This window comes from Plecotus auritus, assembly GCF_963455305.1.
Source record: "Plecotus auritus genome assembly, chromosome: X".
Lineage (NCBI taxonomy): Eukaryota > Metazoa > Chordata > Mammalia > Chiroptera > Vespertilionidae > Plecotus > Plecotus auritus.
In genome coordinates this window covers 97,639,279-97,783,457 of record NC_137784.1, presented here as the reverse complement: position 1 = coordinate 97,783,457, position 144,179 = coordinate 97,639,279, and the positions used below count along the sequence as shown (strand labels likewise).

The 144,179-nt window shown below is 41.3% G+C and overlaps 2 protein-coding genes and 1 pseudogene across 4 annotated transcripts; all 3 read right to left on the bottom strand.

Annotated features, from left to right (window-relative positions):
- Positions 1–22,684: 22,684 nt before the first annotated feature.
- On the bottom strand, positions 22,685–25,873 carry ZCCHC12 (zinc finger CCHC-type containing 12). 2 transcript variants are annotated; one of them, XM_080652678.1, is made up of 4 exons: positions 25,647–25,873; positions 25,249–25,300; positions 24,906–25,051; positions 22,685–24,514 (listed from the first exon to the last, which is right to left on the bottom strand). In XM_080652678.1, the coding sequence occupies exon 4, from the start codon at positions 24,417–24,419 to the stop codon at positions 23,214–23,216; it is 1,206 nt and encodes a 401-aa protein (XP_080508804.1). In that variant the 5' UTR covers positions 24,420–24,514; positions 24,906–25,051; positions 25,249–25,300; positions 25,647–25,873; the 3' UTR covers positions 22,685–23,213. The 2 variants fall into 2 exon arrangements, with proteins under 2 accessions (XP_080508804.1, XP_080508803.1); XM_080652677.1 differs by having other exon boundaries at positions 24,930–25,051; positions 25,647–25,860.
- Positions 25,874–40,753: 14,880 nt separating this feature from the next.
- Positions 40,754–41,863, bottom strand: LOC308239737 (zinc finger protein ZIC 5-like; annotated as a pseudogene). Its single transcript has one exon. The product of its transcript is annotated as a zinc finger protein ZIC 5-like (transcript).
- Positions 41,864–67,722: 25,859 nt separating this feature from the next.
- Positions 67,723–143,804, bottom strand: IL13RA1 (interleukin 13 receptor subunit alpha 1). The gene is made up of 11 exons (XM_080653493.1): positions 143,633–143,804; positions 137,357–137,496; positions 130,115–130,253; positions 126,144–126,264; positions 114,685–114,872; positions 112,241–112,392; positions 99,186–99,233; positions 98,781–98,913; positions 89,357–89,453; positions 86,532–86,616; positions 67,723–70,306 (listed from the first exon to the last, which is right to left on the bottom strand). The coding sequence occupies exons 1-11, from the start codon at positions 143,709–143,711 to the stop codon at positions 70,214–70,216; spliced, it is 1,275 nt and encodes a 424-aa protein (XP_080509619.1). The 5' UTR covers positions 143,712–143,804; the 3' UTR covers positions 67,723–70,213.
- Positions 143,805–144,179: the final 375 nt, after the last annotated feature.

The window sequence follows — 144,179 nt, the reverse complement described above, 5'->3', positions numbered from 1 at the left end:
TTTTCCTAGTGTTCCCTGTATGAGAGGAATACTACTAAGAATTAGGAGGGGAGGGAGAGATATAATACAAACTCCATGATAAATAGTCTAGGTTATATACTAAATGATTCTGAATCTACATCTAATGAAAATACTTACAGACATGCAGGGTCTATTCTAAATTGCATCTGAAGGTAATCCCTGGAGAACCTATTTTTCAAATGATGTTGCTCTACCCTCCATTCTCTCCTATGCAATGTCTTTTTCATGAAGATGTCAAAATGCATCTTGAATCCACCAACCGCTCTCCATCTTCACTGTCATCCCAGTCTGAGCCACCGCCATCTCTCCCCTGGTCTAGTGCAACAGCCTCCTGACTGCTCTGCCCACTTCTAATCTAGCCCCTTTATAAACCACACTGCACACAGCAGTCAGATCACCCAGGAATATTTTGGGGGGGGAGGTAAATAATTTCATTTTCAACTTTTCATTTTGAAATGATTACAGACTTACCAAAAGAAGTTGCAAAAATAGTACAAAGAAATCTCCATATTCCTTTCACCAAGATTTTCCAAATACAGCATCTTACATAACCACAGCACAGTATTATTAATAAAAATAAACATTCATGCAATACTATAATCAATAGACCATATTCAATTTTCTCCAATTGCCCCACCAATGTCCTTTTTCTAGTCCAGGTTCACACATGTCACCTTTGACTCCTTTAATCTGGAAGAGTTCAGTTCCTCAGTCTTTTTTTTTTTTTTTTTTGTCTTTCATTACCATGACACTTTTGAAAAACAATGACATGCTTATTTCTTTGTTTTAATTTATTGATTTTGAGAGAGAGAGAAACATTGAGTTGTTTTTCCACTTATTTATGCTTTTATTGGTTGATTTTTGTATGTGCCCTGAACCTGCAACCTTGGGATATCAGGACGATGCTCTAACCAACTGAACGCCCCAGTGAGGGCTAACAATGACCTGTTTCAATTTGGAGTTTGTCTGAGGGTTCACCATGACTCAGTTTAGGTTATATGTTTTGGCATGAATACTACAGATGTCATGTCGTGTCCTCAGTGTATGCTATCAGGAGGCATGTGGTATCAGTTTGTTTCATTACTAGCCATTTTAACTTTGATCACTTGATTAAGGTGGTGTCTACCTGATTTCTCCCAAGTTACAACTTTGCCCTGTGTAATAAATAAGCATTTTGTGGTGAGATACTTTTAGATTATATAAATATACTGCTTTTCATTATACTTTTGTCGGTTCTATTTAGTATCTGTTAATGATTCTTGCCTGAAACATTTATTATGGTGCTTTCCAAATGATAAGTTTCTATTTCCATTATTCTTTCTACATTTATGAATTAGAATTATACTGTAAACAAGTACTTTCTTTTCTCCCTTATTCACTTATTTTTCAGTTATTTCTTTATATTAGTATGGACTCATGAATTCTTATTTTATTCTAGGAGTTATAATCCATTACTATCATTAATTATTTTGTTGCTTAAATTATTCCAGATTTTGCCATTGGGAATCCCTTTAAATTGTATCCTGCATCCTTTTGACATGTCCTCATTATTCCATGAGTAATTTCCTACTTTCTGGAAGAAAACATTCCAAGCTCATCTTATACTCTCCTTGCCCCAGCCATGGAATCAGCTATTTCTCCAAGAGTACTGGTTCCTTTTATTTGGGGAATAGCATTTCAAAAACTAAGATCTGAGTACTAGATGTCATTGCTTCTAGGCCTTCTCAGCAGACAGAGGTAGGAAATATATGTTTACATACAAACAACTATATCTATAACTTGCTCTGTGGGAATGTAGGGGGTTGTGGTATACCTCTGATTACCACCAGTCTTCCGTCTTCCCTTATGTGTAACTCCTGACAGAGTAAAATCTGGCATTCATTATTCACAATATATTTACTTATTTGCTCAACAGTAGAATATACATAAAGTAGATTCAGAATTGCTAATTTATACCCCTGTAGAAAACAAACCTACTAAGAGTATAGTACTTGCATACAATTTTATTTTGTCTTTAGCCTTAGAACAGTGATTCTCAAAGGGTAGTCCCTGGACCAGCAGCATCAGCATCACCTGGGAACTTGTTAAAAATGCAAATTCTTAAGCTCCACCTTAGACCTATTCAATCAGAAATTCTGGAGGTGGGGTCCAGCAACCAGGTGATTCTGATGCATGCTAAAGTTTGAGAACCACCACCTTGGAGTATATAGTCAAAATATTCTTTTCCAAAGTTACTTAGTACATTAGTCTCCTAGGATTAACATAACTAAATACCAGATGGATGGCTTGAAAAATAGAAATGTATTTCTCACAATTCTGGAAACTTGAAGTTCAAGACCAAGGTGTCAATGGGTTTGGTTTCTCCTGAGGCCTCTCTTCTTGTCTTGCAGATGGCCACTTTCTCACTGTGCTCTCACATAACCCTTCCTTTTCTTACATGAACACTGGTCATACTGAATTAGGACCCCATGCTTTGACCTCATTTAACCTTAGTTATATCCTTAAAGTCCCTATTGCCAAATATAGTCACATCAGGGGTTGGGGCTTCAACATATGAATTGAGAGGATACAATTTAGTCCATAACACTTAGGCTAGTGGGGGTTTTCCCCCACCCCTTCATTGTGGTTATTATTCATTTTTAATACAGTTAGTGCCTTTGTTTCTGTTTGTATTCCATTTTGGGTCCTCCTTTCATCCATATTGATTTTAAAAACTTTAGTATGTGAAATATTAACATAATTCTAAAAGTTAGAACTAAATGCAAAAAGTGAACTCAGAGAAATGTCACTTTCCCATTCCTTCTATCCCATTCCCATTCTCTTATCCTTTCTACCCTGTTCCTAACCACCCCTGTAAATTACTTAATCTCATTAGTTTTGGGTTTATCTTTCCACACAGGGAGTATTGGCTACTGTAACAAATCACCACAAACTTAGTGGCTTAAAACACCACAGGTATATATTACAGTTCTGAAGGTCAGAACTTCACAATGGGTCTCACAGGCTGAAGTCAAGATTCCAACAGGCCTGCATCCTTGGGGCTTTGGGGGTAAATATGTTCCCTTATCGTTTTCAGCCTCTAAGGGCCGCCTACATTCCTTGGTTTATGGCCCCTTCTTCTATCTTCTAGACAGCAGCATAGCATCTTCAAATCTCTATGACCCCGCTTCCACCATCACACTTCCTTCCTCTGACTCTAGTCCTTCTGTCTTCCTCTTATAAGGATCCACCAGGATAATTTCCTGTCATGATCCTTAATGCCATTTTCAAAGTCCCTTTTGTCATATAAGGTAACATATTTCACATGTCCTGGGGATTATAGTACATGGACATCTTGTGGGGGGGCATTATTCTGTCTACCACCCAGAGATTTTTTTTTAAGTTTTTAGAAACACAGAATGAGAGATTATGTCATTCTTTTTCTTAAACGGTTTACCTGTACTTTTAGAATGAGCACAGCCTGTTAACCCTTCTAGCCTCTTTGCCTCCTTCCATTTTTGAACATGCCAAATCCTTTGTGGCTTCAAGGCCTTTCCTCTGCCCCAAATATTCTTTCCCCAGTTCCTCTCTTGGTTGACTCATTCTTCCAGTCTCATCTCAAAGTCACCTCTTTAAAGAAGTTATCACTGATCACCAGATAAGTAGCAGCCTGTCTCAATTACTCTAATTTATTTTCTTTATCATTGATCAGTCTGTAATATATTTTTATGTATCACTTCACTTGTTTATTAACCTTTTTTTCTCACTAGAATTTAATCTCCATGATGGTGGAGACTGTATTTATTCTGCAGTATCCCTAATATCTAGTATAGTACCAGAATATTCTAGGCACTTAATAAGTGCTGGCAGAATAAATGAATGCTGCCCCAGTCTGGATGAGCAATGTAAGATAAATGTGCTGCTGGTATAAACAGGGTAAACAAAACAACCCCCTATTACTTTAGGTACTGCTGGTGCAGACTTTCACAATTTCCAGTATAATCCAAACAACTTCCTATATGTAATTCACTCAGTCATTCAACAAATACTCACTGAATAGCCAATACACATGCATTTAATTCTCCCAACAACCCTACGAGATAGCTACTATTATTATTATCTTCATTTTACCAATAAGAAAACGAAAGTTCAGAGAAGTATATGCTAGGTATTATGATAGGTTCAGGGGGGTATACCAGAGAAAAATCTAACATGGTCACACCCACTGCCCTCTCTAGTGGAGAGCCAGACAATAAATCCAGGCTGACAGAGCAGCGGGCTAAGTGTTATGACAGAGGGCTAGGAAGGGTGCTACGGGTGCACAGGTACAGGATGGTGAAATCAGGTGGAGTGAGAGGAGGCTTCTGAGAAGAGGAAGCACTTGAACTAAATTTGAAGCATAAGTAGAAAGCTAAATGAGTGGAACAGCAATTAGCTATTATTGATAGGGCTCACAGGCTATAATTTACCTTAATAACTTTCCTGTTTTTCCATGATTGGCCTCACCTCAGCTTTGCAGGATAAGAAATCCAATTTTGTAAGTAACCCAGAGTCATTTGAAATTGGGAATACTGACAGATGGTAATAGAGCTCAGGAGGAAATGAAGTTTATAAATCAGAACATAAATTTGTTAATTTAACTGTAAGGTGGGCATTCTCCCTCCACGGCATGCCTACTGAGACAGTTTTATAGTAAGCCTAGAACAGGGGTCTACAAACTTTTTCTTTAAGGGCTGATAGTGAATATGTTTGGTTTTCTAGGTCATACATAATCTCTGTCACAACTAAACTGCATTACTGCAGAGCAAATGCAGACCACTCTACAAAATCCCACCCCATTCTAAAGCCTTGGGTATAAGAAAGCTCTACTTACCAGTAAAACTCCAAGGGAAATGCCAGAAGCATCAGTTTACAGCTATTTCACGGAGAATGCCTTGATCCTTTGTTAACTGCAAGGAGGAAAGAGCACTCTCCATTCTTACATGTACTCCCCCAGGAAACAAATTTGGCAATATTAGTACTTACAAGAGGAACTAGCATGTAAGCTCCATGAAGAGAGAGAGATTTTTTTTTAATTAGAATCTTTTTTTTATAAAAACAGTATATATTTATTCTAGAAAATTATAAAACAAAAATAAGTAATTAGAAACATTATAATCCCACCACCCAGAAATTACCACTGTTAACAGCTTAGTACATATCCTTCCAGATATTTATCTGAGTAATAAAAATAAAAGGGTAATATGCAAATTGACCCTAACCACATCCGACCGGGAATGACAGGTCGCTATGAAGAGCACTGACCACCAGGGGGCAGACGCTCAACGCAGGAGCTGGCCCCTGGTGGTCAGTGCGCTTCCACAGGAGGAGCGCCACCCAGCCAGAAGCCGGCTCATGGCTGGCCAGCGCAGCAGTGGTGGCGGGAGCCTCTCCCACCTCCATGACAGAGCTAAGGACATCCCCCGAGGGCTCCCAGGCTGCCAGAGGGATGTCTGACTGCCACCTTAGGCCCAATCACCCGGGGAGCAGTCCTAAACCATCAGTCGGACATCCCCCAAGGGGTCGCGGACTGTGAGAGGGCACAGGCAGGGCTGAGGGACCCCCCAAGTGCACGAATTTTCATGCACCAGGCCTCTAGTATATATATCCTATCTAATAAAGTGGGAATATGCTAATTGACCCTCACACTGTCACAAAGATGGCGGTGCCCACAGCCAATAAGAAGGGAATATGCTAATTGACTTGCATGCCCTCAAAGATGGCAGCGCCCACAGCCAATAAGGAGGGAATATGCTAATTGACTGCCCCACTCTCAAAGATGGTAGTGCCCACAGCCACAAGATGGCAGCTCCCAGTCCTCTCAGCCCTGCCAGGGTGCCTACCTCTGGAGTCCCCTAGTCCCCTCAGACCCCCAGCTGCCCAGGGCTGGGCCTGAGGTGCAGGCAAGCCTCGGATGGCAGTTGCCCACCCGCCCAGGGCCGCCCGAGGCTCAGGTAACCAGGGCCGGCTGAGGCTTGTGCTGCCGGAAGTGGCAGCAGCAGAGGTGTGATGGGGTGTCACCTTCCCTGATCACCAGGTCGCCTCCCACCCCTGAGGGCTCCCGGACTGTGAGAGGGGGCAGGCCGGGCTGAGGGACCCCCCCCTCCAGTGCACCAGGCCATAGATAGATAGATAGATAGATAGATAGATAGATAGATAGATAGATAATAGATAGATATATAGATACATTTCTACCAAAATGAGGTAATACTGTACATAATGCTTTTTTCAGTTAATAACCTCCACCATTCCATGTTAATAAGTTTTCGTCTAATATCCACCAATATTCATATTCCCCTGCTTTTCCCCAAAATGTCCTATAAAGCCTATTTGTTCAAATCAGGGTCTAATCTCAGACCATACATTGCATCTTAAGTACCTTTTCATTTAGAATAGTAATTGTTTTCAGGACAGGAATTTTGTTTCCTGCTGATTCCCAATGCCTTTAATAATTCTTGCCACATAGTAGCAGCTCAATAAATATTTGCACAATTAATTAAAAACTTAGGGGATGGGAGCCATTTCACTGTAGAGTTTATCTCATCCACCCATTACCCTTTATCTCCATTTTATAAATAATGAAAATCAAGGCCAGAGAAGTGAAATGACTTCCCAAAGTCACACAGCAAGTACAAGGAATTGCTTTCCATTCCTCTGTTTATTCTATTAAACTGGAGCTGGCAAACTTTTTCTATGAAGTTCAGATAGTAAATATTTAGGCTTTCTGAGCCAGGAAGTAAAATCCAGGATATGTAGATAGATAGATAGATAGATAGATAGATAGATAGATGGAATCCATAAATGTTTTTGGTCTGTTTTTTTTAATCCTCACCCAAGGATATTTTCTGCATAGCTTTTCAGAGAGAGTGAGAGGGAGGGAAGGGGGAGAGGGAGAGAGAGAGAGAAGAGAGAAAACATCAATGTAAGAGAGACACATTGACTGGTTGCTTCTCTCAGGAGCCCTGACAGAAGTGGGGAATGAACCCACAACCCAAGTACCCACCCTTGACTAGGAATGGAACCTGAGATCCTTTGGTGCTTGGGCTGGTGTTCTAACCACTGAGCTACCAGCCAGGGCAGAATCCATAAATTTTTTATTGATGAACTCCAAATCTATATATATATAAGCATAATATGAAAATTGTCCCCTTGGGAGTTTGACTGGGAGACAGGGAGTTTGATGGGGAGACCAGGAGTTTGATCACTCACTATACGTGCGCTGACCACCAGGGGGCAGTGCAGAACAAAGGAAGGCCCTGGCTAGCAGCTGGCAGCCAGGGAAGGGAGGCCCCAGCTGGCAGCAGGAAGGCCCTGATGGGCCCTGATCGCCAGCCAGGCCTAGGGACCCTACCCATGCACAAATTTCATGCACCGGGCCTCTAGTATAATAATAATTAATTATAGGTTTTGTAATACAGGTCTACTAATGAAAAATAAGAAAGAAGAATAACATTTGATTTAATTGGGGTTGAAAGCTGGTGTTCCCTATCATTAAACAGAATGTGTTTATCTTAGTTTGTGCAGGTCATAATTTGCCAACATCTGTCCTATACTATGCTGCTTGTGTGTGATTTGGCTTTTTCTGTGAAAGTACCATTCTTCTTAATTAACAAGTTGCAACCGAGTTCTGGCTTATTGAAGATATATGGTACTAAAGTACCAATGAGGAAAACAAGTCCTGAGCCACTACTTTAAAATGTTTATCTTGTCTTACTTCAGTTATTCTAGTACCTAACCGTTGGTAACTCCTATCTTCTTTCACTAAAATTGCAAGAACGTAGATTGCACTGTGACTGTGGCTTTCATACTTAACCATGTGTTAATATTTAATGGGGATGACCAATTTAGAAATCAGTGCAAGTGAGGATGGTGATTGTTTTGCCTATGTCAGGGCTCATTTTTCTTTCTCAATTAAAAAACATGCTATGCTATTTAAAGATATAAAGGTAAATATCCAAAGAGTTAAAAGAATGGAAAGTGATTGCTTTGGGGGGGAGCAGGGAACGGGGAGGAAAGCTGGGGACTCATTTTATTTTTTTAATAGCACACCTTGTCGAATTCTTTGTTTTTTTTAAACTATGTACATGTATAATTTTGATTAAAAAATACACAAAAACCAGAAGCACATTAAAACCCCTTCTAGAAAAGTGTTCTTTAATACTTTCCTCCATCCTTCCCTCAACCTAGGTTAGGTGTCCCTTTTCTCTGCTCCCCATATTGTCTGTACTCTGCTCCATCAGAGCACTTAACACACTATACCATATTATCTGTTTCCCTATATGTCTCTCTGAAGGAACCATGAGCTCCTTGCAAGGAGGAACTATTTATTATTCATTTCAGATCCTAGACTCAAATATTTAAAAAGGTATTCATTAAAGTGAAGTGAAACTATCTAAACCAAATACCACTCAGTCTAGGCAAATTAAACATCACAATGAGATAGCAGACAAAATAAGTGTTGGTGAGGATGTGGAGAAATTGGAACCTTCATACATTTACCAATGGGAATTTTAAATGGTGCAGCCACTTTGGAAAACAGCCTGGAAGTTCCTAAAAAAGTTAAACATACAGTTACCATATGACCCAGGAGTCCCACTCCTATATCAGCGAACATGTTCCTTGCCCTCTCTAGTGGAAAGACAGAATGAATCCAAGTTCACAAGTCAGTGTGCTAAGTGTTATGATACAGGTCTGCTAAGGATGCTAGGGGAGCAACCACGAAGGTCAGTGAAATCAAGAGAATTGAAAACATATGTCTACACAAATGTTGGCAATAGGATTACTCATAATAATCAAAAAGTGGCAACAACTCAAATGTCCAACTAATAAATGGATAAATAAATGTGGTATATCCATACCAGGAAATATTATTTGGCCATAAAAAGGAATGAAGTGCTAATACATGGTACAACTTGGATGGACCTGGAAAACATCATGCTAAGTGAAAGGTGTCCTGCCAGAATAAGCAGTACAAACTCCACCCCCTAGGCCAACTCCCGGGTGGTACCCCAGGGGAAAGCACACCTTTCCAAGGGCGGGTGGGAAGGTGCAGGAGGCTGTAACGGAACCTTTTTGAGCTAGGCTAAAGGCCAGAACCAGTCCCTCCTTCTCTGCGTTGCGGGAAGGGCAAAAACTGCCACAAAGTAGGGGTAAGATGTCGGCTCCCAGGACCACCTGCTGTCCGAAACTCACGCTGCTACTATCAGAGTCGGCCAGGCTTGTCTTGTTTTCTTGTTTTCTTGTTTGCCGCTGCAGCCCCACCTTTTGGGGAAGGAGAAGGTGGTGGAATTACCAAAGCAGTCTGAGCTGGCTCCTAGCCGTGCAGGACTCCAGCGTGCGATAACCCCACGACCCAGCGCGGGACCCCTAGGTCATGTGCCCACGCCCCCCCCCTACTCCCATCCCCCACCTCCTCTCACCCCGCACTGGCGATTGCCTCGCAGCTCTTCCTGGTATCCGGAAGGAAGCAAAGCCCGCACCGCGCGGACACCAGTTGGTCGGAGCATGCGCAGACGGGTTGGTGGGAGGCCAGCGGCTTCTGTTCTGCAGGGTAACACTGGCCTGGCCGAGGACCCTGTGGCGGAAATGGCCGTACCCCTGGGACCCAGGTGGCCTCTCAAGGCAGAGGAAAGCTGACCCAGACCCAAACTGGAGTAGGTAAAGCATTCAGGCTTCCATCTTTTCCTCCCTTTCTCCCCAGGGAAAAGAACCCCAAAGAGGACAAAATTGCCAAATTAGCATGAACCTGGATCCCAGCTCCCTTCTGCAAAAACCGGAACAGAATAAGGCAGTTTTGTTGAGGGTAGTTTTTCTTGGAGTTCCTGGGAAAAAAAAATGTATTTGTAGCCTCGTGAATGTGAGCTAGGTATTACCTCCCTGAGCCTCAGTTTCCTCCTCTATAAAATAGGAATAATAATGGTGACTACTTCACAAGGTGTTGGTAAATATTAAATAAAATAATCTACCTAAAGGGTTGACCAGACTGGAGAAAGCTAGTGACTTAATTTGTTTCGCAGCGTTTAGCACACTCCTAATGTAGGTATCATCTTCCTTGGGATTCAGGGAAACTAAAGGATTTTGACACCACAAAATAAACACATACCTAAGGTTAAATATTCATTAAAATGTATATGAGAATCGAAACAGTCTCCCCACACTCAGCCTGGACACAGAGACATAACCACCCCTTACTATCTACATAAACATTACTTTACTAGTCAACTGTCATTACTGGCATTTTCCAGGATTCCTTTGTCCAGGTAAATAGTTTCTTCATTACAGGAATTTCCCCAAAAGACCCATCAACTCTTCAATGGAAAGCATTAACAGCTTGTACATAAAATTACTTGAATCCCTCTCCTCCAAATCCTCCCCTTGCTGCTTCCACAAACCTAGGCTGTTCATATCATGATCCTTACCCAATTCTAATCAAGTTCCCATGTTGACAGACGCTCTGCCTTAAATCAAACTTTCATTTATCAGTAAATTTTGACCTTTCCATTCCTCCATGAAACATTGCCATAACTTTGAGAAGTGGGGTTCTCCTTTACTGCGATAAGCAGTAAATTCAGTTTTGTCATATCAGTAGGTGTGTGTGTGATATTCGGAAGCCAGCATTTGTCAGTTTTGAAGGCCTTACAGAGATTCAGGGCAGGCTAAAATCTCACTACCACAGCTCAAGACCTTTAACTTGGAAACAGTGTGCTCCTCTGAAGCCTCTTGAACCTATGTACCTTGGCTGAGGTTCTCTGACAGCAATGGTGAGGTACATAGGTTTCACATTGGTTGAAGCTCTGAACCCTTGACTTGAGCTACTATTTGCTAAGGATACTAGTCCTATGGCCCATACATCACCCCCTATAAGAAGTCATTCCTGACCACCTGGATTATAGGGTCTTCTATGTTCAAATGTCCCCTGTCTCAACCCTGTCATGGCTGTCACCACACTTGTTTTATTCCCATTGAGCTACTGCATATAATTGTAAGCCTAGTGTGGCAAAGGGTCCCTGCATTGTAATTATGAGGTCAACCTGTGATGTGGCTGGGACCTGGGTGGTTTTATGATGATGTCTTCCTCTCCACCTCAGCTGCCACACCCACCATCCTGTAGCTAACCTTGAGGTCACTCCTTTCATTCAAATCTAATAGTGCACTAAAGAGAGTTTTATCATTTTCTCTTCCAAGGTCTTTCAGATTTTATATTAATGTCCCTCATTATTTTATTTTCAGATATGTTTCTACCAATTCTTTTGCTTATGAAAATAATCATAGTTACCACAATTAATGCTCAGTATTTGTCAGCCAGTAACAACATAGTGTTTATTTCTTGTAGTCCTTTTGGGGGGGTATGTTTTTATATTTGCTCAGACTTTATCCCCCCCCCCTTAATCTTCTTTTTCCACACAACCTTTATTTTCTGCTCTTTAAATTATTACATGTATTAATAGAAAAAGAACAAAATTTTCATAACCATGTAAAATATAAAACAATAGGAAGTTAACCTCAATAAAGTAAATTATATATATATATATATATACATATATATATATATATATACAGAATTAGAAAAAAAGATTTAAGAGGAATATGCCAAAATGTTTAGTGTTTATCTACAGTTTATTTTTTCGTTCTGTATATTTTTATGGCTATTTAAATGTTAACCATATAAATCTTTTACATAGATTTGTGATATTCTAAGTACTCTACTTTTATTTTCAGTTGTTTTCCTGAGCTAAATTAGGTCTTGGTCCATCCAGAATATTTAAAATCAACCTCCATCATGTTCCTTCAAGTAAAATTCAAGTTATTTTACTTACAAAAGTTCAAACAGCTTTAACATATGTTTGACAAACAGGAAACTATCAAATATTCATATCTGCCTATTACCCCTTCCCCAATTACCCTTTTCTTAATAATTGATCTTCCACTGTAATATAAGTTTTCTTAATAACGTCAATACTTTTACTTGAAATATATAATGGAAAGTTCACAGACTTTGGTGCTAGACTTAACACCTGTATTCTGGTTATATAACCTTAGTCCTGTTGCTATCCCTTACTGAGACTCACTTATGTCCTCTAAAATTAGGTTAATAATTATTACTATATTTTTTATATGTTCAATACATGGGAATTGAAAATATTCATTATCATTACTCTCAATTATTCTTTAATAGATGGAAAAGAGCAAACAGTAACTGAAACCTTCCTATTTTACAGGGCAGTTCTGTTTAATATTTACAAATGCATGTGGAGTGACTGGGAGTATGAAACACCTAAATCTAAGTTTTGGTGATATGACATGGTTAAAGCTACAGAGAAGCCAATCTCTCACTTTCTGCCATGCTAAGAGTGAATGGTCCAGATAATGTGACAATCCTGGAGAGTGAGAAGCAAGCAATCCTATATAATAAAGAGGTATTATGCAAATTGACTGTCACTCCAACACACAAGATGGCCAGCAGGGGAGGGCAGTTGGGGGCAACCAGGCCTGCAGGGGAGGACAGTTAGGGGCAATCAGGCTGGCAGGGGAGGGCAGTTAGGGGCAATCGGGCCAGCAGGGGAGCAGTTAGGCATTGATCAGGCTGGCAGGGGAGTGGTTAGGGCAAGGGTGGGCAAACTTTTTGACTCGAGGGCCACAATGGGTTCTTAAACTGGACCGGAGGGCCGGAACAAAAGCATGGATGGAGTGTTTGTGTGAACTAATATAAATTCAAAGTAAACATTACATAAAAGGGTACCATCTTTTTTTTTATTTCAATAGTTTTATTTATTTCAAACATTTTAACACCAGCGTTGATGCTAATGTGCAGTCGTGCATGTTGACACAAATGCCCTGTAGCACGCATTTTTACAGGCGCAAGGGGGAGAAGCAAACGCAGCGCAAAATGCATTTGTTTTGCCGCTAACACATGTGGTTAGTGGCCACGGTAGCATTACTGATACCGCATCCGTATCGGCAAAAAAATGCAGCCGCAGCATGGCTAGTGTGACATGTCCTCTGTGTGTCTTTTTCCCCGCTGCACGCGTCCGCAGTGGGAAAAAAACTGCAGTGGATACAAGCCCTAAAAGCTGAAAGTCTTTGTTGTTTTATTAACAAGTCATTGTGATGTACAGAATGTGGGAACAGGAAAAAATTGTGTTTGAGTAGAGCTGTTAATCTTACCTCAGAAAGGCTCTGATACTGTGCTCTCCAGGGGCGTGTCTCCCTACATCACCACTAACGTGTCTACACATTCCCAGGGTGATGTCCGGAGACGCGTCCGCGGGCATTACAAGGAGCCTCTGGAAGATTGAGAGGTTGTTCCTTCTACTGAATGGGCAGATATAAATCCGCCCACTCAGAAGAAGGAGCTGCGGCCGTGTTTCCCGACGTTGCCATGTTAACACTGCTGCTGGTGAAGGAGCAGAGGGGAGAGCAAGAGAACCCTCCGCTCTTTCGGCTCCGCGGGCCGGATAGAACAGCCGAACGGGCCAGATCCGGCCCGCGGGCCGTAGTTTGCCCACGGCTGGGTTAGGGGGTGATCAGGCTGGCAGGCAGAAGCAGTTAGGGGCAATCAGGCAGGCAGACAGGCAAGTGGTTGGGAGCCAGCAGTCCTGGATTGTGACAGGGGTCCTAGATTGGAGAGGGTGCAGGCTGGGCTGAGGGACACACACCCCCGTGCATGAATTTCGTGCACCAGGCCTCTAGTTGATCTGTAATGTCTCCCAGGTTTCTGATCTCATCAGCTAGGTGGATGGTGGTTCAGCATTGTGAACTATTTTCTCATTAACTATTTCCTCTCTAGCAGCACCTGTTCCAGGAGAGCAGCAATAATGAAGGCTGCCATTTGCCTACTGTGCACCAAGCACTTCATTCATTCCAGCCACAAACATTTATTAAGAGCCAGCTTATGTTCTATACCAGCTGTGGGCAAACTATGGCCCGCGGGCCAGATCCGGCTGTTCTATCCAGTTCTCTTGCTCTCCCCTCTGCTCCTTTACTTTGAATTTATATTAGTTCACACAAACTAATATAAATTAGTCCGGTCCAGTTTAAGAACCCATTGTGGCCCTCGAGTCAAAAAGTTTGCCCACCCCTGTTCTATACAGTGCTCTAGAAGCTGGGGATCCAATGGGGAACTGGGTAGACTAAAATGTCTGCCCCTGTTGAGATTATGTTCTAGTAGGGAGAGATACAAACAAACAATATAATAAATCAATAAATTATCTATATATATAAAACCCTAACATGCAAATAGACCGAACGGCAGATGGAACAACCAGTCGCTATGATGTGCGCTGACCACCAGGGGGCATGCATGGAACATGGCTGGCATCGGCCATGGCGAGATGGTGGAGCAGGTGAACGGGGGCACCAGACCAAGGCAGGGTGCCAGTTGCTGTCATCTGGACGAGCCTCCAGTGGTTACTGAAAATTCTTTGCTCCCAAGTGCCGCAGTCCCACTGGGCACTCACATCTGCTGCCAGCACCAGCCCCGCTCATACCCGCTGGTGGCGCCTGACACCAGCCCGAATCACTTGGCACTGTCAGTGGGTGTGAGCAGTGGCTGCTGGCCCCAATCACCCCTCAGGGCTTCTCCACCTCCCCCTGCTCCCAAGGGGCGATTGGGGCCAGCAGCCACCACTCACACCTACTGCCGGTGCTGGCCCTGCTAGCACTTGCTGCCGGCTCCTGGCGCCCGGTGCCGGTCCCAATCACTTGGTGCCATCAGCAGGTGCAATCAGTGGCTGCCGACCCCGATTGCCCCTGAGGGCTTCTCCACCTCCCCCTGCTCCTGAGGGACAATCGGGGCAGCAGCCACTGCTCACACCTGCTGCTGGTGCTGGCCCCAATTGCTCCACACCATCAACGGGTGCAAGCGGGGCCGGTGCTGTCAGCTCATGGGAGCAGCAGCAGCAAGAGCAGGGTTGCTGGCAGACAGGGGACCAGGGACCACCGTGAGAGGGGCCAGGCGGGGCACAGAGGATGGGCCGAGACCCACCCCTGTGCCCATCACAACCTTGCAGCCCACAGTTCCTTTCAAGGTGCATGAATTCGTGCACTGGGCCCCTAGTTCTATATAATAAAAGCCTAATATGCTAAGTGTCTGGTTCAACCAATCAAAGTGTAATATGCTAATGATATGCTAAGCCCACTCAACTGCTGGCTATGACATGCACTGACCACCAGGACACAGACAGTCGACCGGTCAACCACTTGCTATGACATGCACTGACCACCAGGACACAGACAGTCGACCAGTCAACCACTTGCTATGACATGCACTGACCACCAGGGGGACAGAAGCTCCGACCAGTAGGTTAGCTTGCTGCTGGGGTCCGGCCTATTGGGACTGAGCTAGATGGGCCGGACATGCCATGGAGTCCTCCTGCTGTCTCTCCCTTGCTGGCCAACCTCCCGTGTTTCTTCCCAATCCCAATTGTACACCATTGGGGTCCCTTGGCCTGGCCTGCACCCTCTCACAATCCAGGACCCCCTTGGGGGATGTCAGAGAGGTGGTTTCGGCCCAATCCCAAAGGGGGAGTGCCACTCAGCCAGAAGCCAGGCTCACAACTGGCAAGTGCAGCGGCAGTGGCAGAAGCCTCTCCTGCCTCTGCGGCAGCACTAGGGCTGTCCGACTGCTGGCTTAGACCTGCTCCCCCTGGACTGCAAGAGGGTGCAGGCCAGGCTGAGGGATCCCCTGAGTGCACGAATTTCATGCACCGGGCCTCTAGTGTAGTATAATAGAAGAGAGACATGATGGAAAAAATAGAGCAGGGAAGGAGGAATGGGAGTGCTATTGGCTAGGTATACAGTTTTATTCTTATTTATTTTTTAATATTTTTTATTGATTTCAGAGAGGAAGGAAGAGGGAGAGAGAGATTGAAACATCAATGATAAGAATCATTGATCGGCTGCCTCCTGCATGTACCCTACCGGGGACTGAGCCGGCAACCCAGGCATGTGCCCTTGACTGGAATCAAACCTGGGACCCTTCAGTCCCCAGGCCAACACTATATCCACTGGGCCAAACCAGCCAGGGCTAAGTATGCAGTTTTAAATGGGCTGTGCAGGGTCAGTCTTACTGAGAAGGTAATATTTGAGCAAATATTTGATTAATATGATGAGAGATCAAGGCACAGGAACATCTGGGAGAACGTTAACAACAGCCTGTGCAAACACGTGAGATGGAAATGTGCCTGAATTCTGTACCAAGACATCCAAACAACACTGTGCTAGGCACCAGAGATATAAGCCTAGTGGGGAAGACAGATAATTATACAACAAAATGACTTAAGATATAAGGGATGACCTCTAGTGAGAATCAGAGAATGCTGGCCTGAGGGTGTACTAAGGGAGATGATACTAAAAGTTTGGCAAGAATTTTGCCTGATGAAGGGGAGGACTAGGCTGATAGAAGAGCATGTTGGGAATCAAAGATAACACAGATGACCTGGTGGACTGGTGGTCTTTTAAGTTCTTTTTCTAGAGGGGCCACATTTCATTTGTCTGGTTAGGTAGGCCCAATGATCTGAAGGCACACCCAGCGTTTTAAATGTTTGGCATTCCATTCCTAATGTGGAGCCTACTTTTTTCGGCCAAACTTTACTCAAAGTCTTTCAAGTTGTTTCCAGTTTTCCACTATTATAAAAAAAAAAAAAAAGCTAGGGTAAGCATCTTTTGTTCATAAAAAATGTTACACTTTAGTTATTTCCTTTTTTAAACTTTTGTATTTAATTTATTGGAGTGACATTGGTTAATAAAAGTATATAGGTTTCAGATGTACAATTCTATAATGTATTATCTGTATGTTCAGTTATTTTCTTGACATCAATTTCAGAAATTTAAACTGGAGTTTTATATTTCAACCTTTGATGCATTGCGTAGTTGGTCTTCCAGAAAGAATGTGTCAATTCTCAGTCCTACCAGCACTGTGAGAGAGACTCTTTGCCCATATCCTTACCAACAGTTTGTTACTTTTAGTATCTTATCTCAGAAATTGCATATAAGAATAAATATGAGGAGAAGATGGTTTCAGGCTCTGAGAAGGAAGTTTCTTAAACTGATCATTTTTTCTATTTGTTCAATAAAAGAAATGAGTCCGTGCCCCAAAAGTGTTGCTCAATGGTTGAGCATCAACCATGCATCTGAAGGTCTCTGTTTGATTCCAGGTCAGAGCAAATGCCCAGGTTGCGGACTCAATCCCCAGTAGGGGGCATGCAGTAAGCAGCGATCTATTATGTTTCTCTCTTATTGATGTTTCTATCTCTCTCCCTTTCTCTGGAATGAATAAAAACATATTAACAAACAAAACACCCAGGTTTTTGTTTTGTTTTTTTAAAGAAATGAGACTGAGGCTATCCTACTGTGCAGACTTTAGGTCATAACTATGACAATTTATAAACCTGTAGCCAGCATGAAGCCAGCAGAAGGATCAGATATTTTATACTCATTACCTTAGAGAGGACTTTACAGAACAACAGTAGACCTCCAGCCAGAGGAGCAAATCGGATGTTTGATTTCCTTACTCTCTGTCTGATCTTAGGCAAGTTATTATTGCTGTGTGTGTCTGTAAAATGCAGATGGTGAAAAGGCCCATACCTGTGGGAGCAGTTGTGAGAGGCCATAATAAGTTGTGAGTTCCATTCTGAGATGAAATGCCACATCTGGGGATCCATCCATCCCTTCAGGATGAGGTGGAAACCCAGCCCCACTCTCTATGATCCCTTTTATGCTGCCCCTGAGGTCCCTGATAGTGACAGGATTTCAGAGTTATCTTGATTGTAAAAGACTCCTCAGACCTCAGTCATATCTCCTTCCCACCACACACTGGGGAGCCTATGTGTCCCTCTGAGATAAGTTCCCCTTGCTCTTAGCTGCCAACTGTTGCTCAGCAAAGTGATTTGGCAGGGGGACAATTAGCTGGTAATGAGCGATCTGAAAGGATAGTGGTGCCTTTGACAAATGGGAGAAGGAGACAGTCCCTGGGGACACACAAAACCAGGAGAAATCCATCTCAGCATTCTGTGTTCCCTGATCATTTCATTATCATCATTAAGCTCTCAGGTATTTTTTAATCCACTCCTATGCCTGTCAAAGGCTAGCCTTGGTGCAGTTCCTAGAGCAAGACTGTCACAACATCAAATTAATACAAAGTAAGCACCTTTTTCATGACATAGACAACATTTAATTTTCCCCCATCCTTCTGTAGCAGAGTAATGCATTCTAGCAGAGTAATATACTAGCTACTATTGCTTGAGAGCCTACAATGGACCAGTCCTGTGTTAATTACTCATACACAGGGCACACCTTGGAAAGGCAGATAATGAATTTACACACCTCAATTTCCTCATATATCATATGTGAATAATAACACCTACATCATAGGGTGCTATGAACAGATGAGAGCTAAGACAGATGAGAGCTCAGTTTCAATGATACATCAGATAAGGGGTTGATATCCAAAATATATAAGGAACTCATAAAACTTAACAAAAGGAAGACAATTCAATTTAAAAATGGGCAAAGGACCTGAATAGACAGTTCTCCAAAGAGGGCATACAGATGGCCAAGAGACATATGAAAAAAATGCTTAACATCACTGATCATCAGAGAGATACAAATTAAAACGACAATGAGGTATCACCTCACACCTGTCAGAATGGCTACCATTGACAAATCAACAAATGACAAGTGTTGGCGAGGATGTGGAGAAAAGGGAACCATAGTATAATGCTGGTGGGAATGCAGACTGGTGCAGCCATATGGAAAATAGTATGCAGTTACCTCAAAAAAGTAAATATGGAACTGCCATTTGACCTAGTGTTCCCACTTCTAGAAATATATCCCAAGAAATCAGAAACACCAATCAGAAATAATGTATGCACTCCTATGTTAATAGTAGTGTAATTTACATTAGTTAAGATCTGGAAACAGCCCAAGTGCCTGTCAGTAGATGAGTGGATAAAAAAGCTGTGGTACATTTACACCATGGAATACTATGCAGCAGTGAAAAAGAAGGATATCATACCCTTTGAGACAGCATGGAGGGATCTGGAGAGTATTATGCTAATCGAAATAAGCCAGTCAGCAAAAGACAAGTATCACATGATCTCACTCATATGTGGAATCTAATAAACAACAACCAAAAAATGATGAACAAAATAGATCCAGAGACATAGAAGCATGGAACAGACTGTGGAACCTCAGAGGGAAGACGGGGGAGAGGGGAAGGGAAGAGATTAACCAAAGAACTTGTATGCTTATGTGCATAACCCATGGACACAGACAATAGGATGGTGAAGGCCTGGGGTGGAGGTGGGCTAGAAGAGGTCAATGGGGGAAAAGGGAGACATAGGTAATACTTTCAACAATAAAAATCTAATTTTAAAAAAAGAAGCCTCAGTTTCTCACCCTGGAGTCTGACCGCTGGCTACCACTAACTAGCAGCATGACCATAGGCAAGTTTCTTAACTTTCCAGCCTGTTACTTCATCTGAAATATGTGCTAATAATAATACCTATCTTATAGGGTTGATATGATTAAAGGATCTAATGCATTTAAAGGACTTGGTACAGGTGCTGGGTACGCAGTAACCTCTTATTAAAACAGTTATAATGATTTTTTATTTTTATCAGGAAGAATCAGGAAGAGGAAGAAGATTCAGCAAAGGAGACTGAGAAGTAGACACCAAAAAGGTCAGGGAATGGGGAACATGACAGAAGCGTGTCATGGAAACCAAGGGTAAAGAATTCCAGGAAGGAAGGAGATAGAATGCAAAAGGGCACTCAGAGGCCACTTTCTTTTGATTGAAAGAATGATTTTCATCTTAGTGACCAATGAGAATGAAAGCAGAAAGGAAGAAAATAAACCCATAGTTTGAAATGAAGCCTTTTAAAAGCTAACTCCATTAGTTTGATCTAAATGCCCAGGTATCACTTCCATGTCTTCTAATTAGGGATAACACATATTTATTGAGTAAAGGAAAAGCCAATGCCACACAAATTAAGTAAAAAAGAAATGTCAGGTTACGTCAGGTTGGTGAAATAAAAATTTAGACAATCTCAAATTCACAAAACAGAAGAGGATAAACAGGAAGAAACAGGATGAATCACAGAACAGGTTTTCAGAGGAGTGGTCTATACTGGCGCCCCAGGCTAACGCCAGTGAAAAGGAGGGTAGTGATACAGATAATTCTTTTTTTAAAAATCATCACCTGACTATATTTCCTCCATTGATTTCTAGAGAGAGTGGAAGGGAGGGAGGAGGGAGAGAGAGAGAACCATCTGTGAGACAGAGACACACTGAATGGTTGCCTCCCACATGTGCCCCTATGGGGGTTGGGGAACATGCAACTGAAGCAGGTGCCCTGGGCCAGGAATCAAATCTGAGACCCTTTGGTCCAGGGCCAAGGTTCTTACTACTGAGCAAAACCGGCCAAAGCATCTTTATTTTTTATTTTATCTTTCTAGTCTACCTGGTGCCAGAAAGAAATTATGGCTGTATAAACAGTGTCTTGTGTGAACAAATATTCCACAAGTGTTTATAGAGTAAAAGAGAAAAGGTGAACAGGAAGTGGAATGATATTCAAATCTGGACTAGATGAGGGAGGTAGATATCTCCTAAAGGTAGACTTATTGAGGGAAAGAGAAGACTTAAGGGTTAAATCCTATGTGAGCTGGGAACTGTTGGGGCCCCTGTGGAAGCCTGAGTGGAACTGCCTCTTGCCTGGGGGTGAATGGAGGGATCCCCTTTGGCTCTTGAGAGATGGTGGTGGCTGCCAGGGTCCCAGAGGTGCCCCAAGAGATGCAAGGAGTGGCTGGCTCCTGGCCAGTTCTCAGCTAAAGGGCCCCTCCCAATCTCCCTCTGGCCTTGAGGGTTAAGAATGCGAATTTTTAAAAATATATTTTTATTGATTTCAGAGAGGAAGGGAGAGGGAGAGAGAAATAGAAACATCAATCATGAGAATCATTGATCAGCTGCCTCCTGCACACCCCACACTGGGGATTGAGCCTGCAACCCAGGCATGTGCCCTTGACTGAAATCAAACCGGGAACATTCAGTCTGAAGGCTGTAGCTCTATCCACTGAGCAAACCAGCCAGGATGAGAATGCTGAATCTTCAGGAAAACATAGAGTGTGGGGTGGAGAGGTAATGGCAGAGCCCAGAGACAGGGCCTCCACCACCCTCTACCAAGAGATGAGTATAGCTGAGTGTGGGGAGTCCTAAGGTCAAATTGTGGGGTCATTGATGGAGCAGGAGCAAGAACCCAGGGAGGACCTAAGGAGTTGTTTCTAGAAAGAGAAATACTTCAAGGCAGGTTCTTGTCATGGCAGCCCAGACAGGCCTGCACTGACTTTCTACAGTGCCTGGCTTTAGCCCCTAACCCCTTCAGGGTCCCTTTATCCCTCTGAGTGGCCCATCAACTGCTCGTATACCTAGAACCCCAATACCTCTTCCTGGGCTCCTCAACCTGTGCCATTCCTGATACAACATAGCCCAGAGTTCTGTATGAAACCCTGGAATCTGTGGTTCCTACCAGGCTTCCTGTCACTGTCAACCTCCATGTAACCTCAAATGCTTTCCCCTGACCCACACAGCTATGTGCTTCTCCCCTGAGGCATCATCTCCCACTGCTGCACACTCTGTCCTCTCAGCTCCGTGGAGCACCAATTTCCTGCATGACAAACTCCAAGTCCTCGAGTTTGTGCATTCAAATCACTCCCCACCCCCTGCCTTAAATGCAATCATTCCCACACAACCAGCCTTGTCCTGCTCACAAAGTAGAGACATATGCACCTACAAGAGACATAGGGACCCTTGGGGCCTGAGGTCACACATGTCCTGTCCTTTTTTATAAATCACACTCCAATATGAGATCAGGAGAGGGGGCAAAGCAGGTTCCTCCGAAGGTCTCTCACCTCCTCCCTATCCCATGAATGCCCTTCACTCTGCTAAAATGGCATGGCTTTCTGATACCCATGTTCCCTCATGTGTCCTAGCCACTAGATTGCTTTCCATCCCTCCCCAGTTATTCTCAATTCTCAAATTGGTGTGGGGTTAGCTTGGAGTCCTGAGCTGCCTGTGTCTTCTGACATCTAGCCTCAGGGCTTAGGGGGTGAGGCTCAGTCCAGTGCTATCAGTTGAGCCTCTGGTGCTGGGCTCCCGTGAGTAACTGCTCTCTCCTTTCTTTAACTGGGATTTGGGAAGAGGCCGGTTTCAGCCCACAGGAGAGATTGCTGGTTGTGACCACGATGTCAGCTAGGAGCAGCAGCAGTAATCTAAGAAATCCACTCAAAGCAGGAAGAGCTGCCCCTCCCCAAAGGGACAAGGATCGAAGCCTCTAGACTTCCCATTTGGGGTTATACTCGCAGCACCAGACTCCCCAGCCATAAGACTCCTCTGGATACATTACAGAAATCACTGAAGCATTGTCAACTAGTGGGTGCCATAGTTTGGCTCTGTGATCTAAGGGACAAGTCAATTGTAGAAAGACTCTCTATTTACCTTTGGGGAATAGTTCAGCTTATTTCTTCTTCCCTTTGCCTCGTCTGCAAAATGAGATTGCTAAAAACCCCACCCCTTTATAGCTTTTTACCATATTTCTCTTATTTCCTTTTCCTTTACTTCTTAAAATAATACCACAGAGACATTAAAATAGATGCTGATATATATTTATTGACATAGAAAGAAGCCCACAACAAATTGTTTGGTGAAAAAATACAGACTATAGAACAGCACTTATATTTGACACTTTTATCTGTACTTATATCTATCTGGGTACATACTAGTAGGTATAGGGAAATATCTAGAAGGATAGTCATCAAAGGGTTGACAATGGTTATATAAGGGTAGAAGATTTGGACTAATTTGTACTTGACTTTTTGTACTTTTTTGTTGTTTGAAGATTTAACAGTGAATTATATCACTTCCACAAAGAGAATAAAGCCATCAAGGAAATGAGCACACACAGAAAATAGACCCTTAGGCAGCAGAGGTGGGGGTGGGGAGCAAGGACAGAGGACAGGCCATCTCTCTCCACTGTGCTTATATCCAAGACCCTTTCTCCTGAACCCTAAAAAAAGGCTGCTATGTGGATTAATTCATGCAATTAGAAGCCCCCTCCCTCAGTTTTCCCATCACTAGGCTCTGAATATAGCTTAAGGGTTCATTTAAGGCTGAAGGCTAGCACCTCACTGTAGCTCAGAAGGGTCATCAGATTGGTCAGGAGCCTCTCTTGACCGCTCCTCCTCTGTATGTGTCAGCTCCTGCAGGGTCATGACCAGATTTTCAAACATCTCAGCCTTGTTGCTCTTGTCACAGGTTTCCTTCGAGTGGTCCTCCTTGCCACAATATGAAGAGTGGGTTGTGTATTTTCGCTTCCTGGCTCTACAGATATCCCCAGGACCATCATTTTTATCTCCAGAACCCCCACTGGTGGAAGGACATTGAGCCTGGGAACTATTGGGGGAATCAATGACTACCACTTGATCCTGAGGTCTGGCTCTGCTCCTGGGGGGAGGAGAACCAGAAGATGAAAGTGGAGGGTCCTGAGACTCCACCAGGATCACATCTTCATCTGAGTCATCCAGGGTGTCATCTATCTCTATCACGTTGCAGTCAGCACTGTCAATTACTATCCGTAGGGAACCCTGAAATGCCACTGGGCTGGTTGCCCTTTCCACCATTGACTCAGATCTCCTGGCCCGTTTCCGATTAATAAAAGTGTCATCCCAATCCTCCTCCTCCCTTATCATCTTGATTAACTCCAGAAAATTGGGAAGACGCTCCTGCTCATTTGCATACATCCTGAGAAGATGCTTCAGCCTGTAGCGCAGGTCCCCATTCAGCTCAGCCCCTAAAAGGAGCTGGTGCAGGCGAGTCTGGTTTGCATCTTTCGCAGCTATGATCCCTGCCTGAATAGCATTCTGGAGCTGCACCTCTAAACGGATCACATAAAGGGAGGCTTTCTCCCCTTGTGCCTGCAGGGTGTTAAAAAATTTACCATGGGCAGTCACATTGTTTTCAGTCTCCCCAAACACCAATTTCATTGCGTGCAAGAAATCTGCCACACTTAGGTTGGGGTTGGCTGCCTGGAGCAAATGCATGACCTCCCGGGCAGGGCCCCTAAGGGTTTTCAGCAAGCGCTTGAGCTTTTCTTCTTCAGACATATTCCAATCTGGCAGGACCCCATTGACTTGAATTAGCCAGTTTTCAAAGGTTTCTTCCCCCTGGGCTGGCACCCCCTTCCCTGAGAACAACTTCATGTTTCTTTCTGCCATGTTGGCCATTAAAGGACCAAGACTCCTACCCAGGGACCTCAGCATAGAATGGGCCCAAGGCGGCAAGCGTGTGTTCTGCCGCCGGCTATTACCCATGTGTGCAATGATGCTAGCCATGACAGATGATGATCGGGTATCTGAATATTATCAAGATGTTTGGGCTTTTTGGAAAAGACTAATCTGCAGGCGTGCCGGGAGCCTCTGCCTTCCTCCTGTAAAAAAGAAAAAAACAGGAGGGGTGTGTAAGAGGAGATTAATAGGGCTGCAGCTGTTTTATCTCCCTTCCTGAATATCCTGCAGTACATTTTATATCTGCCTGCTGTCCTAAAAATATCCTCCAGGAGACTGGCAGTTACAACCTCAGGGAGCCAGCCGGTGTCTCCCTGTTAGCGGGGAGCTTTGGACAGCCACATCCATTCCTCCAGTCTTTCAAGAGCAACAGCAACTGTTGCTTCTAATTCTAAGTGTAATAGTGTATGGAGCTGATGTTGGGCTCTCAAAATAGAGCACAGTGGTCAGATCTCATTAACCTCATGGTCTCAGATCTCAACCACATTCCCTCTCAAAGTGTCTCTCCCCCCACCCTTTATCTCAGATTCTTACAGGAGCTCAGGAACAAGCGTGCACCTTTATTTCACTCTCAGCCTCTGCAACTGGTGGCCTCCATGAGAAAGCTTGTCTCCAGGGTACAGGCGATCTTTGTCCACTGGGGGTCCCTGATCCCGGACCTCTGGGCGTCAAGACTGAGCCTTCACCAGGAAGGGCAGGGAAAGGAAGGGTCAGAAACAGCCCCATCCCTCATCCCGCTCCCTCCCTCCTCATCCCACACCCCTTTGCTCCCTCCGCTGTAGCCAAGCTGAAAATTCCCTCACGGACCTTTTGAATACAAGCCAAAGCGACCCCCGCCCCGCCCCATCACACTTTCCCTTGGAAATCTTCGGCCTACCAGCTCTGCAATCAGCCGCACAGAATTAAAGTCCGGATTCGTCTTAGATGGCCTGCCACCAAGAAAGGGAATAGGAGTTGGACACGCACACGCACACCCATATATCCCTCACCAGGATGAGATGAGGGGATGCAAAGGGATGTCAAGACAGACAGCTTGCGATTCTCTTCACTTGCCTCCCCAACCTCCCTGAAAACTCCCCCCTCTCAATCCAGGCAAACCCTACCCACTAGACAGCATCCCGTGGCACCCCACCTCCTCCCTCAGCGCAGCCAGGCCATACTGAGTGCTCCTTGCCCAGCCTCCTAGTTCTGTATTTTCCAAGCGGGGAGCCGCCCAGTCCCGGTGTGGCTTTCCCTCCTCTTTCCCCGCCAGGCAATCGCGCCCCCTTTATTTACCTGTGCTCCGCGGGTGGGCAGAGGCGAGACAGCTCTGGATGTAGGCTTTGGCCTCTGCGGCCCTGCAGTGGGAAAGGATGGACGCCTCCTGGGCCGCTAAGCTACTGGGGCTGCCGGAACCGAACTGCTCTGCACTGCCGCCCAGCTAGGGGGAGTAGAGTCCGGTCAGCACGGTTCCCAAGGCAGCAGCAGCTGCTTTTATCCCCAGTCCTCTGAGACAAAAGAGCGTGACGTGCGGGCTGGCGCGGCCAATCAAAGAGGCGTGTGTGTGTTGGTGGGGGAGGGGGGGTTACGACTCCCAGCACAACCTCCATCCTAGGCAAGTTATACCGGAGCAGGGAGTGGGGGAGGGGACAAAGGACTGGGCCGCAGGTCTGCTGGGCTTCAAGTGCAGTTTGGTTGCATGGACTGCAAATTTGCTACTCTTCCCCTTCTCCCTCTTTCTCCCTTGACTAAATTCCGTGCCTTGAGGGCAAGTGCATTAAACGCGAGGTGGGATCGAAAACAAATAAATAATAGAAGGACTTCACCTTTGTGTGGTGGGAAGGTGGGTAGGGGTAAGAACACTAGAGTTTTCTTAGTGCAAATAGGCTTGCACAGATATCTTTTACTGTGAATGAGGTGGCAATATGTCCAGTTAACAGCGAGAGGACTTAGGCACCCAGGCTGTTAACCAATTACTCACTAAACTATGGGTACAAGGCTGACTGCAACAGAATCATTTTGGGGAGCTTGTTAGAAATGTAGATTACTGGATCTGCCTTCTGGGGGATTCTGATGAGATGAGGGGATGCAAAGGGCTCGGGGATGATTTTAGATTTTAGGTTTTTAACCACCACTGTAGTTGATCCTGAGGTGTAGAGAAGATGGTAAGTAAATGCACCTGTCTCCAATGTATATGTTCACAGTATATTTGTGGTAAAATGCATCTCTAGGACATATGTTCTTACCCGTGTCCATGATCTTTCTGAAATTGTATGGGAAGAGTTTGGAATCTGTAAAAGGCTGAATAATGGCCACCCAAATATATCAAGTCCTAATCCCTGGAACCTGTAAATATCACCTTATAAAGTAAAAGAGCCTTGACAGATGTGATTGAGGATTTTGACATGGAGAGATTGTCCTGGATTATCTGAATGGGCCCTAAATGCAATCACAGGTGTCGTTATAAGAAGGAGGACAAGAGAGCTGACACACAGAAAAGGAGAAAGGGATGTGAAGACAGAGGCAAAGAATGGAGTGATGTGGCCACAAGCAAAGGAATGCTGGCAACCACCAGAAACCAGCAGAGGCAAGGAGCAAAATACAACTCTGCCCACACCTTGAATTCAGTCCAGAAGAACTGATATTAAACTTCTGGTCTCCAGAACTATGAAAAAACAAATGTCTCTTCTTTCCAGCCACCAAGTTCGTGGTAATTTGTCACTGCAGCAAAAGGAAACTAATGCAAATTGTATTTTTCTGAATCCATAGCTTTGTCAATTTTAAAATGGGTCAATGGCTCAGTAATTGTTAAAAACCACTCCCCTGCGATATTTCTTCATTAGTATCTTCCTCCTTCAATTTGTACTTGAGGAAAGAGTGTGAGAAATTAAACACAGTTTTACTAGAGCACTGAACCACAGTTTTCTGCCATAACATAGCTCTCCCATTTCCTGGTTCAAGGATAAGTTGCTAGGTGGTTATTCTTTGAGCTCTTGAAAAGACTTTGCCTGTGCTGGACTTGGCATTACTAGACCCAGAGAAGGAGCAAATCCATGAAAACACTATGCAGTGCTGTCTGGAGTGAATGGGCTATGAAGCCAGTGACTCCATGTCTTAGCTCAGGCTGCCATGACAAAGTACCATAGACTGTGGGGGCTTAAACAACAGGAATTACTTTCTTTGAAGTTCTGGAGGCTAGAATCCAGTTAAAGTTGCCTACAGGATTGGTTTCTTCTGGGGCCTCTCTCCTTGGCTTGCAGATGGCCACCCTCTTGCTGCCTCTTCACAAGGTCTTTCCTCTGTGTGCCCACTCCTGATGTCTAAATTTCCTCTTCTTATAAGCACCCCAGTCAGACTGGATTAGAACCCACCCTAACCTCCTCATTTTCACTTAGTCACCTTAAAAATCTGAAGTTTAGGAGTTAAAGCTTTCAGTTGAAACACAAATAGCTACCTTTGGTTGCCTTCCTCCTCTGTGCCAGGAATTTTCCATCCGTTATCTCTTATAAGCATCCCTGGCAACCCTGATGAGATAGAGATTGTTCTCCCACTGAAGGAGCTGAGGCCATGCAGGCTCTTCACACTAGGGCTTAGGCTCATTGGAAGTCAGAACCCAGATGGGGATACTTATGGGAGATCCTGCCCACACTAACCTCATAACCCAAGGTCTGCATCTTTCATGAAAATATTCAACAAGAGAGTGAAACAAATATAATTTTTTTTCAATTTTAAATTAAATTAAATTTTTTTCCATCACCTTTTATCCCCTCTATGCCCTCTACCACCTCCACCCATCCCCCTCTACCCCTGCAATCACCACACTTTTTTTCTTTATTCATTAAGGTATTACACATGTGTCCTTATCCCCCAATTGCCCCCCCCATTGTGCCTTCACCCCCTAGTGTCTGTGTCCATTGGTTATGCTTACATGCATGCATACAAGTCCTTTGGTTGATTTATCCCCCTTACCCCACCCTCCCCTACCTTCCCTCTGAGGTTGGACGGTCGGATTGATGCTTCTCTATCTCTGGATCTGTTTTTGTTCATCAGTTTATGTTGTTCATTATAAATATAATTTTAGACAAACAAATCTAAGAGGGTTTGTCACCAATAGAGTGAACTAATGGAAATTCTAAAGGATGTACTTCAGGAGGAAAATGGTCTTAGAAGAATAAAAATCTAGAAGGAATAAAGAACAAAGAAAGTAATAATGCATGGGCAACGTAAGTGAATGTTGACTGAAGAAGGATTCATAAAAACATCTATTCTGGGGTTTTTTGTTTTGTTTTTAGTAACTTTTTATTTATTATTATTTTTCAATCCTTACCCGAGGATATTTTTCCATTGATTTTTAGAGAGAGGGAAAGACAGAGAAATATCGATGTGAGAGAAACACATCAATTGGTTGCCTCCCGCACGAATTCCAACCAGGGCCTTGCCAGGGAGGAGCCTGCAACCCTTTGGGCCCCGGGCCGATGCTCTATCCACTGAGCCAAACCGGCCATGGTTTATTCTGTTTTTTAAAAATAAACGAAGTATTGTACAATAAGAAAAGATGTTAGGAAGGACATAAATGGAGTTGAACTTTTCTAAGGGCCTTGTATCATATCGGAAGTGATTTAGGTATTTATTAAATGTACACTTTGATAAGGTAATTTTGTATGTAAGAATTAATAGTATGTAACTATTAAAATAATAGTAACAGGGTGTAAATTTCCAAACTAGTAGAGAGGGAAAATAATTGAAAAAATATTTTTAATTCTCAATAAAAAAAAATTCAAGAAGAGGTGAAAGAAATATAGGTTGGACCAATACAAGCACAAAATAAAATTATAGCTTGAGTCTCAAATATATCAATAATTTTATTAGATGTTTGTGAGGTACATGATCAGATTAAAACAACAAATATTATCAAGTGGGATTAATAAGTGCACCCCTATTTAAAAGAGACAAATCCAAAATATAAGAATACAGATAGGTTGTTAAATCACACAAATAATATATGTGACAGAAAACTTGTAGAGCTGTACTCATATCAAATAAAATACACTTAAAAGCAAAGCATTATTAGAGACATAGAAGGTTATTTCACAACTAGAGGCCCTATGCACGAAGATTTGTGCAAAAATGGGCCTTCCTTCCCCTGGCTGCTGGCACCGCCTTCGCTCTGGCCGAGAGCCACCTTTCTGCCTTTGCTCTGGCCCAGAGCTGCCTTTCCACCTTCCCACACTGCCCAGAGGCCTGGAGCTGCTGGGGCCGTGTGGAACGCCTGCATCGTCGCCATGACAACGCAAGTGTCCCACCCCGCCCCGGCCGCTCAGTGCCTGCATATGCAAATTAACCTGCCATCTTTGTTGGGTTAATTTGCATACTCACTCCTGATTGGCTGATGGGTGTCGTGAAGGTACAGTCAATTTGCATATTTCTCTTTTATTAGTGTAGATGATAAATGGTTCAATTCACCTGGAATGACCTTGTACTTATAAATATATAAAGTAAAAATTAACTTACTAAAAGGAGAAATAAATATGTAATCAGAGTATATATTTCGTTATATATAGAGAGGTCTTACCATACTTCTCCCAGTAGCTGATCAAGGAGGCAAAAAAATGTCTCTAAGGATATAGAATTTTTGAACAATATAATTAATAACTTGAACTAATCAACAGTTATGGAATACACATACAGAATGCTTATAAAATTTGACCAAGTACTAGGCCAAACAGCAAGTTTCAACACATTTTTAAAAAATTAAATCTGGCCTGGCTGGCATGGTTCAGTAGTTGAGTGTCCACCTATGAACAAGGAGGTCATGATTCAATTCCCAGTCAGGGCATATGTCCAGGTTGCAGGCTCAATCCCCAGTGTGGAGCATACAGGAGGCAACCATTTGTGGCAGAACAATAATGAAAATACTCATATCAACACTTGGGAATGCAGCTAAAGCAGTGCTTAGAAGGAAAAAGTATCTCTTATCAATGATGAAAGGCCAAAATTTTGTGAATTAAGCATTCACCTCAAGATGTAAGAAAACAACAAGATAAACACAAAAAATTAGGAAAACAAATCATAAAGGTAGGAACAGAAATGACATAGAAAGCAATAAAAAAATAAGTTGAGAATTTTCTCTCTTGACATTTCTGTTCAACATTAGACAGAAATTAGACATGAAAAATAAATAAATAGCATCTAGATTGGAAAGAAAGAAGTAAAATTTTCTCTGTAGATGACATGATTTTATATGTAGAAATTCCTAAGGAAATCACTAAAAAACTGCTGGAATGAATAAATTAGTTCAGCATGACTATAAGATACAAGATTAATATATAAAAATCCAGTTGTATTTCTACACACTAACAATGAACAATCCAAAAATGAAATTTAAAAAACAATTCCACTTTATAAGAGCATCAAAAATAAAATATTTATGAATAAAATTTTAAAAAGAAGTGTAAGACTCCTACATCAGAAACTTCTCTGTACTTCTGTTACAATGTTCCTGTAAATCTAAAACTATTCCAAAATCCCTTCACTTGTTTTACCCAGACCCCCAACCCCGCGGCCCAACCCCCCCCCCCCGCCCCCGCACCTCACAAGTGTCAGTCTGTTCTCAGTATCTATGAGTCAAGGTAAAGAGATTAAGAAGGAAAAAAAAAAAGACACAGATTGCCAGAAGGAAAGGGGAGTGGAAGGAGGTGGAAGAGGGCAAAGGGGGGATGAATGGTGGCAGAAAGAGACTTGACTTTGGATAATGAGCACACAATGCAGTAAGCAGATAATGTGTTATAGAGTTGTGCATTTGAAACATGTATGGTTTTATTAACCAATGTCACCCAATAACTTCAACAAAAAAATAAAAATTTAAGGAAAAAGTACAATTGCATAGTTACAAAATAGTCATGGGATGTAAAGTAATAACTATGTATGGTGCCGGGTGCATACCTGAATTATCAGGGGGATCTCTTTGTAAATTATATAATTGTATAATCACTATGCTATATACCTGCAACTAATCTAAAATAATATTGAATGTAAACTGTAATTGAAAAATAAAATTAAAAAACAAAAAAAAACCTTTTCCAAAATAAAATGTTTATATGTAAAAAAAGGATGAATTTTATGGAAGTGCACTATCTATAATAATAAAAGTGTAATATGCTAATTAGACCAGACAGCTGAACAACCTTCCAGACGTCCATCCGGATGACCTTCCAAACAAAGCCGGGGCTGTGAGGGCCGAGGCAAGCCGCAGAGGCTGCGAGGGGCTGTGAGGGCCGGCTGAGGCTGTGAGGGCTGGCCAAGGCAGCTGGGGCTATGAGGGCCGAGCCCCTTGCATGAATTTCGTGCATCGGGCCTCTAATATCACAATAAAGCTGTTTTATAAAAAAGAATACTTCTGATATGGATCCATTTATATAAAGCTCAAACACAGGTGAAACTAAACTACATTGTTCAGACATACATACAGAGATGATAAAGCTAAAATAAAGCAAGGAAATATTACCATAAAGTCAGGAGAGTGGTTACCCTGCTGGTGAGGGAGGAGTTTTGATTGAAAAGAGATCTACACGGGGATTTTGTGGTGCCCCAGTGTTTTATTTCTGATCTTGATTAATGGTTACATGGGTGTGTTTTCAACTTCTGTTAAAATGTATATGCATGCTTTATGCACATATGTTCTATTTTCAACAAAACAATAAAATTAAACTCAGTCACATAAGTTTAGGTGGACTTGTTAAAATGTTGGACTGAGCCAGGCTATTTATTTCAGATATATACAGAAAAGAGTTGCTAAAATAAGTGTCCATGAGATTAAAAGAGGAAGTAGGGGTGGGGAAGGAGTATAGAAGGGCGGGGGGGGGAGGAAGGTTTGACTTTCTAAAAGAAGTGCTTATTTGGGTTGGGTTAGCTAAGCACTAAAGATGGGGTAATAGTAAACCCAATATCAGATTATAATACTTTTCTTTGCATTCTTTTTTTGAGTAAGAAAAATTTACTTTTCAACAATGGTATATTATGAGAATAAGGAGAAATTTAAATACTCTTTGTATCAGTGTAGTATTCCTTGTATTAAATTAAAAGGTTGTGGTTGAAAGCATTTAATGTATAGTTACATTATTTTAAACATTATGATTATTCAGTGAGACCTTACCATTGAGTTCCAAAATAGTACCACTTAACAAAAGTTGTTTTTTAAATAATTATAATTAAAATAATTCATCCAATTTGTATATTTCATTAAAAATCTCTTTGTAAAATATTAGTTTTGGAGTAGTGTGTAAGATTGTATGTAGTTGTTCACTGAATGTTTTGTTAGCCTTAATTAATTTCTTTAAAAACTTTTATATGACCTTTTTCACTGATTATACATTTCATAAAGTATGTTCAATATCTGGCCCTGTCAACCAATATTAAGAGTAACCACTTCCATATGTTTCATCAATATTTGACTATTTGATAATATGTATTCACACTTTGACTCTCTGGGAGAGATAAAGAATAAATGCTGGATCCCTGGACAAAATTATAGTTTACACCTTTTTTCTGACTCAGTATTACATTCATTATACCTAAGGGAAAATGATGCATACTATAATTAAAGGCTATGTTTTATTTTATACTTTAAAAAAATCTGGGGCAGCCTGGCCAGTGTGCCTCAGTCGTTGAGCATTGACTTGTGAACCTGGAGGCCAGGGTTTGGTTCCTGGTCAGGGTTCATGCCCAGGTTGCAGGCTCAATCCCCGGTGGGGGGCGTGCAGGAGGCAGCTGATCAATGATTCTCTCCCTCTCTCTTCCTCTCTGAAATCAATAAAAATGTATTTTTTAAAAAAAAAAAGATGGGGTAATAGTGGTGAAGTACACAAGCTCAGCAGCCCAACAAACTCGGTTTGAATTCTGCATCTGCCAGTTAGTTCTTAGATTCTTAATCCTCCTGTGCCTCAGTTTCCACATCTGTGAACGAAGTTTATAATCACATCTAGCTCAAATGTTATTGTGAAGATTAAAGGGGATAGTCCTTGTAAAGTCTTGAGAATGGTTTTCGACACGTAATTGCTTAATAACTATCATCTGTTATTACTTCTTCCTACAGCTCTTTATAAGGTATATTAAATTAATTCTGAGTCCCTCTTGTATGTCTGCTATTGTTCTATTTTCTATTTGTGTGGATACATGAAAACATTAAAATTGAATTTTTATTTTTTTTTTATTTTAATAAATCTTTATTCAGATTATTACAATTGTTTCTCCTTTTTTCCCCCCATAGCTCCCCTCCACCCAGTTCCCACCCCATCTTCTGCCCTTACTTCCCCCCACTGTCCTCATCCATAGGTGTATGATTTTTGTCCAGTCTCTTCATGAACTTCCCATACCCCTTTCCCCCTGAGAATTATCAGTCCACTCCCTTTCTATGCCCCTGATTCTATTATATTCACCAGATTATTCTGTTCCTCAGGTTTTTAATTCACTTGATTTTTAGGTTCACTTGTTGATAGATATGTATTTGTTGTTCATAATTTTTCTCTTTACTTTTTTCTTCTTCCTCTTCTTTAAGAATACCTTTCAGCGTTTCATATAATACTGGTTTGGTGGTGATGAACTCCTTCAGCTTTTTCTTATCTGTGAAGCTCTTTATCTGCCCTTCAATTCTGAATGATAGCTTTGCTGGGTAGAGTAATCTTGGTTGTAGGTTCTTGCTATTCATCACATTGAAAATTTCTTGCCACTCCCGTCTGGCCTGCATTGTTTCTGTTGAGAAATCAGCTGACAGTCGTATGGGTGCTCCCTTGTAGGTAACTAACTGTTTTTCTCTTGCTGCTTTTAATATTCTCTCTTTGTCTTTTGCTCTTGGCATTTTAATTATGATGTGTCTTGGTGTGGTCCTCTTTGGATTCCGTTTGTTTGGGGTTCTGTGCGCTTCCTGGACTTGTAAGTCTATTTCTTTCACCAGGTGGGGGAAGTTTTTGGTCATTATTTCTTCAAATAGGTTTTCAGTATCTTGCTCTCTCTCTTCTTCTGGCACCCCCATAATTCTGATGTTGGTACGCTTGAAGTTGTCCCAGAGTCTTCTTACACTATCTTCAACTTTTTGGATTTTTTTTTTTTTTTTGCTTTTTGCTTTTTCGGTTGAGTGTTTTTGCTTCTTTGTATTTCAATTCTTTGACTTGATTCTTGCGTTCCTCTAGTCTGTTTTTGGGTCTCTGTATAATATTTTTTATTTCAGTCAGTGTATGTTTAATTTCTAGTTGGTCCTTTTTCATATCCTCGAGGGTCTCATTGAATTTATCAGCCTTTTCTAGGATATTCTTGAAAAGCCTTATAACCGTGGTTTTGAATTCTATATCCAGTCGTTTGTTTTCCTCCATTTCTTTCATTTGTGATCTGTTTCTTTGACGCCGCATTTTCACTGCTTCCCTGAGTTGGTAGGGTAAATTTGTGTGCTAGGTTTCCTATATGGCCCAGTGGGTCGGCCTCCCCAGTTAACCTGAGGTGGACACTCTTGGTGCACCCCTTTGTGGACTGTGTGTACAGCCTTGTTGTAATTAAGTCTTGATTGTTGTTGGTATCACTGGGAGGAATTGACCTCCAGGCCAGTTGGCTGTAAGGATCAGCTGCGTCTATGCTGGGAGAAGTTCGGTGCTGGAGACAGCCTTATAGGATTAGACTTGCCAAATTGCAATAGCCTCTGTGCTCAGTTTGGATGGGGTGGAGTCTCAGGGCGGAGCAGACAGTCTTGGCTTCCCGGCAGCCTTGCCCTTGCGCGCACGCGCAGACCTCTGCCTTCCCCGGCTCCCAAGTCTCCGCCTGAGAGTCCAGACTCCCCCCACAAGAGCGTGGGTCCCCAGGGGCTCGCCTGGAACTGGGGTCCAGTGCAGTCAAAACTGGGGCTCAGTGCAGTCAGGAGCCTCTGACTCCCTTCCACTAGGGAAAGCCTGTGGCAACCTCCGCAGCCTTTGTGCGCACTGGCACGCATGCGCCTTCAGTCCTCCGCCTTCCCGGCTCCCGAGTCTCCGCCCGAAAGTCCAGACTCCCCTGTAAGAGCGTGGGTCCCCAGAGGCTCGCCTGGAACTGGGGTTCATTGCAGTCAGAACTGAGGTTCAGTGCGGTCGGGGACTTCCTTCCCCCTTCTGCCAGAGAAAGTCAGCCAGGCTCTCAGCCGCCCTTCCTCTCTGCGCGCACAAAGACCCTTTGCCATACCTCCAATTCTCTGTGAGCTTTTCTCTTTCCTTCTAGTTGTAGAATTTTCACTCAGCCAGCTTTCCTGTGGTTCTGGATGGTGTCCGTTCTGTTTTTTAGTTGTAGTTTTGAAATTGTTGTGCGAGGCAGCAGTTTAGGTGCTTACCTATGCCGCCATCTTGGTTTCTCCTAAAATTGAATTTTTAAACAACTACATTATTTACTTCTCACTCTTTCAGACTGGTTCTGCCTCTTCAATTAGTCCAAAAAGAGGTTGAAAGGAATAAATATTTATTGAATGTTCTAATGTGCGAGGTATAGTGTCAGGTGCTTTACATATGCCAACTCCCTCAATTCTCAAACCTATCCTATGGATTGCTACATTTAATAGAAATTGAGACTCAGAGAGGTTAAGTAAGAAAACTTAAGTTGCACAGCTTGGAAGAGGTGAGGTCATTTTTTGGAAAAAGGTCCATCTACTTCAAGCCCTTGCACTTCCCACAGCACTGTGTTGGCATGGAGTTAGAATCTACAAGGGATTCAAATAATTTTTAAAACAAACGCTTTGTTGAGTTATTTATATGTCTTAATATGGAGAAAGTCTGTCCAAAGCCTGAGTGCTTTGTATTCTAAAGAGTTCATACAGTGCAAGTGTATCATTTCAGAGCAGACCTAAATCTCTTGTGCTCTGCAAATAGGTGTCCCTAGAAGTTGCTTTAATTGCAACAATCTAGCAGTCTGGCTAAAACCCAAAATACAGTGGTAGGATTTCCAGAGGGGAGTGTTTTAACTATAGGAGAGCACAGGCCACCAAATCTGAGGGAGCCCAGTGCCAAACTTCTGATGAGGGCCCTGGCATCCGAAACTGTTATTTGACAAGTTCTTCTCGCTCTGCCCCAGGTCTCTGAACATAGGAGAGCACTCCCCCAGACCACCACCACAGAGGGGTCCAGCTAAATGTTCATCCACATTTGCACAACTGCAACGCCTCAGGAAAGAGAGACTAGCCCCTCCCTGCTAGTCTGGATCCACTGAGGTGATTGAGGCCCAAGTGGTCCTTTGGTGTCTATTTACTGTGAAGTAACAGTGCTGAGTACTTGAAAAAATCCCTGCTGACTGACTGATGGAGTGGATTGCTGCAGCATAAACCAGATCTAGAGCATGAGAGGGAGTATGGTGGAGTGCAGAGGCAGAAGGCAGGCTGGAAAACCCTGGGTGCCCAACTGGAAAAGGGAGGCTGGAGAGTAGATAAGGTTGGCAGCTATCTGTGCAATGAAGGAATCACTAACATGCAGCCTGGAGGCCTGGGCTCAAATGTCAGTTCTGCCACTCTTGGAACAATTCATTAATCTCTGAGTATGTTAGTTTCCTTATCTATAAAATGGAGATAAATCACAATAGTGTCTATCTCATTTGATTGTCATGAGAATCAAATTAAATCATGTATATGAAAGCACTGTGAAATCTCTCTTGGTATATAGAAATGTGAGGTTTGTGTTTACTTATTTCCTTTATGTGAATATCCCTGGCATCTGGGATAGTTTCTGGAACATAGCAAGTACTCAATTCATTCATTGAATGAATGAATAAACTGTGTACCAGATTTTGAGTATTGACTTTTAGAATACTAGGTGCATGTGATAAGCAAAACTATGAGACAGGCAAAAGTAAATTGTACCTTTCCACCTGGAGCCCTGTCCCTTGTCCCTTGACAGAGAGGTGCCCTGTAGGTATTAAATATCCAACATCTTCATGCTACCATTTTCCCTTACCTGGCCCATTTGGCACCAATCATGACAAGAAGGATGACTGCTGTTCATTAAGGGCTTATATTCTCTGCACTTGGCTTTACATGCATACCCTCAGCTTGCTCTTCAAATATTTAATGGCTATTTTTCTCAGAAAAAAAGTACACGTTGATGGCTCTGAAGCTTAAATTTTCTCATCTAGGCTGTAAGGCAAATCCTGCTGCAGAAACTGGAATGGCTCCTGTTAGAATTTCTGTCCCCAGGACTCTTCTAGCCCAACACAAACCCAAGCTTGAAATTTATGCCAAGGGGCCCAACTGCCATAGCTGTGCCATCAGGAATGGCTGTGATTGATGGGCACAGGAGCACTGGCAGAGGAGAACCTGGGGTCTGGTTCCTAAGGAAATCCAAAACATTCTGAGAGGTCAGCTAAGGACTCCTACCCTTGATTGATTCCAAACTGCACCAGGCACTGAAGTTCTTCTATTTGTTTCACAATTACATCGCTGGGACACAGCAGCTGTCATTCAAATCCGGGTAATCTCTTTTCAACACTCTGTGACTTTTAAGGGAGCAGATGGAACAACTTGTCAACTGCTTGTCCGAAGCTGCTCACCTGGGCCCACAAATCCTTCCCTCAGCCAACAGATTTTTCATAAAGGAGTGCTAATCTCTCTGGCTCACTCCCCTTTGCATCCTTACAACCTTAGGCTACAGCCAATTGCTAGGCTTAGAACCTTATGGTAGGCTTTCTGATACCACTTACCCCATTCTTCCATTGTAATTCTATCAAAGAAAGAACAGAACTATTTGTGTAATAATTTGATTACATTTGGTCTTCCCTAAGTGCCCCCAATTTCCACAAAAACAGATGGCACAAAGCAGATGCTCAATCAATATTTGTTGAAGGAAGGAAGGAAGGAAGGAAGGAAGGAAGGAAGGAAGGAAGGGAGGGAGGGAGGGAGGGAGGGAGGGAGGGAGGGAGGGAGGAAGGAAGGAAGGAAGGAGAAAAATAGAATAAAAATGTGGTAATTGTTTTTTCAAGCCTTTGGAGAACTGTCTTATGAAAGAGGGGGGATTTTTAAATTAACTTTTTATTTTTTTATTTTTTTTTAACAATACATAGGAAGAATACCTTTATTAAATTTTTACTCCATAATCATCCTTGCTTTCTATTGAAGGTACACATTTTAAGTTTTCCATTTTAGGTGTATCAGGAACCAATAAATCTGTGGCAGAGTTAACCTATGCATGACAAAATACATAAAATACATATTCTTTTGTTTCATAATAAATAAACCTGTAGCATAATAAAGAATAGTGCAAACTACCATTGGAAAAGTTGTATAAATAAAACAACTCATTACAAATCAGAATTATTTTGTTCTAATAAGTTTACAATACATAAATTATCCCCTCAAAGTTCATACCTTTTTTTGTCTATTTGAAAAAGATTTTAAAGTGAATAGGAAAATCAAATAAACTTTTAAATGTAGACTCATTTTATATCAAGTTTCATGATCTTTTTCTTTATAAAGGAGGGTCTGCATGTTTAATATTCACCATAACAATTTGAAGACAACATTGAAAGGCTTGCAAAGTGACAGCACCATGCACTGTACTAGTAATATAATATATCTATAAACTATATATAATCTCAACACAATGCAAAAAAGACATGCAGGAAGAGTCCTGGTTTCACATTACGTTGTTCATTCAAGTAAGTTTAAAAATATATGTTTCCATTTTCTCTCCTTTTTTTAAAAAATAAACCGTGGATCATAAACAACAATCTTTCACCAAAATGTATAATATAATTCTTTGGTGTGCTTTGAACTCTTCCAGGAAAGAAAAAAAAAAGGATGTCTGAAAATAAATTAATTCAGCTGTACAAATAGTGTTCCCATACAGGTTATTAACAACGATAAGACTACAACCACTCACAGTACACGAAACAAGTTTCTATAAACCCTGGGGAGGGGTGTCTTCAGGGTCTCCGAGGATAAATTAGTGCTCTTTAGTATATTTGTATGATGTTTATGACGGACTACATTTTGCACACAAGATGTGTTGTACCAACCGAAAATAAATTGACTAAGAGTTATTGTCCTAGGTCCTTGACCTTTTTTTATCCTAGCTTGACAGCTCTGTCAAGGTCACACATTCATCAATGTTTGGTGGTAACTATAAACCTTTTAAAAATTTTAATATGTATAGCAACTCCCTCCCCTCTTTTAATGTAAATCATACACTTCACACACTGTCATTTTCAAATGGGGTTCAGTTCCGTGTGCTCAGTGCTCAGGTGGAAGAAAATGCATTAAAATGCACTTTCGGGCATCGAGAAATAAAGGCTTTTTAAAAGGTTAATATAAGAGTATAAAAGAGGAGTTGGCCTATTTTAAAAACAACAGCTTTCAAAAAAAATAGGCATGCTGCCAACTTCACACCTCCCTAGCCTTGCCTGTTAATTCTGGCATCCCAAAGAACTTATGATCTAAAACGTAATTTCCTTATTACCCAAGAAGTTTGAACATAGTAAAGAGGCAGCATCTGAGATTTCAGAGTTTTAAAAAAATCAGGAAAAGAAAGCACTTGAATTTTTTCTATTTTATAAAATAGCAGTTTCACAGTTGTTTTTTTGCAGCAGCTTTTTCTCTTATTTCCACTTTTGCTTGAACAATCACAGTAGCACAATATATGGAAATGTAGTAAGATTGCTGCATTTTTTTTTAAAATCATACAAGCAGAGTACTGAATAATCCTGTGTAAAAACAGTGTTTAGGTGTGATCAGTAATAAAAAGTGGAAATGGAAAATGACAAATAAAACTTAAAAGGTTTTTACAAATATTTTTGGACACAGGTACAATCTAAGAGTCCCAAGATCTGTTGGCAATGCAGCAAGTGTGTGGTTTACAATCAAGAGGCCTTTGCAGAATTAGGGCCCAAGAAGGAGGCTAAGAGGCTCCAAAGAAGCCCATGTTATGGTATCAAAGGCATTTGCAAGGCACTCTAGGAAATGCAGAGGGCCTTGTTGCTCTGTTGAGTTTTGACTTATTGTTCTCTCTCTCCTCTCTCTCTCTCTCTCTCTCTCTCTCTCTCTCTCTCTCTCTATATATATATATATATATATATATATATATATATATATATATTATTGGCAGGGTGTATCTTGATCAACTACTCGCCATTCATTTTTCTTGGTACAATTTGCTCCCAGCCCTGTCCCCATGCAACCTGTAAAGTCCAGCTTGGTTGTTTTTTGTTTGTTTTCTAGGGGGGGGGGGGAAGCCCAAATATCTTAATTAAATTAATTAAATGTACAAACACCATAGGGTTTCATACCAAATAAATAGGGCTAATTAGACCCAGTGGCAAGTCTGAGTCACAGATTTTCCCAGGCTCAGCATTGTCTCATGTTAGGATATAGTCCAAGAACTCCCTTTTACTATTTTACTTGTTATTATTATTAATACATTCTAATGTATCGTCCGCACAACTTCAGAGTTCCCATACATCTCCTCATCTTCAGACTCAGAAGTGGTTCCGTTGCTGGAAGGTGTGTGGAGGTGGCTGGGGGCCCCCGCTGGCCTGGCAAACGTACCACTCATTGAGGTCGACTCCTTGTTGGGTCCAGCACAGGGGACAAGGGGGCACCCAGGGGAGTCCCCACTGATGAGTAGCCAAGGGCTCCTGGAGAAAGAAGGTGGTGGAGACTTGCAATGAATCTTCATGTGTTTCCTCAGGGAGCTCGGGTGAGTGTAAGATTTGTCACAGCCTCGAATCTTGCAGTAGTAGGGCTTGTCGCTGGTGTGGACATGGGAGTGTTTCTTTCTATCACTGCTGTTGGCAAACTTCCTGTCACAGCCATCAAATTCACATTTGAAAGCCTTTTCCCCTGTATGAGTGCGCTTGTGGATCTTGAGGTTCTCGGAGCGCGCGAAGACCTTGCCACAGCCCGGAAAGGGGCAGGGGAAGGGCTTCTCGCCCGTGTGCACGCGGATGTGGTTGATGAGCTTGTATTTGGCCTTGAATGGCTTGCCCTCGCGCGGACAGTCCTCCCAGAAGCAGATGGGGCTGCTTTGCTCGGGGCCGCCCACGTGCTCCACCGTGACTTGGTTCACTAGCTCGTGCATGGTGCCGAAAGTTTTGGAGCAGGGTTTGGCGCCGCCGGCCGGGGGCGGTGGCGGCGGCGGCGGCCGCCCGGCCAGCTCCTCCGGGTCGATCCACTTGCAGATGAGCTCCTGCTTGATTGGCTGCCGCATGTAGCGCAGGAAAGCCCCGGCCGCCCCTGGAAGGTGGGGGTGGTGCTGGTGCGGGTGCTGCGCGGGCGCGGACGGCGGCGGCGGCGACGGGGGCGGCGCGTGATGCTGCAGGTGGGGTCCCGGCCCGGCCGCCGCGGCGGCAGACGCTGCTGCCGCCAAATTCAGGTTTAAGTTCACAGCTCCGTAGCCGTGCAGGGCAGCGGCTGCAGCGGCCGCCACTGCCCCTTAGTGCGCTTCGCCGGAGCGAGGCGCGAAGGGCGGCTCGGCGCGGCCATACAACTCAGCCGCCGCCGCTGCCGCAGCTGCTGCCAACCCCAGACGCATCTCTTAACTTTTTATTTTGAAATAATTTCAGTTACAGAATAGTTGCAAAAATACTACAAAGAAAGAAAAAAGAGAATACTACAAGTAATTTTCATATACCATCTCTCCAGATCCCACCAATTTTAAATATTTTGTCATTTGTCTTATCACTCTCTCTGTCGCTACTTATATATTAATGTTCTCCTTTTCCTGAACTATTTGAAGGTATGTTGCATACATCATGGCACTTTTCTCCTTAATATTCACAGCATAATTTCCCAGGACAAGGACATTCTCATGGATAACCACAGTACAGTTATCCAATTCAGGAAGGTTGACAGTGATACACTAGTGCAGCCTATAGTCCTTATTCCAATTTTGCCAATTGTGAGGGAAGATTTTTGGTTCTGTTTGGTTCATCAGGGCAGAAGGAAGATTAACAGGTGAACATATGAGGAATATGATTTTGGACTATACAATGTAAAGATTGATCTGAAAATTATAATTATCTACCAATAAATGAAATTACCTTTCTCCAAAAATAGGAAACTTCCTGTTTCTGGAGGTATTTGGGTAGAGACTAGATTACCTGTTAGGAATGAAGGAAGAGGAGGTCCCTTATGAACATGAGCTATATCATAAGCTTCTCTCTTTGTCTACTTCTGCAAACCAGGTAACTTACATACAATATACTGGGCTTCTTTTTATCACTTACCATTTCTAGTGTAAGGGTTGGTCCTTTGTGTAGTTGGAGTAACCAGCCTTTTCCATGGCATTGAAGATGCTCCATCAGCCTGTATTTACCCTGACATGTTTTATAATCAGGTCAGCCCTGAAATAATAATATTAACATATATTATGTGCTTATTATGGACCAGGAACTGGTTTAAGTGCTTTGCAAGTGTTAACTCATTATGTCTCCAAAAAACCCCAGGATATAGCTGTTACTATTATCTCTATTTTATCAATGAGGAATCTGAAGTTCAGGTAGATTTTGATATGTTGATTTGGTTCAGGTTCAACTTGTTAGGATATTTAAAACATTATGTTCCAGATGAAATGAATGTATATGGAGATTTAAAAAATTGATTCAATTCTTAGAAAGAAAAAGAAAAATGGAAGAAAGAAACCAAAACACAGATTTCAAGACTTCAAGAAAACTAGTATTTCCATCTATTGATATTTATTCCTTTCCAAAAGGGGCAGTCTAATTTGGAGTTATTGGTTTTTTTGGTTCTCTATTTCTATGTGTCCTGACTTTTTATTGTTGTTGTTATAATTATTATTTTTATTTAACACACACACCTTTCACTTTAATGGACATTCCAACTCAGGTTAAGGATTCACCTGGCCCTGGCCAGATAGCTCAGTTGGTTAGAGCATTGTGCTGATACGCCAAGATTGAATGCATAAATAAGTGAACAACAAATCGATGTTTCTCTCTCTTCCTCCCTCTAAAAAAATCAATACATTTTAAAAGGTTTTTTAAAAACAAGGATTCTCCTACAGACTGTCTGTGTAAACTGTTGAAATTCTCTACTGCACTATCAGCCTAGAAGACAGAGAAACCTGAAGGGTGGCTTCTTCTTTTCCTGGCCTTGTGGATTGCATGCTTTTTTCAGAGCAGTTCATTCCTAGCGAATTCCTACGAACCCTTCAAATTTCAACTTAAATGTCACATTCTCAGAAAAGTTTTTGCTACCCTTCTTTTCGCTCCCCAATGTATCCTCAGTACTTAGCTCAAGAAATGTTTGTTGAATGACTGAACAAAAGTATGAAGATTCAGTTCCACTCCAGAAAAAGAGGTTGACCAAAAAAACATCAATGAGTAAGTGGTGCCTCCAGAGGCAAAAAGTAGGATATTCTGGTATCAAAAGTCAGAGCCAGCCAGTGAAGTCAAAACCAGGGGTTTGGTGCATCCAGCAGGGAGTTGTGCTCCAGGTACCCTTGCTCAGTAGCTGAAGGGCAGTAGGAGCAGCATGAAAGATCTCAATTCAGTGTTACCATGCATAGCTGATGGGAAGTAGTCTGGTGTTAAGGTTTAAATCCTTCTACAAAGAAAGGATACTACAGAACACATGCCTCCATGGTTTTCTTCACTGGGGACAGAAAAATAGAGCTAGGCTAAAAAGAGTTCAAGGGAAAATTATAAAAGGCTTTTGAGAGAAGGGGTTTTGCTGGCTCCAGAATAATGTCCCCTCTAAGTGGATTTCACAATGCTGTCGTTGCATTTTTACATGCAGCCCCTAGGTGGCAGCAGTGTGTTACTCTTGAGCTGCAAGTTCCTAATAATTGCTCTGCCTTGACAATGTCTTGCTTGCCATCCCATGACTGCCCCATAGCAGGCTTGGATTTGGGTTTTCTTCATCCTGTTCTGAGAAGGCTTTGTAATGTGTCTTCTTCTGGGAGTGATTCCATATGTCTTTCCTGGTAGCTGACTCTTGTAGTTGCTCTCCTCTCATTGGGAGTACCTCCCAACCCTGTTGGAAATCCTGACCCAAGAGTCCCCCTCCAACAATCCATAGTCAACATGTCCAAAACAGAATTCATATTTCTCATCTACCTCATCCTCACCACCCCCCTCAAGCCTTTGCTTCTCAACATCATCTTGAACATTTCCTATCCATTCATCTCTTATACATGGTGAAGCCACCTCTAAAATATTCCAGATCTACACCCTTCTCTCCAGTTTGTCTGGTACAGCAGATCCCCACCAGTTCCTGACAAAGCTCCTAACTCATCTGCTTATCTCCATCATCTTTCTCCCAGAATCCATCCTGCCACCACAATCTATGCTTTTACTCAAACTCCTCCAACGATAAGAATGTCCCCTTTTGTTAATCTAGTCAGATTGAATTTATACTTCAAGGAGCAGATCAACTAGCACCTTCAAGAAATTTTAATGGGTCTCCTCCCAGCGTTGACACCCCCCCATCATTCTTTCTACTGCCTGTCTACAGCACTTTATTTGGACCTCCTTTTATAGCTATATTTTTTAAATATATATTTTTATTGATTTCAGAGAGGAAGGGAGAGAGAGATAGAAACATCAATGAGAGAGAGTCATTGATCGGCTGCCTCCTGCATGCCCCCTACTGGGGATCAAGCCCGAAACTGGGGCATGTGCCCTTGAGCAGAATCAAACCTGGGACCCTTTAGTCCACAGGCTGATGCTATATCCACTAAACCAAACAAGCTAGAGCACAGCTCTAATTTTTAACATTCTGCCTTCCAGATTATTATTTGTATGCATGAATATCTCCTTCCATTCCTTAGCCCAGGATGGCAACATGTGGAACAAATGCTTCAAGTCATCCCCCTACAAGCACCCAATAAGAGGCATCACTAATAAATCTTAGTTGTCTTCCTACTGAACACAAACTCAATCTCAAGATCATTCTCAAAACAGTACTCCAGGCAGACCTGATCCACAAGATGAAACAAATTTTTCATCCCTGCCATGGACTATAAGAAACAATAAGTCAGAAAACATGTCCTAGTCTTCTTTTAATCCATCACAGCTTCTTGCACATAACCTATACTCGTTTAAAGGCTTCTTGAATGAATAAATTAAAAAGTAATGTAGAATAAGTCAGACCCTCCAGCAGGAATGCTGCTACTGGCTCCAATATATCTACTATATCTGGTTGGTGATACTCACATGGCGTATATCAATATTTCCCAATGGTATTCAAGGCAGCAACTTACCGAAAGCTGCATGACTAAGTGTACACTCAGCAGGTTTAAAGAGCACATGTCTGAGCACATATCTAACCACCCATAATTTTTCTCAACCTAACATTCAATCATAAGCCTGCTTTTCCATCCTGCTTTCCAATTTTCAATGTATTAAAAAATATCATAAAGAATTTGCAACATTTTGGTCTTAATTAACCTATGCTGAAGTGCTCTTTCAATATCACATTTCCAGTGTACTAATGTTGGTCCTTATCCTGAGGGGAAATGATACAACACAAATATGCTTTGTACTGCCATTTGCAAAAACATTCAAAAGTTGACATATCAAAAGTTGGCATTTGATTGTGTGTGTGTATGTGCATGTGCGCATACAGGGTTTTTTTCCCTAGGAAAACTATGTGTTGGTTGTGTAACAATTTTCAAATTTCAAGGCTAAACTTGACTTTTTCCTTCTTTCACAGCTGTCTTACTGTTCTTATAAAGAATTTCCAGAGTCCAATGAAATATTAAACTAATGTTTAGTCACAGCAATCTAGAAGGGGAAAAAGCTACTTTGTGGTGACAGGGCCATATTCATTACTAGAGGCCAACGTAGCATGGTTTTGGGGGCCAAGCAATTGTTTGCTCCCAAATCCTTGCCCTTTTATATCACAAAGTATTAGTATCCAAAACCCATCATGAACATCATTAGGTCCTGATTCGAACAAATTATACAAGAAAAACATTTATGAGACAATTTTGGAAATGTGAACACTAGATATTTTATAATATTAAGCAATTACTGTGAATTTTTAAAAGAGTATTATGCTGCCCTGACTGGTTTGGCTCAGTGGATAGAGCATCTGCCTGCGGACTGAGGGGTCCCAGCTTCGATTCCGGTCAAGGGCATGGACCTTGGTTGTGGGCACGTCCCCGGTGGGGGGGGTGCAGGAGGCAGCTGATTGATGTTTCTCTCTCATTGATGTTTCTGACTCTCTATCCTTTTCCCTTCCTCTCTGTTAAAAAAAAATCGATAGAATATATATAAAAAAACATTGCATTCTCATTAAAAAAAAGGAGAGTATTATGCTAAGTGAAATAAGCCAGTCAGAGAAAGGCAAGCATCACATGATCTCACTCATATGTGCAGTCTACTGAACAACATAAATTGATGAACAAAATAGACCCAGAGACATAGAAGCATGGAACAGACTGTCAAATTTCAGAGGGAAGGTGGGGGAGGGTGGGAAGAGATCAACCAAAGAACTTGTATGCATATATGTATAACCCATGGACACAGACAATAGGGTGATGAAGGCCTGGGGCGGATGAGGGGGAGGTGGAAGGTGAAGGCGAGCAATGGGGGGTGGGGGAAGGGGACATATGTAATACTTTTAACAATAAAGATTAAAAATAAAAAACAATGAAGATTTTTGTTAATCCTCAGCCGAGGATATTTTCTCATTGATTTTTAGAGAAAATGTAAGGGAGGGGGACAGACAGAGAGAGAAACATTGATGTGAGAGAGACACATCAATTGGTTGCCTCTCACACATGCCCCAAGTGTGGGGATTGAGTCTGCAACTAAGGTATGAGATATGTGCCCTTGACCAGGAATCGAACCTCGGACCCAATGGCTATCCACTGAGCCAAACAGGGTAGGGCAAGATTTTTTTAAAAGTGTGATAAGGTATTGCAATAATCTATGTATATAAAAGCCTAGTATGCAAATTGCCCCCTTAGGAGTTTGATCAGGAGACCTGGAGTTCAATAGTCGCTATGACGTGTGCTGACCACCAGGGGGCAGCACAGAACAAAGGAAGGCCCCAGCCAGCAGGTGGAAGGCCCTGATCAGCCCTGATCGCTGCCAGGCCTAGGGACCCTATCCATGCACAAATTTCATGCACGGGGCCTCTAGTTTTTTAATAAAAGGGGGTCCTTAGTTTCTACAAATGTTTATTGAAGTATGTACAGATGAAATGATGTCTGGGATTTGCTTCAAAATCATTCACTGGGAGGTAAAGAATGGGTGGAGATATAAATGAAACAAGATTGAACATACTGATAACTGTTGAAGCTGGATGATGGGTATGTGGTCAGTCATTCACTGTAACAGTCTTTCGACTTTTATGTTTGAACTGTTCCATAATAAAAGATTTTCCAAAATCCATCATGAAATTGGTAGTATGGTTTGGGGGAGGCTCCTTGTAATATGAACCTTATTCAGGAATAATAACCCACAAACATCTTAGCCTTCCTTGACTACATTAGCAAGGATGAACTGACCAAATGTATTATAAGGAAGCAGAGGCCAAAAGGAAGAAGAGATGAGTCAGAACAAGCCTGAGAAGAGAGGAAGTTTAGAAAGTCCTGGAACATGGACTCTTGCCAGAATGGACAAGCCACTTCCAGCCACTGAAAGTAACTGCTAAAAGAAAGTAGTAGATCAGGAAGGGGGAAGGCATCTTGTGTATGCATGTTGGTGGGGTTACTGGGGTGCAGCCTGAATGGCAAAGCTGTAAAACATCAAGGAGAGAAGACATTTATAATTCATTCTTAGTCCAATTCTCAAATCAAACTAATCATAAATCATTTTCTTTCCCCCCCCCCCCCCATATTTTCAAATCTACAAGTTTTGGGTCAGCAGCTCTTTTTCTATATCTGCTTCCATTATCTTTCTAAAAAACAAACAAAAAAAATACTATGTTATTGATTGTGAATGTTAGACCTGAAGGGGCCCCTGTAGAGCATGTACTCCTTTTTCCACAAGTGAGAAAACTAAAACTAAGAGAAAGAAATGGACTCACCCAGCATTGTACAGTGAAGGCACAGGGTAGGCATTTAAGAACTACCTGTTGAATCCTGGATTGATACATACTAGTATGATCCCCACCAAGAAATTACAGCTAACAACAGATCTGATTGGTTGGCACCCATGTTGTATAGTTTTAATATCATCCCTGCTTGGAAAAAAAATGAACAAATAGTGCTCACTTTGGCAGCACATATACTAAAATATGAACAAATAAATAAATAGAAACGTTCCTCCTCTGTAATTTTAGTTCTGGTTTCCATGGGGCCCTATGTGCAGGCATAGCAGCTCTTGGCTGTGAAGTTCACAGCTAATCCAGGCCTCCTCTTGGGACTGAGATTTATCAATTAGGCTGTTAGCCTCCTCAGTGACCTTAGGTACTGCTCAGCCTTATTTTGGGTCGCATGGCAGAATGTACATTAATCCTCCTACATTAAAGGCGTGCACTGCTCTCCCATCCAGAGAAAATGGTTAGTTTGGGCTTCAAAGTAGCTATTTTACTGGTACTGTCAAGAGCAGCTTTCCAGCATTATTTTTCCAGTTTTTATCTACCCCAAGGTGGGGGGAGAGAGTGAATCTTTTTATTCCCTGACAAATTTTTAAAAATGGAAGGGGAAAAAAAACTATTTTTAGTTTTCTATTTTAAGTTTTTAGACGCATAAATAAAAGTTGAGATTCAAATTCTAACATTCTAATACTGCTAACTAGATTTATACAATAGAATTTTCCCCCTAAAAACAGTGCAATTGGAAAATATTATTTCATTACAAAGTCAGTACAAAGAAGGTTAATAGTATAATATTGTAAAAGTTAAGATATATTGCTGCCACTAAGATTGTCATTTTCACAGAAGGAAGAAGGAATTGGTGCCAGAATAACAGTGTGCAATCACAGCTACCATTTACTGAAGTTCACTTTACATGGTTTATTTCAATGATATCATGCAATAACCCTATGAGGAAGGTCCTTTTATCACCATTTTACAGATGAGAACTGAGGCTCAAATTAAGGAAAGTTAAGATCAAGGTAAGGAACCCTCCCAAAAAGTAGAATCAAAAGACGGTTAAATGGAACATGAGAGAAAGATATGAAAATTAGAGAATCAGTCCAGGACATTCAATATCCAGCTAATAGGAATTTGAAAATGAGAGAAAATAGAAAGGCTAATGTTATGTAAGAAACTAGTGACACGGTGCATGAAATTCGTGCCCATTAAAAGGGGATTAATTAGAGGAAATAATTTACTATTGCTATTTGCCCTTTCTCTATAATAGAAGTGTCAGAGATGAAAGAAAATTAGTAAAATGTATATGAAAACCTTCCTCCTGTCAGAGTCTGGGGCTCACCATGGGACCCAGAGTCAAGTCCCTACCCACCCACATGCACCTCAAAATCACATGAGACCCAGACCTGGCTGGCCCCCCCTCATTGGGCTAGATCCAGACACAGCCAGTCCCACCCTTGTCAAGCCCTGCCGGGCAGGGGGCGTAGCCTCAGGTCCCCTGGCCCAGTGCCAGGACAGGGGGTGTGGCCTGAGGTCCCTCAGCCCAGACTGGGGCAGGGGGCATGCCTGGAGGTCCTCTATCAAGCCCCACCAGGTGGGGGACACAGCCTGAGATCCCCTGTCAAGCCCTGCTGAGCGGGGACGCGGCCTGAGTTCCCCCAACCCAGCGCTGGGGGTGCACCTTGAGGTCCCCATCAAGCCCCGCTGGGTGGGGGGCACGGCCTGAGGTCCCCTGTCAAGCCCCACCTGGTGGGGGGTGCGGCCTGAGGTCCCTGGCCTGGTGCTGGGGCAGGGGGAGCAGCCTGAGGTGCCCTAGCCCAGCACCAGGACGGGAAGTGCACCTTGAGGTCCCCTGTCAAACCCTGCTGGGTGGGGGGCATGGCCTGAGGTCCCCTGTCAAGCCCAATGGCGGCAGGGGAGGGTGTAGCCTCAGGTCCCTGCTGATTGCTCGTTAAGGCTCCTTATGGGAACTTGGCCTCAGCTGTGGGTGCAGCCATCTTTGTGACGGAGTGATGGTCAATTAGCATGTTCCTTCTTTATTAGATAGGATAATATAATATCTCAAAAATAAAGAATGAGTTTTTAGATTGAAAGGGCTCACAAAAGCTCAACACAGTAAATTAAAGAAGATGCACAAGAAGGCATATCATTGTTAGATTTTAAAACACTATAGACAAAAAGAAAACCTTTGAAGCTTGCAGAAAAAAAGAGTTACACACAGAAAACTGGAAATCAATAGGGAATCATCATTCTCAAAAAGCAACACTAGAAGCAAGAACATATTGGAATAATGTTTTCAAAATTCTGAAAGGAAATTGTTTCTAATTAGGAATTCTTCACCTAGTGAAAATGTTAACCACATGTGAAAATATATGCGGTCAGAGGGTTTTATTAAAATTACTTTCCATGCAATCTTTCTAAGGAAGTTAGTTCAGGGTGTCGTCCAGCAAAATTAAGACATTAAAACAAGAAAGAGGACAACCTGAGATCTAGGCAAGAGAATCTAACACATAAGAGGAGCAAGGGGGAATTCCCAGGATGACAGCCGGATGGCAAGTCTAGAGGGCAACCATTCCAGAATGGATCAGGAGGGTGAGATTTGCCTCCAAAATAAAGAAATGGAACTCATAGATTACCTAATATATTTGACCATACTGAGTGGAGTTTTATGATTCTTCCAGAAAGTTTGGGACTGAACTCAGGACAAGTACATAGAAAAACAAATCAAACCAAAAAAGAGACAATTTGGGAAAAATAAAATAAATATAATTAATGGTCCTCTACATGAATCAACTGTGAGCAATAATTATATGGTATAATGCAAATATTGAATATTTTAACCAAGATTTTTGTGTTTGTGGAAGAGAAGTGTGAGTTCATGTGGTGTGTGTGTGTGTGTGTGTGTGTGTGTGTGTGTGTGTGTGTGTGTGTTGGATAAGAAAGCTAGTTCCTCATCTTTCATAGCAGAAATTTATAAATAGATCATTTCTAATCCTAAATAAAAAATCATTTTCTCACACTTCTGTGCTGTCAGAAGTCCAGCACAATCCAAATTACATTTCTTTCCACACTAATAAAGATGCTTTTGTAAATAGATTATTCATTTCTCACTCTTTCACGTTTCTTACCTATCAGGAATGTGGTCAAATCAAATGCTATTTTCACTTTATAAAACCATACCAAATACTGCTTATTTGCTAAGATACTAAATATATACAATTGCAGCCAAGCCAGTGTTGCTCAGTGGTTGAGTGTATGAACCAGGAGGTCACAGTTCATTTCCTGGTCAGGACATATGCCCTGGGTTGCTGGCTTGATCCCCAGAGTTGGGTGTGTAGGAGGCAGCCAATCCATGATTCTCTCTCATCATTGATGTTTCTATCTCTCTCTCTCCCTCTCCCTTTCTCTCTGAAATCAATAAAAATATATTTAAATGTATATATATATATACATATACATATATACATATATATATACATATACATATATACATATATATACACACACTAATGCAGTCAATGCAAAAAAACATTAAAATATTGAAGACTGTTAGTTTGTGCACATATTATATTTTACATGAATTTTTTTCAAATAGATTTTATCTTCCCAAACTCGCCAATAAAAATTCAATTAAGAAAAAAATAAATGACTGAATTTTCTGTTCAGGGTCTCATGAGGCCAAAACCAGGGAGTTGACAAGCCTGGGCTCCTACCTGGAGGCACTGGGACAGACTCTGCTTCTAGGCTCATTCTGGTTATTGGCAGGATCCGGTTTCTCTTAACACTTTTTTTTTTTTCAGTTTTTTAAAAAATTATTTATTGTTTAAAGTATTACATATGTCTCCTTTTTTTTCTACGTGGCCTCTTCAATCCTCAAGCCAGCAACAGCACATTGAGTCCTTTCCAAACTTTTATTCTCCCCCCCTTTTTATAGAATTTATTGGATTGACAGTGGTTTATGAAATTACACAGGTTTAAGGTCCACAAGTCTAAAACACATCATCTGTACTTTTTATTGTGTGTTCTCCACCCCAAGGCAAGTCTCCTTCCATCACCAATGAGTCTTTTTTTTAAGGTTTAATTTTTTTAAATTTTATTGTTTAAGGTATTACAAATAGTAATACATATTTCTCTTTTTTTTCCCCACTGACCTCCCCCCGGCCTCCCCTACCCCCCCCTCCGGCACTTGCCCTCATCCCCCTGCCCCCAGTGTCTTGCGTCTGTTGGTTGTGCTTATATGCATGCATACAAGTCCTTCTGTTGATCTCTTACCCCCCAGCAACCCTCCCCTACCTTCCCGCTGTAGTTTGACAGTTTGTTCGGTGCTTCTTTGCCTCTGTCTATTTTTGTTCAACAGTTTGTAAAGTTCTTTTTTTTTTTTTTACTTATTTTATTGTTTAAAGTATTACACATAGTAGTACATATATCTCCTTTTTTTCCCCATTAACCTTCCCCCAGCCTCCCCTACCCCCTGTCACATCCCACCCTCATCCCCCACCAGTGTCTTGTATCCATTGGTTGTGCTTATATGCATGCACACAAGTCCTTTGATTGATCTCTTTCCCCCCTCCCCAACTCTCCTCAGCCTTCCCGCTGTAATTTGACAGTCTGTTCGATGCTTTACTGCCTCTGTATCTATCTTTATGTTCATTAGGTTATAATGATCTTTATTATCCATAAATGAGTGGGATCATGTGGTATTTATCTCTCACTGACTGGCTTATTTCACTTAGCATAATGCTCTCCAGATCCATCCATGCTGTTGCAAATGGTAAGAATTCCTTCCTTTTTTTTTACAGCAGCGTAGTATTCCATTGTGTAGATGTACCACAGTTTTCTAATCCATTCATCTGCTGATGGGCATTTAGGCTGTTTCCAAATCTTAGCTATGTTGAATTGTGCTGCTATGAACATAGGGGTGCATATATCCTTTCTGATTGATGTTTCTGTTTTCTTGGGATATATTCCTAGACGTGGGATCACTGGGTCAAATGGGAGTTCCATTTTTAATTTTTTGAGGAAACGCCATACTGTTTGCCACAGTGACTGCACCAGTCTGCATTCCCACCAGCAGTGCAGGAGGGTTCTTTTTCTCCTCATCCTCTCCAGCACTTGTCATTTGTTTATTTGTTGATGATAGCCGTTCTGATAGGTGTTGGGTGGTACTTCATTGTTGTTTTGATTTGCATCTCTCAAATGATTAATGACTTTGAGCATGTTTTCATATGTCTCTTGGCTTTCTGAATGTCCTCTTTCAAAAAGTATCTATTTAGGTCCTTTGCGCATTTTTTCATTGGATTGTTTATCTTCCTTTTGTTAAGTTGTATGAGTTCCCTGTAAATGTTGGAGATTAAACCCTTATCAGAGATAACATTGGCAAATATGTTCTCCCATGCAGTGGGATTTCTTGTTGTTTTGTTGATGGTTTCTTTTGCTGTGCAGAAGCTTTTTATTTTGATGTAGTCCCATTTGTTTATTTTCTCCTGAGTCTCCATTGCCCTAGGAGCTGTATTGGTAAAGATATTGCTACGACAAATGTCTGCTATTTTGTTGCCTATGGCTTCTTCTAAGATTTTTACGGTTTCCCAGCTTACGTTTAAGACCTTTATCCATTTTGAGTTTATTTTTGTGTATGGTGTAAGTTGGTGGTCTAGTTTCATTTTTATGCAAGTATCTGTCCAGTTTTCCCAACAACATTTATTGAAGAGACTGTCTTGTCTCCATTGCATGCTCTTGCCTCCTTTGTCAAATATTAATTGAACATACTGGCTTGTGTCGATCTCTGGGTTCTCTGTTCTGTTCCACTGGTCTATATGTCTGTTCTAGTGCCAGTAGTAGGCAGTTTTGAGAACAGTGGCTTTGTAGTATAGCTTGATATCTGGTATTGTGATCCCTCCAACATTGTTCTTCTTTCTCAAGATTGCTGCAGCTATTCAGGGTCTTTTTTTAATCCAGATGAAATTTTGGAGAATTTGTTCTCTGTCTTTGAAGTATGCTGTTGGTATTTTAATGGGGATTGCATTGAATCTATAGATTGCTTTGGGTAGTATGGACATTTTAATGATGTTGATTCTACCAATCCATGAACATGGTATATTCTTCCATTTGTTCATGTCTTCCTCTATCTCTTTTTTTAGCGTCCTGAAATTTTCTGAGTACACCTTTGTCTCCTTGGTTAAGTTTATTCCTAGGTATCTTAATTTTTTTCTTTCAATGGTAAATGGGATTGATTTTTAAATTTTTCTTTCTGTGAGTTCATTATTGGTGTATAGAAAATCCATAGACTTCTGGGTGTTAATTTTGTATCCTGCTACATTACAGAATTCATTTATTAAGTCTAGTAGTTTTTTGATGGAGTCTTTGGGGTTTTCTATGTAAAATATCATGTCATCTGCAAATAAGGACAGCTTTACTTCTTCTTTTCCAATTTGGATGCCTTTTATTTCTTCTTCTTGTCTGATTGCAATGGCTAGTACTTCCAGTACTATGTTGAACAGGAGTGGTGAGAGTGGGCAAATCTGTCTTGCTCCTGTTCTTAGGGAAAATGGTTTTAGTTTTTGCCCATTGAATATGATGTTGGCTGTGGGTTTGTCATATATGGCTTTTATTATGTTGAGGTATGATCCTTCTATTCCCACCTTGCTGAGAGTTTTTATCAAGAAAGGGTGTTGTATTTTGTGAAATGCTTTTTCTGCATTAATTGATATGATTATATGGTTTTTATCTTTTAGTTCGTTTATGTGGTGTATCATATTTATTGATTTGCAGATATTGTACCATCCTTGCATCCCCAGGGTAAATCCCACTTGGTCATGGTGTATGATCTTTCTAATGTAATGCTGGATTCGATTTGCTAGAATTTTGTTGATAATTTTGGCCTTTATGTTCATGAGGGATATTGGCCTGTAATTCTCTTTCTTTGTATTGTCTTTATCTGGTTTTGGGATTAGGGTAATGCTGGCTTCGTAGAAAGAGCTTTGAAATACTCCTTCCTCTTGAATTTTTTGGAATAGTCTGAGGAAGATAGGTTTTATTTCTTCTTTGAATGTTTGATAAAACTCCCCTGTGAAGCCATCTGGTCCAGGGCTTTTGTTTGTTGGATGTTTGTTGATTACTGCTTCAATTTCCTCCATAGTTATCGGCCTATTCAGAATTTTTGATTCCTCCTGGTTGAGTTTAGGAAGGTCGTATTTTTTTTAGGAATATGTCCATTTCTTCTAGGTTGACCAGTTTGTTGGAGTCGTGTTGCTCATAGTATTTTTTTACAATTCTTCGTATTTCTGTGGGGTCTGTTGTAATTTCACCTCTTTCCTTTATGATTTTATTTGGGTCCTCTCTCCTTGCTTCTTGGTGAGCCTAGCTAGAAGTTCATCAATCTTGTTTACCCTTTCAAAGAACCAGCTCTTGGTTTCATTGATCTTTTGGTATTTTTTTTTTCTTTATGTCATTTATTTCTGCTCTGATCTTTATTATTTCCTTCCTTCTGATCACACTGGGCTTTTCTTGTTGCTCTCTTTCTAATTCTTCAAGTTGCAGAGTTAGATGGTTTATTATCAGTTTTTCTTGTTTTTTTGATGTAGGCCTGTAATGCTATGAACTTCCTTCTCAGGACTGCTTTCACTCTGTCACAAAGATTTTGGATTGTTGTGTTTTCATTTTCGTATGTTTCCAGGATGTGTTTTATTTCTTCTTTGATCTCTTTGGTAACCCACTCATTGTTTAATAGTGTGCTATTCAGCTTCCAAGTGTTTGAATTTTTGTGATTGTTTTTACTGTAATTGATTTCTAATTTTATGCCATTGTGATCTGAGAAGATGCTTGATATGATTTCAATCCTCTTGAATTTGGAGAGACTTTGCCTGTGCCCCAATATGTGGTCTATCTTTGAAAATGTCCCATGTGCGCTTGAGAAGAATGTATATTCTGTAGTTTTGTGGTGGAATGTTCTAAATATGTCAATTAAGTCCATCTGATCTAGTGAGTCATTTAAGATTGATGTTTCTTTGCTAATTTTTTGTCTAGAGGATTTATCCAGTGATGTTAATGGGGTATTGCAGTCTACTACTATGATTGTGTTGCTGTCAATCTCTCCCCTGATATATTCCAGAAGTTGTTTTATGTATTTGGGTGCTCCTGCATTGGGTGCATAAATGTTTACCAGAGTTATATTCTCTTCTTGTATCCATCCCTTTAGAATTATGAAGTGGCCTTTATTGTCTCCTGTTATGGTCTTCACTTTGAGGTTGATTTTGTCAGATATAAGTATTGCTACCCCAGCTTTTTTTTTCCATTTCCATCTGCCTGATAGATATTTTTCCATCCCTTCACTTTCAGTCTGTGTGAGTCCCTTGTTCTGAGGTGGGTCTCCTGTAGGCAGCATATATATGGGTCATGTTTTCGTTTCTTTTTTTTTTCACCTTTTTTTTAAAAAAATTTTTATTAAGGTATTATATGTGTACATATCTTACCATTGCCCCCCACCCCACTCCCATACATGCCCTCACCCCCCAATATTTTGCATCCGTTGGTTACTCTTATATGCATGCATACAAGTCGGTCAGTTGATCTCTTATTTCCCCCACCTCTCCCTAAACTTCCTGCTGTAATTTGACAGTACGTTTGATGCTTTACTGCCTCTGTATCTATCTTTTTGTTCATCAGTTTATACTGTTTTTCATTATCCCCAAATGAGTGAGATCATGTGGTATTTTTCTTTCATTGACTGGCTTATTTCACTCAGCATAATATTCTCGAATTCCATCCAGGTGCCTACAAATGGTAATAATTCCTTTTTTATGGCAGCATAGTATTCCATTGTGTAGATGCACCATAGTTTTCTGATCCAGTCATCTGCTGACGGGCACTTAGGCTGTTTCCAAATCTTAGCTATGGTGAATTGTGCTGCTATGAACATAGGGGTGCATATATCCTTTCTGATTGGTGTTTCTAGTTTCTTAGGATATATTCCTAGGAGTGGGATTACTGGGTCAAATGGGAGTTCCATTTTCAGTTTTTTGAGAAACTCCATACTGTTTTCCACAGTGGCTGCACCAGTCTGCATTCCAACCAGCAGTGCACGAGGGTTCATTTTTCTCCGCATCCTCGCCAACACTTGTCGTTTGTTGATTTGTTGATGATAGCCATTCTGACAGGTGTGAGATGGTATCGCATTGTCGTTTTGATTTGCATCTCTCGGATAATTAGTGACTTTGAGCATGTTTTCATGTGTCTCTTGGCCTTCATTCTGTCTTCTTTCGAAAAGATTCTATTTAGGTCCTTTGCCCATTTTTTTATTGGATCATTTATCTTCCTTTTATTAAGTTGTATAAGCTGCCTGTAGCTGTTGGAGATTAAACCTTTATCAGTGATAACATTTGCAAATACGTTCTCCCATACAGTGGGATTTCTTGTTGTTTTGTTGATGGTCTCTTTTGCTATTAAAAAGCTTTTTATTTTGATGTAGTCCCATTTGTTTATTTTCTCTTTGGCTTCCATTGCCCTAGGGGCAGTATCAGTGAAGAAGTTCTTTCCGCATATGTCTGAGATTTTGCTGCCTGTGGATTCCTCTAGTATTTTTATGGTTTCCCGTCTTATATTTAAGTCCTGTATCCATTTTGAGTTTATTTTTGTGTATGGTGTAAGTTGGTGATCTAGTTTCATTTTTTTGCATGTATCTATCCAATTTTCCCAACACCATTTATTGAAGAGACTGTCTTGACTCCATTGTATGTTCATGCCTCCTTTGTCAAATATTAATTGTGAATAGTGGTTTGGGTCGATATCTGGATTCTCTATTCTATTCCATTGATCTATATATCTGTTCTTGTGCAAGTACCAGGCTGTTTTGAGGACAGTGGCTTTGTAATACAGCTTGAAATCTGGTATTGAGATCCCTCCTACTTTATTCTTCTTTCTCAGGATTGCTGTGGCTATTTGGGGTCTTTTTTTATTCCAGATGAATTTTTGGAGAGTTCTTTCTAGGTCTGTGAAATATGCCATTGGTATTTTAATGGGGAGTGCATTGAATCTATAGATTGCTTTGGGTAGTATGGACAATTTAATGATGCTGATTCTACCAATCCATGAACATGGTATGTTCTTCCATCTGTTTACATCTTCCTCTATCTCTTTTTTCAGTGTCCTGTAGTTTTCCGCGTATAGGTCTTTTACCTCCTTGGTTAGATTTATTCCTAAGTATCTTAATTTTTTTGGTGCTATGGTAAATGGGATTGCTTTTTTAGTCTCTCTTTCTGTAAGTTCACTACTGGTGCATAGAAATGCCATAGATTTCTTGGCGTTAATTTTGTATCCTGCTACATTGCCAAATTCATTTATTAAGTCTGTTAGTTTTTTGATGGAGTCTTTCGGGTTTTTTATGTACACTATCATGTCATCTGCAAATAAGGACAGCTTTACTTCTTTTCCAATTTGGATGCCTTTTATTTCTTCTTCTTGTCTAATTGCAATGGCTAATAATTCCAGTACTATGTTGAACAGGAGTGGTAAGAGTGGGCATCCCTGTCTTGTTCCTGTTCTTAGGGGAAATGGTTTTAGTTTTTGCCCATTGGGTATGTTAGCTGTGGGTTTATCATATATAGCTTTTATTATGTTGAGGTATGATCCTTCTATTCCCACCTTGTTGAGAGTTTTTATCAAGAAAGGGTGTTGGATTTTGTCAAATGCTTTTTCTGCATCAATTGATATGACTATGTGATTTTTATCTCTCAATTTTTTTATGTGATGTATCACATTTATTGATTTGTGGATATTGTACCATCCTTGCATTCCTGGGATAAACCCTACTTGGTCTTGGTATATGATCTTTCTGATGTACTGCTGGATCTGATTTGCTAGAATTTTGTTGAGGATTTTGGCATCTATGTTCATGAGGGATATTGGCCTGTAATTCTCCTTCATTGTGTTGTCTTTATCTGGTTTTGGTATTAGGGTGATGCTGGCTTCATAGAAGGAGCTTGGAATTGTTACTCTTGATTTTTTTGGAATAGTCTGAGGAGGATAGGTTATAGTTCTTCCTTGAATGTTTGGTAAAACTCTCCTGTGAAGCCGTCTGGCCCCGGGCTATTGTTTGCCGGAAGCTTTTTGATGACTGCTTCAATTTCTTCCATAGTTACTGGCATATTGAGCTGTTTAGATTCTTCCTGATTGAGTTTTGGAAGGTTATATTTTTCTAGGAATATGTCCATTTCCCCCAGGTTGTCCAGTTTGTTGGAATAGAGTTTTTCATAGTATTTTTTAACAATCCTTTGTATTTCGGCAGGATCTGTTGTTATTTCACCTCTTTCATTTCTGATTTTGTTTATTTGGGTCCTCTCTCTTTGCTTCTTGGTGAGCCTGGCTAGAGGTTCATCAATCTTGTTTATCTTTTCAAAGAACCAGCTCTTGGTTTTGTTGATCTTTTGTATTGTTTCTATGGTCTCTATGTCGTTTATCTCCCCTCTGATCTTTATTATTTCCTTCCTTCTGCTTATACTGGGCTTTTCTTGTTGCTCTTTTTCTAACTCTTTGAGTGTTGGGTTAGGTAATTTATTACCATTGTTTCTTGTTTTTTGCAGTAGGCTTGTAGAGCTATGAACTTCCCTCTCAAGACTGCTTTCGCTGTGTCCCATAGATTTTGGATTGTAGTGTTTTCATTGTCATTTGTTGCCATGATGTTTTTTATTTCTTCTTTGATCTCTCTGGTAACCCAGTCATGGTTTAATAGCATGCTGTTTAGCCTCCATGTGTTTGATTTCTTTGGGTTGTTTTTATTGTAGTTGATTTCCAGTTTTATGCCACTGTGGTCTGAGAAGATGCTTGATATGATTTCTATCTTCTTGAATTTGAAGAGACTTTGCCTATGTCCCAACATATGGTCTATCTTTGAAAATGACCCATGTGCACTTGAGAAGAATGTATATTCTGTGGCTTTGGGGTGAAATGTTCTGAAGATGTCAATTAATTCCATCTGGTCTAGTGAGTCATTTAGGATTGATGTTTCTTTGCTGATTTTTTGTTTAGAGGATTTGTCCAATGGTGATAGTGGGGTATTAAAGTCTCCTACTATGATTGTATTGCTGTCAATCTCTGCCTTGATATCCTCCAGGAGTTTTTTTATGTATTTGGGTGCTCCTGTATTGGGTGCATATATGTTTACCAGAGTTATTTCTTCTTGTTGGATTGCTCCCTTTAGTATTATGAAGTGGCCTTCCTTATCTCTTGTTATGTCCTTCACTTTGAGATCTAATTTGTCAGATATAAGTATTGCTACCCCAGCTTTTTTTTCAGTTCCATTTGCCTGGGAAACCTTTTTCCATCCCTTCATCCTCAGTCTGTGTGCGTCTTTTTTTCTGAGGTGGGTTTCTTGTAGGCAGCAGATATATGGGTCATGTTTTCTTATCCAATCCGTTACCCTATGTCTTTTGATTGGGGAATTTAATCCATTTTCATTTAAAGTTATTATTGATAGGTACTTATTTGTCACCATTTTTATTCTTTACCCCTGTGTTCCTTCTTCGCTTCCTATTTCTTTTTTTTCTTTTTTACAGCAGACCCTTTAGCATTTCTTGCATTGCTGGTTTGGTGGTAATAAATTCCCTTAGTCCTTTTTTGTCTGTGAAGCTCCTGATTTCACCTTCAATTTTGATTGATAGCCTTGCTGGGTACAGTATTCTTGGATTCAGACCCTTCCTTTGCATGACTTTGTATATTTCATTCCATTCCCTTCTGGTCTGATGAGTTTCTGTTGAGAAATCAGTTGCTAGTCTGATGGGGGTTCCTTTGTATGTAACTTTCTGTCTCTCTCTGGCCGCTTTTAAGATTCTTACTTTGTCGTTGGTGTTTGCCAGTTTAATTATAATGTGCCTTGGCATTGGTCTTTTGGAGTTCATTTTGCTTGGGACTCCGTGAGCTTCTTGGATTTGTGTGGTGTTTTTTCTTCCCTATATCAGGGAAGTTTTCTGTCATTATTTCTTCAAACAGGTTTTCTATTCCTTGCTCAGCTTCCTTTCCTTCTGGAACCCCTATTATGCGGATGTTGTTTTGTTTTGTGTTGTCCCAAAGTTCCCTTAGGCTCTCCTGCCTTTTAATTTTTTTTTCTAGAAGTTGCTCTACTTGGGTACTTTTTCCCATCTTGTCTTCTAGCTCACTGATGCGGTCCTCTGCTTCTTCTAGTCTACTCTTGATGCTTTCTATTGAGTTCTTTATAGCAGCGATGTCATTTTTCATTTCTTCTTGGTTCTTCTTCATTTCCTCTTGGTTCTTGCTCATATTGTTGAATTTGTCTTTCATTCTCTTCAGCCACCTTATGACCATTTCTCTGAATTCGTTCTCTGGAAGGTTGCTTGCCTCCATTTCGTTTACTTCCTTTTCTGGTGATGCCTGCTTTTCTTTCATATGCGGGCTGTGTCTTTGTCTCCCCATGGTCTCTCTTCTCTGGATGTCTAGTTATGTAGTTCTTTCTCTCCTGCCTTGATTTAAAGGCACAAAATACAGCACTACCAGGTACAACACACAAGGCACTGAACAGAAATGCATTCACGATATTAATAACCTCCAATAAAGGTGACCACCAGAGAAAGGCAAATTAGGGGATAGGAGAGAAAGAAGAAGAGGAAAAAGAAAGAAAGGAAAAAAGAGAAAAAAAAGGAGTGTCATATGAAATTGGGAAAAGGAAAAAAAAAGTAAGAGAGACAAGAAAGAGACTAAGAGAGAAAGGGCAACAAACTATATATATGGGGATAAAACTCCAATAGAACAATCACTAATCCCAGCAAATGCCAGCAACAAGTACGTGGGGATTAATACAAACTACAACACCAACTAATATTGAGTGAGGCATGGGAAAACAGAAGCACAAAACAAACAAAAAAATAAACAAACAAAAGAAGAATAAGCAAAACAATCTCACAAAAAAGCATAAAAATTCGATATAATCAACATTCAAGCAAACAACAACAAAAGGACAGAGAGAAAAACAATTTTTTGGATAGTTAAGACAGCAAAGAGAGAGGTGTGTAAGGACTTGGAGCAGGGGATTGGAGATTAGATATATAAGTAGGGTGAAATTTTAACAAGGGGTAAACAGAAAGAATAGGGGAAATCTAAAGCAGGAAAGTGGTAAGATAAACAGGACACCGAAAAGGGGAAGGTTAGGAAGAATGTGATGGCATAAAGGTAGAGTTGAGATAAAGTAAAACGATGCTAAAGGAAAGATGAAAATAGAATGTAGAACACTAATCCCAAAGTAAAATTAAGAGAAAATAAAATGACACTTAAAAAAATAAAAGATAAAATAGCAGTAGTAATAATACGGATTGAAAATAAAAATGTAATAATTATAAAAGTAAAATCAAGTGAGGAAAAAAGAAAAAAAATTAGTTTCTTGAGTAAAAGATACAAAAAATGAAAATTGAAAAATAAAAAATAAAAATAAAATGTGGAGTAGTGAAGGTCATTCACTTCCTCTGTTGTTCTGTTTGGCACACCTGTCTCTCTCTTTGTTTCTCTCTTGCTGCCTTTTCTCAGTGCAGACAGTATTGCAGTTCCCTGCATTCCACTACTCTTCAGTGTTGTAAGCCAGTCCTGATTTTAAGCAGGCGGTGTGTCCTAATTTCTCGTATTCCTTTATTTTTGATTACACAAGAGTCAATTTGTGATTCAGCCCCTGGGTGGCAGTGTTTCTGGATTGACTTCCGGGTCTATCTATGGCCTCTCTAGTCAGTGTTAGAGCCTTCTTTCCCTGTGGCACTCACTACCGGTTTGTGGGAGTGGGCTGCCTCAGAGCTGGCTCTCCGATGGTCACTCCCCGCTCCGATCCCCAGGTTCCAGAAAAACAACTTTCCCCTGCAGTCTCCCAGGGTGTCCCCAACTGGGTGATCCTATGTATTGGGCTTAGTAACCAGAAGTAAGAATTTCAAGAGGAAAAAGCCCAAGTGTGCGAACAATAGGTCTGCGCGTAAGTCTAAGCAGCCGCACACCTTTGAAATTCTTAGGCTGTCCCTGCACGTCAGATCAAAATGGGTTGCTTTTTAGATAGCCCTTCTGTTAGCAGCTCTGAGGACCCCCTTCCACATTTATGGATCATGCCAGCCCCACAGCCACGGATTTTTCTAGGCTCAGACTTCCCTGGTCCTCCAGCTCCCACAAAACGCGCGTTCCTCTCTCCCGCCGGGACCAGAGACCTCACCTTATACCAGGGGAAATCTGACCTTTCCGTGGTGGGGTGTAGAGCTCCTCTGAATCCGCGTGTTTGTGCCAATTGGGGACCGGTGTTCTGGGGCTCGCAGCTGTTCCATGGGTGCCGCAGTTGTGGATTTTCAGGCTTCTGATAAGCTCCACTTTCCCATTCAAGATGGCGCAGATTCCGCGGCCAAGCCCGCAGCTCCGGGAGGGGACCCAGCTGCAGTGGGGGCTGTCAGGTCAGGGGAACCCCCCACCTTCTTCTGGAGTTTAGCTGTCCCTTAACTTGCCAACAAACACTCCTCGTGCGACCCTCAGCTGTTCTTTCTTTCTACTCCGGGACAAGGCTCAGAACACGTCTATCTATTCCGCCGCCATTTTTCCTCCCTCTGGGTCATGTTTTCTTATCCACTCACTTGATGTCTTTTGATTGGAGCATTTAATCCATTTACATTTAATGTTATTATTGATAGGTATTTGTTTGTAGCCATTTCTGTACTTTATGCCTGTGTTCCTTTCTCCCTTTATATTTCTTCTTTTTACAGCATTCCCTTTAGCATTTCTTGATTGCTGGCTTGGTAGTGATAAACTCCCTTAGCCTTTTTTTTTTTTTTTTTTTTTTTGTCTGCAAATCTCCTGATTTCCGCTTCAATTTTGATTGATAGTCTTGCTGGATAGAGTATTCTTGGATTCAGTCCTTTGCTTTGCATCACTTTGTATATCTCCTTCCATTTCCTTGTAGCTTGATGTGTTTCTGTTGAGAAATCATTTGATAGTCTGATGGGGGATCCTTTGTAGGTAACTCTTTGTCTCTCTCTTGCCGCCTTTAAGATTCTCTTTATTGTTAACATTTGCCATTGTAATTTTGACGTGTCTTGGTGTGGGTCTTTTGGGATTCATCTTGCTTGGGACTCTTTGTACTTGTGTGACTTTTTTCTGTCATTATTTCTTCAAATAGATTTTCTAATCCTTGCTCCTCTTCTTGTCCTTCTGGCAGCCCTATTATATGTATGTTACTTCATTTCATGTTGTCCCAAAGCTCCCTTAGGCTCTCCTCCTGTTTTTTAATTTTTTTCTCCAGTTGCTATTCAGATTGAGCTTGTTTCTCTACCTTATCTTCTAACTCACTAATTCGGTCCTCCTGCAGGGTCCCGGTTTGGGTCTGAGACCAGACGGGGTGGTGCTGAGGCCAGGATCCTAGTCTCAAGCAGCTCTGCTTTTCAAGATGGCATGGTCTCTGTGCCCGCGCTGGCTGCCCCCGGAATGTCTGCAGTGGCAGCGGGGCTCCACAGTGTAAGACAGCTCGGTTTGCCAGCCCCTTGGAAGACCTGCAGGATCTAACTCTCCCTAGCTCATACACACACACACCACACAGGTCCACACACTCCTCTATCGCTCCCTCACTCCCTCACACTCTCTCCCTCCCCACCTTCCTGCCAGTCGCCATCTTCAGAATCACCAATGAGTCTTTTCAATACTTTGAATCTCTCATCCTCTTCTGCTTCCAGTCAGAGAAATTTCTCTGCTTTTATGAGTTCAAGTGATTAAATTGGGTTCACCCAAATAATCCAGGATAATCTCTCCATTTCAAGGTCTGCAATCTTAATCACATCTGTAAAGTCCCATATGACCTACCTCCTGGTTCATAGGTCAACTCTCAACCCCGGAGCTATGCTGGTCAGGCAGGATTGCTGTTTTTCTATAAGCCTGTGGTAATCTGACTTTTTAAATTATGTATGTTTTGTTTTGATCAAATAAAAACCAGTAAATTCAATGACCAAATTTACAAGTATTAAAATCAAATGGACTGTATTTTAGGTAATGTATCAAATTTAGTCATTATACAAGCAATCTATATTATACAAAAGCAATTTTTGTGTTTCTAGGCAAAACGACCTAAGATCCACAAAGCTTGTTAAGAAATATTTGTTAGGCACAACCATGGCTGGGTTCTTGTGGAAATTCTGATTTGGATGGACCACAGCACTCATCCAATGTATCAGTTACCTTTATCAAAAGACCTACTCTGCTTATTTTTGGCAGTTTACTGCTAATAGCTAGCTCTTTCATGCAGCAAGAGTAGGAGATGACTATGTATGTATTTTCTTGATATGTAAAACAGAAGTCACCTTAGTTTCTGCTGGATGTCAAAATAGAGCTAATCTAGTCCAACCTCATTTTTGACAGATGCCCCCGAGAGAGGAAGGGACATGCCCATTGTACAGCAAAGATCCTCACTTCTAAATGAGCTCCACAACTTATGGCCTCTGCATTTTATAGGTGGGAAAGCAGATGCAGACAGGAAGAAATACCTGTCCAAGGTCATTTGGAACTCCTAAATTCTAATCTAGATTTCCCCTGAACAAAGTAGCCCCCTCCTGACTAACCCACCCTATATTAAGCTGAATCTTATTCACTAAGTTCCTAGTACCTAACACATTGCCTGGCTCATAGAAGAATGAATGCACAAATTAATCATTTTTTATTAAGAGGGTTTTGTTTTTATTTGCCTATTTTTAAAAATATATATTTTTATTGATTTCAGAGAGAAAGGGAAGAGAGAAAAAGAAATATCAATGATGAGAGATAGGGCCGTATTATACAAGCTCAAAATCTGGGTTGACATTTTCCAATTCCATTTCAATCAGTTACTAGCTGTGTGATCTTGCACTCATACATCAATCAGTTTATGTCTGCTTCTTCATCTATAAAATGAAGATAATAATGCAATCTATCTCATGGGACTCACATGAAGATTTAGTAAAATACATGTAAGTTGGCACACAGCAGCCACTCAATAACTATTTTATCTTGTTATATAATGGTTTACCCAATAAATGTAGTAAACTAGGAGTGTAATATGTTCCTATTGCTATTGCTAGTAAATGAAAAAAGTGGCCATTAGGAAAGGGTCCAAAGAACCTTCAGGAAGAAATCATCTTGGGGATTGATATCAAAAATAGCTAGCACATCCAAATGTCAGTAAAACTCCTTCCTTGAAGTAAAATCATGCCAAGGTTTAGCTACAGTATTTAAAAAAAATAGTTGTTGCTGATATAATCATTAGGGTTTAAAAGGAAAGAGACTGCCCTGGCTGGTTTGGATCAGTGGATAGAGTGTCAGCCTGCAGACTGAAAGGTCCCAGGTTTGATTCTGGTCAGGGGCATGTGCCTTGGTTGCGGGCACATCCCCAGTAGGGGATTTGCAGGAGGCAGCTGATCATTGTTTCTCCCTCATCGATGTTTCTAACTCTCTATCCCTCTCCCTTCCTCTCTGTAAAAAATCAATAAAATATATTTTAAATAAATAAATAAATAAATAAATAAATAAATAAATAAATAAAAGAGACTCTGGAAATCAATGTGCTTAGCTCATGTTGGCTCCTCTCCCCCTGAGATAAGGTGACTGTGTTTGTGCCTAGAGGAATTTGTTTCCATAGATCTCATACATACAAGGATCTTTAGTTCAATGTTTTCTATCATAGTACTCCATGTTTTGGTATACTAAGAATTAAAAGGAGGTTTGCTGTTAAAAACAAAGCTACACCAATCTGGAGCTAGATTTCCAGAATCTTCTTGGAGCATCCTAGATAACAGAATTAACCTGACCAAGATCAGTATCCCCTACACACATCCTTGGGTTGGGGTTCTATGGAAATTCAGTGTAATTAACACATGTGGTCTGGCTCAAGACCCACCCCTAGAGCTCAACACAAATGAGAAAAAAATCCTCTGTAACATTCAAACTATTTTCCTGTATTTATAGAAAACATGAAACTACATCACCATATCTTAAGAACACAGCTATTGAGAACTGATTTTCTTAGTCTCAAATCTAATCTGCTAATGTGATTAATTTGTAACTAGGGGGTCCCCCCTTCATGTGTACCATGACAGCTTCCTTAAGTATATTGGAAGCTTAATATTAGAAAGGACCAGTTTCCCATTTCCCTTAATTATCACAACCACCATTTATCAAATACTTACGTCCCTTTAGGTACTGCTTGCAAAGGCTGTACTAATATTAAACTAAGTGCATGGCTTTATCAGAAAACACAGCCATAATGAGAACAGTAGGAAGCTTATGATAAATGATTGCAAGATAAAATAGCTGAGAAATTTTCACATTTATTCATTTAACTCCATTTTTTTCTGCCACCCACTATTCATAATACTTTCCCCAAAATAATACCAAAGGAAAACATTTGAGTGACATATAAAAAGACAATATTTATTTTATTCAAACTTTCCTATAAGAAGTTAAACACAATGACCCCTAGTTGAAGGCATTACAAAAAATGTTAACATTGTTTCACATATCCCTTTAGTGCCCAGATGAAGAAAACACTTACCTGAATGAAAGAATAAGAATGTTCATTCTTACAGTAGGTTTACTTAGGTATGCGGGGGGGAAAAAAATCCATATAGTTCAGACATAAAACAGTAATGAACCTACTAGTTTCCTACAGGTGATGAGAATCCCACTGATGTACAGGATGGGGCAAAAGTACATTTACAGTTGTGAGTACACAAAACACAGTTTATTTTTGTATTATTATAATATTATTTTTCATATGAACAGCTGTAAACCTACTTTTGCCCCACCCTGTATTAAATTCTCCAAGAGCTCCCAAGACCTGGGGATCACTCTTCAACAATTAAAAAACAGCCATAGCTAGCTAATCCCATAACTCACTGTCCCCTTTTCCCTCAACTATTTTACTACCCCAAAAATACTATTTTGCTGCTAAAAAAGGAGAATGAAAACAAAATACAATTTCCCCACTCCCAGGATGCATGACTCTCAGTATCAATAGCTCCTTGGGTAATAAGAATATCAAAGCACACCCTCACCGCATTGCCATCTAAATAGAGTAAGAGGAAAAATGGCTTTGGGTGAGGCATTTCAGTGTTCTGCTTCCCAGAATTATAAAAGACCTGGCTAGGAAATAATCTAATTTCTACAAAGGAAAACCAAGTTGTTGGTTGTTTTTTTTGTTTTTTTAGAAAACAGTAGAACAAAGTGGAACATCCATGCCTGTCTTCCAGGCTCAATCTGACCTCAAAAATAAAAGTGCAGGGAGGCAACAGCTTGGCATCTACCCTTGCTCTGAACCCCAATTTCCTCAGAAAAGCTGGGGACACAGTGCTCCTCGTCTGCAGTGCAAGCAGGTTGCTACTTTTCCCCAAACCTGTGAAGAGCGGGGATCTCTGATCTCCCTTCCCCTAACAGCAGGAATTACAAGTAGCACCATCTGGTTAATACAAATGGATGAATGTTTGGAGAACTGGTGATACAAATTTCTCAAATTCCTACTAGTAATCTAACTCTACCTTTGTAAGCAGAGAAACACTAGGAGGGCAATATCATTTCCATACTTTAAATTTGGAGGAAGTAGGGGTAGGGGGACTATATGTTGTGGGGATGGGTGAGAATGGAACTCTAGCATATGCAAAAAATGCATACAAACATTGGAGCCTTGGATGCTGGCTAGTTATATAAGACATAAAACCTAATAACTATTTGTGACAATAAGGGAAAAGAGGGAAACACAACTATTCTTTTTATCAAGCAAATAGCAAAGTTCTAAGTGAAGATAATATCTCCTTTCTGTTTAGAAACTATGTAGAGAAACAGTAAAAATGCTGAAAACCTTCAAATAAATGCAAACCCACACAGAACTTACAAAAATATGCAAGAACTTGTCATTGTTTCTCAGTCAACTCACACTTTACCTGAGATACAAATCACTCCCTGCTCCTCTAGGTATTCTGAGCAGATTTATATTCTAATATCCATTGAAAGGTGAAAGACTACAATGAGGGAAAATACAAAAGGGGAAATCAGGTGTGGGAACTGGGGAATTAAAAGGTCTGAAAAATGACTGGTAGAGAAAAAGAAAATGGTAAGAACTGAGGAGTGGCAACCAGATTTTCAACCCTTAGACAGAGATGCCTCACACCTGGGAGCCTAGCACAATCTGGACACATAGTAAATACTTGATTTGAGTAGCAGAGGTGAAGAAAAAACAGTATATCATTGGAGAATGCAGTGGTTCAAATACTAATACCCAGTAAGTCTTTCTGTCTCTGCTGCCCTTAAAAGCCTGCAATGGCTTTGAAAGGTATTGGTAAAAGAAGCTGACACTGCTTTTTCTGTAGTTGTCATCATCGTGGCCAACACTAATGCCTGGGCCTTTCAAAGTAGAGAAAAATGCTGCTGAAGGGATGATGATTCCGGATAGCCACAAACATTACTTAATGGGATCCCAAACAACAGATACTTTTTTCAATTTTGTTTGCTAAATGGTCTCTGTGACTCAAGTTTGGCATTAGCATTTGCACCCAAAAATGAGTACCCCCACAAATAAAATTTGTTGGTATTGTTTGACAAAACGAATACAAAACAGGCATAGATCCCTCAGAAAGTTGTCTCAACTCTTGATAAGATTAACTCTATTGGCATCATCGCTTTTTGCTTTGTCCTCTAGTTTGAAAACTTCACAAAGATGCCTGCTTTTACAATTCAACGAGAACAATCCCCCTCTCTTTTCCAAAGGGCCCATTATTTTTAGTTTTTCGGTGCATGACTCAACATAAAAGCCTATGGCTCTTATGAGCTGCCTGTTTTTAAATGGTCCAGTAGTTTCAGTTTCCATTTAACAAGTTCTCAGATTGAATGTTAAAATAAATGATCCCCATCACTGAGAGGTTCTCTTCAGGTTTTCTATCAGCACGACAGAATCGGTTTCTTCTTTGATTTGCTTCTCATAGATGTCATACTTATTCCAGTGCTGGAAGAAAGGAAAAAACACAGACACGATGACTTTTCTAAATAATGTTCTTTCCCTGAGTACTCATAGCCAATGCTTATTTTTAGCTTTACGTGCATGGAACCATGAGTGTGTGTTTCCTGTTATGTGTTGTTTTTTCTTTTTTGACCTAAGAATCTTCATCTATTTGAGCAATTAATGAAACAAAACAATCAAGAATTAACCTTAAAGAGAGAAAAAAGCATGGGGTTGTTATGTGATATTGAATGGCCATCTTAAAAGATAAACAAATTTAGACATATCCAAAATTAAAAACAAAGTCTTTTAAAGAAGAATAAAAGGGTGGTATCCTTTTTTACTTCAAGTGTTTTAACCTTTATTTTCTTACCACTCAAATTTGACTATTGCTCCAGAGACATATTAGGTTCAAAAAGTCAACTAGCATTTTAGTAAATGGCAATATTAAATGTCCCAAAAGTTTCAATGCAGTTAAAACTTTTGAAAGACCTTGTATTAACAGTTCCATGTAACACCATCTGCTAGAGCAGGGGATTATGCATAAATTAAGCAAATCTTGAACTCAATTTAAGTGTGTCTCCTATGGTGAGAACCAATACCCTGGTCCTTTCCATCTTTACATATAAATCAAGGAAAAGGGTAAAACCTAAGCTCAGTCCCTTCATCTGTAAAAGAAAGTTGTTAGACTAAACCAAGGCTCAGAAAACTATGGTCTAAGAGCCAAAGCCAGTAGGCCACCTGTTTTATTAAATTTTATTGGAACACAGCCACACCTACTTCTTTCTGTATTGTCTGTCTGCTTTCATGCTACAACAGCAGAGTTGAGTTGTTGTGACAGAGACAAAATGGCTTGCTAAGCCCAAAATATTTTTACTCAACCCTCTTTATCCACAGGTTTCACATCCACAGATTTAACCAATCCAGGATCAAAAACAGTATTTTCAACCCAAGGTTGATAATCCATGCATGTAGAGGGCCAATGCAATGTTCTACGCTATCTTATATAAGGGACTTGTGCATCCCAGATTTTGGTATCTGTGGGGGGCCCTGGAACCAATCCTCCATGGACAACTGTACTATCTGGTCCTTGAAAGAAATAGTTTGCCAACACTTACCCTATATTATTTCTAGGCTCCTTTTCTGATTTTATGTTTTATGGTTCTACAACCCTCGGAAAGGAAATGGAAAGAAGAAAAACAGAAACAAGAGTAACAATGGCCATTTAGCTACCTCAGGTTGAGCAACTGGGGATGGACTGAGCAAGTAAAAACCATCCAGTCATAGAAAGCCTATGGGGGGATAAGTTGGGAAACAGTGCTTAAAAGATCCAAGTTAGTCTAAACAAATTATTTAACCCCGATACTCCTAATAGAATGGCTGAAATAAGAAATACTGACAATTCCAAGTACTGACAAGGATCCAGGATAACTGAACCTTTTATACATTGTTGGTGGAAACGTAAAATAGCACAGCCACTATGAAAAACAGTCTGAATGTTTCTTATAAAGCAAAACATATGCTTACTGCGTGACTCAGAAATCCCAACCCCTAGTGTCTAACCAAGAGAAATATGTCCACACAAAGACCTCTACAAAAATGTTTATAGCAGCTTTATTAATAAAAGCTAAAAACTGAAGACAACCCCAAATGTCCTTGAATAAGAGAATGGTTAAATAAATTGTGGTACAGCCATATCATGGAATACTGTTCAGTAATAAAAAGAAATAAACTATGAACATAGGGGTGCATATATCCTTTCTGAGTACTACAATTTGTAATACTTTAAACAATAAAATAAAATTTAAAAGAAGAAATAAACTATTGCTACACATAACAATGTGGATGTCTCTTAAATGCATTACGCTCATTAAAAAGGCAGACTTGAAAACTATGTACTGCATGATTCCATTTATATCACATTCTGAAAAAGGTAAAACTTTTGGGCAGAAAACAGATTAGTGATTGCAAGAGCACAGGGTCAGGGACTGAGGATTGACTGCAAAGGGGCAAAAGGGAGCTTCTGGGGGGATGATGGAAATGTCCTATATCTTGATTAGAGTAGTGGTTATAAAACTGTATATATTTCCTAAAACTCTTCCAAGTATAAACTTCAAAAAAGTAAGTTTTATTGTATGCAAATCACATCAACAAACCTGATTTTTTAAAATGAGAAATACACAGATTTCTAATAAAAATTTTAAAAAATTATATAACTTTGAAATAATGGCTTATTTAATAAATGGCACTAAGACAACTGGCTAAGCATTTGAAAAATAAAGCTAAATCCTACCTCACAGCCTACATGGATAAATTCCCTATGGATTCAAGACTAAAATATAAAAAAACAAAATCAAATAAGTAATAGAAAAATATATTGGAAAACAATTATATAAATCTGAGGTAGGAAAGGGATTTCTACACATAAAAAATAAAGGAAGATTTGACTGCATAAAAAAGAAAGAAATTTGTAAATCATTAATGACAAAAGCAGACACAGATGACAGGCCAAAGGATTAATATCTGATATATAAAAAAGCTTTACAAATCACCAAAGAAAAGATGAATATTTCAGGGAAAATGGACAATGAACAAGAATTGTACAAAGGAATCAATTCAAGCTAAAGAACATGAAAAAATATAAAAATTTTTATATGTAAAATTAAAACAAGATGCCTTTTCCTCAGCTATCAAATTGGCAAGACCTTTAAAAAATTATATTTAGGCAAAAGCATGGCAAAACAACCATTCAGACATACTACTGGTAGGTCTATAAACTGGTACAACCTAGTTGTAACCTATACTTCTTGTGAAAAGTTTAAATGTGTCTATTCTAGTTCCCTCATTTCTTTACTATGAAGGAATCACTCCCTACATATGTAACCAGAGTGTCTAATAGCATATATTCTATATTTTTATACATCAGTAAAATAGATCCACCTCATCTTCTTTAATCTCTGCATAATATTTCATTACATGAATGCACCATAATGCATCTAAACAGTATTCTTAAAAGATAATTAACCTGTATATCCTCTCTGGATGACAATTTGTCAATATCAATCAAAGGGTTTGAAGGCATATAATCTTCCTTGATCCAGCAATCTTACTTGTAACAATATATTTCAAGAACGTAATAAAATATATATGTTAATATTAGCTGTGAAATGATGCCTATAATAATGAAATTTAGAATTTATCTTAATGCCCAATAATGGAGACTTGGTTAAGTACATTATAATATATTTATACAATGGAATGCTATTTAGCCATTAAAGAGTATAATATAGAACCAGGGTTGGCAAAATTTTTCTGTAAATGACCAGATAATAAATATTTTCAGATTTGAAGGCCATATAGTCTCTCTCCCAGTAACTCAACTCTGCTGTCATAGCATGAATGCAGTCATAGATAACACATAAATGAATAGGCGTGACTGCGTTCCAACAAAACTTTATTTATACACTGAAATTTTCAATTTCATATCATTTTCAAGTGTCATGATAGGATTCTTCTTTAGATTTTTTTCTCAAATGTTTAAAAGTATAACTAGCATTCTTAGTTCACAGACTGTACACAAATAAGTGGCAGGCAGCATTTGGCCTGTGGTGTATCATTTAGAGAGAAATCCTTGAATAAAAGTGGTAGTTGGCAGCAGGGTGTGTGTGTGTGTGGTTTTTTTTTTTAATGTTTTCATTGATTTCAGATACAGGAAGGGAGAAGGAGAGAGAAAGATAGAAACATCAATGATGAGAGAGGATCATTGAACGGCTGCCTTCTGCACGTCCCACCCTGGGGAATGTGCCCCGACGGGGAATTGAACCATGACCTCCTGGCTCATGATTCATTGCTCAACTGCTGAGTCACTCCAGCCAGGCAGCAGGGTTTTTTAATCTCTCTAAATGCCACCATAAAAACCACAAGTTAAAAAGTTAAGTAGGAAAGCAAAACCAAAATCCATGGACATAATCTACAACAAAATGAGATGAAAATTATTCCCCCGTGAACCCTGAAATATGAGTAGATGGGGACAAATTAGAGATAGCTACAAGAGCGAAATGGTATCAGTTATGGAAGAGTCTGTAGCAAGAATCAGCAGGGCATCTGATAGATGTGAAAACTGTGAAATAACTCACTCAAACCTCAGCAAGCTAATTTATGAACAACTAAGACTGACAGGGATCTGCATCTTTAAAGAATGACTGAGTGCAAGGAGTCCATGGTATAGCCAGGAGCTGCCTGGGCCCCATGAACTTTCAAAGCCATCTAAAACCCCCTTTAAGGGCAAAGTCCCATTCTGAGAAGAAACTGGTGGGAATAGACTCCACATTGGCCAGGAAAGGGACAAGAGAAACAAAATAGAAAATTTAGACAAAAGTAGTAGAGGCAGAAAGGAATTAGCTATAATTTTGGACAATTCTTAAAAATAATAGAAGACTGCCCGGACAGCATGGCTCAGTGGTTGAGCATCAACCTATGAACCAGGAGGTCATAATTCGATTCCTGGTCAGGGCATATGCCCAGGTTGAAGGCTCGATCCCCAGTGTGGGGCATGCAGGAGGCAGCCTATCAATAATTCTCATCGCTGATGTTTCTATCTCTCTCTCCCTCTCCCTTCCTCTCTGAAATCACTAAAAATATATTTTAAAAAAACAATACAATGTGGAAATCTATAGCCATACAATTAGAAAACAAAACAAAACAAAAAAACACTGTCCTAAATCAAGCCTCCTAAAACTTCAGGGAAATTAATTTCATGTAAAAATAAGCAAAAGAATAATATCCTTACAAAATTAAAACGTGTCAGAAAGATATATCCACCAAAAATAATGAAAATCTAATGTTTCAAAACTACCTAAAACATAACAAGAAAAAGTTATATGATATGAAAACATGTATATAATATGGAAGAATATAAAAATTCAGAGTAAGAACTCAGGCATGACATGATAAAATGCAGGAAAGAACAGTAAAATAATATCATTTCAGAAATGAAGACTACGGTAGAAGGAACACAGGAGCAAATAAACACAACGGATAATATCTTAAAATAAACAGAAGATAAAAAGGAGGATTAAAAAAAAAAAAAAGGAAATGAAGGTGCCCTGGCCAGGATGGCTCAGATGGTTGGAGCATTATCCCACACACCAGAAGGTTGCAGGTTTGATTCCTGGTCAGGGCACATGCTTAGGTTGTGGGTTCGGTCCCCGGTTGGGGCACCTAGGAGAACCTGGTCAGGGCGCATATGAGAGGCAACTTATTAATGTTTTTCTCTCTCTCTAAAATAAAATAAAATATATCCTCAGGTGAGGATTTAAAAAAAAGAAAGGAAGGTGATAAAAATTATTCAAAAGGATGTGGCAAATATCCAAGATGGGCAAAGAAAACAAGGGAACAGAATAACTAAAGTCTATAAGTGAAGAAATTTTTACTGAAATTTAAAAAATCTGAAACTACATACTGAAAGGGCACACCATATACCTTGAAAAATTAACCCAAAATGACCAACAACATCGAGTCATATTCTGGTAAAATTATTGGACTTTGAAGAAAAAATCTTTTGACAACTAGGCAAAAAACACCAAGTGTTTTAATACAGAAAGAAAATTATACTGTCAGCAGACTTTGGCAACATTTTATGCCAGAAGAAAATGTAAGACACATTTAAGATACCCAAGGCAAGAATGTATGAGCAATAGATTTTATATCTAGCTAAAATGATTTTCAATTATTAATGCAGCCAACTCCATGAATGTGTAAATATTTTAGGGAATTTTGGTCCCACAAATCCTTCCTGACAAAACTTTTAGAGCTTTAAACAAGCAAAATGAGTGGAGAGACATAAAGACTGGCAGTGAGCATCAAATACATACCCACACAGATGAGGGTTATAAGAGACACAATCCTATATAATAAAATACTAATATGCAAATTGACTGAACAGCGGAATGACCAGTCACTATGACGCGCACTGACCACCAGGGAGCAGACACTCAAAGCAGGAGCTGCCCCCCTGGTGGTCAGTGAGCTCCCACAGGGGGAGTGCTGCTCAGCCAGAAGCCTGGCTCACGACTGGTGAGCACAGCAGCGGTGGTGGGAGCCTCTCAAGCCTCCGCGGCAATGCTAAGGACCCCTTGGGGGATGTCCACCTGCCAGCTAAAGCCAGTTTCCTGGGGACATCCCCCAAGGGGTCCCGGACTGCGAGAGGGTGCAGGCCAGGCTGAGGGACCACCCCTCCCAGTGCACAAATGTCATGCACCAGGCCTCTAGCATAGTATATAACGGCCTTACACATTGTCAATGTAGATACTGGACAACTTTGAAAATGGGGAGAGAATGGGGAGAACATGGAAAAATTGCTCTTTTCAATAATCATTAAAAATTATTACTTGTCAAAAGTTCAGAAATTCCTTTAGGTTCACCTATTTCTTTCCCATCTGCAAATTCAAATAAAATGAAATATGAGCACTTTATTAAAACATATTATATGATTAGTTAAAAGTGTAGAGTGGAGTATCAAAATGCCTGGGTTCAGATCCCAGCTCTAATACTCCTTGGTTAAATTTGTATCCTATCTCTAGCAGTATAACCTTGAGCAAGTTACACATAATACCCCTGGTGCCTCATTTCCGTCACCTGTATAATGGAGATAATAGGTATTGTAGATGGGGATAAATTAATGAGTGAAGTACCTCAAAAAGTGTCTCATACACAGTAAAAGTTCAATAAGTATGAACTATTACTATTGTTGGTATTGCCATTATTCCATTTACTAATAAAAGTATTTCCATTTCTCTATGTTGTTCATATAACATTAAATACAGTTATGTATGGGTGGTAGAATTGAGTGATTTTATTTTTCTCTTTTGATAATCTATATTTCTAATTTCTCTATAATACATATATATTGTTTTAAAAGAAATCATTTTAATTTTTTAAAATGTACCCTGAACATTATACTTTCATTGGTTTTTGGTCACGAGACCCAATGCTTAGCTGTATTGGACAGGAATAAAACAATCTGTTCCAGTGAGGTGAACAACGCAGCAGAAAAGGCTTCTAAGGATCCACTCATTTTTTCAATTGCCTGTTCTCATTTCTGAAACTTTGGTACTCTCATAATACTTTCACCCACCATTAGCATCATGGCCTTTTCCTGAGCAGCGTTTCTATGACTATGGCCATGTACAGTAAAAGGACCAAATGGAAAGGCTCTGACCTATTCTTCAATTCTGTAAATTATGTCAGTCTAATTTTGAAATTAACCAGGGAACTTACATGCTTATATGCATGGCCATGGACGCAGACAGTGCTATGGTAAAGGCCTGGGAGGGATGGGTGCAGGGTGTAGGGGGGTCAATGGGGCAAAAAACAAAGGGGATATCTGTAACACTTTCAACAATAAAGATAAATGTTAAAAATTACTTGTAGAAAAAATAAAGTCCACAAAATTACCAGTTCATAATTCAATTCTCACACTGCCGATTTTTTTAAACAAGGTAATCAACAATGGCCAAAGATGAAAAACAGCAGACATGAAAAAAAATCAGTATTTAGGAGGCTAACACAACTGACTTTTAGTTGTAAGTCATCTAATCCCAGAAAAATAGTGCTATACAGGCTTTTATATTTTAAAGTAATAAATACGAAATTGGACCAAGATGGCGGCATAGGTAAGCACCTAAACTGCTGCCTCGCACAACAATTTCAAAACTACAACTAAAAGACAGAACGGACACCATCCAGAACCACAGGAAAGCTGGCTGAGTGAAAATTCTACAACTAGAAGGAAAGAGAAAAGCTCACAGAGAATTGGAGGTACGGCAAAGGGTCTTTGTGCACGCAGAGAGGAAGGGTGGCTGACAGCCTGGCTGACTTTCTCTGGCAGAAGGGGGAAGGAAGCCCCCGACCGCACTGAACCCCAGTTCTGACTGCACTGAACCCGAGTCCCGGGTGAAACCCCGTGGACCCAGGCTCATACAGGGGGCGTCTGGACTGTCAGGTAGAGAGAAAGGTACCCGGAGACTCGGAGACCCGGGGGAGACCCGGGGGAGCCCCGGTGGGCAGGGGTCTGGAGACGCGCGCCAGTGCGCACAAAGGCTGCGGAGGTTGCCACAGGCTTTCCCTAGCAGAAGGGAGTCGGAAGCACCTGACTGCACTGAACCCCAGTTCTGACTGCACTGAACCCCAGTTCCAGGCGAGCCCCTGGGGTCCCACGCTCTTGTGGGAAGAATCTGGACTCTCGGGCAGAGACTCGGGAGCCGGGGAAGTCAGAGGTATGAAGGCGCGCGCGTGCCAGTGCGCACAAAGGCTGCGGAGGTTGCCACAGGCTTTCACTAGCAGAAGGGAGTCGGAAGCACCTGACTGCACTGAACCCCAGTTCCAGGCGAGCCCCTGGGGTCCCACGCTCTTGTGGGGGGAATCTGGACTCTCGGGCAGAGACTCGGGAGCCAGGGAAGTCAGAGGTATGAAGGCGCGCGCGTGCCAGTGCGCACAAAGGCTGCGGAGGTTGCCACAGGCTTTCCCTAGTGGAAGGGAAGTCAGAAGCTCCTGACTGCACTGAGCCCCAGTTCTGACTGCACTGAACCCCAGTTCCAGGTGAGCCCCTGGGGACCCACGCTCTTGTGGGGGAAATCTGGACTGTCGGGCAGAGACTCGGGAGCTGGGGAAGGCAGAAGTCTGAAGGCGCGTGCGTGCGCACACAAGGGCAAGGCTGACTGGAAGCCAAGACTGTCTGCCCTGCCCTGAGAATCCACCCCATCAAAACTGAGCACAGAGGCTATTGCAATTTGGCAAGTCTAATCCTATAAGGCTGTCTCCAGCACCGAACTTCTCCCAGCGTAGACACAGCTGATCCTTACAGCCAACTGGCCTGGAGGTCAATTCCTCCCAGTGATACCAACAACAATCAAGACTTACTACAACAAGGCTGTACACACAGTCCACAAAGGGGTGCACCAAGAGTGTCCACCTCAGGTTAACTGGGAAGGCCGACCCACTGGGCCATATAGGAAACCTAGCACACAAATATACCCTACCAACTCAGGGAAGCAGCGAAAAATGTGGCGTCAAAGAAACAGATCACAAATGAAAGAAATGGAGGAAAACAAACAACTGGATATAGAATTCAAAACCACGGTTATAAGGCTTTTCAAGAATATCCTAGAAAAGGCCGATAAATATAATGAGACCCTTGAAGATATGAAAAAGGACCAACTAGAAATTAAACATACACTGACTGAAATGAAAAATATTATACAGAGACCCAACAACAGACTAGAGGAACACAAGAATCAAGTCAAAGAATTGAAATACAAAGAAGCAAAAAACACTCAACCGAAAAAGCAAAAAGAAAAAAAATCCAAAAAGTTGAAGATAGTGTAAGAAGTCTCTGGGACAACTTCAAGCGTACCAACATCAGAATTATGGGGGTGCCAGAAGAAGAGAGAGAGCAAGATACTGAAAACCTATTTGAAGAAATAATGACCAAAAACTTCCCCCACCTGGTGAAAGAAATAGACTTAAAAGTCCAGGAAGCGCACAGAACCCCAAACAAAAGGAATCCAAAGAGGACCACACCAAGACACATCATAATTAAAATGCCAAGAGCAAAAGACAAAGAGAGAATCTTAAAAGCAGCAAGAGAAAAACAGTTAATTACCTACAAGGGAGCACCCATACGATTGTCAGCTGATTTCTCAACAGAAACCATGCAGGCCAGATGGGAGTGGGAAGAAATTTTCAAAGTGATGAATAGCAAGAACCTACAACCAAGATTACTCTACCCAGCAAAGCTATCATTCAGAATTGAAGGTCAGATAAAGAGCTTCACAGATAAGAAAAAGCTAAAGGAGTTCATCACCACCAAACCAGTATTATATGAAATGCTGAAAGGTATTCTTAAAGAAGAGGAAGAAAAAAGTAAAGATAAAAATTATGAACAACAAATACATATCTGTCAACAAGTGAACCTAAAAATCAAGTGAATTAAATACCTGAGGAACAGAATAATCTGGTGAATATAATAGAATCAGGGGCATAGAAAGGGAGTGGACTGATAATTCTCAGGGGGAAAGGGGTATGGGGGGTTCATGAAGAGACTGGACAAAAATCATACACCTATGGATGAGGACAGTGAGGGGGAGGTAAGGGCAGAAGGTGGGGTGGGAACTGGGTAGAGGGGAGCTATGGGGGGAAAAAGGAGAAACAATTGTAATAATATGAATAAAGATTTATTTAAAAAAATAAAAAATAAAAAATAAAACATCAACTTCAGTGGGGAAAAAAAGTAATAAATACATTTCATAGGATAATGGAACATCAATTCTCAATTTAGTAGTACTTTAAAGATTTGGTTATTTCCCATAGTGAATTTTCCATAGAAGTGAAGTGGGTTTCACACACCTAAGCACCATGCCAAACACGGGCCTTTTGTATATAAGTCAAGCAATTACATGCCCCAGTCTTTTTTGGATCAACATTCACAATAGAAAGTTGTACAGTATGAACTGTAGGTTCCCATGCCTTAAAACCATTGCAGCTTCAGAAAGAACTGTGGGACCATTTGAGGTGGCTAATAATACAATCCCTTACTTTAAAAATTGATAATTAAAAGGAAAGAATTAAACATGTATCCTGCCTTTCAAGCAGCACCTGAATTTCAGAACAACCAAAGAGTCCAGTTGATGACTGAAAGCAGCGCTTTATAGAAATGTGCCATCTTACAAATGTAGATTAAATATCCAATGAGGAAAATCATTATTTCACAACCCTAATGAAATTAGCGATTCAAGCAAGGATAAAAAGCATTAGCTGAAGAGTTGACGGGGTACAAACATACCACCACACAGACTATCTTCAGGTGGCATGGGGGGAGGGGGGGAAGGGATAAGTGTAGATGGCAGGAGGGGACATGTTGTTATCATCTTAAATACAGTGGTCAATCTTAGCCTAACAGTGGGACAACTGGATATTAATCATCTATCTCTTGACAATTGGGACAGTTGGAAAATTTTAAAATATGGACTGAATATTAGATGATATTAAGAAATAAATAATGCTTAGCCCTAGCTGGTTTGACTCAGTGGATAGAGCATTGGTCTGTGGACTGAAGGGTCCCAGGTTCGATTCCGATCAAGGGCACATGCCTAGGTTGTGGGCTTGATCCCCCTTAGGGGGTGGGTAGGAGACAGCTAATCAATGATTTTCTCTCATCATTGGTGTTTCTATCTCTCTCTCCCTCTCCCTTCCTCTCTGAAATCAATAAAAAAATATATATTAAAAAAAGAAAGAATTCTTAAAGTGTGATCATGCTACTTTTACCATCCTATATAATAAAAGGCTAATATGCAAATTGACCGAACAGCGGAACGACCAGTCGCTATGATGCCCCCTGGTGGTCAGTGCACTCCCACAGGGGGAGCACCGCTCAGCCAGAAGCTGGGCTCACAGCTGGCGAGTGCAGCGGCGGCCTCCGCAGCAGTGCTAAGGATGTCCTACTGCCAGCTTAGGCCCACTCCCTGCAGGGACATCCTCTGAGGGCTCCCAGACTGCGAGAGGGTGCAGGCTGGGCTGAGGAGACCCCTCCCCCGAGTGCACGAATTTCGTGCATGGGGCCTCTAGTACAGGATAATATTGTTAGTTTTTAAAGATATATACTGAGTTTTTAAAAAATCAACAATATTTTGAAGTCAACTCCCAAGTTAAAAAGCTGCTTCCCAATTAGGAATGCAAAACTGGCACAATACTGAAAACATCATTGGTTTCCAAGAAGTAGGGGAAGAATAGATAATTTTTTATGGATGAAAAAGATGCAAAGGAGAAGCAATCAATCCCCTGTGTGTATCCCCACAATATGGCCAGCAGCCCAATTAGTCACAGAGAAAAGATAAACAGCAATGAACAGAAAGAAATGCTGTTGGCCAAAATGTTACTACAGTGATGAACAAAACATTATCAAAACACTAGAACCCTTAAGGAAAATGACACAGATTTAATTTATTTGTGGCCACACCTAAATGACTTTAAAAAAAAAAATAAACTAACATCAGCAATGTTAGTTTTTTTTTTAAATATATTTTTATTGATTTCAGAGAGAAAGGGAGAGGGAGAGAGAGATAGAAACATCAATGATGATAGAATCGTTGATTGGCTGCCTCCTGCATGCCCCCTACTGGGGATGGAGCCTGCAACCCAGGCATGTGCCCTTACTGGAATCAAACCCAGGACCCTTTAGTCCACAAGCCGATGCTCTATCCACTGAGCCAAACCAGCAAGGGCCTAAATGACTTTTTTAAAAGAACTATTGATGGTGTAGTATGGAAGAAAAAGATATTTAGAAAGGGCATGGAATATTTCTTTGGATTATGAGTCAGTAATTTAGGTTATAATGGCTTCTCATTCAGGTTCTGCAATTATCTATGTACTAATCCTTGAGAAATTTCTCTGTAGCCTCCAATGTCCCCATCTCTGAAGTGAAGGGGTAGGACTAGAATCTAGAGTTTTAAAATTTTATAATTAAAGAAATATAATTAACCATGTAAACATCTAACTCATTAGGTGAACTCTAGGGCCACATTCATTCTAGAATTCAATGATTCTGGAAATAAAAGATTAGTATTTCTGTTAGATATGCAGTTCACTTTGGGAAGATTCCTGCCATGTAGAGAAAGAAGATTGTTCATTTGGTTAAAAAGGAAACATGAAAATTTGTTCTATTACCCTATCCCCAGCCTGGCATTTTTATTAATTTTTATTAATTTTAAAGACGGATTTTATTTAATGGTCTGCAACCATCACAAACAAAAAAACATCATATGCTTTAAGTGGTCCATCTTGTCAGTGCATCCACTTCACTAAATTATAGCATTATCTGACTCATTGGGACAACATATTATCCTCTAGACAGCAAATTGAAAAAAAACAAACAATTTTCCCATTTCTGAGAAAGATAATTGATCTGATTTTGTTGTCAATGTTATTATCATTCACTCTACCACCCAGGCTTGAGATCTTGAAATTATTTTTTACTCTCTCCCGCCTTTCATCACCTACAGAGTCACCAAGTCTAATGAGTTTCCTTTAATGTCTCTTGCATCAATTTCCTCTGCTAGCACTCTGGTTCAAGTCCCTATTATCTCTCAGACCTGGATGACTACAATACTCTCTGTTGCCTTAATTACTTATACAGGGTTTCTTTTTATCATAAAAACAATACATGTTCATTAGAGGCAATTTGGAAATTTCAGAAACGTAGAGAGAATGATATTATCCACAATAACTTTGCCAGAGTTGATCATTTTGACCCATTTCCAACCACTCATTGTTCTATGTATATATTCATTCATTTTTTTAAAAAAATTAGGATTATAATACACTACACATTTATAGTATGTTTCTTTTATATCATAAATATTTTACTATGACATTAAATGCTTTGAAAGCCTAGTTTCTAAAAACTAATTTCAATTGCTGATGTTTTATTCGTTTCTAATTTTTCATGTTAGAAACAAATGCTGCATTGACACTCCTTGGCCATTGCTAGATTATTTCCTTAAAATAGATTCTTAAAAGTATAATTACAAGATCAAAGATTCTTGTTACAATTTACCAAGTTATTCTCCAGAAGGAATATATACTATTTTACAGGATCCCCAGAAGTGCATTAAAAGTCCAGGACCCCACCCTCTTGTTTAACACTGGCTATTATCACTTTTAAGAAATTTATATCTCATCTATGCTTTGGTTGGCATGACTTGTGTGTATTAGTGAATCCAAACATGTTTTCACAGATATTGGGCATTTGTGTTATGGCACTTTGGTCTTCATTCTGATAACAGGGGTAGCAAACTCAAATGCCTTTTAGGGGTTTGGCATGTTAGGTCATCGTGTGAAACCACAGTGGGAATTAGGAATGGTAGGGCCCAAGATAAATTGGAGAGTGTGTACCCTGCTTAAGATTCCAAATTGAAAAAAATTATATATATCACGCTGGCCAAACAAAACATCTATGGGGCAAATTTAGGACTAGGTTTCCAGTTTGCTAACATGCTAGTACCTCCCTTCTTTAATCCATTCCCTCCTGACTATTGTCAGAATGACATTCCTAATACCTTCCCATATAAGGCCAGCCGTAATGTGACTTCACATCTTTTTCTCAGAACTCCCCTATCACAACCTTCTACTTCTATCATTGAGAACTCTTTGAAGAGGGTGATGTTCTTGAGGACAAGCATTCTATCTTACAAGAGGCAATGCAGCACAGTGGAAAGAGAGAACTCTGGAATGAGATAGTCCTGGGTCAAATCCCACCTAACCTTTACCTACTAGCTGTGTGACCTCAGTAAAGTTACTTAACCTTGCTGAGGCTCCATTTCCTCATCTGTAAAATGGTACTAACAGCACCTACACCACAGGGTGGTTATGAGCATTCAATAATGTAAGCAAAACACGTAGTGCACTACCTGGCACATAATAAATGGTAACAGTGATTTTCAAAGTCTAGTCCCGTGGTCGGCAAACTGCGGCTCGCGAGCCACATGCGGCTCTTTGGCCCCTTGAGTGTGGCTCTTCCACAAAATACCACGGCCTGGGCGAGTCTATTTTGAAGAAGTGTCGTTTAAAAAATTTTAAGTTTAAAAAATTTGGCTCTCCAAAGAAATTTCAATCGTTGTACTGTTGATATTTGGCTCTGTTGACTAATGAGTTTGCTGACCACTGGTCTAGTCCACAGACTATCTTGCCATGATAGGAATCATCTGTGGGCTCCTATCAAATATACAAACTCCTGGGCCCCATCCCAGACCTGCTGAATCAGAATTTATAGAGCTAAGGCACAGCATTCTATGTCGTTACCAGTTCTAGTTGATTGGGACTCGACTAAAGTTGAAGAACCATTGGTTGACATATTCACCTCAATTACAGTGTACAATCTCCTTCTCAGGTAGCTGACTCTGGACCTACCTGCCTAGTGGTGCTCTATCCCCCAGGGTCTGGCAGAGTTACCCACCGTCTATGACCATGACTTGGTGGAAAAGTGATCCAAATGAACTGTCCTTGGCTAGCATGTCAGTCTCCCTGCCCTTCCTTCCCTAGCCACATATCTTAGCTGCCACTGTGAATCACTCATTATTACAAAAATTGTTTGGGGCTAAAGATAAATGCAAAGTATTACCAAAGTATTATGAAAATATTATCACTAATACTTACTAAGCATCTATAATGTGCCAGGCACACTAAGTGGCCTTTATGTATTAAATTAATTTAATCCACATAACAATGCCATGAGGCAGGTGGTATCATTACCTCCTGTTTATAAATGGGAAAACTGAGGCACAGAGAGGTTAATAAAGTTACCTAAGGTCAAGTAGACAGTAAATGCCACTGCAGAGATTTGAATCCAGACAATCTGACTCCAGAGCCTAGCCTATTATCTACTATGCTGAACTGCTTCCCCAAATTAACTGCTTTATCCCTGATATTACTAATTTAAGATACACATGATAATATAATATTGATATTTCTTTCATTTAATGTCTTCATTATTTTATTTGGGTGAATGTATTTATCAGAGGAACTTCAAACCCCTTTGATCCCATTAGGTCTTATGTTTTTTAGCCACAAATGATAACATGAGAGTTTGCAGCAAACTAACTATAACAGTTGGGGTGGTTTGCTTTATTTCCATGCAGAGGCCAGCTTTCCAGACAACAGCATGAGCAAAATCTATTTTAATTGTTTACCCTATTTTTCTATTTCCACAAATTAAGCTGTAAAAATTATCCAGGAGTCAGAGCCTTGCCTATTAGGCTAGTTTCATAACAAAGGCTCTTCCCCCCGCAGGTTTGAATAAAATATGTCCCCTACCCCAGAAAGAGAATGAAGCCAAGTGATATGAGACAGAGTGTTCTGGGGACAAATCCCACAGCTTCCAAAAAAAAAAAACCACAGCCAAAACCGGTTTGGCTCAGTGGAAGAGCGTCAGCCTGCGGACTGAAAGGTCCCAGGTTCGATTCCGGTCAAGGGCATGTAACTTGGTTGCGGGCACATCCCCAGTAGGAGGTGTGCAAGAGGCAGCTGATCGATGTTTCTCTCCTCTCTCATCGATGTTTCTGACTATCTATCACTCTTCCTTCCTCTCTGTAAAAAATCAATAAAGTATATTTTTTTTTAAAAAAAAAAAAACAAAAAAAAACCACAAAACAATTTTGAATCTCATGGAGTCAGAGCTTACCAGGGTGTCATCATTTTGGTCTCCAAACATTTCTTTAAAAATCTTGCCAGGATCAGGAATTGGAGGGAATATAATGATCTTGAGCCTTTAAGAAAAGAGACATTTTTTACCAAATCTCTCACCTCATAGGAACATCATACTTAAATACAGCATATTAAAAGAAGGCTTGGACAGCCTGGCCGGTGTGGCTCAGTGGTTGAGCATCGATCCATGAATCAAGAGGTCATGGTTCGATCCCCATCAGGGTACATGCCCGGGTTGCGCGCTCAGTCCCCAGTAGGGGGCATGCAGGAGGCAGCCGATCCATGATTCTCTCTCATCATTGATGTTTCTATCCCTCTCTCCTTTTCCCTTCCTCTCTCTGAAATCAGTAAAAACATATTTTTTTAAAAAAAGAAAGAAGAAGGCTTGGACTGAAGACATGGTATGCAAATGATCTATAGTGATAGAGCAGTTGTGAAGAAATTTCTAAAACAAGTTGAGAAATCAATGTCCAAATAGGATCGAGTATGGGTGGAGTAAGGGGACTTTCAGAATAGGCAGACTTACTCATACCCTACCACTTAAAAATTTTTACAGCTTTATTGCGATATACTTGACAAATAATTGTATATATTTGAGGTGTATATACAATGCGATGCTTTAATATATGTATACATTGTGAAATGAGCACCACAATCAATCTAATTAACATTCATCACCTCACATGGTTATGATTGTGCGTGTGATACCCTATAATTTAATAATAATAATGCTTTAGTTATCATAGATCAGATGGGAGCTTGCTATTAATAATTTTGGAAAACATAATATCGTATTCCTAAAACAAGGTAAATTACTCTTTTTCTGTCTTTTTCTTACTTCTCTGCTCTATTTTTACATAGAGATGGTGGATTACCTCATCTCTGAGGTCTTACACATTGGTGTGCCCCAGGGTTCAGCCTTTTGTCCTCTTTATCTCCCTCACTTTATGAGCACTTTCTTTACATCTTAGTGCTTTAAATCCATTCATATGCCAAGGACTCCCAAAATTCTATCTCCAGCCCAGACCTCTCTTAAACTCCAGATTCATGTATACAACTACCTATTTAACATCTCTACTTGGATATCTAGTAGGCATCTCAAACTTATGTTCAAAACTGAAGTTCTCACTTTTACATTAAAACCAGCTCTCCTCACAAATTTCTCTATCACGTACAGAGTAAATGGCTCCAGCGTTCACTTAGTTGGCTGAAGCCAAAAATCTTAAGAGTTATGTCTGAATTTTCAATTTCTCCCACATCTCCACAGAGAAGCATCCATCAGCTAGTGCTATCAATTCTATCTTCAAAATATATCTCACATCAGACCAATTCTTACTACTTCCATTGCCAACACCTAGTCTAGGCTACCCTCACCTTTCCCCTCAAACCCTGCAATATCTTCTAATCTGCTGCTTCCATGCTTGCCCATTCTTCACTCAGCAACTACAGTAATCTTTTGTGACAGTAAATCAGATCACATCCCTCCCCTGCTTAAAACTCTCCAATGTTTCCCCCTTATGCTTAAGATAAAATCTAATTTCTTGCCATGGCCTACATGATCTAGCCCTGCTACCTCTCCAGCCTCATCTCCTGTCCCTCTCTCCCTTGCACACTCTACTCCAATAAGGCACACAAAGCTCTTCCCAACCTTGGAGCCTTTGCACTTACTATTCCTTGGCCTGGAATACTCTTTCTCTGAATATCTAGCCTTTTTCCACATCACCCCCATAATTTTACTACTCGCTATGTGAAGTCATAGTATTTATGATTTGTTATCTATCTATCTATCTGTATATCTATCTGTATATCTATATCTATATCCTCTCTCTCTCTCTCTCTCTCTCTCTCTCTCTCTATATATATATATATATATATATATATATATATATATATATGTGTGTGTATATATATATGTATGTGTGTGTGTATGTATGTGTATATATGTATGTATGTATATATAATTTAATTTGTTTTATATATACAGGGTATCCCCCCAAAATGTATACATACTTTACCAGCTGATAGCTCATGTTTGAAAATGAAATGTATTTTAATAAACACTGCCTTTATAATTGTTTAAAGTGTGTGTATACATTTTTGGGACACCATATATATATCCATCCCCCTAGAATGTAGATAGGGACTTTGTCCTGTTCACTGCTGTAATGCCAGCAATGAGGACAGTGACTGGCACATAAATAGGCACTCAAGAAATGTACGCTGAATGACTATTGACATGATGATGAAATATTGGTTTAGACCCAGCTTAATAAGTTTATTTCAACCATAGGTATTTACTGAAAGAGCAAATAATGACACCAGACTAGTCCCTATAGTTAGATAAAGAAGGGAAAACATTCTCAAGGAATGAATACCGTATATTACATTCAACTTGGTGAAGTTCTTTCCTACAGCATTAAGTAGCAGCATGCTTTGCATTCATACCAGACAAGTCATTTAATGAACAATAGTTTCCATTTTTAAAACTTCACTCCAACAGCTACCAACTAACTGTCAATAAATTAGACATTTGAAAGAGTAGAATGAACGTAAGTCCTAGCAACAATTCTAAACACATGCAAAGAAAGCAGTGCCTGAGCAGAGCCCTGGGAAACTCAACTAACACTTTCCTCAACATAAAATGTGCATAATAATACCTCTTTGCCATGCTATACTATCAAAAGTCAGTTATAATCCAAATGCTTTTAATACACTGGGCAAACATCAAACACCCACACAGAGTAATGACCATAGCAATCACGCTAGCAGAAACTGTCAAGCCTGCCTGGGCAGTTGCCTTACCTTTTTAGATAAAGCAGAAGGACTATGATTGCACCTGCGACAATAATTGGAATTATGAGTAACACGGTGATATAGAGTGTTGGATTGGTCTTCTCACCTGGAAAATGGAAAGCAAACAGAAAGATATGAGAAATAAAATTCTTTTAGAAATAAACCAAGCAACAGCTCTATTAGAGTAGTGAGGTCACAGATATTTCTGCCCTCTGCCCCAAACTATTTTCCAAAACCCTTCAATTAACTTATCCTCTGTTATCTTAATAGTGGGGGGAGGTCTTGCTCTAGTGCCTAAATTCCATGAATGAATAAACACCTTAAAAATTATCTAAAAGTGATTCTCAATGTTGTGAAGATGGTGACCGGCAGGAAGGTAGGGAGGGAGAGAGTGTGAGAATGAGGGAGCGATAGAGGAGTGTGTGGACGTGTGCGGTGTCTATGTGTATGAGCTAGAGACAGTTAGATCCTGCAGGCCTTCCAAGGGGCTGACAAACTGGGCTGTCTTAGATGGCAGAGCCCCGCTCCCAACACGGACACTCCGGGGAAGCCAGCGTGGGCACAGAGACCATGCCATCTTGAGAAACAGAGCTGCTTGAGACTGGGATCCTGGCCTCAGCATCACCCAGTCTGGTCTCAGATGCAAACCAGGACCCTGCAGCCACTGGGGACAGAGACCTGCGACCACAGCTGCAGACCACGAGACAACAAGAATCCAGACATCCTGGCCACAGATTTCTGTGAGTCACAGAGCCTATCCCCCTCCCCGCAGGCACACAGGCAGCACCATAGTAACTGATAGACCCGTCCCTCGCACAGGCCATATCTCCGCTACAGGAATTTGAGCCTGGGAGCACGCGGACACTGGGACTCTGTTCCCTGCAATGCAATCGGGCGACCAAACCCGAAGCCCACACAGGGTGGCAGTGCCACCTGACTTTGATTCTGGGCAAGTGCACACGGAAGTCTGTTTTCTGCAGCGCAGGAGCAGACCTCCTGCCGACACAGTGCTACTGTTCAACTCAGTCCCCCAACCTGACCAGGACCCCGATTCTCCAGGTGGGAGGCAGCACTAAGCACCAGTGACTTGACTCGGTTTCTTATCGTGTGCAAATGGGATCCCTGACTCCCAGGGCATTCACACTAAGAGCCAGCGACTCCAATTCTTGGTGCATGCACACACAGGGACCCTGATTCTCAGCGCAAGGCCGCATGAAGCAACAGAGACTCTGATACTCAATTCTTTGTGCAGGCACAGGGGAACTCTGACTCCTGGGATGCACTAGGGGGCTCTGATTTTCGGCACATGCCAGCGGGCTCTCTATTTCAGCACGGTGCAGGCAGGGTCCCTGATTCTAGGTGTGCACATGAGGCCACACTAAGCACTGGTAATGCTGATTCTGGGTGAGCCTGGTTCCCACCAACCCACAGCAGCCAAACATCTGTGTTGGAGCTCTTCAGTGACACTCAGGTGGTGCGAAGCTCCCACTGCACATGGCCCAGGCCCACGCAACTTGACGTTTGAACCTTCTGGTGATGGTCAGAATGGGGAGATGACACAATCCACAGAGGAAAGAAAATGAGGAGTCGCCAAGAAAGGAAATTAGTGAAATTGAAGCATGCAACATGACAGAAAAAGAATTCAGAGTAATGGTTGTACAATTCATTCACTGGATGGATAAGAAAATCAACAACCTATGCAAGAATCAGGAAGAAATGAAAAGTGATATAGCTACAATCAAAAACACCATGGAATGTTTCAACAGTAGACCAGAAGAAGCAGAGGACTGAATTAGTGAGTTAGAAGATAAGGTAGAGAAACAAGCTCAAGCTGAATAGCAACTGGAGAAAAAATGTTAAAAAGAAGGAGGAGAGCCTAAGGGAGCTTTGGGACAACATGAAACGAAATAACATATGTATAATAGGGCTGCCAGAGGACAAGAAGAGGAGCAAGGATTAGAAAATCTATTTGAAGAAATGACAGAAAACTTCCCGGATATGGAAAAGAAAAAAGTTACACAAGTACAGAGAGTTCCAAGCAAGATGAATCCCAAAAGACCCACACCAAGACACGTCATAATTACAATGGCAAATGTTAACAACAAAGAGAGAATCTTAAAGGCTGCAAGAAATAGACAGAGAGTTACCTACAAAGGATCCCCAGACAAATTATCAAATGATTTCTCAACAGAAACACATCAAGCTAGAAGGGAATGGAAGGAGGTATACAAAGTGTTGCAAAGCAAAGGACTGAATCCAAGAATACTCTACCCAGCAAGACTATCAATCAAAATTGAAGGGGAAATCAAAAGCTTCACATAAAAAAAGGATCAGGGAGTTTATCACTACCAAGCCAGCAATGCAAGAAATACTAAAGGGAATTCTGTAAAAAGAAGAAATAAAAAGGTAAGAAAGAACACAGGCACAAAAATAGAAATGACTACAAACAAGTACCTTTCAATAATAACTTTAAACGTAAACAAACTAAATACTCTAATCAAAAGACATCGAGTGGCTGAATGGATAAAAAAACATGACCCATATATATGCTGTCTACAGGAGACCCACCTCAGAACAAGGGACTCACACAGACTGAAAGTGAAGGGATGGAAAAATATCTTTCAGGCAGATGGAAATGAAAAAAAAAAGCTGCTATAAGTATATAGCCATACTTATATCTGACAAAATGGACCTCAAAGTGAAGGCCATAACAAAAGATAAGGAAGGCCACTTCATAATACTAAAGGGATTGATACAACAAGAGGATATAAGCCTGATAAACATAAATGTACCCAATTCAGGAGCACCCAAATACATTAAAAAAACAAAAAACTCCTGGAGAATATCAAGGGAGAGATCGACAACAATACAATCATAGTAGGGGACTTTAATACACCACTAACATCACTGGATAAATCCTCTACACAAAAAATCAGCAAAGAAACAGCAATCCTAAATGACTCACTAGATCAGATAGACTTAATTGACATCTTCAGAACATTTCACCCCAAAGCAACGGAATATACGTTCTTCTCAAGTGCACATGGGACATTTTAAAAAATAGACCACATATTGAGTCACAAACAAAGTCTCCCCAAATTCAAGAAGATTGAAATTATACCAGGCATCTTCTCAGACCACAATGGCATAATATTATAAATAAACTACAATAAAAACAATCCAAAGAAACTCTGTGCAACCCAGTCCCCCAAGCTGACCGGGACCCTGGAAGCTGAATAGCATGCTATTAAATAATGATTGGGTTACCAATGAGATCAAAGAAGAAATTTAAAACATCCTGGAAACTAATGACAATAAAAACACAACAATCCAAAATCTATGGGACACAATGAAAGCAGTCCTGAGAGGGAAGTTTATAGCTCTACAGGCCTACCTCAAAAAACAAGAAAAAATGGTAGTAAATCATCTAACTCTACAACTCAAAGAATTAGAAAGAGAGCAACAAGAAAATCCCACAGTGAGCAGAAGGAAGGAGATAATAAAGATTAGAGCAGAAATAAATGACATAGAAACCAAAAAACAATACAAAAGATCAATGAAACCAAGAGCTGGTTCTTTGAAAGGATAAACAAGATTGATGAACCTCTAGCCAGGCTCACCAAGAAGAAAAGAGAGAGGACCCAAATAAACAAAATCAGAAATGAAAGAGGAAAAATAACAACAGACCCCACAGAAATACAAAGGATTGTTAAAAAATACTATGAACAACTCTATTCAAACAAAACTAGACAACCTGGAGGAAATGGACATATTTCTAGAAAAATACAACCTTCCATAACTCACTCTGGAAGATTCTAAAAATCACAATAGGCTGATAACTATGGAAGAAATTGAAGCAGTCATCAAAAAGCTCCCAGCAAACAAAAGCCTGGGGCCAGATGGCTTCACAGGGGAGTTTTACCAAACATTCAAGGAAGAACTAAAACCTGTCTTCCTCAGACTATTCCAAAAAATTCAAGAGGAAGGAACACATCCAAGCTCATTCTATGAAGCCAGCATCAGCCTAATACCAAAACCAGATAAAGACAACACAATGAAAGAGAATTATAGGCCAATATCCCTCATGAACATAGATGCCAAAATCCTCAACAAAATACTAGCAAATCGGATCCAGCAATACATGAGAAAGATCATACACCATGACCAAGTAGGATTTATCCCGGGGATACAAGGATGGTACAATATCCGCAAATCAATAAACGTGATACATCACATAAACAAATTGAGAGATAAAAATCACATCGTCATATGAATTGACGCAGAAAAAGCATTTGACAAAATACAACACCCTTTCTTGATAAAAACTCTCAGCAAGGTGGGAATAGAAGGATAATACCTCAACATAATAAAAGCCATATATGACAAACCCACAGCCAACATCATACTTAATGGACAAAAACTAAAACCATTTCCCCTAAGAACAGGAACAAGACAGGGATGCCCACTCTCACAACTCCTGTTTGATGTAGTACTGGAAGTACTAGCCATTGCGATCAGAGAAGAAGAAGAAATAAAAGGCATCCAAATTGGAAAAGAAGAAGTAAAACTGTCCTTATTTGCTGTACATAGAAAACCCTAAAGACTCCATCAAAAAATTATCAGACTTAATAAATGAATTCGGCAATGTAGCAAGATACAAAATTAATGCCAAGAAATCTATGGCATTTCTTTATACCAATAGTGAACTTACAGAAAGAGATACTAAAAAAGCAATCCCATTTACCATCACACCAAAAAAATTAAGATACATTGGAATAAAGTTAACTAAGGAGGTAAAAGACCTATATGCAAAAAACTACAGAACACTGAAAAAAGAGATAGAGGAAGAACATATCGTGTTCATGGATTGGTAGAATCAACATCATTAAAATGTCCATACTACCCAAAGCAATCTATAATCAATGCAATCTCTATTAAAATACCAATGGCATATTTCACAGACCTAGAACAAACGTTCCAATAATTCATCTGGAATGAAAAAAGACCCCGAATAGCTGCAGCAATCCTGAGAAAGAAGAACAAAGTAGGAGGGATCTCAATACCAGATATCAAGCTGTATTAAAAAGCCACTGTTCTTAAAACAGCCTGGTACTGGCACAAGAAAAGACATATATAGATCAATGGAATAGAATAGAGAACCCAGAAATCAACCCAAACCACTATGCCCAATTAATATTCTACAAAGGAGGCAAGAGCATACAATGGAGTCAAGACAGTCTCTTCAACAAATGGTGTTGGGAAAATTGGACAGATACATGCAAAAAGATGAAACTAGACCACCAACTTACACAATACACAAAAATAAACTCAAAATGAATAAAGGACTTAAACATAAGATGGGAAACCATAAAAATACTAGAGGAATCTGTAGAGCGCTGTCTGGGAAGGCACATGGATACTTTTTTAATTCTTATTCAGCTGAGCCCAAGGGCACTGGCAGAATCATGTTATCAATACTGATTCCATGTACTTGGAATGAGGAACAAAAAGGACCTTGATCCACCCAAAATAAGGAGCTTACTAAGATCCTGATGAATAGGATTTGGGCATACCCGAAACTCCTTTTGATCATAAAATCCCTTTTGGAAACCAATAAATATGCTGTGTTTTTTGAGGTGTGTGTGACTGTCTCTCTATCCGAGGACAGGAAGCCACCCAGCACCCAGCTTGAATCTATTTCTGTCTCTTGTCTCTTTCTTTCTCTAATTTCTTAACCCCCAGCGCCTCCCCTCAGGAACCTGTCTTTCTCCCTTTCCGTGCGGGACGTGGAAAAGGAAGAAACACCACACCACAGGAATCCACAGGCAGCAAAATCTCAGACATATGCCGAAGGAATTTCTTCACTGATACTGCTCCTAGGGCAATGGAAACTAAAGAGAAAATAAACAAATGGGACTACATCAAAATAAAAAGCTTTTTCACAGCAAAGGAAACCATCAACAAAACAACAAGAAAGCCCACTGCATGGAGAACATATTTGCCAATGTTATCACCGATAAGGGTTTAATTTCCAAAATTTACAGGGAACTCATACAACTTAACAAAAGCAAGATAAAGAATCCAATAAAAAAATAGGCAACAGACCTAAATAGATACTTTTCAAAAGAAGACAGAAGGAAGGCCAAGAGACATATGAAAACATGCTAAATGTCACTAATTATACGAGAGATGCAAATCAAAACGACAATGCGTTACCATCTCACACCTGTCAGAATGGCTATCATCAACAAATCAACAAATGACAAGTGTTGACGAGGATGCGGAGAAAAAGGAACCCTTTTGCACTGCTGGTGGGAATGCAGACTGGTGTAGCCACTGTGGAGAACAGTATGGAGTTTCCTCAAAAAACTAAAAATGGAACTCCCATTTGACCCAGTGATCCCACTTCTAGAAATATATCCCAAGAAGCTAAAATCACCAATCAGAAAGGATATATGCACCCCTATGTTCATAACAGCACAATTAACCGTAGCTAAGATTTGGAAACAGCCTAAGTGCCCATCAGCAGATGAGTGGATTAAAAAACTGTGGTACACCTACACAATGGAATACTATGCTGCAGTAAAAAAGAAGGAATTCTTACCATTTGCAACAGCATGGATGGATCTGGAGAGCATTACGCTAAGTGAAATAAGCCAGTCAGAGAAAGATAAATACCTCATGATCTCACTCATTTATGGAATATAATGAACAACATAAACTGATGAACAAGAACAGATCCAGTGACAGAGAAGCAGCGATCAGACTGTCAAACCTCAGAGGGAAGGTAGGGGAGGGTGGGGATAAGGAGGAGAGATCAACCAAAGGACTTGTATGCATGCATATAAGCCCAACCAATGGACACCGACAACAGAGGGTGAGGGCATGATTGGGGGGGTTGGGGGTTTAATGGGGGGATGAGGACACATATGTAATACCTTAATCAATAAAGAAATTAAATATTAAAATAAAATAAAAACAAATTATCTAAAACCAAGATATCTCAACAGGTTTCAGACACTATTAACAAAGATGTTATATCTGTTAAATGCATCATCTCATTAACAGTGACTGTCTCTTCTTATTGGTTACTTAATACTATTAGAACACCTAAAATAATCCTAACAACTAGCACTACCACTGTTCTTAGTTGAGCACCTACTATACGTGTGATACCATACTACATGCTTCTACATGTGCATATCTATGCTACAGAGATAGATAATACTGTCTTCCTTTTATACAGATGAGAAGGGCAAGGCTCAGATCAGTTTACTAGCTTGTCTCTAAGGGTTTAGTAAGTGATGGTGTCAAGCCTCAAATCCAGCACTGTCCAAATCCAAAGTCTTTAATTTAATGCCTTGTTACACCTAAGACGTGAACTATATGTCTATTTATTTGATTATCTTTTCCACTAGGACATGAACATTTAGAAAGCATCAAGGCATAGCATCATTGTTTTAGGCAGCCTCTAAGATGACCCCAAATGATCCCTGCCTCCTGGTATTCACACCCTTATATAACCCCTCCCCTTGAGGGTGGGCTGGACTAATTGACTCATCTGTAAAAAACTGAACAGCAACAGTGATGGAATATTATTTCCACAATCAGGTTATAAAAGACTGTGGTTTCCATACTGGGTGTTCTCTTTTTTCCTTGGATCACTCACATGGGGAAGCCAGCTGCTACTGTGTCATGAGGTAGCCCTATGGGGAGATCCATATGGCGAGGAACTGAGGGAGGCCTCTGTATTGATATCCTATAATTGCTTTAACAAATCACTACATACTGGTTGGCTTAAAACAACAGAAATATATTCTCTCACAGTTCTGGAGGCTAAAAGTCCAAAATGAAGGTATCAACAAGGACATGCTCCCTCTGAAGGCTCTAGAGAATAATCCCTCTTTGCCTGTTCCTAGATTCTGGTGGCTCCCAGAATCCTTGGCATTTCTTGGTTTGTAGCTGCAGCACTCCAATCTCTGCCTCCATGTTCACATGGTCTTTGCTATGTGTGTCTCTCTGTGTTTCTGTGTATCCTCCCTTCTCCTTATAAGAATACTAGTCATTGGTTTTAGGGCTTAATCTAATCCAGTATGATCTCATTTCAATTTGAATACATCTGCAAATCTCTATTTCCAAATAAGGTCACACTCATAGGTAACAGGAGTTGGAATTGAAACACATCTTTTGGGGGATATAATTCAATCTGTTATAACCCCCCCTCTCCAGCAGCCAGAGAAAAACTGAGGCTCTCCAATGACCACATTAGTAGTGAACTTGGAAGTGGACTCTCTAGACCCAGTCAAGCCTTCAGATGAGGCTCTAGTCCACACTGATAGCTCGACTGTAACCTGATGAGAGAACTTGGGCCAGAGTTACCTAGCTAACCTGTGCCCAGATTCCTGACACACAGAAAGAAACTGAATTAGTAAATATGTGTTTTTTAAGCAACTATATTTTGGCATAATTTGTTATGCAACAATAGATAACTAATACAACCATGTCTGACACATAGCTTGTTCAATTACTCAATTAATAGGGAATTGACTACCTTAACAACTTGTCTCTCTTACTGTTAGATAGCTGTTAGAAAGTCCTTAAGTTGGTCCTCTTTTGCCCCCAAGGAGCCACAAAAAAGATAGTCTGTTCCCTCTTCTACCTGAAATGTTAGAATTCATCTATCATGACTTCCCACGCTTACTTCATGAAGTATTTCTCCCTAAATTTTGAGATTCTTCAACATCCTGATTACCCTCTTTCAAGAATAGGTACCTCCTAGAATGTGGTGCCCAGAATGAATACAGCACACTTCTGATGTACACCACCCTCCCACGTTCCTTTGTTTTAGGTGCTTCACTGTCACTGCTGCCTATGACTGCATGTGCCTTTAGGGATACTTAAGTATCCAATGTTGAGTCACTTTGAGTTTACAGTCAAACAAAACCCTATATGCACCCTACAACACACACATTCATAAAGCACAGGTCTTTCAATCCTATACTTGAGTCTGGCAAATAGCTTGTTCAGCCTCTCAATTAATAAATGAAACTGATTTTTTTCAAACCTAGATACAGGTTTATCTCTATTAAATGCCATCAAGGGTCACTGTTCTATTCTTGATTCTATCACCAACACATAAGCTAAGTCCTCTAGCATTGTACAATCTGCAGATTTAATCATGCCTACCTTCTAAAGATGGAGACAGGACAGAAGAGAAGAAAATACCATTTGCATTATGGATTTTCAAAGTGCTATACTAGTATATTGCAAATTGGGTGATTTGACAGTAATTAAACAGAAAATACATTTCGATTGTAATACTCACTGGCTGACATTAAGAATATAGAACATCCCTTTTCCCATCCTATTTTCTGCTTCAGCTTAGTTTCCATGCATCAATGGTTTAAATTTGAATGAAATCCTATTCCCTTACCTATACTCATCGCTGGACTCCAATTACTCCACAGTTTGTCATTCTCATAGCATAACTTATTTGTTTTTACTCTCATCCTGACTGTGTTCAAAGTATCATGAAGAACACCAGGAACCCGGAAACAAATTGTACCCTTAAAATTAAAAACAAACAAACACACACACAAGTAATATTAATAGTTTATTCTCTTTCTCTGCTTCAGAATCTTAAATATAATTATCGACCAAATTCTATATATGATTAAGACTTGAATTGTACTCCAAATTATCTGACTTTAACTCCTGGATAAAAATGGACAATAATACACAGAACAAAGCAGTTCATATTTAGGCTATGCTCACCCAGCCCTATCCCCAACTACTCTTATGTGTTTAAGCCCAAATAGCTAAAGTTGAATTTACTGACCTCCAGGTTTCCCTCAAACTCTGAATGATTACATATGGGTTCTTCAACCTTGAAAATATAAAAAAATGAGTAAATTGAAAATATTTTAAAAATAACATTTTACATGATTTAACCATCTCTAACAAGGTTTCCTTTATTCCATTAAAAGAGAACCAGCCCTGGCTGGTATGGCTCAGTTGGTTGGGTATCATCTCATGTATGATGATTGATGATTCTCTCTCATTATTGATATTTCTATCTCTCTCTCCCTCTCCCTTCCTCTCTGAAATCAATAAAAATATTTTGAAAAAAGATTTCTTAAATAGGATAAAAATATTAACCATAAAGAAAACACTTTTTATAAAACCATCTATATTAACATTAAAAATAAAAAAGAAGGAATTCTTAGCATTTGCAGCAGCATGGATGGACCTGGAGAGCATTATGTTAAGTGAAATAAGCCAGTCAGAGAAAGAAAAATACCACATGAACTCACTCATTTATGGAAAATAAAGAACATTATAACCTGATAAACAAAAAGATAAATAGAGAGGCAGTAAAGCACTGAACAGACTGTCAAATTACAGTGGGAAATCAGGGGAGTGTTGGGGAAGGGGGGAAAGAGATCAACCAAAGGACTTGTATGCATGCATATAAGCACAACAAATGGACACAAGACACTGCGGGCGGGGGATGAGGGCATGCGATAGGGGGTAGGGGAGGCTGGGGAAAGGTCAATGGGGAAAAAAAGGAGATATATGTACTACTAAATGTAATACTTTAAACAATAAAAAAAAATTAAAAAAATATATATCCTATCATATAATAAAAGCCTAATATGCAAATTGACCATCACTCCAACACACAAGATGGCCGCCCCTATGTGGTCAAGGATGGCCACCCCCATGTGGACACAAGATGACCAGCAGGGGAGGGTAGTTGTGGGCGATGAGGCCAGCAGGGGAGGGCAGTTGGGAGTGACCAGGACAGCAGGGGAGGGCATTTGGGGGTGATCAGGCCTGTAGGGGAGGGCAGTTAGGGGTGACCAGGCTGGTAGAGGAGGGCAGCTGGGGGCAACCAGGCCTGCAAGGGAGGGCAGTTGGGGGTGATCAGGCCTGCAGGGGAGGGCAGTTGGGGTGACCAGGCCTGCAGGGGAGGGCAGTTAGGGGTGACCGGGCCAGCAGGGTAGGGCAGTTGGGGGCAACCAGGTCTACAGGGGAGGACAGTTAGGGGCGACCAGGCCGGCAGGGGAGGGAAGTTAGGGGCAATTAGGCAGGCAAGGGAGCAGTTAGGCGTTGATCAGGCTGGCAGGGGAGTGGTTAGGTGGTGATCAGGCTGGCAGGCAGAAGCGGTTAGGGGCAATCAGGCAGGCAGGCAGGCAAGCAGTTGGGAGCCAGCAGTCCTGGATTGTGAGAGGGATGTCCCAGATTGGAGAGAGTGCAGGCTGGGCTGAGGGACACCCCCCCATGCACGAATTTCATGCACCAGGCCTCTGGTTAAGGAAATAAAAAGGTAAGGCATAGAGTGAGAGAAGATATTTGCAATTTCTGACAAAGGACTTGCATATATGTTATATAATATATATTTACATTTATACATAATACACACATATGTACATATATCCCACAAATTAATAAGGAAAAGACAGACAACCCCATGAAAAAACTGGCAAAACACTTGAACAGGCATTTCACAAGAGGATATTCAAATTGCCAGTAAACATGAAAAAGTACACAATTTCATTAATCACCAGGGAAATGCAAATTAAATATACAAGATAACAATACACACACCTACCAGACAATAAATACCAAGTGTTGGTGAGCAGCGGTTGCCAACTGGTGGTCCGCGAGGTCCAAAAAGTTGGCGACCGCTGTGAATGAGGATATGAAGGATCTAGCACTCTCAATTTCTGCTCTTAGTAGTGTAAATTAGCAAAACCACTTGGGAAAATGATATTATTTACTAGAGAGAATAAGATGTAATCCTATGACCCATATATGCCCAACCAAAATGTATGCATGTGTGCACCAAGAAACAAGTATGAACATGTTCATAAAAACTCTAGTCATAAAACTCCAAACTAGAAACTATTGAAATGTCCATCAATGGGAGAAGGGATAAATCAAAAGTGGTATATTGGCACAATGGAATGAATACAATGAGTATAAACCATCTACAACTACAGGCAAGAATACCTGTCAATCTCATAAACATAACACAATGAAAGAAGGCAGACACACACAAAAATAAATTCACTATAATCAATTTATATAAAGTTTAAAAAGAGTCAACAAAACTAATCTCTGAGATTAGAAGTCAGGATAATAGTTGCTCTTTGGGAGGGTAGTGACCAAAAAGGGTCATGATGTGGCTTCTGGGGTGCTGGTTATGTAAGTGAAAAATCATTTGCAAAATCACTTGTGAAAAATCAATCTAACTGCATATAATGACTTGTGCAATTTTTCTCCTACATCAATTACAAATTTTAAAAAAAGGAAAAAGAAATCATTCTCCCTCGTGGATAGTATAATGTATGAAAAATAACTAGGTTACAGAAAATATAATGTAAAATTTTACTCCACACAATTTAAGTCACTTGCTGTCTGATGTAAAAAGAATAATCAGTTCCTGAAATGCAAATATTTCAAAACAGAGTAAAAAATCAACACATGAAAATCTGTCTACTTCTGGCCAACATGAAGTATTATGGATTATGAAATTTATGGATTTTTCATGCAGGGGAGTGTTGGGGAGGGGGGGAAAGAGATCAATCACAAACAACAATGAGATACCATCTCATACCTATTAGAAGGGCTATTATCAAAAAAGTCAACAAATAACAAGTGTTGTCAAGGATATAGAGAAAAGGGGACCCTTGTGCACTATTGGTGAGAATGTAAACTGGTGTAGCCACTATGGAATAGAGTATTACATATCCATATGGGGGGAGAATCTTTTTTTATTGTATGGAGGTTCCTCAAAAAATTAAAAATAGAACTACCATATGATCCAGCAATTCGATTTCTGTGAATATATCCAAAGGAAATGAAATCAGGACCTCAAAGGAAAACAAATCAGTATCTTGAAGAGATATTTGCACTCCATTTTCACTGCACCATTATTCACCATAGCCAAGATGTGGAAACAACCTAAGTATCATCAATGATTGGATAAAGAAGAGGTGGCAGCTATGGAATATTATTCAGATACTAGAGGCCCAGTGCACGAAATTTGTGCATGGGGGTGTGTGTCCCTCAGCCCAGCCTGCACCCTCTCCAATCTGGGACCCCTCAAGGGATGTCCGACTGCCTGTTTAGGCCCGATCCCGGTAGGATCAGCCTAAAGGGGCAGTCGGACATCCCTCTCACAATCCAGGACTGCTGGCTCCCAACTGCTCACCTGCCTGCCTTCCTGATTGCCCCTAACTGCTTCTGCCTGCCAGCCTGATCACCCCCTAACCACTCCCCTGCCAGCCTGATTGATGACTAACTGCTCCCCTGCCAGCCTGATTGCCCCTAACTGCCCTCCCCTGCAGGCCTGGTCCCACCCAACTGTTCTCCCCTGCAGGCCTGGGCCCCCCTAACTGCCCTTCCCTGCAGGCCCCATCACCCCCAACTTCCCTCCTCTGCCGGCCTGGTGACCCCTAACTGCCCTCCCCTGCAGGCTTGATCGTCCCCAACTGCCTTCCCTTGCAGGCCTGGTCCCTCCCAACTGCCCTCCCCTGCTGGCCTGATCACCCACAACTGCCCTCCCTTGCAGACCTGGTCCCTCCCAACTGCCCTCCCCTGCTGGACATCTTGTGGCACCCATCTTGTGTCCACATGGGGGCAGCCATCTTGTGTGTTGGAGTGATAGTCAATTTGCATATTACTCTTTTATTAGATAGTATAGAGGCCTGGTGCATGGGTGAGGGTTGGCTGGTTTGCCCTGAAGGGTGTCCCGTATCAGTATTGGGGTTCCCTTGGGATGTGGGGTGGCCTGGGTGAGGGGCCTGTGGTGGTTTGCATGCCGGCCATGCCCCCCAGCGACCCAAGCGGAGGCCCTGGTATCTGGGATTTATTTATCTTCTATAATTGAAACTTTATAGCCTCAAGTGGAGGCCAGGACAGGCCAGGGTGGGCGGAAAGCTTGGCTTCCTCCATCGCCGGGGAAACGCAAGCCTCCTGCTCGTTCTGTGGCCACAGCCATTTTTGTTGGGATTTATTGATCTTCTATAATTGAAACTTTGTAGCCTTGAGCGGAGGCCAAGGCAGGCCAGGAAGCTTGGTTTCCTCCATCGCTGGGGAAACTCAAGCCTCCTGCTCTCTCTAGCTCCGTGACTGCTGCCATTTTTGTTGGGATTTATTTATATTCTTTAATTGAAACTTTGTAGCCTTGAGCAGAGTCCAGGGCCGGCCAGGGTGTGCAGGAAGCTTGGCTTCCTCCATTGCCAAGGAAACCCAAGCCTCCTGCTTACTCCGTGGCTGCAGCCATCTTGGTTGGGTTAATTTGCATACTCGCTCCTGATTGGCTGGTGGGTGTGGCTTGTGGGTGTAGCGGAGGTACAGTCAATTTGCATATTACTCTTTTATTAGATAGGATGAGAAAGAAAAAAATCCTGCCATTTGTGATAACTTCGATGAGGGTATTATGCTAAGTGGAATAAGACAGAGAAATACAGAGAAAACCAAGATGGCGGCATAGGTAAACACCTAAACTGCTGCCTCACACAACAATTTCAAAACTACAACTAAAAGACTAAAGGTCTATCACCCAGAACCATGGGAAAGCTGGCTGAGTGGAAGTTCTACAACTAGAAGGAAAGAGAAAAGAGCATTGAGACATGCACAAGCGCTGAAAAGCTGAGGTATGGAGGCGTGCGAATCGGGCTGGTGGCGGGTGTCTGGGTGCTGCTTCTTTCAACCCAAAGGGAGACAAGCTCCAGATTACTCTGAACTCCAGTTTCTGGGGAGACGCTGGGGACCCAAACTCCTATGGGGAGAAGCTGGACTGTCTGCCATTGGGTCGCAAAGTGAGGGTGACTATCTTTCAGAGGTGTACCCAGCAATCATTGTTTACTGTGCTGGGGCACGGGATGCGGGGACTTGGAAACACAGAGATGGCTAACTGGCAGCCATCACTGTTTGCCACGCCCTAGCCTAGTGACTCCCTGAGACCCCGCCCCACACAATCTACAAACCCACCCAAGCTCTGTGCAGCGGCTTTTGCATATAAATGGACTGCCCTATCGCAGCTTAACCAAACAAACTGCAGCTCTGGTCAGACAGCTCCAAAACCTCCAAACCCCAAGCAAAGAGGAGAAAACTGTAGTTCTCGCTGTACCTCCTGCTGGGTGGCCTCAGACAGTAGCTGACCAGCACCCCACTGGAGATCCAGAAGCTAGTGTATCTAGAGGTCAGTGTGAGATGACACCAGGTTTCAACTACTCACATCCATAAGTGACACATTCAAGAGGCAGACTCAGTGAGCACCAAAGCCCCACTGAAGCAAGTCCTTCCCCCTAAGCATGTCTCCAGCACAGCAGTTCTTCCATTATAGACACAGCGGGTCCTCACAGCCAATTGGCCTGTAGGTCAATGCATCCCAGTGATACCAACAACAACCAAGACTTAACTACAACAAGGCTGTACACACAGTCCACAAAGGGGTGCACCAAGAGTGTCCACCTCAGGTAACTGGGAGGCCGACCCACTGGCCCATATAGGGCACCTAACACACAAAGCCAGCCTACCAACTCAGGGAAGCAGCGAAAATGCGGAGACAAAAAAACAGGTCACAAATGAAAGAAATGGAGGAAAGCAAACGACTGGATATAGAGTTCAAAACCACGGTTATAAGGTTTTTCAAGAATATCCTAGAAAAGGCCGATAAATTCAATGAGACCCTCGAGGATATGAAAAAGGACCAACTAGAAATTAAACATACACTGACTGAAATAAAAAATATTATACAGAGACCCAACAGCAGACTAGAGGAACGCAAGAATCAAGTCAAAGATTTGAAATACAAAGAAGCAAAAAACACTTAACCAGGAAAGCAAAAAGAAAAAAGAATACAAAAATTTGAAGATAGTGTAAGAAGCCTCTGGGACAACTTCAAGCGTACCAACATCAGAATTATGGGGGTGCCAGAAGAAGAGAGAGAGCAAGATACTGAAAACCTATTTGAAGAAATAATGACCAAAAACTTCCCCCACCTGGTGAAAGAAATAGACTTACAAGTCCAGGAAGCACACAGAACCCCAAACAAAAGGAATCCAAAGAGGACCACACCAAGACACATCATAATTAAAATGCCAAGAGCAAAAGACAAAGAGAGAATCTTAAAAGCAGCAAGAGAAAAACAGTTAATTACCTACAAGGGAGCACCCATACGATTGTCAGCTGATTTCTTAACAGAAACTATGCAGGCCAGACGGGAGTGGCAAGAAATATTCAAAGTGATGAATAGCAAGAACCTACAACCAAGATTACTCTACCCAGCAAAGTTATCATTCAGAATTGAAGGTCAGATAAAGAGCTTCACAGACAAGAAAAAGCTAAAGGAGTTCATCACCACCAAACCAGTATTATATGAAATGCTGAAAGGTATTCTTTAAGAAGAGGAAGAAGAAGAAAAAAGTAAAGATAAAAATTATGAACAACAAATACATATCTATCAACAAGTGAATCTAAAAATCAAATGAATTAAAAATCTGAGGAACAGAATAAACTGGTGAATATAATAGAATCAGGGGCACAGAATGGGAGTGGATTGATAATTCTCAGGGGGAAAGGGGTGTGGGGGGTACGGGAAGAGACTGGACAAAAATCGTACACCTATAGATGAGGACATTGGGAGGGTGGTAAGGGCAGAGGGTGGAGTGGGAACCGGGTGGAGGGGAGCTATGGGGGGAAAAAGGAGAAACAATTATAATAATCTGAACAATAAAGATTTATTAAATTAAAAAAAAGACAGAGAAATACAAATACTATATGCTCTCACTTATATGTGGGATCTAAAAAAGTCAAATTCATAGAAGCAGAGAGTAGAATGTTAGTTGCCAGAGGCTAGGGTATATGAAAAATGGGAAGATGTTCATCAAAGGGTATAAAATTTCAGTTATAAGTTCTGAAGATCTAATGGATAGCATGATGATTATTCTATTAATAAAAGAGTAATATGCAAATTGACCGTCACTCCAACACACAAGATGGCTGCCCCCATGTGGATACAATATGGCTACGACAAGATGGCCGGCAGGGGAGAGCAGTTAGGGGCGATCAGGGCAGCAGGGGAGGGTAGTTGGGAGGGACCAGGCCTGCAAGGGAGGGCAGCTGGGGGGAATCAGGCTAGCTGGGGAGAGCAGTTAGGGGTGACCAGGCTAGCAGGGGAGGATAGTTTGGGGTGACCGGGCTGGCAGGGGAGGGCAGTTGGGGGGGACCAGCCCTGCAGGGGAGGGCAGTTGGGGGGTACCAGGCCTGCAGGGGAGGACAGTTAGGGGCGACCAGGCTGGCAGGGAAGCACAGTTAGGGGTTACCGGGCCAGCAAGGGAGGGCAGTTGTGGGCGACTAAGCCTGCAGGGGAGGACAGTTAGGGGCAATCAGGCCGGCAGGGGAGCAGTTAGGCATCAATCAGGCTGGCAGGGGAGTGGTTAGGGGGTGATCAGGCTGGCAGTCAGAAGCAGTTAGGGGCAATCAGGCTGGCAGGCATGCGAGCAGTTGGGAACCAGCAGTTCTGGATTGTGAGAGGGATGTCCCAGATTGGAGAGGGTGCAGGCTGGGCTGAGGGACACACACCCCCCGTGCACGAATTTTGTGCACCAGGCCTCTAGTAGTTAATAACACTGTATTGTATACTTGAAATTTGCTATGAGAGTAGATTTTAAGTGTTCTCACAACACCAAACAAAAAAGGTAACTGTGTGAGGTGATGGATGTTAATTAACTTGATTGTGGTATCATTTCACAAAGTGCATGTATATTAAATCATCATGTTGTACACCTTAAAAATAATCACATTGTACAACCTAAATATATATAATTTTTTACATGTTAATTATATCTCAGTAAAGCTGGAAAATAATCTTTTTTTAAAATATTTTTTTTATTACAGTTGACATACAATGTTATATTAGTTTTAGGTGTATAACATAGTGATTAGACATTTATATAAAAAAATAATTCGACTTTTATGCCCTCATCAGTGTGGCTCAGTTAGTTGGAGCATCATCCTGTGCACCAAAAGTTTGCAGGTTCGATTCCCAGTCAGGACACATACTCAAGGTTGCGGGTTCCATCCGGACCGGGGTGCATATGGGACGCAGCCGATTGATGTTTCTTTCTCTCTCTCCCTCTCCCTCTAAAATTAATAAAAACATATCCTCAGGTGAGAATTAATATATATATTCAACTTCTATCAGAGATATTTAAACATGGGACAAAGAGCAGAACATATATAGCTATGATTTTTGGCATTCAATGTCATTCACTAAATGGTTCCTATCAGTATTTGTGAAGAGCTGAAAGGCCAGCTGAATAATGAAGGGTCATCCTTTCAATACCTCATATAGATGCAGAGAAAAAGCCACTGAGGGACTACTGTACCCCACTGCTGGTCATTTGGAATTAGAGGCCTGGTGGGGAATCCCAAGTGTCAACTATCACTTGAGGGATCAGGTTGCAAGCTGATGTCTTCCCTCCCTTGGACCATCTCCCAGATATATTTTTATAAATATACTAGAGTCCCGGTGCATGAAATTTGTGTACTGGGGGGGGGGGGGGGAGTTGTCCCTCAGCCCAGCCTGCACCCTCTCCAATCTGGGACCCCTCGGGGGCTGTCCGATTGCCGGTTTAGGATCGGGCCTAAACCGGCAGTTGGGCATCCTTTTCACAATCTGGGACTGCTGGCTCCTAACCAATCACCTGCCTGCAGCCTGATTGCCCCTAACTGCTTCTGCCTGCCAGCCTGATCACCCCCTAACCACTCCCCTGCCAGCCTGATTGATGCCTAACTGCTCCCCTGCTGGCCCGGTTGCCCCCAACTGCCCTCCCCTGCAGGCCTGGTCACCCCTAACTGCCATCCCCTGCCAGCCTGGTTACCCCTAACTGCCCTCCCCTGCAGTTCTGGTCCCCCCCCCAACTGCCCTCCCCTGTAGGCCTGGTCCCCCCCAACTGCCCTCCCCTGCTGGTCTGGTGGCCCCTAACTGCCCTCCCCTGCTGGCCTGATCACCCCTAACTACCTTCTCCTGCCCGCCATCTTGTGGCGGCCATCTTTGACCACATGGGGGCGGCCATCTGTGCGAGGGCATGAGGGTCAATTTGCATATTACCTCTTTATTATATAGGATATATAGATATATCTATATATATATTTATTTATATTCCAAAGTCAGCAAATCATTGTGTAAATTAAAGGCTTTGGGCTCTTGTTCAAATGCAAATCCTCTTGTGTTGTTTATCAGCTGTTTAGATACCTCTATGAGAAAAGAAAAACAAAGGCACAGAGAACCAAGTAGATAGTTTGCAGGGATGGTGGTGGCCAAAGACAAGTCATTCCTTACTTTGTGATTCTGTCATGAGCTACCTCTGTCTGACCACAGCCCTCATGTGATGGCACAGTTCATGTTCCAGCCTACTTCCCTCTCTTAACTGGAACACCAGGCAAAATAATTCCTCAAAAAGTCTTGCAAAAAGAAAAAAAAAGGTCTAAACAGCAGAACTCAAGATCAGAGAGCACACAAAAGCTGATGATATTCTAGGAGAGGAAGCAGCTGCTGACCATCTGCTACGAGAGAGTACATTACACTCAAGTGTATAAACAGAGTTAATTCCACATAAATTATAGTTCTGATTTAGATGAATAAGTTCCATATATGTGTGTTCTCTTCTGTTCAGAAGTTCATAAAAAATAAAGTAATTTAATTCAACAAAAATGTGTTAAGTGATGATTATACAAATGGTGTTATACCAAGTATTCTTTGTCAAAGTTTAATAATGGAGACCAACTTTTGAAGTCATACTTATTAGCTGTATGGCCTGTAATATGTTACTTAACCTCTCTGAGCCTTAGTTTCTCTATAAAATGTAAACTACTTCATGAATTATTATAAACCACTGTATGAGAAGTACACAGAAGAGTATATTTGTAGCATATCATAAACACTTAATAATTGATGGCTGTTAGTATTAAGATAATGTATTGATGTGATCCACAGTGTTTAAGAACAAATACTTTGAACTTGGACTTTTGCTGAAATCTTGACTCTACCACTTTCTAGAAATGTGATCTTAGTAGTAACCTCTGAGACTGAGTTTTCTCATCTGTAAAATGGAGAGGGGGACAGAACCTAGATCCTTGGGGTTACTGTGAGGACATAATGAGACAATTCAGATAAAATCCTTATTAAAATACCTAGTGCATACTAATTGCTCAATACATGTTAGCTGCTATTAATAGCAGGAACAGCACAAAGTAAACACCACCTAACCCCTCCCTACAGCGGCTTATATTTTTAGTGGAGAGAACAGGCCTGCACAGGTGATCAGAGTAACTATCAGGACATAATTCAGTGCCAAATGAATAATACAAGCAGCATGTGTATTTGGGATTTGACAGGAGAGCAGTAAAGGCTGGAGAAAGCAATTATATTTCAGTTTTCTGATAGCTCACTTAGTTGGAAATGCAAGCCACACCCTCTCCCCACTTGGAAGCCCTTTGCCTTTTCCCTTTGCAGTATTGTATAGGGACATCAGTTTCTGCTCCAGATCATGGTTACTCTATTTCAGAAATAGATTCATCTGCAAATGCCCAGAAGAGCTCTGCTCAGCTGTGGACCTGATCACTCCCTTTGGAGTTATTAACCTGTCAACACTGGCTTATTTTAGTAAGTAGAGATGCTCCTCAACTTATGATGGCATTACATCCCAATAAACACCTCATATGTTGAAAATATCCAAAGTAGAAAATGCATTTGATACACCTAATCTACTGAACATCATAGCTTAGCCTAGCCTATATTAAACATTCTCAGAAAACTTACATGACCTACAGTGGGGCAAAATTATCTAACAAAAAAACTATCCTATATAATAAAAGGGTGATATGCAAATCGACTGAACAGTGGAATGACCAGAATGCCCACGGCCCCTCAGGGGGGTGGGGCCGGCCAGCAAACCGCCCATAGCCCCTCACCCCAGCCGGCCCTGCCCATGACCCCTCACCCTAGCCGCCTACCCCCAATGGCCCCCATCTGGGCGGGCTGGCTGACCCCACCAGTGCACGAATTCATGCACTGGGCCTCTAGTTTTATAATAAAGTGTTGAATATCTCATACAATTTACTGAATACTGTACCAAAAATGAAAAACAATGGATATATGGATAGTCATCATTAATGTACACAGCTAAAAGCACAGTGGGCCTGAAGAATGTTTGAAGCATTGAACTAAAATTAATTACACATGAGAGTGTATCGTACTGCATATCACTAGTCCAGGAAAAGATCAAAATTCACACTTTGAAGTACAGTTGCTAGCAAATGTGTATCATTTTTTGTGCCATTGTAAGTCAAACCATGGTAAGTCTGTATTTTGAAACTCCCCTGAGGAGCTAAAACAATTGAACCAAGGAATTTGCCCATGTGTGCTGGTCTCCTTTAAAAGCCAATACAAAACACTTGGTTTCGAACCTCTAACACTCAAATGCACAGGGCCAGGGCAGGTGGTACACAACTGAGTCCCTGTGGTCTTGAGGTGTCATCTAATGGAAACTACACTCTTTGGGCACCATAGTTTTAAATCTAGGTAAAAAATTCAATTTAAAAAGACAAACAAAACTCCACTTTGTGGCCCAAACAAAAATGTCTGAGGCCCAGTTTGTGACTGATGCCCTGAAGTTATGCCGCATGATGTTATGCCCAGTGTCCCACAGGGACCTCTAATTAGCATAGTTTGTACCAGATTCTGAATAATAAAACAGTATATAATCCAACCAATACTAACTACTCAAATTTGAATACTTTAATTGCCACAAACTCACAGGGGTCCTCAAACTATGGCCCGCGGGCCACATGCGGCCCGCCGAGGACATTTACCCGGCGGGTGCCGCTGCCTGTCCTGCTTAGCAGCCGACTTGTCCCAGGCCCGCAGTGCGCATAGGAATTTGTTCATAGTTTTTTTTTTAAAACTATAGTCCGGCCCTCCAACGGTCTGAGGGACAGTGAACTGGCCCCCTGTTTAAAAAGTTTGAGGACCCCTGCAAGAAAACTGAATGGCTATAGCAGAGCCTCCAAGTATCTACCTGATCTGACTCCAGAGTTCATTCTGTTTTTCACACATGCCACACTCATTCCTTCCTCAGGCTTTGTATTTGCTGTCCCCTCCAATCCCAGATCTTCACATGGCTAGCTCCTGCTCATCATTCTGGTCTCATCTCAAATGTCACCACTTTGAATTATTACCCTACCTACTATTCCCTCAGGACCTCCCATCACGCTACTATATCACCCCATTTAATTTTCTTCATAGCAACCATTCCCTGAAATTAGCTTATTCATTTACATATTTATCTTATATTAGGTAAGCTTCATGGAAAAAAATTTTGCATCAGGTGTCATGTACACAAAAATAGTGTATGGCACATGGTAGATACATAATAAAATTTTTGAAATATGTTTTAATTGATTTTTTAGAGAGTGAGGAAGGAAGAGGGAGGGAAAAACATTGATGTGAAAGAGAAACATTGATCAGCTGCCTCCTGCACACATCCCAACGAGGGTTCAAGCCCACAACCTGGGCATGTGCCCTGACCAGGAATGCAATGCACAGGACGATGCTCAACCAACTGAGCCACATGGACCAGGGCTAATAAAATTTTTTGAGCAAATGAATTAATATATGGCATGAATCTTGCAGTCAATGCTATCATAAACCCTCAAACCTTCCACCAACCTGTTTCAGACAAGGAATTATCATCATAATAATTATGTGACAAATCTAAGAGCTAAATTTCATTGATATTTCAATGTGTTATACTATAAGAAATTCAAGTGAAAGAAAACTATCCAAATAAAAACAACAATCTAGAAAACACTTACGGATAAAATATAATGCGTCTCAGTTTGGCTGTTATTGACTTCTACTTGATAAGATAAGCAAGTGCTAACAAAATTCTGTGGATTCTTCCCTAGCACATATAAGTCACCATGTTGAAAGAAGAGCCTTTTAATATGTGGAGGATCAGGTTGCACTGAAAAAGAAATAAAAGAATACAAATTAGCTTCCAGAGTTTATTGTGATGAGATACCTATGTGGGAACAGATAACAAAAGTCACAAAGTTAAATCAAAATAGGGCTGATGCTTTCAATGGCCTTCCATGATCAGACATACTAGTACAGTTCTAGATTTCTGATTAGCCATGGTTAATGAAGGAAGGTTATGCTAAATTGCCTAGTAATGGATTTAAAGAACATCTTTGGGTGTCTGGCAGATGGCATGAACTCTGACATGCATCTGGTTAGAACATGGCCAGGGTATAATCAGGATATCCAGATGCATCATAAAGAAAAGAAGTGTCTGGTCCAGATGTGCCTCCATCTAATGGGTAACAGGGGCACCAAGTGCAAGGGGTTTCCACAGCTGTTACCCATTTTGCCAATCAAAGACCACAATTTAAACATTAGCTTAGTCTCTGACACATGCTACAACAATGATGAACCTCAAGGACATTATGCTAAGTGAAATAAGCCCATCACAAAAGAACAACTACTATATGATTCCATTTATGAAGTATCCAAAGTAGTCAAAATCACAGCAACAGAAAGTAAGAAGGTGGTTACCAAGAGCAGGGGGTAGGGATGAGAGGGAATTAGTGTTTTGGGGCATCAAGTTTCAGTTTTATAAGATAAAAAGTTCTTGAGATCTGATGCACAACAATGTGAATATATTTAACTGCTGAACAGTACACTTAGAAATGGTTAAGATGATAAATTTAATGTTATGTGATTATAACCACAATGTAAAATAAATAAGAAAATTAGCTTAGTCAATTCAGTTTTTTGGGAGTCAGCTATGCATAAGACCACGAAACAGAAGAGAATGAATAATTAACAAAAAATCTGAAGATGTCACCTTCTAGCTGAGAAGTATCTCTCTTTATGTCACCACTAATCTCTAGGAAGAAAACTAGCAAAATGAGCTTCAAAAGGTCCATCGAGGACAACCTGCCAAGCAAGGAAGAGGACAAAGAAGGACTTTGCTTCTTTGATTATCCCACTTGGCATGTTACCACAACTTCACTCCCTGGACCTACAAACTAAGCTCCCTTTGGTTCACTATTAGAATTCACTTCCCTGAGTACCTGAAAGAGCAAATAGTGTTCTGCTCACAGACTTGGGCACTTTTGTCAATTTATGGTTATTTGCCTATACATTTTCTGTATACCACTTAGCCAGTATCTGAGCTCCTTGTCGGGGTATTGCAACATATAAACAAATGTAATGCTTACAGTAGTCTGTTTTAGAGATTTACAAAACATTTTTATACACCTCACATCATTTGAACCTTCTACAGTTGACCCTTGAACAACAGAGGGTTAAGGGAATCACTGCCACCCCTAGTCAAAAATCTGCATATAACTTTTAACTCCCTAAAAACTTAACAACTAATAACCTACTATTAACCAGAAGCCTTCCCGATAATATAAGCAGTTGACTGATGCATATGTATTTTTATATGTATTTTATACTGTATTCTTATAATAAAGTAAGCTAGAGATAATGTTATTATGAAAATCTTAAGAAAAATACATTTACAACACTGTACAGATTGAAAAAAAATACATGTATTAAGTGGACCCATACAGTTCAAACCCATGCTGTTCAAGGGTCAGATGTACAATCTTTTGAGATCAAGAGGGACCATGCACCCCATGTTATAGATGAGGAAACACTTTTAAGAGAATGTACTAGTATATACATATATCTTTTCCAAAGTGAAGAAGCTAGCACCTCAAGCAGATATTTTATTTTCAAGTCGGAGGCTCTTTCTAATAGGCTGATACTCAGCTGCACTGGTTGTTCTCATTGATCAGTGCTGGACCCAGAATGTTAGATAATTTGAATATCACCCCTGATCATTCTACCTCCAGTCTAAGCTTTAAAAAAAACACTATAAAATAGATTGTTCAGGAACTATATTCAATCATAATTATTCTGTAGCACCATCCTGTCAAGTATTATAAGTAAAAGAGAACAGATCTTAAGAGTCAGAGAGCCTGGGTTCCAATCTTGGTTCTATAACTAACTGCTTGCTATCTGTTCCAGTGTACTCATAAGTGAACAAGGAGAAAACATGTGCATAGGTACTAAATAAAATAATTTCTAAGCTTGCTTCTTTAAAAAAGATCAAATAAAGGTATATAAACATAGTCTTTTTCTGGTAAGATCTTAAAAACAAAATCTGTTTCTATTATATGTACTGATTGTTCAAAAGACATTAACACTTTTATCCACGCTGTCATAGAGGACTTTGAAAACTTACCACGAGAATTTAAAGGCACTATATGAAAGGATGGTCTAATTTTTCCTGCATTATCCTTGACCATCACTTGAACATTGTGTTGGTCGAAACTGGAATCCTTTTCTTTAGTCAGAGTAAAAGAACAAGTAATGTGTTGACCTTCTCTATAGATTTTTTCACAGTGATGAATTTTTCCCAGGCTTCTGTGCCTACAAGGTAAAATAAGACAATCTTCTGCATTATTTTTAACAAGAAACTCAAGAAACAAAGGCAGACATTGTTGGGTTTTGTTTTGTTTTGAATGACTTAAGATGTCCATGAAAAGCAATATTTGCAATATGGCAAGATAGCTTTTTCTAAAATGATACTTTATGTGGCTCCATTTCATACTCTAAGAGAAACAAATGTTCCTATAGCTATGGAAACTACAGGAGTACTGGTTCTTTTTCTTCTTCTGAATACGAGGTGTTATGAGGGCAGGTTGAAAAGTTTTTTTTTGTTTGTTTGTTTGTTTGTTTGTTTGTTTAAACATATTTTATTGATATTTTACAGAGAGGAAGGGAGAGGGATAGAGAGCTAGAAACATCGATGAGAGAGAAACATTGATCAGCTGCCTCCTGCACACCCCCCACTGGGGATGTGCCCGCAACCCAGGTACATGCCCTTGACCGGAATCGAACCCGGGACCCCTCAGTCCGCAGGCCGACGCTCTATCCACTGAGCCAAACCGGTTTTGGCAAGGTTGAAAAGTTTTATGCTTCTTGAAAATATCCCATCTGCTGAATTCCATGGTTCTCCTCTGGTCCCACTTTCTGCTCCCTCCTTGTTTTCTTGTCTTGTTCTTCTCCCTTCTCCTCTTCTCAGAGGGTTCCCATTCAGTTAATAGCCCTCTGCACATCCCTCTCTATTTGTTAGCCCCACATCTGTTCAGCCCAAGCCTATAATTTCCACCCCTTGATTAGAATTTCTATGCTAGGGATGCCTAGTCCTAACCTTTCACCTTGGATCCAGTCCCAGACTTCCAAATGCTCCATTCTAGTATTCCACTCTTGCCTCAAATTCAATGACCAAGACATATGTCCCTTTTTCCCTAACAAATTGCCTTTCCTTCTAATGTTCCAAATTTCCATCAGTCTGAGCTCATTTCCTCTGGGCTCCTCAATTTCAGCCTTTGAAATTCCGTTTTACCCTTCCTTTCCCTATATTCTACCACTAAATTCTGTTATTTCTTTCTTTGCAAAGCTTGAATTCTCTCCTGTGATATTTCCATTGGCCTCACCCACATTCATGTCCTACTCACTTCAGGCTTCATGTCTTCTCCAGATTGATCTTTGGGATCTTCATTATTAGTTCCCTCCAATCACTGCCAGATCTATGTTCCAGAATACACTGGCTTTCTAAGTGTCTTACTTCACCACATGGCTTTAACTGCCTTTCATAACCAGTGTGGCTGGTATATTCCCATTTCGAAAACCTCTACATAAACCTTTTCTCAATGATCATCAGCACCTAGCACAGTGCAAGCACAGAGAATGTGCTCACTACACTTTTTCGTCTATGCTATCAAAGGATTCTGTTTTGTAGTAAGTGGCAGAAGAGAGTTGGCTTTACATCATCAGCCACAATGGGAGCTGTGCAAAGATTCTACAGAAAAGGGAAGCAGTTTAAATAATGGACTAAGAGTAAAGAGTCCAAAACCCTTGACCTGTTATCGCAGAATCATCTGCAGTCATTTAATATGTAGATTTCTCAAACCCCCTCTCAGAGGATCCTATTTAGAAGGCTTTGCCCAGGGCTTAGGGATCAGCATTTTAACAGCAATTCTCCAGGGGATTCTACTGCAAATCAGTATTTATAAAACTCAGATCTACTCCCATAAATACAGTCAACTGATCTTTAACAAAGGAGCAAAGGCAATACCAAGGAGCAAAGCTAGTCTTTTCAACAAATGGTGCCAGAACAGCTAGACGTCCACATGAAAAAAAAATAAATAAATAAATCTAGTCACAAACCTTATACCCTTCACAAAACTAAACTCACAATGGGTCACAGACTTAAATGTAAAATGTACAACTATAAATCTTCTATGTAATAACATAGACTAAAACCTAGATGAAGTTAGGTATGATAATTGCCGGAAATCGATCATTGTCTCACTAATTAGAAAGGTGTGGACAAGGAACCTTGGAAGGTTGGTCAACCTTGAAGCTCTGAAAGGTCAGAGCCAACCTCTCCCTATCTAATTAAGACAATGGTCGCTGAAGCAACTTCCCCACCAAATAATCATGTAAATCCTTACTGATGAGATAATCTGCCTCTTACTGGAATTGCCTGCCAAAGAGCAATGAGTGTGTCCCAAACCTGAATAAAAGGGATGGCAAGGCAAAAGCAAAGGGTAGTCCTCCCACTAGAGGTGGGCTCCCACCTGGCCCCCCATTTTCCCAAATTAACTCTTTTCTAGTCTCTCTCTTCATTTTAGTGTTCGGCCTCCTCCAGAACCCGAACCCTGAACCGGAACCCTGAACCACGTGGGATGTGAAAGGAGTTCCCACATCTGGCGCCTTCAACGCGGGACTTCTGGAGGAGATGATATTTTTCGCCTAAGAGCAAAGGAAAGGAAAAAGTTCACCGAGAAAAAGGTGTGGAAATTCACCAGAAAAAGGTGAACGAAATTCACCGGAAAAAGGTGAGGGAAATTCACCGCATGCAAAGCCCACAGACTAGCTGCAGAGTTGCGATCTGTAAGTAGGGTGGGAACGTCTTTTTCAGCCAGGCTAATGGGGAAGAATTAGGTTATAAAATAATGTGGTTTCTTGTTCAAATAAAAATCTTAATTGGTATTTGGAATTTAAAATCTGTAATAAGAAATGAAACTCCACTGCTAAAACCGCCTCTGGTGCGGAGAAATTCAAAGGTGGCAGGAGAGGGCAGGGCTATCCGCTCTCCCGCAATGAAATTACTTAAGTTTTTGTTTAAAAATTATAAAAGAACTTGCAGGGAAATGCAAATCTTGGCCAAATTGGGTGCTAGTTATTACTTCGGAAAGCGAAAAAGAAAGAAAAAACTTAAGATCTGTCTATCTTTTAGGCATGAAAAGAAATTCGGCCAGATCTGTTGCTGAAACTTCCCCCAAAGTAAGCAGGATGTGGGGGAAGGGAGACAGGTGGAGATCCAATATGGAAGCCCACTCTCCCAGTATGCTAATTTAAAGTTTCCTTTCTCGCCATGAAAAAGTCTTAAAAATTTAGAAATGTGTCTGGAATTTCTGTGCTCGTGGGGAGAGAACCTAGCTGTAAGACAGAATGCGCGCATGGTCCGATTTCGGACATTTAGATTGTCTTCAGCTGGAATCTCTCTGCAAAAGCTATAGAAAATGAGAAACCCAGAACTGGTTCTTTTTCCTAAGAAAAATGGTGAAAAAGTCTACTCGAAAGAAATTCAAGCTAATTCCAGCAACAGTAGTTTTTACAATGCTAATGAACCTTGTTAAAAAAGTTAACTTTTAAGGCCTACGAGAAAATAAGTAAATTTGTCTCTGTTATAGAATTTATCCAAAGTGAATGCTTGAAAATAATTATAATTGACTCTAGAATCTCAAAGAAATTGTTGAAATATAGATAAATAATGTATTAATTATAAAGAGCTAAGTAGGCCAGGTAACTGGCTACGCCCTTTGTTAATGGAGGAAGGGGTAGACGCCCTTCCTCCAGCAGACAGGTAATCTAGTTTCCTGCCAGGAACCATCTTTGAAAAATGTGGTATTTTACATTAGAATAAACCAAACCGGGTTTTACAGAGCTACTGGCAAATAAAAAGTAAAGTTTAAATTTGCCTCATAAAAAACCTAGAGGACAGAATTGAATCTATTAATTGATTATGTCTTGTATTTTTCTTAAAAATGTAAAGTGTTATTAATCTAGGAAATACTTAATATATTTGACTTGCCAGCTTTAAAAGTTCAAAGTGCAAATTAAATTGGGAGAAATTATATAGTTGTGGTAATTAAATGTCTAAAGTATAAGAACTTATTTTTGAGAAAATAAAATGTTGTGTTTTCTCTAATAATTAGGAATTCAAAATAAGTTGCTTATTATTGGTCTAATTAAAAAAGAGGATTAATTCAAATTTTTATATGCAAAAACTAGTTTAAAATCTAATTGATATCTTAAGATAATTATAAAAAGTATTATAGGGGGAGAAACCAAGATGGCGGCATAGGTAAGCACCTAAACTGCTGCCTCGCACAACAATTTCAAAACTACAACTAAAAGACAGAACGGACACCATCCAGAACCACAGGAAAGCTGGCTGAGTGAAAATTCTACAACTAGAAGGAAAGAGAAAAGCTCACAGAGAATTGGAGGTACGGCAAAGGGTCTTTGTGCGCGCAGAGAGGAAGGGCGGATGAGAGCCTGGCTGACTTTCTCTGGCGGAAGGGGGAAGGAAGCCCCCAACTGCACTGAACCCCAGTTCTGACTGCACTGAACCCCAGCCCCGGGCGAAACCCCGTGGACCCAGGCTCATACAGGGGGCGTCTGGACTGTCAGGTAGAGAGAAAGGCACCAGGAGACTCGGAGACCCGGGGGAGCCCCGATGGGCAGGGGTCTGGAGACAGGTGCGCCAGTGTGCACAAAGGCTGCGGAGGTTGCCACAGGCTTTCCCTAGCAGAAGGGAGTCGGAAGCACCTGACTGCACTGAACCCCAGTTCTGACTGCACTGAACCCCAGTTCCAGGCGAGCCCCTGGGGACCCACGCTCTTGTGGGGGGAATCTGGACTCTCAGGCGGAGACTCAGGAGCTGGGAAAGGCAGAGGTCTGAAGGCGTGCGCGTGCGCGCAAGGGCAAGGCTGACGGGAAGCCAAGACTGTCTGCTCCGCCCTGAGACTCCACCCCATCCAAACTGAGCACAGAGGCTATTGCAATTTGGCAAGTCTAATCCTATAAGGCTGTCTCCAGCACCGAACTTCTCCCAGCGTAGACACAGCTGATCCTTACAGCCAACTGGCCTGGAGGTCAATTCGTCCCAGTGATACCAACAACAATCAAGACTTAATTACAACAAGGCTGTACACACAGTCCACAAAGGGGTGCACCAAGAGTGTCCACCTCTGGTTAACTGGGGAGGCCGACCCACTGGGCCATATAGGAAACCTAGCACACAAATATACCCTACCAACTCAGGGAAGCTGTGAAAATGTGGCGTCAAAGAAACAGATCACAAATGAAAGAAATGGAGGAAAACAAACAACTGGATATAGAATTCAAAACCACGGTTATAAGGCTTTTCAAGAATATCCTAGAAAAGGCCGATAAATATAACGAGACCCTTGAAGATATGAAAAAGGACCAACTAGAAATTAAACATACACTGACTGAAATAAAAAATATTATACAGAGACCCAACAACAGACTAGAGGAACACAAGAATCAAGTCAAAGAATTGAAATACAAAGAAGCAAAAAACACTCAACCGAAAAAGCAAAAAGAAAAAAAAATCCAAAAAGTTGAAGATAGTGTAAGAAGCCTCTGGGACAACTTCAAGCGTACCAACATCAGAATTATGGGGGTGCCAGAAGAAGAGAGAGAGCAAGATACTGAAAACCTATTTGAAGAAATAATGATGGAAAACTTCCCCCACATGGTGAAAGAAATAGACTTACAAGTCCAGGAAGCGCACAGAACCCCAAACAAAAGGAATCCAAAGAGGACCACACCAAGACACATCATAATTAAAATGCCAAGAGCAAAAGACAAAGAGAGAATCTTAAAAGCAGCAAGAGAAAAACAGTTAATTACCTACAAGGGAGCACCCATACGATTGTCAGCTGATTTCTCAACAGAAACTATGCAGGCCAGACGGGAGTGGGAAGAAATTTTCAAAGTGATGAATAGCAAGAACCTACAACCAAGATTACTCTGTTCAGCAAAGCTATCATTCAGAATTGAAGGGCAGATAAAGAGCTTCACAGATAAGAAAAAGCTAAAGGAGTTCATCACCACCAAACCAGTATTATATGAAATGCTGAAAGGTATTCTTAAAGAAGAGGAAGAAGAAAAAAGTAAAGATAAAAATTATGAACAACAAATACATATCTATCAACAAGTGAACCTAAAAATCAAGTGAATTAAAAACCTGAGGAACAGAATAATCTGGTGAATATAATAGAATCAGGGGCATAGAAAGGGAGTGGAATGACAATTCTCAGGGGGAAAGGGGTATGGGGGAGTTCAGGAAGAGACTGGACAAAAATCATACACCTATGGATGAGGACAGTGGGGGGAGGTAAGGGCCGAAGGTGGGGTGGGAACCGGGTGGAGGGGAGCTATGGGGGGAAAAAGGAGAAACAATTGTAATAATCTGAATAAAGATTTATTTAAAAAAATAATAAAAATAAAATAATTCATATTTAAAAAAAAAAAGAAATGCGCTATCAAGCCATGAAAAGACATGGAGGAACCTTAAATTCATATTACTAAGTAAAAGAAGCCAGTTTGAAAAGGCTAGATACAGTATGATTCCAACTATATGACATTCTGGGAAAAGGCAAAACTATGGAGACCATTAAAAGATCAGTGTTTGTCAGGGGTTGGGGGAAGGGATGAAAAGGCAGAGAATAAAGAATTTTAGGGCAAGGAGAATACTCTGCATGATACTATAATCGTGGATACATGTTATTATACATGCATCCAAACACATAACATATATAACAGCAAGAGTGACTCCTAAGATAAACTATGGACTTTGGGTGATGATGTGTCAAAGTAGGTTCACCATTGGTAACAAATGTACCACTCTGGTGGGGGATGTTCATAACAGAGGAGTGTGTGCATGTTTAGGGGTAGGGGTTTTGTGGGAAATTTCTGTATCTTCCTCTCAATTTTGTTGTAAACCTAAAACTGCTCCAAGAAAATAAGGTCTTTTAAAAAAAGAAAAGTTCAGATCTAATATATTTAATCCTTCAAAGGCTGTGCAAAGAAATGCTTCAATATAAAAAATGCTCCTGTCCCTTAAGAAATAGCACATAGGCTTTGCTCCTAATTGTAGGCCCCAGTGGTTCATGAATGAAAACAGTCTTTTAAAAACTCACTGCCTTGGCTAGTTTTTAGAACAGACAGGCCTGGAGTGTTTTCCACAGACAGCCAGAAATAGAAACCAAGATACTAATGACATTTTTGTTACATAACTAAAGAAAACTATGTAGAAAGTTAATTTTTTTTGTTTCAGATAATGAAAGGAACTCTTCTAATGGGCAATCTTTGAGATTCCTTTTTCAGTTTTGTAACCTGAGTATTTCACATATTCTCATGGACCCCAGATATAAAATTTATTTTTTGTTGTAATTTAGAAAAAATAAGAAAAAGAGAAATAATGTTTTTTAAAATGTTTTTTGTTGATTTTAGAGAGAGAGGAAGGGAGAAGGATAGATAGAAACATCAATGAGAGAGAAACATCAATAAAAACATTGATTGGCTGCCTCCTGCACTCTCCCTACTGGGAATTGAACCCGAAACCCGGGCATGTGCCCCAACCGGGAATTGACTCAGTGACCTCTTGGTTCATGGGTCAATGCTCAACCACTGAGCCACACTGGCTGGGCAATATTGGTTTTTAATAGACAATTTTGGGGGACTTCCTGTGAAAGATTAGATGATAAGCTAAGACAGAAGGCATTTAGCTGCTTCGTGTTAAAAATTCACACACTGGCACAGCCTGTGTGGCTCAGTTGGTTGAGCATCGTCCCATGCACCAGGAGGTTGCAGGCCAATCCCTGGTAGGGGGCATGAAGGAGGAAGTGATCAATGTTTCTCTCTCATTGATGTTTCTCTCTCTCTCTCTCCCTCTCCCTTTCTCTGAAATCAATAAAAACGTATTTTTTAAAATCTTTAAAATTCACACACTGAAATCCTCCACAGACTCACACTGCAAACATATGGAGGGAATGGACAAATGAAAGACTATTTCCTCAATTCTGAAGATGATTAATGTGGTAAGAAATTCCCTAAAATTCACTGACATGGCAAGTCTGTAGCAATTAAGGTCAGGCTCCTTCAATGCCAGACTCTCCCTCCAGAGTCACAAGTCACAGCCCTGGGGCTTCAAAATGACACTACATTTTTGGATTGGGGATTAGGGAAACATTCTGAGAGTTTTACATGATTTAAACTGATACCTAAATCAATTTCAAATGCTTGGTAAGGAATAAGTCATATGTCTCTCTTTTGTGATTCTGATTGGAAAGAATCTCTCTAGGGGAGAGCAGAAGAGGAGGAAGTATGGGCTAGGTGCTATTCCTTCAAGATGGGGGAAGAGGCCAGCAATTGTGTACTGGCTACATCTGCAAGGGAGTGGGATGAATAATAAAATACAATATAGCTATCATGTATGGAGTGCTTACTCTATACATGTTAGGGGTTAGACATGGCTCTAAACACTTTTCATACAATAGCAGCCCTCACAACAACCTTAAGAAGTAGTACTATTATTACCATTTCCATTTTACAGTTTACAAAACTGAGGCTCAGAGAGAAGGCACTTGCCCCAAATTACACTTGCTAGTAAGAAAGAGAGCCGCCAAAACCGGGTTGGCTCAGTGGATGGAGCGTCGGCCTGCGGACTGAGGGGTCCCGGGTTCGATTCCGGTCAGGGGCATGTGCCTTGGTTGCGGGCACATCCCCAGTGGGGGGTGTGCAGGAGGCAGCTGATCGATGTTTCTCTCTCATCGATGTTTCTAACTCTCTATCCCTCTTCCTTCCTCTCTGTAGAAAATCAATAAAATATATTTTAAAAAAAAGAAAAGAAAAAAAAAAGAAAGAGAGCCAAGATTTGAACCCAGGGAGGGTGGCTCCAGAAAAGAATAAGTTATGGGATGGTGAGGGAAGAAGATATAGAATCTGTATCAGCACTGGCCAACAAAATTTTCTCGGGTTATGGAAATGTTTGATATCTGAGCTATCTAATACAGGAGCCACTAGCCACGTGTGAAACTGGCTAGTAAGACTGAACAATGAAGTTTTAATTTGCTTTAATTTTAATTAACTTAAAATGCAAATAATCACATGTGGCTAGTGGCTTCTGTGTTGGACAGTGCAGGTCTTTATTATAACAAGAGTCCATGCTAATGACAAACTCCAGGAATGTGTATGACAAGAAGTGCTATCCTTGATCCCTGCCCCATTGGGTACAAGGAACCATCACTCTCTTGGGATGACTTCTTGAGCCACATCCAATGATGGTAGATTGTAGTTTGCAGGCTGAAAGGCAACACAAGCACCGTCTGTTATCAGCTTTGGCAGGACAATGCATCAACCTGGAAGAAGATTGGTTGTTCCAGTCTTTTGTAATTTATTCACCCAGGAGGGCAATCATTTCGCAATTTGCTTTAAGACTTGGTTGTGCTAGTATATTGCCCAAGACACTTCCCTATTTTTCTTGTAAGAAATCCAAGGACTACATCACCATCTACCTCCAGTGTCACCCCAATTCCTATATCTGGGTTACTTTCCTGGATAGTCTTGCTATGGAATAACATAGTTTTAAGGCAGCTCCCGTTCCTTTCCCTGCCCCATCTATAGACACAGACTCTTTAAAGATCTTCCCTGTGATTATACCAATACTGATTCCAGGGAAAGCAAGAGGAGTTAATAGCGCAATAAACAAAGGATGTTACCAACTGTTGAGAGCTCTTAAAAGCCTATAATAACAGCTCTCTCCAGACTTCACTGCAACATCAACAGAGCCAGGCTATTCCTTTTAAGAATTAGTTCTATGGCCCTTTCACTAGCACTTCTTTAGGGAGTCAAATCTACTCAATCCTCCTCCTTTTAGCCCTGAACCATAATGTTCCTGAGTTGTTTATCCCTCCTAAATTCTCACCCCAGTTCCGAATGTTCTCTCGCTTTAGTTCCTACCAAACATTCCAAATCATATATGGAGCATGCACCTACCATGTGTCAGGCACAGGGGAAAACAAGACACAGTCCCTGCTCTCAACGGAGACTGCAGTCTGGGGAGGGCTACCACTAAGTAAACAGGAAACTACAACACAATGTGCTGAGTACTATGGCATGGGAAAGTGCAAGGTACCATGGGATACAACCATGATGCGGCACACAAAGCTAGACTTCAGAGGTCAAGAAAGGCTTTCTGGAGAGGAAGTAATGTTTGAGCTAAGATAAGAACAAAGAAGAGGAATCCAAGTGATCGGGCCTACCTCTCTACATTTTAAGCTATAGGAGCAAAGAGGCATGTATCTTATCTCAGCTGCCCATTCAGTGCCTTACCCGCAATGTGTGCTAATTAAAGTCTTATTGAATTGAATTGATTAACCTGGTCCTTTCTTCCTTGTCCTGTTGCTAATAATTCTAGCCTCTAAAGGAAAGGAAATTATTAAAGATGAATTTAGATATTTAACAGATTTTGTAGCTGTAGTCATAAATATCAAATATAAGTTATTTTGTGGGGAGCTAAATTACTTTGTAACCCTGGGCATGATATAATTTTCCCTTTTAAAGGTAGACACCAAAGACTCATACATTGCTGGTGGGAATGGAAAATGGTACAGACACTCTAGAAAATAGTTTGGCAGTTTGTTATAAATCTAAATACGCAAGTACCGTAGGACCTAACAACTGTATTCTTGGGCATTTATTCCAGAGAATGACAAGTTATGTTCACAAATATTCACAGCAGCTTCATTCATAAGCAAAAAAATTAGAAACAACCAAGATATCCCCCAATAAATTAATGATTAAACAAACTGGTACATCCATATCATGGATTACTACTCAGCAATAAAAAGGAATAAATGAACTATTAATACACACAACATACAACAACTTGAATACCATGCAGAGGTGGTTTTTTTAGTCAGCCTCTAACAGTTATATGTTGTATGATTCCATTCCAGTAACATTCTTAAAATGACAAAATTATAGAGATGAACAGATTAGTGGTTGTCAGAGGTTAGAAACTTGAGGGAAAGGAGTGTAGGTGGAGGGGATGCAGAAGGGAGGTGTATATGGCTATAAAAGGGAAACTTAAGGAATCCTTGTGGTAATGGAACCATTCTATATCAATACATGTGATAAAATTGCATAGATTTACACAAACACTCACATGAATGCATTTAATACTGGTAAACATTGAATGAGTTCAGTGGACTGTACCAATGCCAGTTTTCTGGTTTTGATTTTGTACTCTAGTTATACAGGATGTTACCATTGGGAGAAGCTGGGTGAAGGATATGCAGGATCTCCTTGTGCGTTTTTGCAACATCCTGTGGCTCTATAATTATTTTTTTAAAGTTTTTTCAAAGTAGCCACCAAAATCAAATGCATTTTTCACTAAAGCAAACTGCCCATCTCTTGGGTTGTGCCGAAAAGAATTAGCTGTTGTTGTTTTTTTAATACTAAGTTAGATCCAAAGGCTCCCAACACCATCACAATTAGTCCTTCCCCTATAAGTCTCCTGTCCATACTTACCAGTAGTAGAGAGTATAGTTAGTGTCAGGACTTGTGTTCCTTCCCGGGAGCCAAGTGCACTTCATGTACCTCTGGTTGTGCCAAACACATTGTAGCTCAGTCACAGCTGACTCAGGATCGCCTAGAATACCCAGCCAAGAGTTTAGGACCTTTCTTTCCTTGTAAGGCAGACTAGCCAATAAACAAAGGATGTCTTTTCAACAAATGGTGCCAGAACAGCTAGACATCCACATACAGAAAAATGGGGCATGGGAATGGTGGGGGTGCTGCATGCTGCTTTACCCAAATCTAAAATGCTTACAACTTTCTCTATTACCTCCCGATACTAAGAAAATACCTTTATTATCATTGAGGGGCCCTCTTATATCCCTAACAGGAGAGTTGAAAGGTCAAATAATATTTTCATAATAAGAAATGACTACAGAATTCCTAAATTAATGTGAAAATATAAACAACCTATCTACATTCTTTACTTTTGCACAAAATTGCTTAATTTTATCATATAACTTATTTACCACACTTGAATCCAAAATTAAATTTGTTTACTTCTTATAAACAGTTTCTTTTTAAAAAAAAATACTGAGTTTCTCTGAAATTATTCAAAGGAATATGTTATCTATTCTGAAGATAAATCCCAAAAAGGAGTATTAAAAATATATTTATCTTAGCAGCATCATTAGAATATTTTTTATTGTCATGAATTTGTGTGTCATCCTTGTGCAGGAGCCATGTTAATCTTCTCTGTATCGTTCCAATTTTAGTACACGTGCTGCCAAAGTGAGCACTATCTATCTTTAAAAACAAACAAGTTTAGCTCAGCTGGCATGGCTCAGTGGTTGAGCGTTGACCTATGAACCAGGAGGTGACGGTTTGATTCCTGCTCAGGGCTAAAATCAATGACTCTCTCTCATTGATGTTTCTTCTCTCTTTCACTCTCTTCCTCTTTGAAATCAATAAAAATATATTTTTAAAAAAACACAAGTTTAGCCCTGGCTGGTGTGCCCTGGCTGGTTAGAGTGTTGGCCTATACACCAAAGGGACTCGGATTTGGTTCCTGGTCAAGGGCATCCACCTGAGTTGCAGGTTTGATACCCAACCCCAGTTGGGGTGTGTACGGGAGGCAACCAATGATATGTCTCTCTCAAATCAATGTTCCTCTCTCTCTCTCTCTCTCTCACACCCCCCCGCCCCCGTCTCCCCCGTTCCCTCCCTGCCTTACACTCTCTTTAAAAATCAATTGAAAAATATCCTTGGGTGAGGATTTACAAAAAAAAGTTTACTGGGTTATAATTTACCTTCTTATCTTTTGATTAATACTAACACATCTTGTTTTAAAAACTAAACATTCTCCTTGAACCAATTCGGGGAAAGGTATGCATAACATAATTCTTAGTACCTGCCTATTGTGTGTTATGACTTTAGGAGCCTTAAAATCTTTATGATCTGAAATTTCTACTGTTAACATTTTTTTTTACTTGAAACATCAAGTCTTTACATTAAATACCTCTGTTTAAAATGCAAACCTCTTATCCCTCAGGATTCTTAAAGCAGTACTATACTAAGCCATCATCAACCATTTTACTGTCAAAATACAATTTAAGATTTTTTCAGATTATTTATTAAACTCCTAAAGAAATGAGAATAGGAAAGGTAAATTGTTTTAAACCATGCTCCCAGCCTCCTAGCAGTACCAAACTTTATAATTTTATAAATATTACTAGATACCCGGTGCATGAAATTCGTGCAAGGGGGTGGGGGGGGTCCCCTCAGCCCAGCCTGCACCCTCTCCAATCCAGGACCCCTTGGGGGATGTCTGACTGTCAGTTTAGGCCCATTGGGGGATGTGCGCTTGCCAGTTTAGGCCCTATACTGGCAGTCGGACATCCCTCTCACAATCCTGGACCGCTGGCTCCTAATCGCTCAGCTGCCTGCCTGCCTGAGATCACACTTAACTGCCCCCCGCTGCTGGCCTGGTCACCCCTTACTGCCCCCCCTGCCAGCCTGGTCTCCCCCAACTGCCCCCCTCTGCCGGCCTGGTCACCCCTAACTGACCCCCCTGCCGACCTGGTTGCCCCCAACTGCCCCACCGCCAGCATAGTCGCCCCTCACTGCCCCCCTGCCAGCTTTGTTGTCCCCAACGGCCCCCCTGCCAGCCTAGTCACCCCCAACTGCACTCCCCCCGCCGGCCTGGTCACCCCTAACTGCCCCCCCTGCCAGCCTGGTCGCCTCTTACTGACCCCTCTGTTGGCCTGGTCACCCCTAACTGCCCCCCCTGCCAGTCTGGTTGCCCCCAACTGCCCCCCCCTGCTGGCCTGGTTGCCCCACACAGCCTGCTATTCTAGCCCCCCTGACGGCCTAGTCATAGGCAGCCATCTTGTGAGGGTGTGAGGGTCAATTTGCATATTACCTCTTTATTATATAGGATTTCATATACTTATTTTTTTGTCAATCCTAACCCGAGGATATTTTCCCATTGATTTTTAGAGTGCAAGGGAGGGGGAGAGACAGAGAGAGAAATATTGATGTGAGAGAGACTCGTCGATTAGCTGACTCCCACATGCACCTGGACCAGGGCCAGGGCCAGAGCCTACAACTGAGGTATGTTCCCTTGACCAGAATCGAACCCTGGACCCTTCAGTCTGCAGGCCAATGCTCTATGCACTGAGCCAATAGCTAGGGCTATTTCATATACTTTTGATCAGTGCAAGGCAGGTAGACAGCATGGTCTGGAGCAGCAGTTACCAACTAGTGGTCCGCAGACCACTGGTGGTCCATGAGGTCCAAAAGGTTGGCGACTGCTGGTCTGGAGAACATGCCATGCAGTGCTAATGTTTGGAGGTAGTAGTTGTGCCCTGCACAGACAAGGGGCAACATAACATCAATAGGTAATATGTACAGAGCACTTACGCTTTGCCAGGCACTATTCTATGTGCCTCACATATACTGACTTAGGTAATCCTTTCAACAGTCCTGGTAAGTAGGTACTATCATCATCTCCATTTTACAGATGAGGAAATTTAATGAAGGAAGGGCTAAGTGATCTGCCTATAATCACAGAAACAGGCAGAACTAAGTAGTAAACTTGGACATTTTGGCTCTGGTAGCTCTGCTCTTAAGCAGTATATACTAGTATGTACTCGCTGCCTGCAACATAAAACCAAAAGGATATTGGGTGGTGGGTGCAAAGGCAGGTGGGGGACAATATGACTACTTGATAGCTTTTTCTAGGGCTAATCTTGAATTGGAGCCAGGCCAGCAGTTTGCCTTTTTAACATCTTTGCCCAAATATATCCTGTGTATCAAACTAATCTCTCTATATAATGAGGAAGATAGTACATATTTTGTGTGTTTTTAAAGCACTGGATCTGGAATCCCAAGACCTTCAGCAACTCACTCAGTTCCCTCATAAAATGAAAAGGATAATATGTGCCTTGCTTACTTCACAAGATAAGCTTATGAGGCTTGATGAAAAGTGTGTGTGTGTGTAGCCCTAGATGGTTTGGCTCAGTGGATAGAGTGTTGGCCTGCAGACTGAAGGGTCCCAGGTTCGATTCTGGTCAAGGGCACATGCCCAGGATGCGGGCTCAACCTCCAGTGTTGGGCATGCAGGAGGCAGCCAATCAATGATTCTTTCTCATCATTCATGTTTCTATCTCTCTCTCTCCCTTTCCCTTCCTCTCTGAAATCAATAAAAATATATTTAAAAAAAGAAAAGTGTGTGTGTGTGATTTCCCAAATTATTAAGTGCTACATAACTCTTGAGCATTGTTATTCAAGGTGTTGGTGAGCACCTTGAAGGCAGGGACGTCCTCATATTGATCATTGTGTTGCTAGCACCTAGTACAAGTGCTTGTAACTTATTACATTCAGCAAATGTTTGTAACTGAATGAATTAATGAACACTGAACATAAGCATATGGATAATTTGGATTATTCTCTATATACCAAGAGAAACTGCTTTCAGTTGTTACCTTCAGGGGGTGAGACGCACTTTTCCACCAAAATGCTAGGATTGTCACTTTCATTGGTGCTACACTGGGACCCCACTTGCAGACAAATCCTCTCATTCAGGGCCACTTCTTTTGAACGATGAGTTTCTGGAGCAATTTTCTAAGGTTAGGAAATAAAAATAGGCATTGCTACAGCAAACAAACAGAAATACACTTGCATAATAAAACATTAGCACACCCAGATGTATAAAAAAAATGGAAAGTTATCCAATGGTATACATAAGTCATCTCGACTTGGGGTGATTTTCTCCACCCCTCAACCCTGGGGGACCTTTGGAATTGTCTAAGAACACTTTCAGTTGTCATGACTTGAAGGAACTTGCTACTGGCATTTAGTGGGTAGAGGCCAAGGATGCTGCTAAACATCCCACAATGCACTGTACAGCCTTCCCTTCCCCCTATAACAAGAATTATCCTGGGCCAAATGTCAGTGGTATCACCATTAAGAAACCCTGTTATAGATAAAAGACAATTTCCCATGTTTTAAATGTATAAACATTATGACATTTACCTAGAAATCCTACCATACTAAAACATCAACTGTCTAAAAGCAATTCTATGGAAAACACAATAATATTATCAAAATTCCATTCCAAGCAGATGCAGTATGCCATCAAGATCAAGGTAAAAAGGATTGCTTAGTCATCCTGGTCACATCTGAGGAGAGGAAGTAAAGAAAGGGGGCCTCAGGGCCAAAGAGAGATTTTTCATTAAACATCTTTCTGTACTGTTTGACCATTTTTACTATCTTACATACGCATAGAAATTTTAACGGTTGATATATGCACTGAGTATACCACACTCTTATTCTGAAAAGTAGGTAAGTTTTGCAAAACCACAGAAAGACAACTTAAAGATAGCATACAGACATAAATCACAAATCTAGTTATTATGATTCAGAATAAAGAGATTAAAGGGTTCCTCAGGAAAATATCTCCCAAGGTGACCGAGTTGGAATTATTAAAAATGGAGTTGCTCTTAATCAGAGCTCCAAGGAGTTTCCTGTTTTGCAATAGTTTCTGACTGAAGTTGAAGACAGCATTTCCTTTTATATATGTGCTGATGGCCACGAAGGTGAAAATTGGTCACAGCTGACTCTATTTTCCACCCTAAGGCTCTATTCTTCTATTTCACATGGCTGCTTCCAAGTGAACATGAGGGCAAATATGAGATACTCCCAAAACCAGGACATAAAGGATGCCATCTGAGAGGTAGCTAGCAAATCAAGAATTCCTGAATAGCAAAGATGAAAGAAAATCACTTTATAGAGACTGAACAGCTCTTAGGCCCGGACAAGACAGCCCTCTGAAAAGGGAGTTAGTTGGTCAGCCCTGGAAGAAAATAAAAATAAATGTCTGTTAGTAAAATTCTGACTGGGAGACAAGAAAGGGTGATTTAGCTCCATGGACATTGAGTATTTCTGTCCTACCAGCAAAGCTATGCCTACCCTCAGTGGGGCCTCCTGCTATTCTTAGTGAAGTAAATTTTCACAACTAATTCCTAGCCAAGAAGCCTACTTATCATTTGGCTTTCCATACAGTTGCTGCCAACAGGGATGGAACACACCAGTGAGGCCAACAGAAGGCTTTCTATAATATTTCACTTTTATAGTTTTCATGGTAAGGAAGGAAGTGGCCCTTGAGAGGTGAATGTGTGCTGAGGAAATGAAGTTTCTCAGCGTGTGAAGTGGAAAGCCCGCCCCAGGATCCTGGTAATGGTGGCAGGAAAGGTCCAAATGAAAATTTCACCAAGCTCACAATTTTATTAAGCACAAGTCTTAACATACTAAGTCCTCACTTAATGCCATCAGTAGGTTCTGCAACTTTTGAAATGACAGTGATGTATAACGAAGCTAGTTTTACCACAAGCTAATTGATATAAAAGAGTTGAGTTCCTATGGCATACTATCAATGTTATAATCAATGTTACAACAAAAAGATGTTGAACAAAACAATATTATCCCAGGACCTCTTGTATAGCCCTGAAGGAGCCACCCTGACCCAAGGATCCTTGATAATTCTTATTTGGAAGCTGCATTTGCCCTTTGAAAACACCAGGGGAAAACTGTGCAGTCAAATGCCATAAATTAGAATCATCATGGAAAATCTCAGTTCTCTTATTACATTAGATATTGTTCCAGGGAGAGGGTTGAGGAGTTTTATTACACAAATATTTTTATTATAATGGAATTTTTAATTGAAAAAATACTTTAGTACCTAAATTTGAACCTTATGTTTTGGGCATAGAAATAATAAAAGGACTTAGAAAAGAGATGGGGGGAGGAGATAGAATCATTTTTAAAAATATCTTTCAAAGCTCAAGGTAAATAATATTAGATTGGCATGAATAAAGTAGGAACCCACATTATCAATGATCGCCAAGTTAAGCACACTTCTTGGTAAGGAACTAAAACCCTCCCAGCAGATCTGGATGAGGTATGTGAGATGGCTCCCATGTGACTTTCAGCTATGGTGACTCATTCCACTGGTAGCTAGCTGCTGTATGATATTATGCTCCACCCTTCAAATAATCTGGCCTCCTTTGAAATTTTATCAAAAATCAAGGCAAGAGTCCTGAATTGATCCCTCCCGTTAGGACCAATGTTCATTTGGCTGTATCAAAACTTTCCCAGTTGCAGATTCCTCTCTAAGAACGAAAGGGGTATCAGTTTCAGCTCTGCCTCTCTGGATGCCTGGACAGAACAACAATCTTTAAATTTATTCACCTGGTGAGACTTTTCTATCCCTTGGTGGTGAAAGATACTATCTAAAATCTGATGCCAGATCCTTTCACTTGCCAGATTGGGAAACTATTAGATTGCTGAAACAGTGGTGGGGGACAGCCACTTAAGCTAATTTTTTAAAAGAATCATTATAAACCCTTGATTCATCTTAATGGTCCTCCAATCTGAAGACTGAAAATGACCTCAAGGGTTTATCTCATTTAGCAATTTGAGAACTTTGGACATTCACATCAGCCCCTTAACATGTGCAAACTATCATAATACCACTTCTTCAATATGCTTCAAAGGATGTATTATTTACCCTAGTTTTGTCTGATGATGTTAATGCTGGGACCAAAGGACAGAAAGAGGAAAGGAAAATTAATCCCACCATTCACTCTCAGCCTCAAGACTATAACCTTCAAAAGATCCAGACAGGAAATCCCCTAGCACTAATCGAAGACATAATCCATTTATCACAAATTTGGGATTGAGAGCCACCAACGCTGTCAAATGGCTGAAATAAGTTACTTTAAGCAGAGGTCACCCTTTATGGTCTCTATTTGGTCTCTTCAGGGGCAAAATGGGAGGAACAAGATCATATGATAATATTAGGTTGCACCTTAAAAGTGACAATTGCTTATGGTTCAACCTAACAATGGCAATAATGATAAAAGCTAACAATTACTGAGCACTAAGTCTGTAGTCAAGTGCATTAAAAGCATCATCTTCTTTTCTTTTTTATTTATTTACTAGAGGCCTGATGCATGAATTCATGCATGGGTGGGGTCCCTCGGCCTGCCTGGTAATCAGGGCCGATTGGGGCCATCTCTCCCAGTCCCTATTGGGGCCATTGGGGCCAGCCAGCCGGGGGGAGGGACCGCAGGAGGTTGGCTGGCCGCGGGAGGTGGGCAGTGGAAGCGCACTGACCACAAAGGGGCAGCTCCTGCATTGAGCATCTGCCCCCTGGTGGTCAGTGCGTGGAATGACTGGTTGTTAAGAGTCGCTTAGGCTTTTATATATATAGATTGATTTGAGAGAGACAGGGAAGGGAGAGAAACATTGATCTGCTGCTCCACCCACTCATGCATTCACTGGTTGATTCCTGTATATGAGCTGACTGGGGATCAAACCCACCACCTTGGCACATCAGGATGATGCTCTAACCAACTGAGGTACCCCACCAGGGCCCACAAATATCATCTCCTTTTAATACACATGCCCTTCATATGAAGTAGGTACAGTTGACCCTTGAACAACTCGGGGTGGGGTACCAACACCCCCTCTAGCAATCTAAAATCCTCATATAAATTTTGGCCTACAGTGGGCCCTTTGAATACGCAAATTCAACCAACCACAGGTTGAAAATAGTATTTCTGATCCGAGATTGGAAACAACAGCTGGGAAACAGTGGTTGGGAATGCAGAAATACTGTATTTGATCCACAGTTGGTTGAACTCACAGATTTGAACCAGGTACATACTAAGGGTTGACTGTATTTATTTTAAAAAAATCTACATATAGCCCTGACCAGTTTGGCTCAGTGGATAGAGCGTCGGCCTGCAGACTGAAAGGTCCCAGGTTCGATTCCGGTCAGGGGCATGTACCTTGGTTGCGAGCACATCCCCAGTGGGAGGTGTGCAGGAGGCAGCTGATCGATGTTTCTCTCTCATCGATGTTTCTAGCTCTCTATCCCTCTCCTTTCCTCTCTGGAAAATCAATAAAATATTTTAAAAAACCTGTTACTTTAAAAAATAAAAATAAAAATAAAAAATCTACATATAAGTGAACCTGTACAGTTCAAAATCGTGTTGTTCAAGGGTCAACTGTACAATTATTAGCTCATTCCCCCACCAGCCTTTTATAAACAAGGAACTGGAGGCTCAGAGAAGTTAAGTGACTTGCCCAAGATCACACAGCTTGAAAGGGGAAAAGACAAAATTTCAAATCCAATTCTGATTCCACTGCCTCCTCAAGTTACTTTTAAGTTTAAATTCCTATAAGTATACTGAGGAATTAACCCCACCTGGCCGATCCTTGAATGTGGTTAACAGGCTAACAAATAGGGAACAGTTAGAAAAAAAGTGACCTCTCAGGATTTCAATTAGATACTTAGGGGAGACTTAGGGGTCTTTTCTGGAATTTCTCAAGATTGAACTACCAGAAATTGCTACAAAGACTCCCAATGCCTAAAGCCCCTCCTTAGGAACAAGAGGAAGCCAACATTGTGAAAAGCAGAACTCTAACTACTCAAGTTTCACTGCTAGGAATATTACAGGCTTCTGCATTTTGAGGACCTCTTTGAAAATGCAAATACTTTTGACTAGCCTCAATTAACACTTAAACTTTCATTAACACCTCAGCAAGAAAAGGTTGAGGAAGGCAAATTAGCACATTTCCCTCAAGAGAAAGAACCTGTTACTTCCTGACTTTCTTAAGCCTTCACATACATTATTTTCCTTGTCCCAGCAAAACCAGGGAAGTGAGTAGAGCCACACTTTACACACAAAGAAACTGAGGCTCAGAGAGACTTTTTCAATTTAAGTAATTTACCCCAGGCCACTGAGCTCGTTAAGTGGCACATCAGCTAGCACCTAGCCTTGTCCTGCCACCAAACTGCTTCAACTGGTGATTTCACAATTCACAGCTCCAAAGTAGTGTCACTAATAACAACTTCTCACTTGGCCTCAAAATCCTGGACAAAGTCAACCCTAAACAACCCCTCACACCCCCACTGAAAGAAGGTATCTATACTAATAATAGAGAAATATGCAAATTGGTCAGGACACCCTCACACAATGACCGAACAGCAGGCTGCGTGGGGCGACCAGGCCAGCAGGGGGTCTGTGAGGGGCAACCAAACAACTGAACAGCAGGCTGTGTGGGGCGACCAGGCTGGCAGGGGGGGCAGTGAGGGGGCGACCAGGCCAGCATGGAGGGGGCAGTTGGGGGAAACCAGACTGGCAGGGGGGGCAGTGAGGGGAGACTAGGCTGGCAGAGGGGGGCAGTTGGGAGCAACCAGGCAGGCGGGGGGGGGGAAGTTGGGGGCAACCAGGCTGGTGGGGGGGTAGTGAGGGACGACCAGGCCAGCGGGGGGGGGGCAATTAAGGGTGACCAGGCCAGTGGGGGAGGGAGGCACTTGGGGGCAACCAGGCTGGCAGCAAGGGGCAGTTGGGGGTGACTAGGCCAGTAGGGGAGGGCAGTTACAGGTGATCAGGCCGGCAGGCAGAGGCAGTTAGGGATGATCAGGCAGGCAGGCAGGTGAGCAGTTAGGAGCCAGCAGTCCTGCATTGTGAGATTGATGTCCAACTGCCAGTTTAGGCCCGATCCCTGTGTGTGGGATCGGGCCTAAACCGGCAGGTGGACATCCTCCGAGGGGTCCCGGATTGGAGAGGGTACAGGCTGGGCTGAAGGGACTCCGTCCCCCCATGCATGAATTTCGTGCACCGGGCCTCTCTAGTCCTATATAATAAAAGGCCAATATGCAAATTGTCTGAACGGCAGAATGACCGGTCACTATGATGTGCACTACCATCAGGAGGCAGACGCTCAACGCAGGAGCTGCCCCTTGGTGGTCAGTGCGCTCCCACAGAGGGAGTGCTGCTTAGCCAAAAGCTGGGCTCACAGCTGGCGAGCACAGCGGTGGTGGCAGGAGCCTCTCCCGCCTCCACGGCAGCACTAAGGATGCCACTCCCCGCGGGGAGTGGGTCTAAGCCGTCAGTTGGACATCCCCCGAGGGCTCCCAGACTGCAAGAGGGCGCAGGCTGGGCTGAGGGCCCCCCACACCCGAGTGCACGAATTTCGTGCACTGGGCCTCTAGTAAAGATATAAAAGAGCTTTGAACAGATATGACGCTTTGAAGAACTTATCAATTAGAAGGGGCTACAAACCAATAAAGCCCAAGAGAAAATTCCACTGAATAAAATCATCATAAAGAACCAATCTTGTTATCAAAAATTCACTTGAATCAGTCAACTACATCTCACTGGAAAGGCTGAAAGTTCCCCTGTTTTCTTCAGACATCAGGAAACCTTCTGGTCAGCCCCACCTGCCAGGAACATCTTATTTGTTTTCGCTTCCCATACAGCCCTTTGCTTCTCATCACAAAGTTCTTGCGTAACTATCCATGCATGTGATTAACAAGATGGTGAATGTGAAAATTCCCTGAGAAATTGAAAGTGTTATATAGATACAAGGCTTTAGGCAGGAACCAATTTTAACATATTTACTTAGTGAGTGCCTAATAAACATATCTAGTATTTCCTATCAGAGAATCTAATTGTATTTATCAAATAATTAGCAAATCATTTCATACGTTCAATTTCCTCAACAGCTGTTTCTGTAATGTTATCAGTTAAAATTTAGACATAGCCCAAAATCAAATTCTCACCTTGAAGTAAGATCAGAATTGGGCTTATTCTTGGCTCCAATTCAAAGTGTTCATTTTACCTCATTAATGCCATATGTTCCAGAAAACTTACCTTATCCTGCTTGTTGCCAAAATGACTAAAATACCACAGACTACAATTCGGGCTGACTCCCTCCGGAGGATTCCATGTCCATATTACTGTGCAGAGGTTTTCAACTGAAACACTCAAATTCGTCACTGGTGGCTGAGTTTCTGTTCAAATCAAGCATAAGAAATAAATTTATCAATATCAGCCACTGTTTGGGGTGGTTCATTTAATTCATTCCTCCAAGTCCTAGAAGTCAAGAATAAGAAAAATGAGCAGAGCCCAGTGGTTGAGTATCAACCTATGAACCAGGAGGTCATGGTTCCATTCCCGGTCAGGGCACATGCCCAGGTTGTGGGCTCAATCCCTAGTTCGGGGTGTGCAGGAGGCAGCCAATCAATGATTCCCTCTCATCATTGATATTTCTATCTCTCTCTCCCTCTCCTTTCCTCTTTGAAATCAATAAAACTGTATTTTAAAAAACTGAGTAGAAATATCTAACATTTATTGAGACAGGCACTGTTCTAAGTACTCTCCGCATATTCACCCATTGAATCCTCACAACAACCTTATAAGACAGGGACTATCAGCCTGTTCTTAAAGATGAAGCGACTAAGGTGCAGAGAAGTTTAGTCACTTGTCTCATATCCTAAGGCTAGTGAATGGCAGAGCTGGGTGCAAACCCAGAAATTCATGTGGCTCCAAAGCCACCTTCTTAACTACTTGCTATACAGAGAAGAGTGTATTCTTAAATTTCTAAGTTTTCCTCCTACAGGAATTTGGGGTTCCCCACACTTAGGATCCACATCTCCCTCAATATAGTCACTTCCATCTCAGCAGTTCTGCCAGTGAGCTTAAGCGGCTCATCTGCTTGCTAACATGATCTGTCAATTATTTATAACTCTGCCAAACAAGTACTGAGAGAGGTTTAACAGCCCTTATTGTTCCCCTGAGTTCTGACACTAAACAGTTGGAACTGTACCTTTAGCTAATCTGAAGAGGAATAAAAGAGGAGAAACTGTGAACCAGCATCTTAAAAATGTGTTTCATTTGGAGAAAGCCTCCACACTAAATATTTACTATTATTTTAGATGAAGCTCTAAGATGAGGGAAAGGAGTTTTACTACTTCTGCCAAATACAGGGAAATACATAGGGGCAGGAGTACATAATTTCAAACTTCCTTGAGAACTTCCCCTGAGGCCAGGACTACCAAAATCATCACCCCAGATACTGGGGTACAGGAAAGCTCTGTCTTACCTTCACAACCTTTCTGTAAATCAAAGATTATTCCAAAATAAAGTTTATTAAACTAATTTTTAAAACAACCCCCCAAATTATCTATAAAGTGGCAAACAATATTTATTAATTACTTAAGGACTACAGTTATATTAATTTATCAATCTATAAAGTTATATTTCATACCCTATGCCAACAGTTTGGAGTGCATTGGGCCTCTTACATAATCTGCAATACATATAGCATTATTTTTCTCTTTAACCGAACAAAAAAAATTCCATGTGTCCCAAAATATCAACCTGACAGGCACTATGTAGTTGGGATTTCCCCAACAGTCAGTTTTGTACATCGCAGCCAAAAAGGCACTTGACTCTCAATATTCATTCCCTCTTTCCTGACTCTAGTACATTAGACTTTCAGCAAGGTAGACCAGAGGCCCAAATGTGGGGAGGAGCAGCCCACAGCAGGCTAGGCTTTGTGGAAACAGGGAATTCCTATTGCACTTCATTCTAACCCAGCTAGTGCCAGAGAGCACCAATGGCTCGGGCAACAGGATTTTAAGGGACTACAGGAGTGTACAGCTACTCCGTTTTGGCTCTTCTAACATCACATCAATGATGTTTGTTTGTTTGTTTTTGTTTTTATTTATTTCCGAAAGGGAGAGGGAGAGAGAATAGAAACATCAATGATGAGAGAAAATCATTGATCAGCTGCTTCCTGCACTCCCCCCTCCTGGGGATCAAGCCCACAATCTGGGCAGGTGCCCTTGACCGGAATCAAACCTGGGACCCTTCAGTCCGCAGGCCAACGCTCTATCCACTGAGCCAAACCAGATAGAGCCAATGATGTTTTTGAAGACAAATCATTTGTCAGATATAGAGCCTCTAATAAAAACTTGCTCCTACTGAAGACAATAATCTACATTAGGATTATTTGTCTTTTCTCCAGGTTCCAGAACTACACTGAAAGAACCTTTCTACCTACCTCCCACTCCCACACAAAAATTAAAGCCCTGATAATAAAAACATTACCTATTTATGGTTCAGTTACATTGGACAGCAATTTTCAAGTAATTTAAGACCTTTTAAAATCTTTCTTTAACCTCAGTGTTTTAACAGAATAATATCCTGCACTATTTCCAATCTCACAAATAGATTTAATCCCCCCAACATACACATACACACACACACACACACACACACACACACACACACACACACACACATCTGTCTTGAAGTGTCCTTTAGTCAGATCTCATTGTTTTTGCATTTTAGGCTACTTGTGAATATCTGCTATGCTTTTCCCCCCATAATGATTCCTTCCATTTTTCCTGAGATTTTTCAACTTCCTATACTTTAAAACACACACACACACACACACACATATACACACACTGAAACTTTAAATATAATCTCCAAATGTTTGGATATATATGAATACATGTGTATGTGTGTATAATACATCCAGACATCTACATAAATAAGTGCAGATCGTACTTCTGATAAAGGTCTCTAACAACAGCTCACAGGTAATAGGACATAGAATTTCAGTGTAGTGGAGTGACTAAGAACATGGGCTCTGGAGCCAGACTGAGTTCATATGCCTGTTTTGCTACTTACTAACTGCTAAGTCACTTAACCTCTCTATGCCTCAGTTTTCTCATATATAACACGAGGATGATCATAACCTAGCTATTATTACAAGGATTAAATAACTTAATACAGATAAAATGCCCTAACAGTGCCTGGCACAAAGCAAGTGCTAGATAAATGTTAGCTAGCTGCTTTCTTTCTCTTTGAAGAGACAAAAAAAAAAGTTCTAAATAATTGTTTTGGTTTTCTCTGGAGGTGATATGTGCCCATGGTCTTTGAGACAGAACATCTCTCTTCTGCCTAATAAGCTTTCCTTGGGCATCTAATGCATCCAATTCTTAGAGACTGATCACTTCAGAAAGCAAAGCGTGAAGGAGAGGAGAGAGGGATTTAAGTAGCTCCCCCAACTAAATTTCAAACCTCAAGTGAATCTGTCCGGTAATCTAGCACAATATCCTATTCTAATTAGGAATTAACACGATCAATGCTCTTTCTAATGTTGCTTAGCTAATAGTTTTGCATGCGTATTTTGGGAAAAGTTAAGAAAATCACAAGAGTCATTTATCTCCTTCCCTTACATTTACTCACTCATCAACTAAGTCTGTCCATTTTTTCTTGCACCAACATTTCTCTGTGTCATTTCAATCACACTAGTTGCTCTGCTGGGCCCATGGTTCCGGACATAAGGTGTTGACAACACAACTTTCTCGTGGTCACCTACAACCCTAGATTCCTGCATAACTTCACACTCCAGCAATCTCCCTCACCCAGTGAAGTCTCCCTGCTTGCTTCTCCTCCAGTGTAATTCTCCCACTTTGCTCCCCACTCAGGGCCTTCAGGGGCAAATGAAACTCTTCTGTTTGGACTGACTTTGCCGAAGCACCCTCCTACCAAGCAGGGCTCCTCCATTGAGCACAAAGGAACACTCTCACACCAGGATGTCTGCTGTTGCTATGCACTGCCCCCCAAATGGGAATAATTTCTCCACCCATTCAAATTCCACCCATCCTGAAGGTTTAGCTTAAGTTTTATCTCTTCCATGAAACTACCAGCCCTCACAGTTTCCCCTCTTCTGAGTGCCTACAGTACTTATTATTTGGACTACACAGTCTGGCAATTATAAAGCGAGTCTCCAAGCTACGAACATTCACTCCATAACAAGTGGCCTGTACATACTTTCATGGGTCTCAACTAGTCCTGCCCTGCTACTCTGGAAGGCACTCTGCTCCTCTCCCAGCCAAGGACTCCCCTCACCTCTAAACAGAGAGGCACTGATACAGTGGTTAAAGCCCCTGAAGTCAGGCTGCGGGGGTTGGAAGCCTGGCTCCTCCACTCTACCAGCTGTTGTTCAAGCAAGGCTGGTAGCCTCACTGTGCCTCAGCTTCCACAGATACAAAATGGGACTAATACCAGCACCTACAGTATAAGTTTTGTGTAAAGATTAAATGAAATAGTACAAGTGAAAAACTTAAAACACTGCTTGGCATAGAGCAAACACTATATAAATGCTAGTTGGTGTTATTAATTCATGCCACAATGTGGGCTACCATTCTAAACAGAATAAACTAAGCTGGTGACCTAATCATTCTCTAAACCCTGAAGATCAGAGCTAAAAGAGCCCTTAGAACTTATGGAGTTTACAGAAAAGTGCTGCACAAGGAAGGGGAAACAACTAGCCCAGAGTCCAACAGCTGGGAAATGTCAGACCACTAAAAGTCAAGTCCCCTGACTTTTTTTTTCTTCACCACATTGTAATGCAATTCTATCAATATTTCTAATGGGAAAAAATTTCTGTATTCTAAGTAATCAAGTTGCCAATGAACCCCTATGACAAAACTGATTAAGTATGGGGGGGGGTGGTTACTAGTATTGTCTAGAAGGCCAACTGTTGTTTCAGGTGTGTGTGGGAGGGAGTCTGTAGGAGGGAGAGTGGTGAAGTAGCACTGTGAAAATCAGGAGACTAATGAGATGGGTGACCTTAAACAAGCCCATTCCCTTCAATGGACTGCAGTTTCCCCAAGTAATTATGGAAATCAGATCTCCCCAAATGAACTAGAGCAGTGGTCGGCAAACTCATTAGTCAACAGAGCCAAATAACAACAGTACGATTGAAATTTCTTTTGAGAGCCAAATTTTTTAAACTTAAACTTCTTCTAACGCCACTTCTTCAAAATAGACTTGCCCAGGCCGTGGTATTTTGTGGAAGAGCCACACTCAAGGGGCCAAAGAGCCACATGTGGCTCGCGAGCCGCAGTTTGCCGACGATGGAACTAGAGGCACCTGTGGGCAAGGATGATGCTGTACACACTCAGGTTCTAAGTGAATGTACAGAGCCTGGCTGAGTCCTAAACAAGGCAGGCCCTTGAATAATTACTGACTGACAAATTTCAAACCTCTCTCAGGTCTCTACTCAAATGCCACCTTTTCAATGAGGTCTTCCCACTCCTCTTTACAATGGCAAACCCCGCTTTTGTTTTTCTACATAGTACTTAGCCCCATCTGGCATACCTTATATGCCCCCCCCCCACCCAGACTCTTCCAATAGCAGATAAGCTCCACAGGGTGGGGACTTGAACTGTTTTGCATTGTTGACTGAATCGATTGAGGACTTCAAGGTTTCCTAATCAGCATTTCAACTTGGGTTTCAAAGCACAACACGAAGGTGAAAATACAATAAGCTAATTGTGGGGTTTGTGTCAATGTGATAATAAAACCTATCAAATTTGGAGCTACTGTTATCTTCCAAAATATCCAGAAGGCCACTCGTGCCAGGAGCTGTCCCTGAGGAAGTCATTGGCCCCCAACTTTTCACAGTGATTCTGAGGGTTAAATAAAAGTTGCCACACAGGGTGAGGGGTACAGGCGAACTCTCTGTACTTTCCTTGGAACTTTTCTGTAAATCAAAAATTATTCCAAAACATAAAAGGTTATTAAAGAAAATAAAAAAGCATCCGCCTGGATGCTGCCAGGGGTTTCCCAACGGATTTCATGAACGCCAGAGGAGAATGTGATCCGCACATCCTTTTTCTAAGAGGACTAGGACCTTCAGAGGTTCCATTCACTCCCACCCTTTCACCGGACCGGGCTCGCCCGGATCTCCGTCTCTATTCCCGCTGGTTCCAGGCCCCTCGACCCGTTCTGGACTCCCAGGCGACATTCCGGGTCCAGAACCGCCGCCCCCTGACGCTGCGGGCGTGTTTCGGCTCTTCCCGACCGCGCGAGGGAAGATCGGCGGCGAGTCTTCGTCCTCCCGCTCCGCCGTCGCCGCCCGGGATCAGGAAAGCCCCGCCGCCCCTGGGTTCCCCACCTCGAAGCAGAAGCCGGAGGCAGCCGTCGCCAATCGCTGGGCGTCGAGTAACAGACCCCGGCACCCATTCCCTTCGCGGCCCTCGGCCCCGCGGCGCCCTTGCCCGCCTCTCGGTCGCGTCCCCCTCCGCCCTCGGTCGCCATCCCCGGTCCGGGGGCCACACTCACCCGCGGGCGCCGCGTCCCCGCCACCGCCTGCGCAAAGGAGCAGCGCCCACAGCGCGCAGAGCCGCACCAGCAGCTCCATGCAGCCCCTGGCCCCGGAGCCCGGCGGCGGCGGCAGCCTCGCCAGTCTCCGCCTCCTCAGCTCAGGCTCCCACTTCCCGGCTCTGCCGCCCTGGAGGCTGGGGCCGGCACAGACGGGAAGGGCCGCCCCGCCCACCGGCCGCAGGTAACCCGAGCCGGCGAGCGCGGTGGGGGCGGGGCGCAGCGGCTGCGGCGCTCAGACCCTCCTGAGTCTCCTCACGGGCCAAACAGAATCTCCCGGACCACGTCGCGGCCCACCCCTAGCGCTTGCGGGTCCCCGACCCCCGCGCCCGGGCCCAGGTCTCCGCTGCGTGCCTACTTGCGGGGCCTCGGCAGTTCCAAGGACTGTGCCCTCCTGGGCACCAGGGCAGGGCCATCTAAGGGAAAGAGGCTTGGCCTGCGAGCCTAGAGACCTGGCTTCTAATCCTTGGCCTCTGAGCCATTGTTTCCTAAACTGTGAGTCCAGGAT

Excerpts from the sequence above, each read along its gene's own strand:
- ZCCHC12 (XM_080652678.1), bottom strand. The coding sequence starts at position 24,419 with ATGGCTAGCATCATTGCACACATGGGTAATAGCCGGCGGCAGAACACA.
- IL13RA1 (XM_080653493.1), bottom strand. The coding sequence starts at position 143,711 with ATGGAGCTGCTGGTGCGGCTCTGCGCGCTGTGGGCGCTGCTCCTTTGC. Across the intron at positions 99,234-112,240 it reads AGACGCATTATATTTTATCC|GTTGAAGAACCCATATGTAA; the intron begins GTAAGTGTTTTC and ends TATATTTTCAAG. Across the intron at positions 98,914-99,185 it reads AGTTTGAGGGAAACCTGGAG|GGTACAATTTGTTTCCGGGT; the intron begins GTCAGTAAATTC and ends TTTAATTTTAAG.